Source organism: Rhopilema esculentum, chromosome 3 (genome assembly GCF_057945365.1).
Source record: "Rhopilema esculentum isolate cy_ngs chromosome 3, ASM5794536v1, whole genome shotgun sequence".
NCBI classification, from domain to species: Eukaryota; Metazoa; Cnidaria; class Scyphozoa; order Rhizostomeae; family Rhizostomatidae; genus Rhopilema; species Rhopilema esculentum.
This window is the reverse complement of record NC_142817.1, coordinates 2,883,907-3,006,473: the sequence shown is the minus strand read 5'-3', so window position 1 is coordinate 3,006,473 and position 122,567 is coordinate 2,883,907. Positions and strand designations below refer to the sequence as shown.

General features: G+C 34.3%; 6 protein-coding genes across 8 annotated transcripts; 1 reads left to right on the top strand and 5 right to left on the bottom strand.

Moving 5' to 3' along the window:
• The first annotated feature begins 1,003 nt into the window (after positions 1 to 1,003).
• Positions 1,004 to 35,450, top strand: LOC135692929 (protein FAM72A). 2 transcript variants are annotated; one of them, XM_089113201.1, is made up of 5 exons: positions 1,004 to 1,283; positions 3,309 to 3,386; positions 10,073 to 10,194; positions 11,816 to 11,915; positions 12,124 to 12,631. In XM_089113201.1, the coding sequence occupies exons 1-5, from the start codon at positions 1,123 to 1,125 to the stop codon at positions 12,200 to 12,202; spliced, it is 540 nt and encodes a 179-aa protein (XP_088969327.1). In that variant the 5' UTR covers positions 1,004 to 1,122; the 3' UTR covers positions 12,203 to 12,631. The 2 variants fall into 2 exon arrangements, with proteins under 2 accessions (XP_088969327.1, XP_065067351.2); XM_065211279.2 differs by lacking the exon at positions 12,124 to 12,631 and adding an exon at positions 35,316 to 35,450 and having other exon boundaries at positions 1,006 to 1,283.
• On the bottom strand, positions 34,613 to 68,680 carry LOC135692926 (SRSF protein kinase 3). Of its 2 annotated transcripts, none has more exons than XM_065211276.2 (17): positions 68,325 to 68,680; positions 62,308 to 62,407; positions 50,536 to 50,657; positions 47,957 to 48,065; positions 46,344 to 46,431; positions 44,435 to 44,522; positions 43,615 to 43,721; positions 42,630 to 42,789; positions 41,938 to 41,969; positions 40,866 to 41,274; positions 40,110 to 40,190; positions 39,250 to 39,335; positions 38,568 to 38,675; positions 38,048 to 38,117; positions 37,493 to 37,585; positions 37,032 to 37,065; positions 34,613 to 36,257 (listed from the first exon to the last, which is right to left on the bottom strand). In XM_065211276.2, exons 1-17 carry the CDS (start codon positions 68,350 to 68,352, stop codon positions 36,107 to 36,109), a joined length of 1,866 nt encoding a protein of 621 aa, XP_065067348.2. In that variant the 5' UTR covers positions 68,353 to 68,680; the 3' UTR covers positions 34,613 to 36,106. The 2 variants fall into 2 exon arrangements, with proteins under 2 accessions (XP_065067348.2, XP_065067347.2); XM_065211275.2 differs by having other exon boundaries at positions 40,866 to 41,277; positions 68,325 to 68,678.
• A 2,451-nt stretch (positions 68,681 to 71,131) lies between these two features.
• LOC148960497 (uncharacterized) lies at positions 71,132 to 74,862 on the bottom strand. The gene is made up of 2 exons (XM_089113205.1): positions 72,754 to 74,862; positions 71,132 to 71,907 (listed from the first exon to the last, which is right to left on the bottom strand). The coding sequence occupies exons 1-2, from the start codon at positions 72,845 to 72,847 to the stop codon at positions 71,483 to 71,485; spliced, it is 519 nt and encodes a 172-aa protein (XP_088969331.1). The 5' UTR covers positions 72,848 to 74,862; the 3' UTR covers positions 71,132 to 71,482.
• A 368-nt stretch (positions 74,863 to 75,230) lies between these two features.
• LOC135692927 (PX domain-containing protein kinase-like protein) lies at positions 75,231 to 93,469 on the bottom strand. The gene is made up of 21 exons (XM_065211277.2): positions 93,149 to 93,469; positions 91,542 to 91,592; positions 91,095 to 91,142; positions 90,627 to 90,716; positions 89,974 to 90,070; positions 89,788 to 89,865; positions 89,385 to 89,461; positions 88,582 to 88,659; positions 87,783 to 87,887; positions 86,277 to 86,375; positions 85,922 to 85,958; positions 84,877 to 84,922; positions 84,335 to 84,413; positions 83,439 to 83,556; positions 82,166 to 82,244; positions 80,329 to 80,377; positions 79,763 to 79,837; positions 78,631 to 78,717; positions 78,095 to 78,146; positions 77,010 to 77,235; positions 75,231 to 76,651 (listed from the first exon to the last, which is right to left on the bottom strand). Exons 1-20 carry the CDS (start codon positions 93,233 to 93,235, stop codon positions 77,024 to 77,026), a joined length of 1,644 nt encoding a protein of 547 aa, XP_065067349.1. The 5' UTR covers positions 93,236 to 93,469; the 3' UTR covers positions 75,231 to 76,651; positions 77,010 to 77,023.
• Positions 93,470 to 94,881: 1,412 nt separating this feature from the next.
• LOC135692925 (dynamin-1-like protein) lies at positions 94,882 to 116,282 on the bottom strand. Its single transcript, XM_065211273.2, has 23 exons — positions 115,894 to 116,282; positions 115,401 to 115,458; positions 114,783 to 114,917; positions 113,872 to 113,993; positions 112,600 to 112,671; positions 111,548 to 111,634; positions 110,439 to 110,601; positions 109,530 to 109,610; positions 108,804 to 108,871; positions 106,924 to 107,028; positions 106,409 to 106,522; positions 105,867 to 105,958; positions 104,508 to 104,628; positions 103,003 to 103,149; positions 102,184 to 102,279; positions 101,510 to 101,614; positions 101,021 to 101,080; positions 99,999 to 100,145; positions 99,680 to 99,734; positions 98,057 to 98,108; positions 97,425 to 97,506; positions 96,401 to 96,478; positions 94,882 to 96,154 (listed from the first exon to the last, which is right to left on the bottom strand). Exons 1-23 carry the CDS (start codon positions 115,993 to 115,995, stop codon positions 96,098 to 96,100), a joined length of 2,199 nt encoding a protein of 732 aa, XP_065067345.2. The 5' UTR covers positions 115,996 to 116,282; the 3' UTR covers positions 94,882 to 96,097.
• Positions 116,283 to 118,662: 2,380 nt separating this feature from the next.
• Positions 118,663 to 119,581, bottom strand: LOC148960496 (uncharacterized). Its single transcript, XM_089112370.1, has 2 exons — positions 119,347 to 119,581; positions 118,663 to 119,014 (listed from the first exon to the last, which is right to left on the bottom strand). The coding sequence occupies exons 1-2, from the start codon at positions 119,488 to 119,490 to the stop codon at positions 118,805 to 118,807; spliced, it is 354 nt and encodes a 117-aa protein (XP_088968496.1). The 5' UTR covers positions 119,491 to 119,581; the 3' UTR covers positions 118,663 to 118,804.
• Between the last annotated feature and the right edge of the window lie 2,986 nt (positions 119,582 to 122,567).

Below are 122,567 nucleotides of genomic sequence, written 5' to 3'. Positions count from 1 at the left end.
CTTCCTGTAACTGGTCTTGTAATTCTAAAGATTTCGAAACTGTTTATAGAAAATGATAGCAAAATAGTGAGAGATCAGGTAACAACAAATGAAGTCATTATTCCCGACTTCTTTACCCCGAAATTTTTCAACTCCATCTTTGGTATTTTTTTGGTACAGTTAGTTAAATTGGTAAATTTTCAACTACCTAGTGACGTGCGAGTTAATGCAATGAAATATATGTCAAAATAATGCAAAAGAAGTATCTTTGGTGGAATCAAATCAATACTAGGGAAATGAGGAAGACAGTATTTTTCATAAAAAGCAATACATCCCCTTACAAGGCCATTTTTACTTAAATTTACCTGAAAATCTGCAAACTCTATGTCCTTCCTCGGCCATCACGAAGACCTAACCGTAAAAAAGCGAAAATGTCTTGTTTCCAATGTAAATTATCTGATTTGAAATCCGCGAGGTTCTTTAAGGCCCAAACAAAAACTGACTCAGAGAGTTTTTTGAGAATAAAGGAAAATTCCAGTGCATTTTATCAAAATTTTTTGCATGAGTTCCTAAGCAATTTTCTGCACTTATCAGAGCCAGAAGCACTTCCACAAAATGTAAATAAATAGTTACTTGAATGGCTGATAAAAAAATTTTCATTCGTTTATTTTACTTTCCTTTGCCGTCTTCTTGGAAAATAGACTCGTTTCCCACTTGAGACCTTCTCACTGTCAAACTTCCAATTTATCTTCCAAAGCAACTCCAATTAGAGTTTCTATCCTTTCGCCACCTCTTTGTACATGATATGCATGTTGTAATTTAAAGATATCAAACTTTACTTTGTTTTGAAATTTACTTTGTTTTCTACCACGAAAACTATAATGCACCCCTTAAAATTGAATGAATGAAACTGGAAAGGTGAATATTAATTAGCTCCCTCCTCATCTTTTCTTGGCCTCCTACTCTCGAAACACATCGAAACAGCATTCACTTTATCTTTACTTCTCCTGTAGGTTGCTATTGACGATGCGTCACGTGATAGCTAATTCCCAGTAAGCAATGGGGACACCATTGAATTCAAACGAGAGGTTGTAAAAATTTAAACAGTCCGAAAATTTGTTATTGAATACTCCGTTCTTAGGAATGGCTCGTTTCTCAGATGAACATAGCAGTTTCTATGAAAAGACTGTTATCGAGATTCGTTGCAAGTTCTGTGACAGAAGCCTTAGCTCACGAGGAATGAAGGCCAATTTAATAGCCGATGTTTCTGTGGAGTTGTATTCGACGGATTCCCCCCAGATTGTGTGAGATTAATTTTGTTTGTTATTTTCTATTCAAAGCCTGAAACCTATTTAGCACATCATCATATTTAGCATATTTTAGCCCTTTTTGTTGTAATATCTGCTTGTTAGGCACGTACCAGACCAATACAAGCCTTTCTCGTAATACCTGGACAAATCTAAAATCAGATAAATAGAAAAGGTTGCACCCAAAAGATCAGTTGGCCTGCAAGGGAGCTGCCTGCAGGCCAAGCAGAGGACAGTAGCAGCTGCCTACAAAAGATCACTACCTCAAAAGTCTGCATGCATACCAAAGTGCCAAGTAATAAAGCAAAATCATACAGTTCTGCTGCAAACTAGCTGATATATATTTTGCATATTGTTCATACCACACCATGTGAATTGTCATTTGAAGCTTGCTTCCTTTCTAGAAAAAAATATTGTTTATCTTAAAATACATGTCTTTCAAAATTAAAACAAACTCCAACACTTGCTATAAAATTATTTTCAGAGTACACTAGACTAATGGGCTCATAACCTCTTGTCCTCATTTTTTCACAAAATATGTGCACCAATTTTACTTTCGTGGCAACCTTCTTCATTTCTTTTTAAAGAAACTAGTTAATAAAAACTAGCTGCTTTAATTGATAAAGATTCACAATTCATGAATATACCATAAAATTATCAAAAGCTTAGATATCCCATCACATATTTTTTCAGAGAAAGGCTTTATTTTAGTTAAATACGAATTACTCAATAAAATTGAATGTATAGAAAATGGAATGGAAGTATTATCTTTTGTACAGCAACATTCAATGACCTTTGCATTGGCTCACAATGTTTGATCTATGCCATATGGTCATTTGCAGTGTTCCACTTTTCTAATTTTATGCAAATATATTTTTCACATATTGTTAATACCCCACCATGCTGAATAGTTAATTAAAGCTTGGTTCCTTTTTAAAGAAAATATTGTCTAGCTTAAAATACATTGTCTTTCAAAATTAAAACAAACTCCAACACTTGCTATAAAATTATTTTCAGAGTACACTAGACTAATGGGCTCATAACCTCTTGTCCTCATTTTTTCACAAAATATGTGCACCAATTTTACTTTCGTGGCAACCTTCTTCATTTCTTTTTAAAGAAACTAGTTAATAAAAACTAGCTGCTTTAATTGATAAAGATTCACAATTCATGAATATACCATAAAATTATCAAAAGCTTAGATATCCCATCACATATTTTTTCAGAGAAAGGCTTTATTTTAGTTAAATACGAATTACTCAATAAAATTGAATGTATAGAAAATGGAATGGAAGTATTATCTTTTGTACAGCAACATTCAATGACCTTTGCATTGGCTCACAATGTTTGATCTATGCCATATGGTCATTTGCAGTGTTCCACTTTTCTAATTTTATGCAAATATATTTTTCACATATTGTTAATACCCCACCATGCTGAATAGTTAATTAAAGCTTGGTTCCTTTTTAAAGAAAATATTGTCTAGCTTAAAATACATTGTCTTTCAAGTTTAAAGCAAACTCCAACTTCTCTTTGAACTGTGATACTGTCTAGAGTTTAAACTCAAAGCTTGTTGATAGAAGTTTTAATATTTTTGGATTATTCTTTGCTGGTTGTGTTTCTTCATAAAGGACAAGTTTTGTTAGAAAAGAAATCTGCTACTGATGTATTTGTAAAAGAAAACAGTTTTGGAATGGATCTACATACAAACAAAAAAACATGTATACCATGTAAACCACAAAAAACAATTCATTTTTTCGCTTGGACTCCAGTGGTAATTTTCCTATGGGCATGTGCTACTGATTGGATAACTATTGCGGTCATGTGATTGCGTTTTTCTGATTGGCCTATTTAATCCGCAACTGGGAATAATTTTCTATCTTGCTATTTTTTATTGTTATTCTGACAATTTATAGTCTGAGGAGTGTCAGACCAAAATGCTTTAAGTTAGTATGTATGTTGTGAAATGTTTGCTTTTTCGCATAGGCATTTTCACTGATGTATCTGTGATCTCTTTCATAGAAATATTCTCCCAGTTGGATGTGTGCGGAAAGCAGAAACATGTTTTTGTATGGTATCTGATATTGCTTGTATTGGTTGGTAAGTTGAATATTAAAAATTGTTGAAGATGGTTTTATTTTGTACTGGTAATATAGGTGCTAGAATACTTATTTTTAAGAAGCATGCTATAAGAAAACTTGTACTTGTACTTGGCAATCATAAAAAAAATAGAAAAGTCAGTACTTGAAGCATAACAATTAAGAAACAAACTCAGTTTTGAAATGTCTTGAACTCAGAAAAATCATGAAAATTCAGCAATTTTCCCAACTAGATAGCATACAATTTCAGACAGTGAAAAAAAAATTTAAGTATTGCATCAAAATGATTGCAATAGTAATTATAGTTAAGAAGCTCTTAAGAAACAGTGAGTACTTGAATTTCCTAAGGATTAAGAAATTGGAGTACTCCACTTCAACCTTTGTTTGTTGTTAAATACATTAGTGTATGTAGCAAAAATGATGATAAGAAAGGACATTGTTCACTCTCACATTGCCTTAGAAATTGATTTGTTAATGTTTGTAAAAATACAAGGAGAGGTGGCCATAATCTAGCCCAGGCTTGTCCAACGCGTGGCCCGTCATGTTGTCTAGTGTTGTTTAGTGTTGTCTAGTGTTTTGTCTAGTCTTGGGACAAAGTCGATAAAGAACTGCATTGTATTTATTCAGGTTGTAAGAGAGAAATTGATTCATATTATTTACGATATTATTATTTCATATCATTTACGTACCGTACACTTGGCGACCAGGGGCGTCGCGACCGGGGGTGTGGGGGGTGTCACACCCCCCCCCCCCAATAGTATCTCAATAGGAAATTTCAGGTAAAATCCGCTTGGTGGAAGAAACGCTTTAGGTATTTTAGAGACCTTCATCTCATACAATCAATAAAGGATCAAGCAAAGGTAGTTGCTCCGTTGGTTAAATATGATATTCCTCGATATGAATGAAGGTAAACAAACTAATGATTTGAATATTTGAAGATTTCTTGTTGGCACTAAATCGAAAAATTCAGGCCCTCTTCAGTTAAAATTGTGTCTTGGGTCCATTTCCCCTAAAGTTTCTCGGTAGAAGCGTCAACTGCAATTCACAATGAGCTCCAGATTTTTTTACATTCAAAAGGCATGCTAAGATGGAGAGAGGGATCTAAATTGACAACCAGTGCTGCTTGTTATCTAGCTTTAGAAGTAACTGACATCAGGGGCGTAACTTGGCCAATAGTTTTGGGGGGGTGAAAAGGGTTTCTGCCCTGCAAAACTGAGTGGTGCCCTGCAGACCTAGTAGCAACGGTTTGTCTATAGGTTACTAGTGAAAGCTTTACCAGTGTACACTGGTCTTTACCAAGGACAAACTTCTAAGCAATAAAAACAAACTTGAAACTTCATTGCCTATGAAATTTCTATTTCTCTACGTGAGCGTAAATTGTTTTTTTATATTCACTTCATTTAATGTTTGGTTTGCAAAATTAAGCTAATAAACAGCTAATTGGGGGGGGGGGGGGACATGATGTAGACAGCGCAACGAAATTTAGCCCAGTGGGGCTAAGAGTCGAGTTTAGTGAGGTAGGAGGACCCACCATGGTTGGGTCCGACGTGAAGAAATTTTTTGAAATTATACCTTGTAAAAGGGCTAAAAAGCATCTTTCAGACAAAAATTTAGCAAAATACTATTGTGCTAAAAGAACTGATTGTTTATTGAAAATATTATTGTTTATTGGGAAAAATAGGGAGGGGGATGTCATGCTAAAACTCTAGTGTTAGACGTTGGGGAAGGAAAGAAACGGCAACCTTTCGTTTTAGATTGCACGTAGTTGTGAATGACAGAGGAAGATGTTGTTTTGATTGGGAGAATTTTCTTTCCTGAAAAGAAATGTGCAGTTTCTTGTATCAAGAAGGCCATGTTTACACATCCAAAATTAAAACATTGCAATGATACAGAAAGTGATTTACTGAATTAATGCAAATAAAAGAAAAATAATAAAAATATAAGTGAAAAAGTTAGCAATTAGATGAAACAAAATCGGTATCTTAACGATTTATTATGTTTTTTAGTTCATGCACTGTTGAAAAGTAATAGAAAAATTGAAAAAAAAATTCTTATCTTGACCAAAGTGAGGGCCTTCAGCCTCTTATTCCCCTCCAGTGACGCCGTGCTTGTCATGAAAATAATTTACAACTTAAATTAACTTGTATGGACTCAACCTTGCCCTCATAAACATATGCATCAATCATTGCATCCATTGGCTATGACTTTCGGTAAGGAATGCTTTTGCTTTGCTAATAACGGAGCTCTTCCTGACATACCTTTTCCGTTCTCTAAAATGCAATGTAAGGAAGGGAGGTTTATAACAAATATAATATTTCCATTTCAAAATTCGTGAACGGCCCTTTACGAACTTCAGAGGTGGCATTTCTGCGTGGCAACAAAGCTCTTCTTGGCGCCCTGCGAAATCTTCGATTGCCCTGCGAAATCGACTATTTTTTGGATTGGGGGGGTGTCACACCCCCCCACACCCCCCCGGTAGTTTCGCCCCTGACTGACATCATGGTATTTTTCAAGACCACGGCGAAATTGAACCAGTTGTTTTTATCTGCTGTTCAATCTGTTTTCAAAAAAATTACTATCAATAGGATTAGGAGGATTGCTTTAGTAAAATGTGCTTGAAAGAGTGCATTTTCCAGTGAACTAGAAGCATCAAAATTCGATAAATTCCTGCTCCTTCGGCGGCAACCATGGTGCCGCCTCGGGTAGTAACTATAACCTTTGCCCGTTCCGATATAGAGATTTGACAAAACTATTAGGAAAATTCCGTTATTTTCAAATGAAAATGAAAGTTGTGAGTTATATACAGAGTTAGATTGACAAAATGCATTGCAGAGGTTTGTGACAGCAACTAAAGAATTTCAGGCAAAAATTTTTTAATCAGGTAAATTTGTAGTCCACACCCCCCCCCCCCCCCAACAAGGCTTTCCTCGCGACGGCCATGTTGGCGACTTCCGGTTCAACGCAGGGAACCAAACCCTCTATTTTGTGCCCAAACCATAAACACGCCGCGCTTGTTTATAAAGTTCAAGATTGGTACAAGCCAATGGCGGCGCCAGCCACTAAGCTCTGGGGGGGACAAACCAAAAAAATTTAAGCCACGCCCTTTTCACCACCAGAAAACGCCCTTTTACCAACAGGGAACGCCGATTTTATCCAAAGGGAACGCCTAAGACTAACTTTTGTTTGAAAATTGGCGGTTTGAAAATCATAGGGTTACATCACAAAAAGTTCGGTGTCAAAATATTAGCCCTCCCCAACATTTTCTCATCGAATTCAGACGAAATACAAACTCGATGCTTCTGAGAAGTGGGGGGACCTGTCCCCCCCGTGGCGCCGCTACTGGTACAAGCCATGTTTCTAAAAAGCAGGAAAGTGAGATGTGAACTTGGGAAACGCAATTTAAAATTATCGCGGACAACCGATTTTTCCGTAGCTCAGCAAAATGACTTTGTTATGTGCTTGATTTGTTTGAAAACTTCGCAGTGCGGAAGAAATACAATATTGCTAGGCATAATAACACTAAACATTCATGTTATGATAAGCTGGAAGGCCAGTTACATGTTGATAAATTAGCACACTCATCTGGACACTTTTTTTGATAAAATTAGCGCTAAACACAAAATGACTTCATATACACTTTAACAGTACGATTTAATGTGTTCCCACGTCCGCGCAACCCCTAAGCGACTCATTTTTTGGGATGGGACGATATGAAAAGGAACGGGACCAAACAGACAATGCAGCCATAAAAGTGGCTCCTCGGTTACTGCGTTATTCTGAATGTGGCCCTTCTGGAAATAAGGTTGGACAACCCTGATCTAGCCTAGCCAGTACCAAACAAGATGAAGTTCTTGCTTAATTTGTTTTGTTACTTTTTGTATTTAGAGAGGGATGCTACTAGGTTTATGTCTTCATAGCAAAGTCTGTTCTGATCTTCATTTTAGGATAATCTCTGACTTGTAGAGCCAAGAAATTTTTCTTATTGCAGTTTTCAAATAAATTGCAAAATATGTACCTTCCCTAATTTCCTTTCATAAAAGTATTGATTCTCTGCAAAGGCTTTGGCAATAGATCTACTGACAAGAACATTTATTTTGTTTCACATGTTGAGCTTTTCTATACCGTAAACTCATGAATAGGCACCCTAGGCCCCTATTAGGTGTTTTTTGGCTATTTTTGTGGTGCTTGCTGGAGTGGGACACCCAGTTGAAGAGTTGGGATCCTTGTTAGATTTTCACTTTTTCTGAAGATCCTACACGGCCTAAAATAAGCGTGGATCTGACTCACTTTGTGGAGTTGTAAATTAAAATTGTGGACCGGTAATTATAAAAAGTGTGGATTTGTAAATAATGCATGTTCTTAAAAGTGCAGCATAAAATACCAATCGAAATGCCTAAGAGAGAAATGGGAACATTTTTTCAATTCGAAGTGAATGCCAAATCCCAGACTTATGTATTGCACTCATTTTTTATAAGAAAATTGCGATAAGAAATAAGCAATGGTCAATAAAGAAGAATAAAGAAACTTCAGAGCTCGAAGCTTCAGTACATGGGGAGGAAAATCAATTGCGCTTTATGATATTGTTGTGTGCTATTTTGAAATAAGATGGACTTTGTATACAGTAACAGTTCTGCTAAGAACACGTTTTTGTTCCTTTTGATGGTGCTTTATGCATGTTCTTAAGATAAATGATCAAAGATAAATTTGTATTTTATCTTTTGTATGTTTATGAATGAAGAGAGAAAGAAGCAAATATTTTCTGAAAGGGATGTTTTCCGGTGTTTCAAAGGGCGTGGCCGTAAAAAAATTTAGGGGCAAGACTCCTAGTCCCGTTCCAACCACTCCCTTGTGGGCTGGTGCTAGTGTGACCTGATCTAGCGTAATATTGCATAATATTGGCCAAAAAACGTCATTTTGCATAAAATCCAACATAATTTGGAATCTAGCATAGCTCTTACATAATTCTTATATTATTTAAAAGAATCATTGTTTCCATTGATCCATTTTCTATCGTTACCAAATGCAAACACTTTACACCAGCATCTATGGTTTCATTTTGGGAGTAAATTGTGACTTTCCACCTTCAGGATTTTGCTAGTTGTTTTGAATGGTTGGCAGCCACATATTTTGTGGTTGGCCAAGGGGTTTTGAGAAACTGCCAAAATGGAGAAATTTGGTCATCAAACCATGGATCTAAATTGCCTTTTTGTTTATGAAGAATGAGTACACTGGGTTGTCAAAAAGGCCAAATTGCAACTCTGGCCACTTTTGATATTCTGAGCATGCATTAGCCTCTTTCTCGAGCAGGGTTGCCTTGATTTGAAATCTAGCATAATTTTTGCAAATCTAGTACAATCTTATGATAAATTTGGCGTAATTCCAAAAGTGAGATCTGGTGCTGGTGCGTGGTGTCTGCATTACAAACAAGATGGGCGAAAAGACAATAAGAAGAAAAAAGCACAATTTGTACATCAGTGAGAGAAGAGTTTTTTTGCCATATGTAACGAGGTTCTCGTTTATAGTAACAAAACCTTTTGAAAAACAGATTTGATGGCAAAGAATTTGATGGGATGAATGCAATTAAGTACTTTTCATACGTAAAAGAGACTTCACCCAGCTTTTGTCCCAGACAAAATATTTCATTCAATCATACATTAAAATTTGAGAAATAAACGACTAAGATCACAGAGATCTGAGACTTGTTCTCAGTGGAATTCTTCCAGACGAGATAATGGCTCGGATTCTTGCAGCAAACCCTCACCCTGTCCATGTAGAGAGGCTGATTCCCACCTACAATAAGATAGAAGCAGGTGGGGAAAGCAGCATAGCTCCAGAAAAACCTAACAAAGATATGAATATTTCAATAAATATGCTTGATCTCGCAAGTTTCGAGTTCCGAGAAAAGCTGCAAAGATATAGCTTCAAAAAGCAAACAAAACCATAGTCTGGGAAGCAAGGCTGACTTAAGGGAGTTTTTGAAGGTGAAAGGAAATAAAAAACAACTTTGATAGAGATCCGAACAAACCATGTAAAAGAGTTTCCTTTCGATAACTTTTTGCTCACATATTAAGACGTCGCTATATGTAGCTAATTTTCTTATTAACCCAATCCATTTATTGTAAAGAATCAGCTTTTGCTACTTATACTTCATTCATTTAAGAATTTGCCCAATTAGGACATGCTATTTGCACTATATTGGCAGTTCCTATATTTGCCATCCCCATGATGCCAACCCCATGATGCCAACCCCGGCAAAGTACCACGCCCAATTATTGTAAAAAATGTGGATCTGTAAAAATTTCTTATTTTAGGCCCTGAGATCCTTTGCTAAAAATGATAATTAGATTTTTGAGTATTTTTGAATTACCAACTTCAAAAGATAAATGAAACTACACATTTTGGATTTCATTTGAAAATACATACACAGCTAGAGTTTTATTTCTTGTAAAAATTAAGTGTTTATCTTTAGGCCTTGTCTTATCAATGAAGCAGTGGAAAATTCAAAGATGGGTTGCTCACTTGAAGGGAGTAATCTCAAAATTTTTGACTGTTTGGGGGTGTTCTCAGTTGAGCAGGGAGTTCTTTCAAGGATTGAGATGCTCTTTCAAAGTGGGACACTCATACAAGAATTTATGGTAATTAGCTGTCTTCAAGTTACTATCTCTCACCTAAGCAACTTTTTTCTAGTGGTAATATTGTTGGTTATCATGTCACCAAGCCATGTACGAACTGTTTATCTTCATGCAACAATGGTCATTTCTGGATGTTTTTGTCAGAGGCATCTTATCAAAATGAATTGTATGATGCAGGTTTGTTTTCCGTTTTCAGAATCTCAATATTCTATCCTGATGCTTTGTTGGTTATTTGCTTCTTTCCATTGAAAGAGTTTATGTAGAAAAAAATTCCTATGCAAAAACAAAGAGCTTTCTGCCATCCCAGGATGCTTAGTCAGCAAATTTTCAAACATGTCGGTAAAAGAAGGATGGCTCAACCTCTTTGTCATCGAAAGGGACCTGGACATCCCACTGTATCAAAGTAGTTAGTGACAACCCTGACAATAATGTGCTCGTTTTTCCGATTTGCATATTTAGATCCATAATACTTGGGTATATATATATTTCTTGGCTTGAAATTCTCGATCATTGTTATAGCGACGCCACAGATGTCAATAGAACATATAACAGTTTCTTTTCTCCTGAAATATTAAATGTTCAAAGATATAGTCCCAAATTCATCAAATCAAAATGAAAATTTTTCCTTCGCTGGCCCCCAAGTTTAGAATTGGTGACGCGGGCCCAACAAATAAAATGGTACCTAATGAGCGCAATGGCGGTGCCAATCATGCCCTTTTTTACTCATTTCGGTTCTTTCGGCGTATTTTCCTTCCCCGGGCAAGTTTGAAAATTATGACCTACCTTTATCTAATTCATTTTTAAAACAACAATGTGAACCATATTTGACGTATGCTGAGGGGGGTTAGGGTATATACACCCCCTAACAATGACACTACTTGAGATTTTCCTCTTGCTCAACAAATCAAAATTCCTTTGTAAACTAGATAAACCTTAGGCTTCTTTTCTTCCAAAGTATTTTTAACCATAAATCACGACTGAAAATCTTACAGCTTGTTAATTTAGACACGTTTTGGTTAGTACAAGTATTGATTGCTAACACATTATAACACGATGACGCACACAATAACATATTTATTCATAATTTAGATGAATACCTCTTTTACAATAGTCACATACTTTAAGCAAGATATAACCACTAGTGGTAATTTTTTGTCCCCTTCTTTATTTATATTGAAAGGTCTTATTCAGAAGTTATCAAATTCTCAGTGATGTAGCATTTCCCCATTTTGAGACAAAATTCAGAATAATACCCCCTCTTATTGTGCATCCAGTGCAAAGTAAAGATTTTTCGCTAGGTCCATTTCAACAGAAAATCTGTTAAATTAAGATTTTTATTTGGGCTTTCTTTCATGAAATTGAGTAAAGTTTCTCATAGGCACATATAGGATGTGCTTTAGAATGATGTGATCAGCCACAGATGTAAATATCTAAGGGGGTACCAGACGGTCGTAGCAGCAGCCAATAGGCTATGAAGTGGGGAAATAAAACACTGTAGACCACGCCCTTTTTATTTGTAAGAAAACACCTTTACCAACAGGGAACAACAATTCCGCCAATTTAGATGTTAGTCATTCAGATGGCAACCACTAACGTTTGGTTGCACAAATGCAGTTTCAAAATCACAGTACCACCTCACAAATGATACTTTGCCAAAATACTACCCCTCCCTCAAACTTTTTTATGGACTGTTCTAATTAAGAAAAAGAATCATAGCGTTTTTTAAAGACGCAATTCAAGAACTGTCCTGATGTAAGTATTTTTTACGAGCCAGCAATTTCGTTTTTTTTTGCTGCAGATGTAGACAGAGTGAAATGGGAATATCTTTTAGACAACACTGACGGTAAAAATTGTGCGATTGGATCTATGCAAAGGAAGTTTTCAGATGACTGTTTGAGGTAAGATTTTGTTGTGAGCAGCTTTACCTGTTTAGAGATAATATAATTATTGATACACAGAGTAGACAGTAGGTATTTAAGGATGAAATCCGTTTTATTTAGTTTGTAGCAAATTGTTAATATTGTGAATTGAATCTGAATTTTCAATGATGTTGTATTTTTATGCTATGTGGGTATCAAGACTTTATTTTTCGTTTCCAAACTATAGAGCTGTCTTGTTACCTTTTCTCTGCAAAAGCATCGCGAATGGGACTGAAGAGAGACCCAGGGAGGATGAAGGAGCTTAACCCTCTGAATATTAATTTCGCTTGGTTTTTACCATATTGACCAGAAAAAAATTGACGGCTTTCCTAATCCTATAACCTTACTTATTTCTTCGTAAAACAACCTGTATCCACAGTCCTATTTTCAAGAAAATATGACTTTTAATTCAGAATTAAATTCAATTCTGCTTTATTTTGATATTAAAGCGGAGATTTTACCTAATTTGAGACTAAATGATATTTGGAAAAATTTGACGATTTTTTTAAGCCTATAGCCTTGCTTTTTATATCAAAAAATGACCCTTGTCGACCGTCCTATTTTTATAAAATATACTTCTAATTTCAGAATTGTATTCAATTCTCCTTTATTTTGATAATAAAGGGGAGATTTAACCTAATTTAAGACTAAAAAATATCTGAAAAAATTTGACGATTTTCCTAAGCCTATAGCCTTGCTTTTTACATCGAAAATTGCCCCTTTTCTGCAGTCATGTATTCAAAAAAGTTTAATTTTTATTTCAGAATTGATTTCATTTCTGCTTTATTTTGATAATAAAGGGGAGATTTAACCTAATTTAAGACTGAAAAATATTTGAAAAAAATTGATGATTTTCCCAAGCCTATAGCCTTGCTTTTTTATGTTGAAAATTGCCCCTTTTCTGCAGTCCTATATTCAAGAAGGCATAATTTTTATTTCAGAATTGAATTCCATTCTGCTTTATTTTGATAATAAAGGGGAGATTTTACCTAATTTGAGACTAAAAAATATTTGGAAAAATTTGATGATTTTCCTAAGCCTATAGCCTTGCTTTTTTATGTTGAAAATTGCCCCTTTTCTGCAGTCCTATATTCAAGAAGGCATAATTTTTATTTCAGAATTGAATTTAATTCTGCTTTATTTTGATAATAAAGGGGAGATTTTACCTAATTTGAGACTAAAAAATAGTTGGAAAAATTTGATGATTTTCCTAAGCCTATAGCCTTGCCTTTTTATATCGAAAATTGACACTTGTCGACCGTCCTTTTTTTATAAAATATAACTCTTAGTTAAGAATTAAATTCGGTTCTGCTTTATTTTGACAATAAAGGGGAGATTTAACCTAATTTAAGACTGAAAAATATTTGAAAAAATTTGATGATTTCCCTAAGCCTATAGCCTTGCCTTTTTATATCGAAAATTGCCCCTTTTCTGCAGTCATATATTCAAGAAAGTTTAATTTTTGTGTCAGAATTGAATTCATTTCTGCTTTATTTTGATAATAAAGGGGAGATTTAACCTAATTTAAGACTAAAAAATATCTTAAAAAATTTGACGATTTTCCTAAGCCTATAGCCTTGCTTTTTTATATCGAAAATTGGCCCTTTTCTGCAGTCATATATTCAAGAAAGTATGATTTTTTTTTCAGAATCGAATTTAATTCTGCTTTATTTTGATAATAAAGGGGAGATTTAACCCAATTTGAGACTAAAAAATATCTTAAAAAATTTGATGATTTTCCTAAGCCTATGGCCTTGCTTTTTTATATCGAAAATTGCCCCTTTTCTGCAGTCATATATTCAAGAAAGTATAATTTTTATTTCAGAATTGAATTTGATTCTGCTTTATTTTGATAATATATGGGAGATTTTACCTAATTTGAGACTAAAAAATATTTAGAAAAATTTGACGATTTTCCTAAGCCTATAGCCTTGCTTTTTTATATCGAAAATTGCCCCTTTTCTGCAGTCATATATTCAAGAAAGTTTAATTTTTATGTCAGAATTGAATTCATTTCTGCTTTATTTTGATAATAAAGGGGAGATTTAACCTAATTTAAGACGAAAAAATATCTGAAAAAATTTGACGATCTACCTAAGTCTATAGCCTTGCTTTTTTATATCGAAAATTGCCCCTTTTCTGCAGTCATATATTCAAGAAAGTATAATTTTTATTTCAGAATCGAATTTAATTCTGCTTTATTTTGATAATAAAGGGGAGATTTTACCTAATTTGAGACTAATAAATATTTGGAAAAATTTGTTTCATTTTCCTAAGCCTATAGCCTTGCCTTTTGATATCGAAAATTGACCCTTGTCGACCGTCCTTTTTTTATAAAACATAATTCTTATTTAAGAATTAAATTCGGTTCTGCTTTATTTTGATAATAAAGGGGAGATTTAACCTAATTTAAGACTGAAAAATATTTGAAAAAAATTGATGATTTTCCCAAGCCTATAGCCTTGCTTTTTTATGTTGAAAATTGCCCCTTTTCTGCAGTCCTATATTCAAGAAGGCATAATTTTTATTTCAGAATTGAATTCCATTCTGCTTTATTTTGATAATAAAGGGGAGATTTTACCCAATTTGAGACTAAAAAATATCTTAAAAAATTTGACGATTTTCCTAAGCCTATAGCCTTGCTTTTTTACATCGAAAATTGCCCCTTTTCTGCAGTCATATATTCAAAAAAGTTTAATTTTTATTTCAGAATTGAATTCCATTCTGCTTTATTTTGATAATAAAGGGGAGATTTTACCCAATTTGAGACTAAAAAATATTTGAAAAAATTTGATGATTTTCCTAAGCCTATAGCCTTGCTTTTTTATATCGAAAATTGCCCCTTTTCTGCAGTCATATATTCAAGAAAGTATAATTTTTATTTCAGAATTGAATTCCATTCTGCTTTATTTTGATAATAAAGGGGAGATTTTACCCAATTTGAGACTAAAAAATATTTGAAAAAATTTGATGATTTTCCTAAGCCTATAGCCTTGCTTTTTTAGGTCGAAAATTGCCCCTTTTCTGCAGTCATATATTCAAGAAAGTATAATTTTTATTTCAGAATTGAATTCCATTCTGCTTTATTTTGATAATAAAGGGGAGATTTTACCCAATTTGAGACTAAAAAATATTTGAAAAAATTTGATGATTTTCCTAAGCCTATAGCCTTGCTTTTTTTATCGAAAATTGCCCCTTTTCTGCAGTCATATATTCAAGAAAGTATAATTTTTATTTCAGAATTGAATTCCATTCTGCTTTATTTTGATAATAAAGGGGAGATTTTACCCAATTTGAGACTAAAAAATATTTGAAAAAATTTGATGATTTTCCTAAGCCTATAGCCTTGCTTTTTTATGTCGAAAATTGCCCCTTTTCTGCAGTCATATATTCAAGAAAGTATAATTTTTATTTCAGAATTGAATTCCATTCTGCTTTATTTTGATAATAAAGGGGAGATTTTACCCAATTTGAGACTAAAAAATATTTGGAAAAATTTGATGATTTTCCTAAGCCTATAGCCTTGCTTTTTTATGTTGAAAATTGCCCCTTTTCTGCAGTCCTATATTCAAGAAGGCATAATTTTTATTTCAGAATTGAATTTAATTCTGCTTTATTTTGATAATAAAGGGGAGATTTTACCTAATTTGAGACTAAAAAATAGTTGGAAAAATTTGATGATTTTCCTAAGCCTATAGCCTTGCCTTTTTATATCGAAAATTGACACTTGTCGACCGTCCTTTTTTTATAAAATATAACTCTTAGTTAAGAATTAAATTCGGTTCTGCTTTATTTTGACAATAAAGGGGAGATTTAACCTAATTTAAGACTGAAAAATATTTGAAAAAATTTGATGATTTCCCTAAGCCTATAGCCTTGCCTTTTTATATCGAAAATTGCCCCTTTTCTGCAGTCATATATTCAAGAAAGTTTAATTTTTGTGTCAGAATTGAATTCATTTCTGCTTTATTTTGATAATAAAGGGGAGATTTAACCTAATTTAAGACTAAAAAATATCTTAAAAAATTTGACGATTTTCCTAAGCCTATAGCCTTGCTTTTTTATATCGAAAATTGGCCCTTTTCTGCAGTCATATATTCAAGAAAGTATGATTTTTTTTTCAGAATCGAATTTAATTCTGCTTTATTTTGATAATAAAGGGGAGATTTAACCCAATTTGAGACTAAAAAATATCTTAAAAAATTTGATGATTTTCCTAAGCCTATGGCCTTGCTTTTTTATATCGAAAATTGCCCCTTTTCTGCAGTCATATATTCAAGAAAGTATAATTTTTATTTCAGAATTGAATTTGATTCTGCTTTATTTTGATAATATATGGGAGATTTTACCTAATTTGAGACTAAAAAATATTTAGAAAAATTTGACGATTTTCCTAAGCCTATAGCCTTGCTTTTTTATATCGAAAATTGCCCCTTTTCTGCAGTCATATATTCAAGAAAGTTTAATTTTTATGTCAGAATTGAATTCATTTCTGCTTTATTTTGATAATAAAGGGGAGATTTAACCTAATTTAAGACGAAAAAATATCTGAAAAAATTTGACGATCTACCTAAGTCTATAGCCTTGCTTTTTTATATCGAAAATTGCCCCTTTTCTGCAGTCATATATTCAAGAAAGTATAATTTTTATTTCAGAATCGAATTTAATTCTGCTTTATTTTGATAATAAAGGGGAGATTTTACCTAATTGGAGACTAAAAAATATTTGGAAAAATGTGATGATTTTCCTAAGCGTATAGCCTTGCTTTTTTATATCGAAAATTGCCCCTTTTCTGCAGTCATATATTCAAGAAAGTATAATTTTTATTTCAGAATTGAATTCCATTCTGCTTTATTTTGATAATAAAGGGGAGATTTTACCCAATTTGAGACTAAAAAATATTTGAAAAAATTTGATGATTTTCCTAAGCCTATAGCCTTGCTTTTTTAGGTCGAAAATTGCCCCTTTTCTGCAGTCATATATTCAAGAAAGTATAATTTTTATTTCAGAATTGAATTCCATTCTGCTTTATTTTGATAATAAAGGGGAGATTTTACCCAATTTGAGACTAAAAAATATTTGAAAAAATTTGATGATTTTCCTAAGCCTATAGCCTTGCTTTTTTATGTCGAAAATTGCCCCTTTTCTGCAGTCATATATTCAAGAAAGTATAATTTTTATTTCAGAATTGAATTCCATTCTGCTTTATTTTGATAATAAAGGGGAGATTTTACCCAATTTGAGACTAAAAAATATTTGAAAAAATTTGATGATTTTCCTAAGCCTATAGCCTTGCTTTTTTATATCGAAAATTGCCCCTTTTCTGCAGTCATATATTCAAGAAAGTATAATTTTTATTTCAGAATTGAATTCCATTCTGCTTTATTTTGATAATAAAGGGGAGATTTTACCCAATTTGAGACTAAAAAATATTTGAAAAAATTTGATGATTTTCCTAAGCCTATAGCCTTGCTTTTTTAGGTCGAAAATTGCCCCTTTTCTGCAGTCATATATTCAAGAAAGTATAATTTTTATTTCAGAATTGAATTCCATTCTGCTTTATTTTGATAATAAAGGGGAGATTTTACCCAATTTGAGACTAAAAAATATTTGAAAAAATTTGATGATTTTCCTAAGCCTATAGCCTTGCTTTTTTATATCGAAAATTGCCCCTTTTCTGCAGTCATATATTCAAGAAAGTATAATTTTTATTTCAGAATTGAATTCCATTCTGCTTTATTTTGATAATAAAGGGGAGATTTTACCCAATTTGAGACTAAAAAATATTTGGAAAAATTTGATGATTTTCCTAAGCCTATAGCCTTGCTTTTTTATATCGAAAATTGCCCCTTTTCTGCAGTCATATATTCAAGAAAGTATAATTTTTATTTCAGAATTGAATTCCATTCTGCTTTATTTTGATAATAAAGGGGAGATTTTACCCAATTTGAGACTAAAAAATATTTGAAAAAATTTGATGATTTTCCTAAGCCTATAGCCTTGCTTTTTTAGGTCGAAAATTGCCCCTTTTCTGCAGTCATATATTCAAGAAAGTATAATTTTTATTTCAGAATTGAATTCCATTCTGCTTTATTTTGATAATAAAGGGGAGATTTTACCCAATTTGAGACTAAAAAATATTTGAAAAAATTTGATGATTTTCCTAAGCCTATAGCCTTGCTTTTTTATATCGAAAATTGCCCCTTTTCTGCAGTCATATATTCAAGAAAGTATAATTTTTATTTCAGAATTGAATTCCATTCTGCTTTATTTTGATAATAAAGGGGAGATTTTACCCAATTTGAGACTAAAAAATATTTGAAAAAATTTGATGATTTTCCTAAGCCTATAGCCTTGCTTTTTTATGTCGAAAATTGCCCCTTTTCTGCAGTCATATATTCAAGAAAGTATAATTTTTTTTCAGAATTGAATTCCATTCTGCTTTATTTGTATAATAAAGGGGAGATTTTACCCAATTTGAGACTAAAAAATATTTGAAAAAATTTGATAATTTTCCTAAGCCTATAGCCTTGCTTTTTTATATCGAAAATTGCCCCTTTTCTGCAGTCCTATATTCAAGAAGGCATAATTTTTATTTCAGAATTGAATTCCATTCTGCTTTATTTTGATAATAAAGGGGAGATTTTACCCAATTTGAGACTGAAAAATATTTGAAAAAATTTGATGATTTTCCTAAGCCTATAGCCTTGGTTTTTTATGTCGAAAATTGACCCTTTTCTGCAGTCCTATATTCAAGAAAGCATAATTTTTATTTCAGAATTGAATTCCATTCTGCTTTATTTTGATAATAAAGGGGAGATTTTACCTAATTTGAGACTAAAAAATATTTGGAAAAATTTGAGGATTTTCCTAAGCCTATAGCCTTGCCTTTTTATATCGAAAATTGACCCTTGTCGACCGTCCTTTTTTTATAAAATATAACTCTTAGTTACGAATTAAATTCGGTTCTGCTTTATTTTGATAATAAAGGGGAGATTTTACCCAATTTGAGACTGAAAAATATTTGAAAAAATTTGATGATTTTCCTAAGCCTATAGCCTTGGTTTTTTATGTCGAAAATTGCCCCTTTTCTGCAGTCCTATATTCAAGAAAGCATAATTTTTATTTCAGAATTGAATTCCATTCTGCTTTATTTTGATAATAAAGGGGAGATTTTACCTAATTTGAGACTAAAAAATATTTGGAAAAATTTGAGGATTTTCCTAAGCCTATAGCCTTGCCTTTTTATATCGAAAATTGACCCTTGTCGACCGTCCTTTTTTTATAAAATATAACTCTTAGTTACGAATTAAATTCGGTTCTGCTTTATTTTGACAATAAAGGGGAGATTTAACCTAATTTAAGACTGAAAAATATTTGAAAAAGTTTGATGATTTCCCTAATCCTATAGCCTTGCCTTTTTATATCGAAAATTGGCCCTTGTCGACCGTCCTTTTTTTATAAAATATAATTCTTATTTAAGAATTAAATTCGTTTCTGCTTTATTTTGACAATAAAGAGGAGATTTAACCTAATTTGAGACTAAAAAATATCTGAAAAAATTTGACGATTTTCTTAAGCCTATTGCCTTGCTTTTTTATGTCGAAAATTGCCCCTTTTCTGCAGTCATATATTCAAGAAAGTATAATTTTTATTTCAGAATTGAATTCCATTCTGCTTTATTTTGATAATAAAGGGGAGATTTTACCTAATTTGAGACTAAAAAATATTTGGAAAAATTTGAGGATTTTCCTAAGCCTATAGCCTTGCCTTTTTATATCGAAAATTGACCCTTGTCGACCGTCCTTTTTTTATAAAATATAACTCTTAGTTACGAATTAAATTCGGTTCTGCTTTATTTTGACAATAAAGGGGAGATTTAACCTAATTTAAGACTGAAAAATATTTGAAAAAGTTTGATGATTTCCCTAATCCTATAGCCTTGCCTTTTTATATCGAAAATTGGCCCTTGTCGACCGTCCTTTTTTTATAAAATATAATTCTTATTTAAGAATTAAATTCGTTTCTGCTTTATTTTGACAATAAAGAGGAGATTTAACCTAATTTGAGACTAAAAAATATCTGAAAAAATTTGACGATTTTCTTAAGCCTATTGCCTTGCTTTTTTATGTCGAAAATTGCCCCTTTTCTGCAGTCATATATTCAAGAAAGTATAATTTTTATTTCAGAATTGAATTCTATTCTGCTTTATTTTGATAATAAAGGGGAGATTTTACCCAATTTGAGACTAAAAAATATTTGAAAAAATTTGACGATTTTCCTAAGCCTATTGCCTTGCTTTTTCTATCGAAAATTGACCCTTGTCAACCGTCCTTTTTTTATAAAATATAATTCTTATTTAAGAATTAAATTCGTTTCTGCTTTATTTTGATAATAAAGGGGAGATTTAACCTAATTTGAGACTTAAAAAATATTTGAAAAAATTTGATGATTTTGCTAAGCCTATAGCCTTGCTTTTTTATGTCGAAAATTGCCCCTTTTCTGCAGTCATATATTCAAGAAAGCATAATTTTTATGTCAGAATTGAATTCATTTCTGCTTTATTTTGATAATAAAGGGGAGATTTAACCTAATTCAAGACTGAAAAATATTTGAAAAAATTTGATGATTTCCCTAATCCTATAGCCTTGCCTTTTTATATCGAAAATTGGCCCTTGTCGACCGTCCTTTTTTTATAAAATATAATTCTTATTTAAGAATTAAATTCGTTTCTACTTTATTTTGACAATAAAGAGGAGATTTAACCTAATTTGAGACTAAAAAATATCTGAAACAATTTGACGATTTTCTTAAGCCTATTGCCTTGCTTTTTTATGTCGAAAATTGCCCCTTTTCTGCAGTCATATATTCAAGAAAGTATAATTTTTATTTCAGAATTGAATTCTATTCTGCTTTATTTTGATAATAAAGGGGAGATTTTACCCAATTTGAGACTAAAAAATATTTGAAAAAATTTGACGATTTTCCTAAGCCTATTGCCTTGCTTTTTCTATCGAAAATTGACCCTTGTCGACCGTCCTTTTTTTATAAAATATAATTCTTATTTAAGAATTAAATTCGTTTCTGCTTTATTTTGATAATAAAGGGGAGATTTAACCTAATTTGAGACTTAAAAAATATTTGAAAAAATTTGATGATTTTCCTAAGCCTATAGCCTTGCCTTTTGATATCGAAAATTGCCCCTTTTCTGCAGTCATATATTCAAGAAAGCATAATTTTTATGTCAGAATTAAATTCGTTTCTGCTTTATTTTGATAATAAAGGGGAGATTTAACCTAATTTGAGACTTAAAAAATATTTGAAAAAATTTGATGATTTTCCTAAGCCTATAGCCTTGCCTTTTTATGTCGAAAATTGCCCCTTTTCTGCAGTCATATATTCAAGAAAGCATAATTTTTATGTCAGAATTAAATTCGTTTCTGCTTTATTTTGATAATAAAGGGGAGATTTAACCTAATTTGAGACTTAAAAAATATTTGAAAAAATTTGATGATTTTCCTAAGCCTATGGCCTTGCTTTTTTATGTCGAAAATTGCCCCTTTTCTGCAGTCCTATATTAAAGAAAGTATAATTTTTATTTCAGAATTGAATTCTATTCTGCTTTATTTTGATAATAAAGGGGAGATTTTACCCAATTTGAGACTAAAAAATATTTGAAAAAATTTGATGATTTTCCTAAGCCTATAGCCTTGCCTTTTTATGTCGAAAATTGCCCCTTTTCTGCAGTCCTTTATTCAAGAAGGCATAATTTTTATTTCAGAATTGAATTCCATTCTGCTTTATTTTGATAATAAAGGGGAGATTTTACCTAATTTGAGACTAAAAAATATTTGGAAAAATTTGATGATTTTCCTAAGCCTATAGCCTTGCCTTTTTATGTCGAAAATTGCCCCTTTTCTGCAGTCATATATTCAAGAAAGCATAATTTTTATGTCAGAATTAAATTCGTTTCTGCTTTATTTTGATAATAAAGGGGAGATTTAACCTAATTTGAGACTTAAAAAATATTTGAAAAAATTTGATGATTTTCCTAAGCCTATGGCCTTGCTTTTTTATGTCGAAAATTGCCCCTTTTCTGCAGTCCTATATTAAAGAAAGTATAATTTTTATTTCAGAATTGAATTCTATTCTGCTTTATTTTGATAATAAAGGGGAGATTTTACCCAATTTGAGACTAAAAAATATTTGAAAAAATTTGATGATTTTCCTAAGCCTATAGCCTTGCCTTTTTATGTCGAAAATTGCCCCTTTTCTGCAGTCATATATTCAAGAAAGTATAATTTTTATTTCAGAATAGAATTCCATTCTGCTTTATTTTGATAATAAAGGGGAGATTTTATCTAATTAAAGACTAAAAAATATTTGGAAAAATGTGATGATTTTCCTAAGCCTATAGCCTTGCTTTTTTATGTCGAAAATTGCCCCTTTTCTGCAGTCCTATATTCAAGAAAGCATAATTTTTATTTCAGAATTGAATTCCATTCTGCTTTATTTTGATAATAAAGGGGAGATTTAACCTAATTTAAGACTGAAAAATATTTGAAAAAAATTGATGATTTTCCCAAGCCTATAGCCTTGCTTTTTTATGTTGAAAATTGCCCCTTTTCTGCAGTCCTATATTCAAGAAGGCATAATTTTTATTTCAGAATTGAATTCCATTCTGCTTTATTTTGATAATAAAGGGGAGATTTAACCTAATTTAAGACTGAAAAATATTTGAAAAAAATTGATGATTTTCCCAAGCCTATAGCCTTGCTTTTTTATGTTGAAAATTGCCCCTTTTCTGCAGTCCTATATTCAAGAAGGCATAATTTTTATTTCAGAATTGAATTCCATTCTGCTTTATTTTGATAATAAAGGGGAGATTTTACCTAATTTGAGACTAAAAAATATTTGGAAAAATTTGATGATTTTCCTAAGCCTTTAGCCTTGCTTTTTTATGTTGAAAATTGCCCCTTTTCTGCAGTCCTATATTCAAGAAGGCATAATTTTTATTTCAGAATTGAATTCCATTCTGCTTTATTTTGATAATAAAGGGGAGATTTTACCTAATTTGAGACTAAAAAATATTTGGAAAAATTTGATGATTTTCCTAAGCCTATAGCCTTGCCTTTTTATATCGAAAATTGACCCTTGTCGACCGTCCTTTTTTTATAAAATATAATTCTTATTTAAGAATTAAATTCGTTTCTGCTTTATTTTGACAATAAAGAGGAGATTTAACCTAATTTGAGACTGAAAAATATCTGAAAAAATTTGACGATTTTCTTAAGCCTATTGCCTTGCTTTTTTATGTCGAAAATTGCCCCTTTTCTGCAGTCATATATTCAAGAAAGTATAATTTTTATTTCAGAATTGAATTCTATTCTGCTTTATTTTGATAATAAAGGGGAGATTTTACCCAATTTGAGACTAAAAAATATTTGAAAAAATTTGATGATTTTCCTAAGCCTATAGCCTTGCTTTTTCTATCGAAAATTGACCCTTGTCGACCTTCCTTTTTTTATAAAATATAATTCTTAGTTAAGAATTAAATTCGGTTCTGCTTTATTTTGACAATAAAGGGGAGATTTAACCTAATTTAAGACTGAAAAATATTTGAAAAAATTTGATAATTTCCCCAATCCTATAGCCTTGCCTTTTTATATCGAAAATTGGCCCTTGTCGACCGTCCTTTTTTTATAAAATATAATTCTTATTTAAGAATTAAATTCGTTTCTGCTTTATTTTGACAATAAAGAGGAGATTTAACCTAATTTGAGACTGAAAAATATCTGAAAAAATTTGACGATTTTCTTAAGCCTATTGCCTTGCTTTTTTATGTCGAAAATTGCCCCTTTTCTGCAGTCATATATTCAAGAAAGTATAATTTTTATTTCAGAATTGAATTCTATTCTGCTTTATTTTGATAATAAAGGGGAGATTTTACCCAATTTGAGACTAAAAAATATTTGAAAAAATTTGATGATTTTCCTAAGCCTATAGCCTTGGTTTTTTATGTCGAAAATTGCCCCTTTTCTGCAGTCATATATTCAAGAAAATATAATTTTTATTTCAGAATTGAATTCTATTCTGCTTTATTTTGATAATAAAGGGGAGATTTTACCCAATTTGAGACTAAAAAATATTTGAAAAAATTTGATGATTTTCTAAGCCTATAGCCTTGCTTTTTTATGTTGAAAATTGCCCCTTTTCTGCAGTCATATATTCAAGAAAGTATAATTTTTATTTCAGAATAGAATTCCATTCTGCTTTATTTTGATAATAAAGGGGAGATTTTATCTAATTAAAGACTAAAAAATATTTGGAAAAATGTGATGATTTTCCTAAGCCTATAGCCTTGCTTTTTTATGTCGAAAATTGCCCCTTTTCTGCAGTCCTATATTCAAGAAAGCATAATTTCTATTTCAGAATTGAATTCATTTCTGCTTTATTTTGATAATAAAGGGGAGATTTAACCTAATTTAAGACTGAAAAATATTTGAAAAAAATTGATGATTTTCCCAAGCCTATAGCCTTGCTTTTTTATGTTGAAAATTGCCCCTTTTCTGCAGTCCTATATTCAAGAAGGCATAATTTTTATTTCAGAATTGAATTCCATTCTGCTTTATTTTGATAATAAAGGGGAGATTTTACCTAATTTGAGACTAAAAAATATTTGGAAAAATTTGATGATTTTCCTAAGCCTATAGCCTTGCTTTTTTATGTTGAAAATTGCCCCTTTTCTGCAGTCCTATATTCAAGAAGGCATAATTTTTATTTCAGAATTGAATTCCATTCTGCTTTATTTTGATAATAAAGGGGAGATTTTACCTAATTTGAGACTAAAAAATATTTGGAAAAATTTGATGATTTTCCTAAGCCTATAGCCTTGCCTTTTTCTATCGAAAATTGGCCCTTGTCGACCGTCCTTTTTTTATAAAATATAATTCTTATTTAAGAATTAAATTCGTTTCTGCTTTATTTTGACAATAAAGAGGAGATTTAACCTAATTTGAGACTGAAAAATATCTGAAAAAATTTGACGATTTTCTTAAGCCTATTGCCTTGCTTTTTTATGTCGAAAATTGCCCCTTTTCTGCAGTCATATATTCAAGAAAGTATAATTTTTATTTCAGAATTGAATTCTATTCTGCTTTATTTTGATAATAAAGGGGAGATTTTACCCAATTTGAGACTAAAAAATATTTGAAAAAATTTGATGATTTTCCTAAGCCTATAGCCTTGGTTTTTTATGTCGAAAATTGCCCCTTTTCTGCAGTCATATATTCAAGAAAATATAATTTTTATTTCAGAATTGAATTCTATTCTGCTTTATTTTGATAATAAAGGGGAGATTTTACCCAATTTGAGACTAAAAAATATTTGAAAAAATTTGATGATTTTCTAAGCCTATAGCCTTGCTTTTTTATGTTGAAAATTGCCCCTTTTCTGCAGTCATATATTCAAGAAAGTATAATTTTTATTTCAGAATTGAATTCTATTCTGCTTTATTTTGATAATAAAGGGGAGATTTTACCCAATTTGAGACTAAAAAATATTTGAAAAAATTTGATGATTTTCCTAAGCCTATAGCCTTGCTTTTTTATGTTGAAAATTGCCCCTTTTCTGCAGTCATATATTCAAGAAAGTATAATTTTTATTTCAGAATTGAATTCTATTCTGCTTTATTTTGATAATAAAGGGGAGATTTTACCCAATTTGAGACTAAAAAATATTTGAAAAAAATTGATGATTTTCCCAAGCCTATAGCCTTGCTTTTTTATGTTGAAAATTGCCCCTTTTCTGCAGTCCTATATTCAAGAAGGCATAATTTTTATTTCAGAATTGAATTCCATTCTGCTTTATTTTGATAATAAAGGGGAGATTTTACCTAATTGGAGACTAAAAAATATTTGGAAAAATGTGATGATTTTCGAAAGCCTATAGCCTTGCTTTTTTATGTCGAAAATTCCCCCTTTTCTGCAGTCCTATATTCAAGAAAGCATAATTTTTATTTCAGAATTGAATTCCATTCTGCTTTATTTTGATAATAAAGGGGAGATTTTACCTAATTTAAGACTGAAAAACATTTGAAAAAATTTGATGATTTTCCTAAGCCTATAGCCTTGCCTTTTTATATCGAAAATTGACCCTTGTCGACCGTCCTTTTTTTATAAAATATAACTCTTAGTTACGAATTAAATTCGGTTCTGCTTTATTTTGACAATAAAGGGGAGATTTAACCTAATTTAAGACTGAAAAATATTTGAAAAAATTTGATGATTTCCCTAAGCCTATAGCCTTGCCTTTTTATATCGAAAATTGGCCCTTGTCGACCGTCCTTTTTTATAAAATATAATTCTTATTTAAGAATTAAATTCGTTTCTGCTTTATTTTGACAATAAAGAGGAGATTTAACCTAATTTGAGACTAAAAAATATCTGAAAAAATTTGACGATTTTCTTAAGCCTATTGCCTTGCTTTTTTATGTCGAAAATTGCCCCTTTTCTGCAGTCATATATTCAAGAAAGTATAATTTTTATTTCAGAATTGAATTCTATTCTGCTTTATTTTGATAATAAAGGGGAGATTTTACCCAATTTGAGACTAAAAAATATTTGAAAAAATTTGATGATTTTCCTAAGCCTATAGCCTTGCTTTTTCTATCGAAAATTGACCCTTGTCGACCTTCCTTTTTTTATAAAATATAATTCTTAGTTAAGAATTAAATTCGGTTCTGCTTTATTTTGACAATAAAGGGGAGATTTAACCTAATTTAAGACTGAAAAATATTTGAAAAAATTTGATGATTTCCCCAATCCTATAGCCTTGCCTTTTTATATCGAAAATTGGCCCTTGTCGACCGTCCTTTTTTTATAAAATATAATTCTTATTTAAGAATTAAATTCGTTTCTGCTTTATTTTGACAATAAAGAGGAGATTTAACCTAATTTGAGACTGAAAAATATCTGAAAAAATTTGACGATTTTCTTAAGCCTATTGCCTTGCTTTTTTATGTCGAAAATTGCCCCTTTTCTGCAGTCATATATTCAAGAAAGTATAATTTTTATTTCAGAATTGAATTCTATTCTGCTTTATTTTGATAATAAAGGGGAGATTTTACCCAATTTGAGACTAAAAAATATTTGAAAAAATTTGATGATTTTCTAAGCCTATAGCCTTGCTTTTTTATGTTGAAAATTGCCCCTTTTCTGCAGTCATATATTCAAGAAAGTATAATTTTTATTTCAGAATTGAATTCTATTCTGCTTTATTTTGATAATAAAGGGGAGATGTTACCCAATTTGAGACTAAAAAATATTTGAAAAAATTTGATGATTTTCCTAAGCCTATAGCCTTGCTTTTTTATGTTGAAAATTGCCCCTTTTCTGCAGTCCTATATTCAAGAAGGCATAATTTTTATTTCAGAATTGAATTCCATTCTGCTTTATTTTGATAATAAAGGGGAGATTTTACCTAATTGGTGACTAAAAAATATTTGGAAAAATGTGATGATTTTCGAAAGCCTATAGCCTTGCTTTTTTATGTCGAAAATTCCCCCTTTTCTGCAGTCCTATATTCAAGAAAGCATAATTTTTATTTCAGAATTGAATTCCATTCTGCTTTATTTTGATAATAAAGGGGAGATTTTACCTAATTTAAGACTGAAAAATATTTGAAAAAATTTGATGATTTTCCTAAGCCTATAGCCTTGCCTTTTTATATCGAAAATTGACCCTTGTCGACCGTCCTTTTTTTATAAAATATAACTCTTAGTTACGAATTAAATTCGGTTCTGCTTTATTTTGACAATAAAGGGGAGATTTAACCTAATTTAAGACTGAAAAATATTTGAAAAAATTTGATGATTTCCCTAAGCCTATAGCCTTGCCTTTTTATATCGAAAATTGGCCCTTGTCGACCGTCCTTTTTTATAAAATATAATTCTTATTTAAGAATTAAATTCGTTTCTGCTTTATTTTGACAATAAAGAGGAGATTTAACCTAATTTGAGACTAAAAAATATCTGAAAAAATTTGACGATTTTCTTAAGCCTATTGCCTTGCTTTTTTATGTCGAAAATTGCCCCTTTTCTGCAGTCATTTATTCAAGAAAGTATAATTTTTATTTCAGAATTGAATTCTATTCTGCTTTATTTTGATAATAAAGGGGAGATTTTACCCAATTTGAGACTAAAAAATATTTGAAAAAATTTGATGATTTTCCTAAGCCTATAGCCTTGCTTTTTTATGTCGAAAATTGCCCCTTTTCTGCAGTCATATATTCAAGAAAGCATTATTTTTATGTCAGAATTGAATTCATTTCTCCTTTATTTTGATAATAAAGGGGAGATTTAGCCTAATTCAAGACTGAAAAATATTTGAAAAAATTTGATGATTTTCCCAAGCCTATAGCCTTGCTTTTTTATGTTGACAATTGCCCCTTTTCTGCAGTCATATATTCAAGAAAGTATAATTTTTATTTCAGAATTGAATTCCATTCTGCTTTATTTTGATAATAAAGGGGAGATTTTATCTAATTAAAGACTAAAAAATATTTTGAAAAATGTGATGATTTTCCCAAGCCTATAGCCTTGCTTTTTTATGTCGAAAATTGCCCCTTTTCTGCAGTCCTATATTCAAGAAAGTATAATTTTTATTTCAGAATTGAATTCATTTCTGCTTTATTTTGATAATAAAGGGGAGATTTTATCTAATTAAAGACTAAAAAATATTTTGAAAAATGTGATGATTTTCCCAAGCCTATAGCCTTGCTTTTTTATGTTGACAATTGCCCCTTTTCTGCAGTCATATATTCAAGAAAGTATAATTTTTATTTCAGAATTGAATTCCATTCTGCTTTATTTTGATAATAAAGGGGAGATTTTATCTAATTAAAGACTAAAAAATATTTTGAAAAATGTGATGATTTTCCCAAGCCTATAGCCTTGCTTTTTTATGTCGAAAATTGCCCCTTTTCTGCAGTCCTATATTCAAGAAAGTATAATTTTTATGTCAGAATTGAATTCATTTCTGCTTTATTTTGATAATAAAGGGGAGATTTAACCTAATTTAAGACTGAAAAATATTTGAAAAAAATTGATGATTTCCCTAAGCCTATAGCCTTGCCTTTTTATATCGAAAATTGACCCTTGTCGACCGTCCTTTTTTATAAAATATAATTCTTATTTAAGAATTAAATTCGTTTCTGCTTTATTTTGACAATAAAGAGGAGATTTAACCTAATTTGAGACTAAAAAATATCTGAAAAAATTTGACGATTTTCCTAAGCCTATTGCCTTGCTTTTTTATGTCGAAAATTGCCCCTTTTCTGCAGTCATATATTCAAGAAAGCATAATTTTTATTTCAGAATTGAATTCTATTCTGCTTTATTTTGATAATAAAGGGGAGATTTTACCCAATTTGAGACTAAAAAATATTTGAAAAAATTTGATGATTTTCCTAAGCCTATAGCCTTGCCTTTTTATGTCGAAAATTGCCCCTTTTCTGCAGTCATATATTCAAGAAAGTATAATTTTTATTTCAGAATTGAATTCTATTCTGCTTTATTTTGACAATAAAGGGGAGATTTTACCCAATTTGAGACTAAAAAATATTTGGAAAAATTTGACGATTTTCCTAAGCCTATTGCCTTGCTTTTTTATGTCGAAAATTGCCCCTTTTCTGCAGTCATATATTCAAGAAGGTATAATTTTTATTTCAGAATTGAATTCTATTCTGCTTTATTTTGATAATAAAGGGGAGATTTTACCCAATTTGAGACTAAAAAATATTTGAAAAAATTTGATGATTTTCCTAAGCCTATAGCCTTGCCTTTTTATGTCGAAAATTGCCCCTTTTCTGCAGTCATATATTCAAGAAAGCATAATTTTTATGTCAGAATTGAATTCATTTCTGCTTTATTTTGATAATAAAGGGGAGATTTTACCCAATTTGAGACTAAAAAATATTTGGAAAAATTTGACGATTTTCTTAAGCCTATAGCCTTGCCTTTTTATGTCGAAAATTGCCCCTTTTCTGCAGTCATATATTCAAGAAAGTATAATTTTTATTTCAGAATTGAATTCTATTCTGCTTTATTTTGATAATAAAGGGGAGATTTTACCCAATTTGAGACTAAAAAATATTTGGAAAAATTTGACGATTTTCCTAAGCCTATTGCCTTGCTTTTTTATGTCGAAAATTGCCCCTTTTCTGCAGTCATATATTCAAGAAAGTATAATTTTTATTTCAGAATTGAATTCTATTCTGCTTTATTTTGATAATAAAGGGGAGATTTTACCTAATTTGAGACTAAAAAATATTTGAAAAAAATTGATGATTTTCCTAAGCCTATAGCCTTGCCTTTTTATGTCGAAAATTGCCCCTTTTCTGCAGTCATATATTCAAGAAGGCATAATTTTTATTTCAGAATTGAATTCCATTCTGCTTTATTTTGATAGTAAAGTGGAGATTTTACCTAATTGGAGGCTAAAAAATATTTGGAAAAATGTGATGATTTTCCTAAGCCTATAGCCTTGCTTTTTTATGTCGAAAATTGCCCCTTTTCTGCAGTCATATATTCAAGAAAGTATAATTTTTATTTCAGAATTGAATTCTATTCTGCTTTATTTTGATAATAAAGGGGAGATTTAACCTAATTCAAGACTGAAAAATATTTGAAAAAAATTGATGATTTTCCCAAGCCTATAGCCTTGCTTTTTTATGTTGAAAATTGCCCCTTTTCTGCAGTCCTATATTCAAGAAGGCATAATTTTTATTTCAGAATTGAATTCCATTCTGCTTTATTTTGATAGTAAAGTGGAGATTTTACCTAATTGGAGGCTAAAAAATATTTGGAAAAATGTGATGATTTTCCTAAGCCTATAGCCTTGCTTTTTTATGTCGAAAATTGCCCCTTTTCTGCAGTCATATATTCAAGAAAGTATAATTTTTATTTCAGAATTGAATTCCATTCTGCTTTATTTTGATAATAAAGGGGAGATTTAACCTAATTCAAGACTGAAAAATATTTGAAAAAATTTGATGATTTTCCTAAGCCTATAGCCTTGGTTTTTTATGTTGAAAATTGCCCCTTTTCTGCAGTCCTATATTCAAGAAAGCATAATTTTTATTTCAGAATTGAATTCATTTCTGCTTTATTTTGATAATAAAGGGGATATTCAACCTAATTTAAGACTGAAAAATATTTGAAAAAAATTGATTTTTTTCCCAAGCCTATAGCCTTGGTTTTTTATGTTGAAAATTGCCTCTTTTCTGCAGTCCTATATTCAAGAAAGCATAATTTTTATTTCAGAATTGAATTCCATTCTGCTTTATTTTGATAATAAAGGGGAGATTTTACCTAATTTGAGACTAAAAAATATTTGGAAAAATTTGATGATTTTCCTAAGCCTATAGCCTTGCTTTTTTATGTTGAAAATTGCCCCTTTTCTGCAGTCCTATATTCAAGAAGGCATAATTTTTATTTCAGAATTGAATTCCATTCTGCTTTATTTTGATAATAAAGGGGAGATTTTACCTAATTTGAGACTAAAAAATATTTGGAAAAATTTGATGATTTTCCTAAGCCTATAGCCTTGCTTTTTTATGTTGAAAATTGCCCCTTTTCTGCAGTCATATATTCAAGAAGGCATAATTTTTATTTCAGAATTGAATTCCATTCTGCTTTATTTTGATAATAAAGGGGAGATTTTACCTAATTTGAGACTAAAAAATATTTGGAAAAATTTGATGATTTTCCTAAGCCTATAGCCTTGCTTTTTTATGTTGAAAATTGCCCCTTTTCTGCAGTCCTATATTCAAGAAGGCATAATTTTTATTTCAGAATTGAATTCCATTCTGCTTTATTTTGATAATAAAGGGGAGATTTTACCTAATTTGAGACTAAAAAATATTTGGAAAAATTTGATGATTTTCCTAAGCCTATAGCCTTGCTTTTTTATGTTGAAAATTGCCCCTTTTCTGCAGTCATATATTCAAGAAGGCATAATTTTTATTTCAGAATTGAATTCCATTCTGCTTTATTTTGATAATAAAGGGGAGATTTTACCTAATTTGAGACTAAAAAATATTTGGAAAAATTTGATGATTTTCCTAAGCCTATAGCCTTGCTTTTTTATGTTGAAAATTGCCCCTTTTCTGCAGTCCTATATTCAAGAAGGCATAATTTTTATTTCAGAATTGAATTCCATTCTGCTTTATTTTGATAATAAAGGGGAGATTTTACCTAATTTGAGACTAAAAAATATTTGGAAAAATTTGATGATTTTCCTAAGCCTATAGCCTTGCTTTTTTATGTTGAAAATTGCCCCTTTTCTGCAGTCATATATTCAAGAAAGTATAATTTTTATTTCAGAATTGAATTCCATTCTGCTTTATTTTGATAATAAAGGGGAGATTTTACCTAATTTGAGACTAAAAAATATTTGGAAAAATTTGATGATTTTCCTAAGCCTATAGCCTTGCTTTTTTATGTTGAAAATTGCCTCTTTTCTGCAGTCCTATATTCAAGAAGGCATAATTTTTATTTCAGAATTGAATTCATTTCTGCTTTATTTTGATAATAAAGGGGATATTCAACCTAATTTAAGACTGAAAAATATTTGAAAAAATTTGATGATTTTCCTAAGCCTATAGCCTTGGTTTTTTATGTTGAAAATTGCCCCTTTTCTGCAGTCATATATTCAAGAAGGCATAATTTTTATTTCAGAATTGAATTCCATTCTGCTTTATTTTGATAATAAAGGGGAGATTTTACCTAATTTGAGACTAAAAAATATTTGGAGAAATTTGACGATGTACCTAAGGCTATAGCCTTGCTTTTTTATATCAGAAATTGCCCCTTGTCTGCAGTCCTTTATTCAAGAAAATATACTTCTTATTTCAGAATTGAATTCAATTCTGCTTTATTTTGATAATAAAGGGGAGATTTAACCTAATTTGGGGTAAAAAATATGTAATGAAATTTGACGATTTTCCTAAGCTTGTAGCCTTATTGTTTTATATGGAGAATCGACCTTTGTTCACCGTCCTATTTTCAAGAAAATATTATTCTTAATGCAGAATTAAATGAAATTTTTTTTTATTATATAAAGGTGAATCAACCTGATTGGGGACGAAAGGATATGATAAAAAATTGACGATTTTTCTAATCCTAGAGCCTTGGCTATATAGAGGTGAATAAACCAATTTTAAGACGAAAAAGTTTTTGCAAGAATTTGATGGTTTGGTTAAGATTACCTTTACATTTTCATCGAAAATCGACCCGTCCTCACAGTCCTAATTTCAAACAAAATAGACGCCTATTGCAGAATTAGATTCAATGCTGCTTTATTTGGATTATATAGAGGAGAATAAGTTCAATTTGGGACGATTTTGCTAATCCTATAGCCGTAATTTCTTTAAAGAAGTTAAACTGTTCGTAAAGTCACTAATTTTCGAAAAATACATCTTTCATCCCAGAATTAAATTAAATTCTTCTTTAATTTTACCTATAAAATTAACCTTCTTCGAAAAATTTTTTGAAAAAATTTATAATTTTTCCAAGCCTATAGGCTTGTATTTTTCCTGATATAGGCCTTTAAATCGCCTTTAAAAACGTTGCTTCTTTACTTTTATGGCGGTTTACGACCAAAATGCTTGAGGCTTGGTAGGTCAAAGACAAACACGAGTAATGGTTTTCACCAAAATCTAACCCTATAGCCTATAGCTAGTTCGTTTTTCATCTCAACAACAGGCTTCGAAAAAGCTTCAACGTCTTGAGTTGCCTGAAGGCTTGACGGTAATTGTGGGAAACATCAGTCCGATGGAGATGTTCAGGACACTGGTGGCACACAAAATTTGTCTTTATATGTGGTGTGTTGTTTCGGAGTTGAGGCTTGAAAGTTTCATAGGAAACTCACAAATTTTTTGTTAAGTCCGGCAAAGGAGGTTTTGCTTTCAAAGGGATCTGTTTTTAACAAGGCAGGGAATGATTGGCCATAGGAAATGCAGTAATGAATTTATATGATAGTTTACTTCACTCTCTGATTTGATATAAATAGCAGAATCAAAGGTCGTTGAAAGTTTAAGAGACAAAGCGAAAATGAAGCTGAAGAGAAGACCAAGAGCCAACAATAGTCGCAGTTCATTGAGGTAAGGGAAAATGACGAATTAGTCTGTTTTCTACGCTTTGGCGAAGCATACTGGCCAAGAGCCAACTCAAAAAATCGAACTTTTACAAACACTCAAGTCCACTGCTTCTTGTAGTACGCTGGTACAAGTGAATAACAGATCTGATGCAGTTGTTGAAAATGTTTTACAATACGATATACTGTACAAGCAACAGAAGCAACCTTAAAACAGCAATCCAAAACTAAAATTCTTTTTATTTGACAGGTTTCTTTGAAAATCAAAACTTTCTCGGTCAACCAAGGTCAAAACGTTTTTATGGAATACCGAAAACAGTACAAAGAAAAATTTACGCTATGAATCGAGACTCTAGAATTTCACTCCGTGCACTGCAGACTTCGGGCAACGGATTAGCTTGCCAGATTACACCCTTTTCAAAGGTTTTTACTACACCTTGCATCGTAGTTGATTACCAACGATCACTCTTTTACCCATAATTCATACTGGACACAGATTAATAAATCAAAAGAAACAACATATCCCACGATAGGCATAACTAGAGTTCTTAGTTCATTACCTTAAATAGACCATGGCATATCTGCACGAACAGGCTCGTTGACAAAAAAGCGCCTTAATGTTGTCATGATCAATTCGGGCTACAAATACATAAATTTAAATTGAACGAGACAAAACATTCTTCACTAAACGACCAATAATAACCAAAATATGCTATACAGAGTTTACGATATACAAAGCTGCACATTTAAGTCCCTAAAAATAAACAAACAAGGTACGTTGAATGACTTACCCACTTGGGATAGATGTCTGCAGCAAGCATCTTTATGGCAGTGGGAAGAAGCCAAAAATGGTGTTTACCAGGGCCTAATATGACGCAGAACTGGGAACCGCCACTAAAAACTTCGTAGCAAAGCATACAAAAAGTAGCAAATAAATAAATATGAAAAGGTTAAAAAACTGGCTGGACTCTGAATCTACTGCACTAAGAACGAGGGTAGGAAACAGAAGACAAAAAGTGGGAATTGCTTTTCAGGTTTCCCTTCTTCCAAGAAAAACGTCTTTGCCTTTTTTGAATACACTTTATAAATACCATCCACAGGGTCATAGCTTTGACAAGAGCACTGTAAAATGCGGACCACGTGGATGTTCGTTAAAATACTAATTTAGCTATGACCTCGTTTTGAAAATTCATCGATCTTTTGAGTCCTAAATTTTCTATTTCAGATTCGGATTGAGGACCTGAATATTAGTAAGTTTTCGTGTTTGCCCGTGATAAGCAACTGAGGGTGAAAATTTTCACCAAAAACCATTTTGCCATGAAACCCTTTTATATCGCAAGAAATCTACAGTACAATATTTGAGGGGTGAGCCCTAATCGGAGCAAATCAAGTCGTACAACGAAGTTTGGAGAGGTTGTAAGTTGAATTTGTATAATAAACGAATGAGAACCGTAAAGCATTGCACACTAGAAAATGGCACAACATCGGGGATCGTTATCACAGAAAAATCTGTCTTTAGTCTTTATACATAGTTTACAAAACATGGCATAAAAAATCAGGAGAAACTTCCAGAGCCTATTACTAGCAGTGATAGGGTGCTATCGTAAACTAAGAACAGCCTCTGATATCCTTTTCCCAGAAAAGGACATGAAGTTAAACAAACTGGACTTTGAAAAAGCTTGAAGAAATGTTACAGTTGAATCAGATGAATGTTTTGAAACGCGTAAGGAAGTCCAATCCTATTTTCACTTTGAGTTTTTAACAGCATCATCGTGTAAAGACACTGATGAAAATAAAAGCAATGGCGTCAGCACTTGAGACTGTTGTATGAACATGGGCGAGCACACTGCTTGATTGGTATCTTGAGTTCTTCTACCCTCGGTCTAAGAATTCCTTGGCCACGTGTGCAGTCAACGAACGTCCGACCAGAAAACCTAGACTGGCCCCTTCGGATGAACTTCTTTTACACGTGATGGAAGTATGATTAAAACAACTGTTTTCAAGGCCAAAGCATGATTAGGTGAGCAAGAATTCGTGGTTCAAACACTGCGCAGCGGTTGCTCGTTTCTCTGGGACGTAGTCTAACATTGGCTCAATGAACGAAGAGAACTGCTCAGCATCCTTGACTGGCCATTCGTATTTATCGATGAGAACGTCGCGAAGGCACCTTCAGGAGAAAAGATCGGAATTTAGCTCAGTGGTATGAAAGGAGAAACGTTTGCATCAGTGGAGATCAATATTTTTCATGTGGTCTTATAGTCACAAATTATTGTTAAAATAAAAATATTGAATTGTAAACAATGCTGTTTCTTCCAAAATTATTAACCCTTTCCAATTTCAATTTTTACTTTCAAAAATCAATTTCTGGTCGATTTAATTACAAGTTAGCACTGAACTGGGGAAATAGCGGGTTTCCCTGCTTCGGGGTCGTTTCTCCATTCAATATAAGCATTTTTTCTTTTATGGTAATAGCATTCAGTCCTCGTTTTACTTTAAGGGTAGCTAAATGATATATTGAAAACATTATGTCATGGATAGTTAGGACTTTACAATCTCCCTTTTCAATGAAAGTAGAGTATAAAAAATCTAACTTAACGAGCAGAAACAACTGATTGATACACAAAACTCAAATGAAGCATGAATGGAAATTTTGCCCATAAGCATGGGTTTGATAGCAGTCAAAATATTGGTACTCAGTTGGCACTCTGTGACTCTCATCTTTCGAGCTTTAACATATGCTCATTGGTCTCACATAAATCATATCATAAATGAATAAATTTATAATTTGAATAAATAACAAATAAATGATATGAATAAGAATGGCTATCTTTTTTGAAAACGGCATATATCTCATGTCAGCCTCTGATCTAGAAACAATTTTCGAGGACAAAGCAGGTATAATGAATTACAGATATGCCTTTCAATGATAAAACCTACTTACCATGGGCGCAATTTCTTTATGTGTTTCAAGTCGCCTGAAAAACAAAGCCAAATTCAGCCATCAAATGTTGCCAACAGACAAAGTAATTTTATAAGCAACAATTCAAACAAACTGACAAAAAATCATGGCTAATAATTTTAGGTTTCATCAAAATACAGTGAAGATTTCCCATGCAAGTCTTGCTCTAAAGGTTTCTTAGGAAAAGATGCATTTTGGTAAATAAAAGTTCCGAAATCATCTTCTGTGATTAATCAACCAACCAATCAACCATTACAGCTAATCACTTCAACAAAAACGAATTTTTGAATTCTTACTGTTTCCATTTCACGAAGGGAAAAATAAACTTTAAAAAAACCGAGCAAGTTTTTCAGCAGCACCAATAGATATGTGAGCCTGTAAATGCTGTGAGGTTGTGAGGTTGATTTTCGCAAAAAATATAAAAAGTGGATTAAAACTAATACCTTTTCGGGTAAAATAATCGCGCGAGTATTTTCCGGATAAGGATATGTGCTTTGGCAGTCGCCCTAGCAGCTCCATTATCAGAGCAATATGATCTGAAAAAAGTTAAAAAATGATTAGATAAACTGTAAAACAGATGATAATCAATTGAACGATCAAGCAATCAGAAAATTGAGAGAGCAAACACTCAGACGATAAAATGTTGAATCAGATAATCATAAATGCAATCGTTCGACAAGCAAACAAAGAAACAATCAAGCGAGCAAATTTTAGATTAAGAATTGCGCAATCAGATTATCACAAAATAGAAGAATTAAATAGTCAGTAGATCAAGCGAAAAAATAATCATACCAACAAACAATTAGATGATCATAAAATGGAAAGGAGAGAGAGATAATTAAGCAGCGTTATGCCTTGCATTGAAGTTAAGCTGTATTTGAAAATTGAATGAAAATTTCAAATCTTTTTCAAAGGTCCCGCTGGCAGTTATGCTGGTTATACATCACTATGTGAAAAATTCTGGTCAACTAGAATTCGTATTCAAAAATTTAGCATACCTTCATCCCTTGAATAGTCTTCGCCGGAATGAGGTTCGAAAAGAAAGTCACCAGTTGCAAGTTCAAAAGCCTGGCAAAATAAGCATTTTGATAAAAAGTCTTAAACATGATACCAAATGATATATAGGTGACCTGACCACTCATTAAAAATCACCTGTTAAAAGCATTACATTGAAGAAAGACTGCAAATTCCTATTTTGATGGGGACGCTCCAATAATCACTATACGTATCTCGTTGTTTATTATAAAACAATATTCAAAGCTAAGGGATTGTTGTTCATAGTCTTAAAAAAACGCCGGGTTGGATTCAATAACATGTCATTATTTTTGAAGGAAATTTTATAGGGCACAAGGAAATTTTAGTAAGTTATAATATAGGTTTTCTTGACAACAACTAGGCGCAATTGAAGTATTTTATTTACTTTCAAATTTAGGTCTATTGTTATCAAATTCTTCTAGTAATTTGATTAGATCTGGTAATTTTCTATTGCACAAAAAAAGTTACATTTCGAAGGCCTACCATACAAGCAGTGCTCCAAATATCTGCAGGGGGTCCATACCCTGAGCCAATTAAAACCTCTATGCTTCTATACTGCCGGGTCTGAATTTCTTCAGTGAAATGGTGATGCTGAAAAGATTGACAAAGGTTACTCAAAATCATTGTCTTTAAGCAGTTACTCAAAATCACTGTCTTTGAGCAGTTACTCAAAATCACTGTCTTTCACTCAAAATTCACTCAAAAAACGTGAGTGATATCTAGCATTTGGGCTGATCTGAATATCCCCCCCTTATTATGGTATCAGATTCTGAAAACAGTCAACAAATCACATCTGATTCACGATGCATTTTCCATTAGCAAATGAATGGTGTTGTTTTAAACTATATTCTGACTGTAAAATAAGCATCACCCTTTAAAAAAATCACGTTTAACAAGTTTCCTTTCTCTACCAAGCACGGGGTATAGAATGGGCAGCTATCCTTGGCGTGTATGTGAAAAATTGGTTCGAAGACTAAGCCTTGGAGACTTTTCCTTGCACAACAAAATTTATCACACTTCCCCGACTTAACCAGGTTTTCCGCATTTTCAAAAACCAGCCGATTTCAAGTTTTTTTCAAACCCTGCCTATTGCAACATGAGTAGTAAAAATCGTCTACTCTTTTAAAATTGTCTACAGATTGAAGGAAGCATTATTCATACTTACAATCCAACAAGCATTGCCCAGATCAGCAATCTTAACTTTAATATTCTCATTTAGAGTTCCTGACACCTCACAAGCGTATTTTGGACCTAGAATGGGTTTACATCATTTGTTGTGGATAAATGCTTGGGAATATTCAAAGGCATCATTAAATAATTTCATGTTATCATAATAATCGTAAGAAACTGCAAAATAGATATGTCCAGTTTACATTGACGGCTTTCCTCTTCACTATTCGAAGGAACAACGTTCAAAGAAAATCTTGATTTGCAACAATCCAGCATATATGTCGAGATGTGCAACATTTCGAAGCATATTAATGACAAAAGGATAAGAAAGATTCTAAATGATCAAAATTCATATCCTTTAAATTCAAACTAAGAATATAAATATTTATTGTTGACACAAACTGCTCAATAAAATTTCCCTGAAGTAAAGGTCATATATACGAAACGAACTCCCAGAACAAGGAAAAATCATTGGATCGATTCTTGACAAAAGAAAACAAATTTCAGAACAAAAAAGTAGAATTTCTTGTTAATCTTTTGGTACACCCTGACAAAATTTTATTGAAATTTTAAACTCTCAAGCTCTATACGGCGTAAAATGTGGAGATGAACTGATTGCACTTCCGTGACTTTTCTTTTGGTAACAACAAGATTTTGAGGACATAAAACGAAAGTTACTATATAATTAAACAAAAATATTATATTTGACGAGAACATAAACAAAATTTTGTCTCGCTAATCTTGTGGTTACAATGGCTCGGAAAAGAACCAATTCCCTTTAAAATTTGCATCTCTAAACAAAATGTTTTTGCATGAATATAATCTGCTCAGAAAAATCAGTCAAATATCAAATACCTTTTTCTGTCGTTTCCATCTCATCATCGTCATCAAGTTTTAGAGTATCAGCAATTTGTTTCTCGACATCTCCATTAAAACCTGTTAAAAGTGCTAACCTTTAAATATGGCTATGAAAAAAGCAAAAATTTTGAGTCATACTTAAGCTTTTCGTCTGAGACCCTTCAGAGTGCATATCGTCAGAACATGGATCGAAAACTCTACGCTAGGAAATATATATACCCAGTTGTAGATTGAAATAGGCCAATTAGAAAACGCGAGCACATTACTGTTGAGGTGATCCATGACTGTTACCAATGGAGCCCTAAGGTGAAAACAAACTCCTTCTGTCTAGGCGGTTTTTTCGTGTTTATGTAAATAGATGTGCTCTACTTTTTTCAATGCCATTCATATGTTTTGTACGACCAAAAGTTGTTAACTCATTAAAAGACCAGTTTCTTTAGCATTCACCAATAAATACTTGGAGAGCTCCTTTAATAACCGAGATTTTTAACACATCAAAATATTAGGCCGATCTGTTTTGATTTTCAGCAGCATGACCAGCTAATTGCAATATCTTTCAACCATACTTTCATGTTTTAAGAAATATCATGAATATTAAAAAACTGACTTCGTGGCAGTTTTTCCAAACACGAGAACAAGCTATTTTAATTCTCATACAGACCGATGTGCCAACCTGGGAAAGAGGGGATCCCAACGGATGTTAGGTAGCAAATACATAGACAAATGAAAAATATGTTAAGTACGTCAACATACTATTGTAAACATGATCCAATATTTCGTTGTTTTGTTCATCACTAGAAGGCTTATCTTTGTCTTCACATCTATCTTTCTTGTCCTTGTTGACTTCATTCTCTTTTTCAAAACTTTTCATGGTGACATCTTCATTACAAGATAAGTTTCCGCAACCCTTTTCATTCTTATTTACTCCTTGCCTTTGATTTTGAAAATTGATATCGTAGCCTTCATCCATCGATTTACCAGAACCTTTACTTTTTGAAATTTCTTGTTCTAATTCCTCTTTTTCCTCAAGAGGCTCTTCATTTGTTTCGTCTTTCTCGGTCGTATTCGAGTTTGTGCCATTATTGTGCTTTTCAAGCTGTTTTTTAATTTTCTTTTTTAATTTCTTTTTTCTATTTCTCGACATTTTTCCATTGGCCATTTGCTGCTGAAAGAAAAAATCTTAAAAATATTAACATTATCAACTTCGAATTATCAACTTTTTTAAAAGAGAATACATAAAAATTAGGCGTCAAGTCAATAGCATCAATCATATAAAACTTAAACGCTTTGAGAAAAATAACAGGGTTAGCGAAAAATAACATTTTTTGAGGTTACAAAAAATTAGCAGTGGTTAGCCATAATCAACAAGTCCGAAGAAAAATGCAGTAAAAAAACAACAATGTCGTTTCCCCTTGGAGACCAAAGAGCACCAATAGAATGGCAAAGACCCTGAAATTTAGATAATGAGCTTCAAAAAACACGTTTTACTGAACTGAAAAGCCTGCTTTCCATTTGAACGATATCAGTCATTCTCAACAACACTTCTGCCTCGGCCTAGAGGTTTCTTGAATGCCTCTTTAAAATGCCTCAAAGCATTGACATGGTTCGATTAAATGAATATCTGACAAGAGGTATTATAATAAGACGAGAGGCAGATCCTTATGAATCCCAGCAAAGGAAACATCTAAGATCTAAATCCACTTCAATTCAAATTGTGTTAACGGATTATGATTATGATGATCAGTGCATGCCCTATTTGAATTAAGTCATTCTTTTGTAACCATTAAAACAGACTGTATCTAATCTTTTAAAAAACCATGCATACCTTTTCAGCGACATGAACTGGCGCGGTTCCACCTAAATAAAGAAAAATGGCTGTTAGAAATATGGTTTAATTTTAAAGAGTATATGCTGAATGTAAGAACGCCATTTGGAAGCTTCAAAAATAGCATTTTACATGAATATTCTAAAACGTCATGCTAAATTAAAGAAAAACAGGATTCATTTTTGTGCTTGATCTAAGATGAACACACGGCACGGCAGATAAATAATTCGACCAAAAAACCAACACTATCTAGCAAACAGGGCCTAAAATTGAGCTTGCATTTGTGTCTTATAAGGAGACCGAAGATCGCGATAGAAATTTTTTTCTAAAATCCACACAGACAAACTCTGGTTCAAGAGCATTTTGTAAGAAAAGATATCTCCTATATACGTTCTAATAGATCAATGGCAGCTCGCGCCAGTACAAAGGAATTGGCTTTTCTTAAAATTTCTATATGCCATTATGGTTTCCATATGCCAGTTCCATACTTGTGTCCATTATGGTTTCCAGCAAGAACTCGGGTAAGGGTCATTCTGATTGAAAAACTAGCAGATATTCCGAATTGAAAAATTCCATTCTTAAGACATTCACACTTCCTGCTCTATTTTTAACATCGGGGTATAAAACATGTTTTTCTGCAAGATTGTACAACAGCAACAATAAAAACAACAACAACAGCAAACACATCTTACCTAATGACCTTGAAACCTTCCCAGCGGCAGAGGCAGAGGCAGCTTCTGAAGCCAACTTCTGAATATCATCTTGGGTTATGCAAACCAGTATATTTTCAGGCTTTACGTCAGTGTGAATGATTTTGCATTTTGTGTGTAGATAGTTAAGCCCTTCCAAGGTCTGCGAATAATTGAGAATATTGAAAAGAGAGAGTTTCGAACACTAAATTCAAAGTGGAGCTTTGATAATTATAAGTGAAAAGCTGATGAACAAGATTTTATGAAGAAGTTTTAACTATGATGGTTGCTCAAGAGACTGGAACAAAATAATCGAAGTAGGCATACGTGCAATTAGCAAATCACGTTGAGTGGTTTATTGAAAGATTCCATGTTTAAGCGTCTGCGCTTTTCTAGAGGTTGGGGGTTTTCTTTCAAAACAGGGAACATAGGACTGTGGCATGCTTAGCGACACTTGATAAAACCTGGCCAACGATATAGTTGCGAGCCTATGAATCAAAATATCAAAAAATCGAAGGAGGTTCTTGATATTGTGGTGGCGCACGGTAGATAGCGACAGAAAACGTGTTACATTTTACCATATAATCATTAATTCGATACATCACGCGTTTTGGATGCACGAATCGCCTGTTTGCCATCATACGCCTTAAACACCAGGCATTTCGCTGGCCATTTAAATTCCTATTGGTCAGACTATACAATAGACCTATTATTAGGGAGCCAATCGGCTTATCTTCAATGTTGCTCAATTTCAAACACACTGCAAAGCCTAGGGTGTCTTAGGGAAGAAACTTTAAAAGAAGGAACTTAGAGAAGCTGTGAAAACTATTAATTGGCTGACATAAACAGGCTAAGGCTGCCTTAGAAACGCATCATGCTTCAACAACTGGTAAAAGCAATATCAAGAAGAAGTTGAGTTTTCAATTGCTTCTTGAAAGGTTACCATTTCTTCACAACTAATGTGAGATAAAAACCAAATATTAAATACCTGCTTTATGATTGTTTTCACAAGAGGCAAGGGAATCCCTTTGTAGTTCGATTTTATAATCATGCGAAGAAGATTATGGCCTAGCACCTCAAAAACCATACAAATATCTGGATTAGTTAAAGATTTCACAAACACAATCAGTTGAAAATATTACTTTAGAACAATTTGAAAGTAATATCTGCTTTGAAGACGAATGCAGCTCATATTACAGTGACTGTCATACAGTTGTACAAAACAATATATTTGATTAGTAATATATTTCGATCTAACAATGTTTAAAACATAACTGTTATTGAAGAACAGAAAATATCACTGCAAGATACAAGCAATCGATATCACAAATTCATTTAAGCTGTGACGAAAGTATGCACTTTTTACATGCCATACACCGCGTTCTTTTACACACGATGGGTAATTTGTATTTGTTTTGTACAGAAGTACGCACCCAGGCATCTTTAATGATAAAAAATTCATTCAGTCGAGAGTTTTACTCAACCAAAGAAATTTCCAGAATTACACATAAACCTTTTCAATATTTCCGATCCTAGTGCAAAAATCATTATAAAATAAAGAAACCCAGGGACCTTAAGGGAAATATAGACACCCCTCTTCGGCCTCTTTGTCTTAAACAGAAAACCATACTGGTCACACACCATACTGGTCACATACCATACTGGTCGCACACCATACTGGTCACACACCATACTGGTCGCATACCATACTGGTTTGCCTCCAATTGAAAGTGCTATGCAATAGCCCAAATAAGTGACGTCAATTCAACTTCTCATATCATTTCTGGACGTGCAAGAAAAAAGGATACGAGTTCCGTGAATTCCAGAAATCTTGAAATTGTCTAAAAGTTGGACCACATGCGGGTATCCTGGATCCTTTGGGTCAGCTGTATGAACCTGAAATCAAACAGATAGTCATTTTACAACATGCTAACCTACTTCTTAGTTCCATAAGAAAAGTTTCACAGCAGCAAGAGCTTACAAAAATCTCACCTGTGCGCTAAAAACGCAGAAAAGGTGGGAAATGCAAGAACTGCCTCGATAAGCAGGTTTCAAGGCGATATACAGGCATAGATTTCCATGGGATTACAGGCATAGATTTCCATGGGATTACAGGCATAGATTTCCATGGGATTACAGGCATAGATTTCCATGGGATTACAGGCATAGATTTCCATGGGATTACAGGCATAGATTTCCATGGGATTACAGGCATAGATTTCCATGGGATTACAGGCATAGATTTCCATGGGATTACAGGCATAGATTTCCATGGGATTACAGGCATAGATTTCCATGGGATTACAGGCAAAGATTTCCATGGGATTACAGGCATAGATTTCCATGGGATTACAGGTATAGATTTCCATGGGATTACAGGCATAGATTTCTAGATATATCAGATTTTATACTAATCCACAGAAATATGTTACTTAAACAAAAACTTTTCACGTTTTGTATTTTTTATACTGCAAGTTTTCACAGTCTTTAAATATGTGGACAATTTTTTGGCGGTAGAGAACTTGAGAATGGCTTTGAAAAAAGCAACCAAAAAGCAATCATTTCACATGCTACTGAAAGCTTTTTCGTCAGATAATAAAACGTCAGAATAAGGGTCAGAATGAACACGATGAAAAATATATACCCAGTTGTGGATCGAAATAGGCCAATCAGAAAAACGCAAGCACAAGACCGGTATAGTTGACCAATCAGTGCCGCGAGCCTAAAGAAAAATTACCAATGGAGTCCAAGAGAGAAAACGAACTCCTTCTGTCTACACAATGGCGGCTTTTTCGTTTGTATGTAGATCGACTCCAAAACTGCTAGATGGAAGGACGACCGGGCTCTGCCAATTATCCGAAACATGTCGTCATTACAGAGTTTTGCACAATCTGGGTTATCTAAAAGATGTTGACCGATGGCAGAATCACTTGTTTTAGCGGTGTTTCTAGACCTACAAGATCAAAGCTCTTTGAGGAGCAGTTTTGTTTCTTATGTTGGAAGGAACATGTTGTTTTATCCTATCCCCAAATATATCCAGTTGTGGATCGATACATAACCGATTTTTCTGGACAACGGCTATTCCAAAGATCTAATTTCTTTATTGAAATGCAAAGACGAATACAGGTTCTCAGCTGACCAGAAGTTTGGTCCACAAAAGTAACCAGTTTGTCTTAAAATGCCATCCATGGATTGGTCACAATTCCTTGCGATTTGAAAGTCAGGGGAAAAGTTATCGAAAATTTCATCAACTGTCGGCAGCTCAAAGAATGCAGCTTTTCTGTATGCAAGAAATTTTCCCACCCAAAAACTGTGTATTTTCATTCTTGATCTTTTCGACCCTAATTCTGACGTGTTATACTCTAACTTTGTAAAATGTTTACTTTCAAAGTCATTTCTAATTATTTGAATAGTTGGTAAACAAAAATAGAGGAAACTGGGTAGTAAACGAGAAACACGCAACTAGAAGTATTATATTACACATACGAACTATATGTACTCATTCTTTGTAAATAAAAAGTACTCTGAGGGTTGAAAGCACTAAAAAGTTCAATATTATCCAATGATTTTATCTTACTGTACTTTAAGGAACTTGCTTGAAATCTAAAAAGGAAGTTCTTTTCTGGGCTCAAATGTCACAGGGATCCTGAGACAGTATGAAACAGCATTGTGGTGTTAGCATTATGAAACAGAATTTGTTATAAATTTGCGTCATACCGTTTGCAAAAGTTTCATTTCATCAACGGCTGTTTCAGTATAATGGGAAGCACTTTTGACAATCTTCAGAGCGACGAAACTTTTCATCCTTCAAGAAAACAAGAATTACATCTGTCATTGTAAAAAAAGCAAACGGTAAATATAGCGTAATGTCTGCCATGTAGCGTGTCATCTTACTGCAGTAGGTAGAAGTGTACTGGTTCGAGCTTACCATGGACAAAATTAGCAAAGATAAAACAGAAATAAGATTACGGAGACAAAAGACTTGGATGCCTTGAAACAAATCATACTACACAATAAAGAAAAGAAAACGTTTGAAATTCCTCCTTATCAAGAAATGGCCGTTCATTGCAAATATAGAGAAACAACAAATATTGTATCAATGTTATAACTTTTAAGGGTTGGAATTGTACAGCATTTTCTCTTTTAAGCATCCATTTGTTTGAAAAGCGAACTTCAAGATGCGAGGATTGGAATATAAAAATAATCACTAAATGATAGCTATTTGAAAACCTTCATATTTAAAGCAAAAATGTTCGAATGAGAGATATTTTGTTGTTTTAACAGTTTACTGATTTCTGCTTCTACATTTGATCATTTTTATCGTAAAAAGATTGTTAAGTAGAGAATAATCTTAAAGCTTTAATTTCAAGATTCTGATTGTAAGTAACTCCTTTTTAAAGTTTAGGTTTTTCTAATATTGTACATGTTTAAAACAGCACCTTTGTTGCTGAAAAAGCAACCCTGTATAAATAATTATATTATTATTATTATTGTTATTGTTATCTGTATAATTCTGTAGTTGTTAAGACATTTCGTTTATTGAAACTCTCATACGTTCTAGAAGCATGTGAAAGTTGACAGTGTGTTCATTAATTCAAATTAGATGTTATTTCATCAAAGCGATGCATTTTCAAACAAGCTTTTATCATCCTATACATTAGGCCATGTAGCTTCTCAAATATTTAAATCAGAAGCACACGCTCTTCAGATTTTCGCAATCGGGAGCGTGTGAAAATACGACACGAATTCGTACGCGATTACGCAATATCAACGGTTGAGAGCCATAAAAGATGCGAACACCACTCTTTCCAAGCAGCAATTTTGCTGAATAAAATTAAATCGCAGTTATGCCGTGTTTTGAATCAAGCTCATTTTATGTCTGAAACCCGCATAGGTATTTGAAAAAAACCTTCAAATGCTAAAGTAGAAACACTGTTAGCTTTCACAAGTGCATATTTTCAACGGTTCATTTGTGAAATTTCCAGGATTCGTGATCAACTTTATACCCTTGGACGAAGGGCGAAGAGCGAATTTTTAGAATTGCTGCACAGTTTAATGTTGAGCATCAATGTGGCCGTAAAGAAAAGAAACTAACAAAACTATTTTTGTGATGCAAAACTATTCCATTGCAATATTTATGATGCAAAGTATATTCTTCCACGAATACATAAATAAAGACAATTTTGTTCCTATTTTGACTTTTGTCAGTTGGTTTAGGCCTAACGAACTAAAGAATTTTGTGACTGAAGATTTAGCCGATTAACAGCTGCAAGGGGGTGTGAATTCCCCTTCACCCCCTATCAGGTACCCCTGCCGTAAAGCTGACTTACTTTAGATCCCAGCTTAACCAGACGGTAGAAAAATGTCCCCAACCGAGCTTCCTTATCACGTGATATCTGTCGTTAAAGAGGTCACCTATCTTCACAACATGGTAACCACCTGAAATAAAGACCAAACAAGATTAAAAAGAGCAACGGCAAACCAAATATGAGTACGGCAAAGGTATTAAAAAGCGATGAACTAAAAGATAAAAAAATTAAAGAAAATGTTATATTATATAAAGAAATAAAGCAGACAAATTTCAATAAATTTTCTGTGGAGTTTAAAACTAGCTGAAGAAAGTGTTTTAAAGTTAAAAGACAGAAATCAGAGGCTAGTATGAATTTTCTAATCTGAAGAATATAGGATATCAAGAGATGGTTACATCTCAAATCAAAAAACCTAAATCGGAATCAGGGGTAAATCAGAATCGTTGTAAGAGGCTAAAAAGAAGTTGGAAAAGTAGTTAAGTATGTATGTACGCTGCAGAAGAGGAACTTGGAAAGGAAGAAAATAGAGTCAAAATCTAAGTTCATTTGTAAAAATCAGTCTAAGAGCACACAGAAAGATCTAGCTAGGCATAGAAGCAAGTAAAGATAAGATACTAAGACAGAAATTTTATAAATAGCACCAAAAAAGTGACTCAAGCCGCCTGTCAATCAAATAAGTGCCAACCAATGAGCGTATGAGAGAAATCACGCTCATTGATTGGTCAATTGTTGATTGAAAGATGGCTTAAGCCATTTTTGTATCTGTCAATAGCCCTTTACTACTACTGAACCAATCTACATTACGTGATAGATTGATGATTGGTAAACGCAAAATAAACAGAGAGCTAGCAGACAGAATACTGTCAATAGTCAGGGCTGTTAAGTCACTTTTTAGGTCGAATTGTGCAACTTGTGATACTAGCATGAAACTTTGCAACAAGGGGCAGGTTGATACGTTGAAAAAGATAGGATATGGACCCCAACTGAAAAATGCCCCCTTTGGCTATTTTTAGACTGGGGTACCTTGCCCCAAGCCTATAACAGCGCTATTTCGATATCTCTGCTGAAAATCAGTACAACAGCATGAAACTTTGCAACAAGGGGCAGTTTGATATGCTTGCAACAGAGCATAGAGATAACCCTGGTAACGATATTTCGTCGAAACGTGATCACCTTGTCACAATTAAAATTTCAAGATACTAATTCTTTATGGACAAATTCCAGCTTTTTGGCAGCTGAAATTTGTGTGACTGAGCATAGAGCGAAAAAGTTTTTGCGCCTGCAAGCTGTGACCAAAGAGCGACGCGCAGGATTTTTGCCGCCAATCGATCATGCGACACTTTGATTGCGATCCAGTCTTCCTAGGAGGTGCAGCGTGCAGAAGGTTGGGTTCACCGCAAACAGCTGATTTTATTTAAAATATATGTCGTGAGTAAACCTCAAAAAACGTAAGTTTTAAAGAGAAATAATCCAATATTTGAATTCATCATATCTAAAAATTGGCACGATACCGCATGTTGATTTGTTAGTGATTGATCTTCACGGCACAAAAGAAAAATGAAATTGGTTGGTATAGGCGGAAAAATTCGTACACTTTCATAGATTTACGGCAAAAAGAAATTTAAAATGGGTGCAATTAACTGATAAGTTAAGACAACAATATATTTTAGGGTATGCAGTAAATTCATGAAACCTTGCACTAGAACAGATTGACAACAAATTTACGTAGCTGATCTTGAAACAGCTCGATTTTGAAACAGCTTCGGCGCTTTTGTACAAGAAAAGAAAACTGGACAAAACGGTCAAATTGGGAAGCTATGCCTCACATTTTAATAAACGATTTTGGAAAATGTTCACGATGCCTCATCCTGAATTGTTTTATATTTGTTGAAAAAAAATGAAACCTTTTTGCTAAATATTACCTTCATTGTCGATAAATTCTCAAACTCTTTGAAATTTACCTTTATATAGTTCGTATCTCCTTCTCTGTTTAAAAAGCCTAGGCCTATGATTCTTCAGTTCCACAGTCAAACTTTAGAAAAACAAGGCAAAAATTAGTGCTTTGTAGGCCTTGAGTCAATGCCATAAATGTGCCCTAATTAGATGATTTATCTATTGGATTCCATAAAATGGAAGTAGAAGAAAGGTTAAAATTCAAGCTTGGTTTTCTCATATCTTTTTATATCATTCTTATTGGGATGGATCGATAAATTTTCCGCAGGAACGCTAATCACGTCAATATACGCGCGAAAAAAAACATTTTCGCTCCATGTTATGCGGCTGTCGAAACTGACAAACAGCAAGGGGTTATCGGTCTTGGGTAATAACGCGCGAAAAAAAACATTTTCGCTCCATGTTATGCGGCTGTCGAAACTGACAAACAGCAAGGGGTTATCGGTCTTGGGTAATAACGCGCGAAAAAAAAACATTTTCGCTCCATGTTATGCGGCTGTCGAAACTGACAAACAGCAAGGGGTTATCGGTCTTGGGTAATAACGCGGAAAAAAAACATTTTCGCTCCATGTTATGCGGCTGTCGAAACTGACAAACAGTAAGGGGTCATCGGTCTTGGGTAATGGGGATGAAGTAAGACATTATACCTTTGCAATAATCTGATGGATCTTCCTGTTCTTCTTCCGATTCTTCGTAATCATCTTCAGACAAATCTGAAGATTCATATCTGTAGTCTTCATCTCCACCATCTTCGGTCATCTGCGAGATACTGAAAAGAGAAGAAAATCCTTTAGCACCCGTGCTAATAATTAAGTAAAATACCGGTTTTATCTTAATAAGAGAACAACGGAGGGTAAAACCTGTTGCAAACTCAATGATGTAAACGGCAGGCCACAAGATGTCAAGATTTACGAGTTTATGTCCGGGCGATTTTCAGATCATCCGCACTTGCCGTGATATTTTCTTTAAGAGAGACAACAAGGTATACTGTTTTAAGTAAAACAAAGGTACCTGGTACTGTACTCCATTATCGTTTGTTAATAAAGCACTAACTCTTGGGCAAAAAGGACTCATCAATCAGACTGCGATACTGTTTCTTAAATAACTGATTGATGTAAGGATTTTCGTGTGTAGGAGTGGGAGGAAAACATGACCAAAATTCACACCCTCCAGCAAAGGCAGAGACCGCACCTTTAAAAAGTGATTAAAATCGACACAGGCTAATCCCTACTACTTTATCCAAAAGATCAGCATCACAAAGGTACACTTCAACTTTACATAAAAATCCGATATTCAAATACGATGTCATGAAAAATATATTTTTTGGATTTGTGAACCTGGACGACATAACATATGTATAATGGACCACATAGCATTGTATAACTCAGCGTAATTATTATTGATTCATAGACCCTTGATTGTGCACGACTAATACATTCTAGATGTAATAGGCTTGGTTGATTAGCCTACGATGAACCGCACCAAAGAGAGTATCGACCGTCTTCGAAAAAGCGAAACAAAACGTCCTGATAGAGAGTACATTTTAGTAAAGCCGAACTAGTTAATGGTCTGGACAAGGATACGGTGGCTCGTATGCTCGAAAAATTAAATATCGACAAATTTTGCGGTACAGAAGACCTAGAGCAGGCGGAGCTTTGTAGAGTTAATAGGGGTAGCCTCAAATGTAGATGAAACCAAATGTTGTTTTCCTCAAGCGTCCTGTCTGTCGTCACTTCTTTTCCTAATACACATGGATATTCCGGTGGCCTTTTCTTTAAAAAACAGCGAAGTAACGATGTACGCAGATGGTATCAGTATTTCACATTTTACCAAGGAATAATATCCCTTATTGTAGTGAAAACAGAGTCAATGTTTATATGCTCTAGGGCTAATAATAACAAAATGTCAGACAAATCAGTCCTGACCCTATAAATCCACATCGGTAACTCTCATATTGAAGTTGTAGGTAATGCTAAATATTTGGGAATAGAACTCGGTAGACATTTTGTCCCATACGCATATTAAGGCTATATGTTTAAAGATATCACACATTTAAGGCTACCTAAAATATGCCAAAAACTGCTTCCATAAAAATATACTCGTACAGATAAATAAAGGTAATGTCCCACATCCGGCATAATTACTCTGTTTAAGGGTTAGATGCAGAGATTCTAGCAGGATAAACCTCCTTAAGGCAAGAAAATCGTGATTCGAGGAAAGTTACCAACAGCAGTTATGATACGCCAACAGCAAATTATTTGATAAAAGAGCTCCAATGGCTGACAGTCTTTGATCAAGCAAGAGATGTCAATCATTGTTTCCAAATGAATAAGCGGCCTCGCGGAGACCATGGGAAAGGGTAAATTTTTTACATTCTAGAACTTACTTGCACCACTAACAAAAACCAGCAGTGTTAAAAAGGCTAATTCATTTTTGGGACCGTTCGTCTACGCCGGATATTTCCGGCGAAAGCTACATGGATTCCACACTGGGCTTCAAGTTTTCATTTTTGGGACAAAAAATTTGAATTAATTAGAACATGAGGTCATACTAGCCTCCTTTTTGGATACTTAAGAATGTAGATTACGCAGAGAAAAGTCTTTCAATCTTATTCAATCAAAATTGTAAATTTTCTCTGTTTTCCTTTCGATTTACTTGTAAAAGGTAAGCAAGGTTTTACCACGGCCCCCAGAGGCAGCTTTTTTGGCTGATAGAGCTACCAAGTATAATCAATTTGAAAATAAATTCAAAAGGAAAACAGCTTTAAGCATCATAACGGAGTACTTCCAAATATGCAAAGTATATTTTTACAAATTCGCTGATGTATGCCCAGATGAGCAAAGGCTCTATCTCAATCAATTCACTGTCATTTGGTTCTAAAATCTACAAGCCTGACCCAGAAAACAGTAGTCCATTACCAAAACCCATTTAACTTGCACATCTCAATCGATTTTCAGCAAATTTAATAGATATCAAACTGATTTGGCATCTTTAGTGGTTTTCCATGATGCACTTCTAAATTATGCAGTGTCTTGTAGGAATTTTTATGACGTCACATTACAGAACTATTGCGCAGGTTATCTCAACGTCTGCTAAGACGAACTTCCAGACAGAATACGAATCTCTGAAGCTTTTCCATTTTATTCTTCTCTTTCTAAGCACAGAAGAACAAACGCGACACAATGAAGCTTTTTCATAACTTCTGATTAACTTCATGATGACTTTCTCACATCATAGATAGCAATATAACTTCAAGAGCGCTGTTAATGTTGTTGATTTTACTTAAAATCAGCGAATATAACTACAGGAAAATTCGTTCTAAAGACATCAATGCAAATCAAATTATCCAGCACTTTGGATTCGGTCCGCTTGCTAGTATGTGTTGCTTCTCACGCTTATACCTGCTAGGGAAAGATAGCTTTTAATCTATATAAAAATATTCTATCGGAAAAAAATAGCTATGCAGAGGAAACGCACTTCGGACACCAAAAATATTATCTATATATTATCACAGAAGCATAAAATTATGGAAATTTGAATATTCAGTTTTCGATCGCGAAATCAAAAATTGCGCTTGTAAATAGCAACTTTATTTATATGAACAACCAAATCCTTTCAACCATAAACAGGCACTTTATTTCATGATATTAATATTTCATACAATGCTAAACAACAAACTTTATTGATACCAGAAGATAAAGGTCTACGGTAGTGACGCAAGAGGCTGGATAGATAGAGAGCGAATCTATCACTTAATAGTCTACAGAGTCTATCCAAAAAACACACACGAATCGATTGCTAAAAAGCTGCCATGCGAGTGTCGTAAATTAGATTTAAGCATTCATACAACAAGGTTTAGAAGTAAAAAGTGAACGCTTTGTGAATAATGAAGGGTGCTTATGATAGCAAAACAAGTGATTGCATAAAACAGCAAAATCAGTAAGATACTTATCATGTATAATTTCCATCATACATTACGAGTAGATCAACATAACCTGACTATGTTATAACCAACAAAGAGTGTTATTTATGTTAAAAACAAAGTCAACAAATCGCATATATACGAACCACTGCACTATGCCCATGATAAAGCGATCGAGACGATAAAACAAGTTGCAACTGTTGTTCTTTTCGCTTCCAAATGATCATTTACCTTCATGAGAAGTCTAAATTGTACAGCTGCCCTTTTCAGGGGGGATCACTCCAAGCAAAGGAGCGTTCATTCCTCTAGTAATGAAACGGTAGCAGGTCCGTATCTTTTTCATTAGCTGAACGATTCATTGAGATTTGTTGATTTACCATTAAAAATCCCAGCAAACTATTAGATTTTCAAGACAACGCCAAATGTAACGCTCATGGAAATGAAAAGACAGCGGTTGCAAAAACTCAAGTGAAATGGATTCTCTGGAATTTCCCCAGAAAAGCCATAGAAGATTTTAGGGAATGATAACATTATCTAAATACATGGGACTATGAAAGGTGCAACTAAGAACAAAAATTTCTGACCTATTTATTTCTGAAAATAAATATTCTGATGCACTATTTTTTTTAATCGTTTTGAGCCTGAACATTTTTTTAAAGTATTCATATTTTTTCAAATCTGATATGGTTTCAGGGGAAAATACGCTTTTGAATAAAAACCAGGCTATTTGAAAAACGTGATATGTCAGTTCTACGATTCCCTGTTAAGCCGAAAACCCACTCCGGAAACTGATCCGCGATCGGATCAGATTTTGTGTTGCGCACGCGCTTTGGATGCAAAAATGGTCACATGACTGATCCGTGACGGATCGAAAGGGATCGAAAAAAAAGTTGAAATCGTTTCAACCTTTTCTTGAACCGTTCCGGTACAGTGGTTTTCTTCTGATCAATATCGAATTATAACTTTTCAAACAATAGAGCACTTGCGTCATGAATTCCAATCTGATCAGAACAACACGATCTGATCCGATCCGCGGATCGTTTTCCAGAGTGGGTTTTCGGCTTTACTTCACAAAACCGGCAACTGCCGAAAAATGAGACAGAAATATGCTAGCTGAGGCCGAGTAACATGCTCACAATATTTGTAAAAATTCCAAGATTCTGATCTTGAATAATCTTATAAACAATATTCTAATATAAATCGTGTAAAAATTTTAGATTTCAAAAAATAATTAAAGAGTTTGACGAATGTTGAACGAACTTGTGTACCCTGTTTTAGATCGAATAAATTCATTAATTCTTGGTATCTTTCCATTTGATAAAATGCTCTCACAGTTTCCATAAGTTGTCTCAACTTTGCTCTATTATGTTCGATTGCTTACTTGTCATAAATTACCTAAACATTAAGTCATCTAAATATTCATATTTGACAGAAATAATAACTGATATACCCGCAATTTTTTTTATAGCAACCGTCTGTAAGAAACAGAGTCCTACGATGACCAAACTTTTAGAAACCATTGAACTTAGAAACTTTTAGACCTTTTTTTGCGGTAAATAAGGCTATTATTACGTGCTCCATTGATATACATTATCTATATGGGGGAATTCTAGAAATTTTCGTTTACAGCTTATTTAAATAGTTTCGAGGCCTGAATATGTTCTACAATGCCTGTCAAAAGTGTTGGAATCAAATCACCCCCCTCTCCCCCACGGAGCAATGTTGGTTTACCATGAACCGGGTTGGGATTTTAGAAAGTACTTTCTTTGCGTTTCTTTCATGATATTTCTCTAAACTATCAACATTGTTCTAGGGGAAAGGGGGCGGCAGTAGTGTTTATAAAAATTGGCTGTTTACTATTGATATTTAAAGAAACCTTTAAGACCAAAGTTCCTTAGAGGAAATACGGTAATGCTGTAAAGGCAAAAAAAGAAAAATATCTGAAATAATTAGGACAGTCAGCGGGCAAAAACATTATGGCCAAGTTAGGTTGCAGAGAGCAAGCAAAGTGGTCAACTTCGAGCAAAAGAGGCTAATGGGAAAGAGGCTAATGGGAAAGAGGCTAATGGGAAGCTGCGAAAAATCAATAGAACTAGTTTTTAACTGTTCACTTACAATTCCCGCGAGAGGTCTTGGTGCAGCTACACAGGACCACTTGAAGTTTGAGGAAGCTTAAAAACTTTCACGTTTGGAAAAATCCAAACTGTATTGAAAAGCTCTGAACGCTGGTGTTAGGGGTGCTATAAATCACTTACAATTCCCGCGAGAAGTCTTGGTGCAGCTACTCGGGCCATTTAAAGTTTGAGGAAGCTTAAAAACTTCGACGATTGGAAAAATCCAAACAGTCTTGAAAAACTCTGAACGTTGGTGTTAGGGGTGCTCTAAGCCCCTGCAGGACCTGCTTTGAGCAGCTAAGTATTTCGAAACATACTGAACTATTTGCTAAAAAACGGAGATATCTCGTGGTTCAAAATCTGACTTGAAGTAGCAAAATCGAGACGGTACTAGGGATTATTATGCAAAAACGGAAAGCAATAAAATTTGACTGACAATGACAGCACAAAAACAAGATAAGCAAAAAGCACCAAAAATTAAAATTATATTGTTTGTTAGTTCTGAAGAGCTAAGGATAATAATACATAATAATAAATCTTTGATAATAATACTATAATAATAATGATGGTAACTGATTGATCGATAATGCCATGTTTAGGTCAACGAACGTCCAAGCAGATACGAAAGTTGAGTCTACTCTGAGTCGTTATATTCATCAGAAATTGTCTCTGACCTCCTAATATCTTGAAAGATCTTTCTCTGACCTCCTAATGCCAACTGTGTAAGATGCTAGCCCGACTGTTAACTAATTCGCTAGCTAGAAATTTTAGACAAATAACAAACTCTGACCCTGAATAATACTTTAGAGATGAAACACTTGATCACTGAAAAAATATGTGATTATACTCTGCAACGGGTGACTGTAAGCCGGAAGTAGAGGGGGGGCAGCTGAACTGTAAACAGCTGAAAATCATAATCAACGTTATAAACTCTTGCAACTTTTTATTATGCTGATTTATTCTGATTTTGGCACTTTTCAAGTTGAAAAGTTTCAACATGACTTTACAGCACTGAGAATGGGGTGTCGGTTTTTTAAAGAAAAATAATTAGTTCTTTTGAAACAGCTTGGAAAAGGTGCTTTCCAAAAGCTTTCAGTGGGGATTGTGACTCTCGTGACGCTTTGGAATATTACTAGAAACAAAACGCTTATACCCCCCTTCCGCATTCTGTTATTATAATATAATATTAATAATAATAATATTTCTTCTTTTTACACGATTCAACCCTTGAGCTACCCTAATACAATATCAATTAAGTATCCTTTAATTGTTTTTTAAAGCGACAAATAGTCGGGAGTTCTTTAATATCAATTGGAACGTCCTCCAGGCTTTAAGAGCAGAGTAGTTAAAACTTTTTTTCACATGCTTTGTATTTATTATAGGAATATTCAGATCCCTACAGTACCTTGTTTGATTGCGAGGATCTTTGCTGAAACTTATCCCAAAGGCTTTCTGGGCTCAATTTCTGCATAATCTTATAAGTCATGACCGATCGATCGAATCGAATGAGACTTTCAACGCTCAACCAGTTACATGTCCAGTTTTCCTTTAATTTGGCGCTTTCAATTATTGACCGAGCGCGGTCCTGCAGACGTTGGAGGGTATCAAGTTTAGTTTTTGGGAGGCTGCCCCAAATAACGTTAGCACACCGTAAGGCTTAATTAAATTACCCGCAAACATTTGAAACAGTAGATTAGATAAAATCTCAGAGGATGTAATGTTGTCCACCTGCTCAAGGCAAAAATAGTTAAAAACTCTAGCGGAACAGGTCCACTTATGCTTTGCGACTAATTTTCTAAAACCGGCCTAATATTGAACGGCTGGTAAAAACAAAATACAGCCCAAACCGTCTTGTGTAAAACAACAGCTACCGCAAAGCATGCCGGTTGCTCAAGAGCCTTTAATGACGAAGATTGTTTCTTGCATGCCTAAAGAATTGCAGTCTACTACAGTGTGAACGCTATCTGACAAGATACATCAGCAGGACAAAACAGAAAAATAAACGCACCACAAAGGAGCCCTGGAGCAGAAACTGTCTTTTGAATAAAGCAACTTCAAAGCTTCAAGATGAAAAAACCCAGTGCAACAAAATTGTCACACAAAGACAGCTTCTACTTAAGATTTATGGCAATAAATTATTGATCGTGTCTTTGCGAAATTTTCCGGCTCTTTGCAAATCTTCTACGGAAGCCATTATAAGACGAACGGCCATCTGCAAAGTCACAGGTCTAAATCGGTTATTGCTCTTTTGCTTTGGCGGCAAAATGCCGCTAGATATACCGGCATTTCACCTTGATCGAGTTTTACTCAAATCTCATGTACGGGTGACAGATGTACACAATGCCATACAGCGGAAAAGCGTATACTTAGGGTGAGATGAATTAAATGCAGAAAAGAGTATGGCCTTTTTATTTGTTTGAAATTCACACTTCGAAATAAAATATATGCTTATGATAAATACAGCGAAGTGTTGACGTCCAAAAATACATATGCCTCATATGGGAAAGGCCAAAACTTCATCCAGTAGAAATAGTTAAAATGTTATCATAGAAAAAGGGGATCAAGCAAAAAATAGTGCAAACGATAGTAAAAAAAATGTGCCTGCTCTAGTTTGCAGAAATGGGTAAGGAGCATATCTCTATGGTAAGGAGACAGAGGGTATCCCCTTTTCACTAGCCTGTGTTCCAGACCCCTAACTTGAAAGTTAAGGGTCTGGAGCACAGGCTACTTTTCACCCACTGTGTGCTAGCTAGTTTGATGTAAGGGATAGCCTATTATTTTATGGCCTATCATATACAACAAAGTCGGTGAAATGTGAGGCGCTTCTAGGGAAAATAATGTCTGCATAGAAAAAACAAAATGATGATAATTTTCAACACATAGCGACTGATTTTTATGTGCTTCGAAATTGGAAGATATTTTTGAATATGAAATAATGGACAAATTGCAGGATGAAATATGATACAAAGTAGATATTCGCAAAGAAGAACCCTTAAATTTTAACCTACAGATTGTCTTTCTTCCATTATTTCCATTTACCTAAGAATCTTTTTTAGGCTGAGAAATATCTAAGATAAACCTTGATCAAGGAGCATTTTTACCTTCTGTCTGCGATTTTGAAAATTCGAGTTACAAACTCCCCAAAACTCTGAATTGTTCATTTTGAAGCAATAGTTCTCTCAGAAAAAAATGAATTTCAAAAATCTTAATTTTTGGCATTTTCATCATCCAAATGCAAGGAATAGATCTTTTAAAATAAGAACTTCTAACCCTGAAAAGAAACAGAAACCCACGCAGAAATACGCCTACAAACAATTTCTATAGGAAAGAATCTGATAGGGTATGCTGGGGTAGATAGTGGGGGTCAGAGGGGCGAAAACCCCCTGTAAAGCTAAACTGCCATTTTGTCGGAAAATTTCTGACCTTGTCGGAAAATTAACGATTCTTCATGCAAGATTTTATATGTCACGACTCTATGGTCGAAGGAGGTCAAGGACTTTACAGGGAGCCATTTGTAAGCCCATCCGTCCTTATACATGGCATTCGCTATTAGCCTCTTTGCTCTTGTCTGTGAACGTTGCAGTTGGAATAGTTTGGTGTTGGAGAGAGCACTCCAAACAATGTTGCCATAGCGAAGATAGCTTTCAAAGAGAGCTTTGTAAACTTTATAAAGTTTCCTTTGCGGAAGGATGTTGTTCAACTTTCTTAAGGAGTTCAAGCCCCCTTTCAACATTTTTTTGACAGTTTTGAACTGCTCTCTCCAATTAAGGCTTTCGTCGATGTTGATTCCCAAGTATTTTGTTTTGTCAACCCTTTTGATAACTTCATTATCGAGGACAAGGTCTGGCAAATCATTGCCTACTTTGTTTAGTTATCGCCTATGGCCTATAACCATAAATTCACTTTTGCTGGTGTTCAAACTAAGCTTGTTAATCCTTATCCAATTCGATATATTTTCCAGCTCGTTTTTCAAATTTGTGAGGAGTTCATTCAGGTTTTCTGACGCGATATTCACACTTGTATCATCAGCATACATACTTTGGATCGAAATTTTTAGACAATTCTCAAAATCATTTATGTATAGTATGAAGAGTAAGGGTCCCAAGCACGATCCGTGTGGAATACCACACTTAATGCTGCTTTTGCTCGAAGTGGATCCGTCAAAAAAACAGAATTGCTCCTTAGTGGTCAGATAAGAAGACGATGGTGTCGGTTTCTTGTATCTACGTGTTTTAATTTCAAAGGAAGGATTTTTTTTGGTCTACTTGAAAAGTTATATGGTTTTTATGGCAAGCCCCAAGCGAATTTTAGAATTCCACAGAGAGCAAGAAAGAATAAACAAGAAGAAGTAAATGCCAAAAGCTATTTCAGATAGTCGCTGGTCAGCGAGTGCGAGTGCTGTAGAAAATGTAAAGGATAACTTCAATTGTTATGTCGGGGGCCTTGATCACTGGCAATGAGCTTGATGCAAGGAGCCTCGCCGATGCTGAAGGTATCATGAAAACCATCATGAATTTTGATTGTCTGATATTGTTATACTTGTGGTTTGACATTCTCACCATAACAAAGGCAGCAACAGACAAATTTCAAGGTGCAATGCTAAATGTTGGCGTTTCATGTCAGATGATTAAGAGCTTTGTGCAGCAGTTTTTTTCTATGAGAGCTCGCGATAAACATTTTGAAGAAATTATAAAGAAGGCTGAAAACCGTAGTGCTTCTTGCAAAATTAGAGCGGAATTTAAAGAAAAAAGAGATTTAAGACGCAAAAGGTATCATGAAAAAGATACAGTAGATGATCCTGTTGTAGACGAGAAGAGAAGATTTAAGATTGAAGTTTACAACAATTTTTAGCAACACAACCGCAGGAGTTTTGAACCTTCAACATCTGACTTAGAGGATCTTTACACTTAAATGCGATTCTTTGAAAAATATCTCACCTCTCCAGAAACAGTGTCTCGAGAATATGTAGATCTTTTCCCTGTTTTAAACAGTTAGGAATTCAACGAAGTTGGAGCAATCCCAAGAGATCACCAAGATTTGCTGCAATTTCTGAAAAAATTTAACCTGAAACCGTATTTTGAAAATATAGCGAAGTTAATGCGTCTAACGCTCACTCTTCTAGTTTCATCAGCCCATGATTAAGGAGCGATTAGCTGCTTGAAACGAGTGAAAACGTACTTGAGAAGCATTATGTCTGAGGATCGACTTTCCAACCTTGCCTGTATCTCAATTAACAGAGAAACTTTTGCCCAAATTGATTTGAAACATTTGCAAATGCCTTTTTTAGGGGACGAAGATGAGAAGATTATTTGCGTTGAACGATTAATAAAACTTGCTTTGAATAAATTATAGAAGTTTATCGTCAGTTTAATTTTAATTCTAATCGCCTTACGTTATGTGCAGAATATTGAAAAATGAAATTTTTTATCAAATTTTGGTCGGAAAATCAAATTTCTTGCCCAACCCCCCCCCCCCCCCTATAAATTTTGCTATCTACGCCCCTTGCCTTTGCTCTCTTTCGTATCTTTTACCTTTTCTCCAATTTGAATGGAATACAGTTGACTCCGGGCATAGTCGCGCACAAAATATTGATTGAAAATAGGTGACCAAATTGGAGTTTAAAAGAAAGCGGAGCTTAATTGTATAGCTTTGTAGGTCTGACTGGAAGTTGGAAGTGACTACAACCACCCATGATACTTTGGGCGGAGTGAAAATAACTGGACTTGATAAGCCGGAGAGTGGCAATAACTGGACACGATAGACTAGACTGGCTGTTAGTGGACACGACAAGCCCGAGTGACTGTAACTGGACTTGATAAGCCGGAGTGACAATAACTGGACACGATAGACTAGACTGGCTGTTAGTGGACACGACAAGCCCGAGTGACTGTAACTGGACTTGATAAGCCGGAGAGTGGCAATAACTGGACACGATAGACTAGACTGGCTGTTAGTGGACACGACAAGCCCGAGTGACTGTAACTGGACTTGATAAGCCGGAGTGACAATAACTGGACACGATAGACTAGACTGAGTGTAAGTGGACACGACAAGCCCGAGTGACTGTAACCGAACTAGATAAGCCGGAGTGACAATAACTGGACACGATAGACTAGACTGGCTGTAAGTAGACATGACAAGCCGGAATGACTGTAACCGTAAATGACACATCGGAGCGACAGTCCAGACATGATACACCGGAGTGACAGTAACCGGACACGACAAACTGAAGTGGCTGTAGCCAGACTGGGAAGGGCAGTAATCGGACACGACGAACCGGTTAGAACATAACCGGAATTGAGTAACTAGTGTGACTATACCATCAAACGCAAATTTATTTTATGAATAATCTGAATTCACTTTCTATAGCTTAAAGGACTGACCTATTTCTTTGTGGCTTCCTTGTTGAATCATCTTTAACTTTTGCTTGAACTTTCGAGGCTGGAGGTTTTGTTCTGCGCTTCTTGGCTTGGATAACTTTGACTGGAAAAAATAAATCTCATTAAATTTTTGTTCAAGTGCGTACGGTACATAAAAGGTTTTCCTTGTAACATAAGTTTTTATACGCAGCTGCAGGAAATCAAGTGCTTGGGTCCAGTTTTGCACATATTTCACCCTAACATTAGCTGAAAATAATGTTCCATAAAGTTTATGAATCAAAGAGACTATGAGTATTTAATGATATCAAAGTACACAGTACTGGTTTTCTGTAAGTAGGAATGCAATAGTAATAGATTTAGCGAATTAGCTTTCTGTAAACATTATTCTCTAAAATACAATGTATATCAGGATATGCATACAAGGAAAACAACAACATCAGCAGGGTTCTGTGAGCTTTTGCAAATGGCTCGATAGTTAAAGCACACACAAGTTTATCTGTGTTATATTCTTTCTCTCTTTTAAAAGAAAACAGTGACTACAGAACAAGCAGTAGCGTAGCAAGGGGGCAAAGAGAGTGGCCACCAAATGCTCAGAAAGTTAGTGTCTGAGAAAAGTGCAAAACTGCAATAAAATTAGTACCTCAGGGAAGAGGGGGTGATATTAAAGGCAAAGTTAAAACGTTTTAAACGACTGCAAGCCAACGACTGTAAGAAAAATTCTGAAATGTATTTTAAGCTAATCTAAAAGGCGTGGTCGTAAATATTTCATTCATCTTTATAGAATGTTTTACAATTTCCCTCGTTTAAGGTTTATATAGAAAAGTCCTCCACGTCCATCAACATTTCCGATAAAATAGAAAAAAAAGGTTAAGCACTTCAATCCTTAAAAAAATGAATCTGAAATAGTTGCAGAGGGTTTTGTAGACTTTGCACCTAGAAAAATGGACTTCATTTGAAATTTTTGAATACTGTTACATGCAGATATTTGCTTAAAACTTTGAAAGATCAGTTTTTACACATACAGCTTCCTCGCCTGACACGATTCAGAATATAAACGTGACAGTTGTATTCTGGGGTCAACAACAAAAAGCTTTCAAGATGGTTACGTTTTTTTTTTATTAGCCAACCATTGCCACGTAAAAAAGCCAGAGCTTTTCCAAACGCATTTACGAAATTGGGCGTTCTCCAAAACTCTTAAAGGTGTGATCAGCAAAAAATTTCCGTGTAAAGCTAAGCTTTTCTCTTCAAGTCATTATCATTAAAGATGCAGCAAATTATTTGTTCATCTATTAGGACAATTACTGAAACTCACACGATTTGGCAAAAAGTTAAGAAAAATATTATTTTACTCTGCATGATAAAAATGTCTACTTCTTATTGAAAGAAGAAAGTATTATTAAGCGTCACGGTTATTCTGGTTAAAATTGACCGACAAAGGGATTCTAGCCAAAACTGCTCAGCAATTGCTGAAAAATCGAGCTACACGGCAATACTGAAGGACGGTCTTGATTGAAAATCTATTGCTTAATAAATTGGACTCCTCTTTGGCCCTCCAATCTTTCAGCCCTGGCTACGCCACTGCACGGAAGCAAAGGGGTGATGGGGCCTAACCCCCAATAATTTCCAGAATTACTCTTGGTTTTAGCATGTTTAGCCCCCCCTATATAATGTACATCAATTTCTGTTAATAAAGGCAGTTTAAAAATTGTAGAAGATATAAAATTTGTCTCAGACAAGTTACTGATTGTTACAATGCAAATTGAAACATTTTACTCGCTTAGCTCACTTTTTAGTTCGAAAGCAGCAGTAGCCGAAGTCTTCACACTAGAATTTACCCTATCATCGACACCACATTTTACCAGCACAACAAAAACATACAATAAATGGAAGGCAGGAAATCTCTTCATGGAATAAATACTAAATTAACAGATAAATCGGGCAGGGAGGAATCTCTGGTTAAAATGAAAACTCAAAAATGATTTAACCAGGCCTCTTCAGTTGTACACTGGGAGTCAACAATTTTTTTGTGGGGAGGGCTGAAGATGAATATTTCAAGCAATTTGCAACAATAGAAGGAAAATCTTTCAATTTTTCTGATAGATTTGGAACTCTAGGGGGCTATAGCTCACTGCCCCAGTCACTGCATCTCGGTCTAGTAGCTGAGCTTAAAGGTCCATTCTCATGCACGATAGTGTGGGTTATTGACTGAAAGGTTGTTCAGAGTTGAATTAACAAATCAAATATAGGATGATTTCTTTATTGTAATCCTGATAATGTTTTAGATTTCCTTATAAACAAGCAACAGCGAATAGGTTGTCATCCCATTGTCAATTGCTATCATGAAAACAAAAAAACTGTTTTCAACCTCGCATTCACTTTACTATGCTGTGAAAACTATTACATTTTTGAAAAGCAATTTTAAAATGGAGAAAAATGAATGGATAAAAACGGGGAGCATATTTTTCAGCTCTTTTTTCACAAAAGAAGCATCCATAAGAGATATCATAAACAAATCCTTGATTTGTTCAATAAGGACATCAAGTTAGAAGGCAAAAAAAACCTCCCTGAACTTTTTCAGTGTTTTAAAAGGTATGAAAAGGAAGGTCATGCAACCCAATAGCCTAACAGGATATCTAGCTAAAAGGTTAATCAAGGGCCTTGGAATTCTGAGAAGGACTTCCTTTGGATGGCTTTCAGTGAAAGACCAGTTTAAATCAGGGATTGGTAGCATTAATTAGTATCTTATCTTGATTATCTTCCAGATACAGGAAGATGTTCTAAAGGTTGTTTGCAAATACCTTTTTGTACTTGCTAAAGTATCTTTCAATAAGACACCTTGCAGATTATCTTGCCCTTGTCTGGTTGTAATATTGTATTGTGTGTATGCAGTAAAATAAACTAAACTAAGCAACCTGGTACTATTATTCATATCATACAGTTACCAATCAGCTGTTTCATGGTTCTTACATGAACTACAAATGGAAATTCTTGTTCAAGATTACTGGATTAGCATTTTAAATTGCTTTCCTAAATGTCATGGCAACAAAGTAAACACTGATAAGAGATGGTGCAGCACAACTTTTTGGTGAAAATGATAACCATTATAATGATAATGATAATGGGAATGTCTGCATTGATTTTTTATCCATTGTAAACTGAACATTAAAAAAAAGCAGTAAACTATTGCAATGATCATAAACAGTGCTGCATTCTCATTTTACATTTGAGGAGCAAGCACAAAATGTTCATTTGATACAAGAATTTACAACAGATGGTTACATGGGCAACGTTGATTAATTGTACACCACCTTTGAAACATTTAAACTTGCAGACAAGGTGATCTTTGCCAAGGCATCAAAGAGAGAGGAGCAAGAGACACAAAGAGCGCAAAATGATCATTGAAAATGTTGTTGTGAAACAACTTTATGAATCTCCAAAAAAAGGTTTTAGGACTGCAATTTGTGACAAGCAAGGCACACCTGTGAAAGATGGGGGGGAATAGTTTGAGACAGGTTTCAAGTTTAAAGAAAAGGATCAAAGTTTTAATTTTTCACAAGTTTCAATAAAGAAGTGCAGGCTTCTGTTCAAAATGAATTGGGATACAGTGTATTAATTTTGCAAAACCTGTGATCTTACAAAAAGGAGAACCGTGACCGTTTTGTCACAGTTCCAAACTTGCATGCAAGGTTGCTGAGAAAATATAGAGGCCCTGGGGCAAAAGCAGCGAATTAGGCAGTCCTTCGGAGAATCAAGCTTTGGGGAATTAAGCTGAATATGGTGATCTTAAAAATGCCTTTTTCAGAGAGAAAGACAAGAAGAATCTTCAAGTAGTATGATTTATAACATGTGACTTAAGTGTGAAGTTACGTAAAAAATTTAGAAAAAATAAAAGCTCTTATAAAGTTTTTGTGGGAAAATCTAAATTTCTTGTCCCTTTTATGAATTTTCTTATCTACACCACTAGATTGATATTAACCTTGATTGTCAGAAGATCTTCTTTTGCAGGTCTATTTGTCACCTCCCTCTGGCATATGCATGTGATCAATCACTTGCATTATTGGTGCCATGCATATCCCAATGCGTGTGTGTGCGATCGCACGCATCAAACAACAAAGACTGGGCCTGGTATTTATAGTATGAAATGTCTGGTGACAAAATGGGATCCTATTGTTATTGGTTGCCTATTAATAGATAGGTGTGTATGTTAACTAGTTCTATATTCCTTTTTTCTCTTAGAAGAAGCAGAAAAGTTTAAGGGGCATCAAAGAAGACAAGAGAAACATGCCAAAATCACAGAAAATTAACAGATATATACATGTAAATTTTGTGGTTTAAAACAACACTATGTTTGAGATAGTGGCACTGATTTCATTATTTGGAATTTATGCTCTTATTTAAAATGTAAGGGCAAAATAAAACAAGATTCCCCAACATAGATTTTCCATCATCATCATCATCCCCTGCTCTACCACAGATGAAATTTTTATTCTAAACATTATTATTACTAGTACCTTTTGTCATTGGCATATTTTTACTGTTCTGAAGAGAACTCTATTGCTATATGGTGAAAACTCTAACTTAATCAGGTCCTAAGCAAAGATATAAAAGCATGAAAAAGAACCATAATAAAATTTTCTAGTGAATGAACTCTTTAGGAAACATACTAATTGAACCCTATTAAATGAAGTTTATTAAATGAAGAAAATGACATTTAAGGTCTGAACATGGTGACTATTAAATGAAGTTTATTAAATGAAGAAAATGACATCTAAAGTCTGAGCATGGTGACAGCACACTAAAGAGGGCACATATACCTAAAAACTAGATATATGTATTTAAGTATCGACTGGTAAAACTGAAATTGCTGATGCACCTCATGGTTTTGGGTGGTATTTGGACAGACACAAGACTACAAAGATTGGGTATGCCCAAACATTTTTACTTCAAATCCCCTCCATGATTACAAGTTTAGATTAATTAGTGCAGTTGACATTCTATGTGAATCCCACACATAGCCTCACCACGAGGCTTGAAATGCTACTTAAAAAAAATCCTGCAGCTTTTAACCTTCTATTTTGCAACATGATTTGTTCCTGTGGAAGCAAAAATTGGCAGAAAATAATTCCCCTCACTTTCGCACTCTGGCATGGCCACACCTGAGGCGCAATGCTGTTGGCACAACCTATATCTTTTAAAAATCCTTAATGCTCTGCAACCTGGGCCCAGATAAGAGCTTAAGACCCCCATGGTAATTCTCTCATTACTAGGGTAACAAAAAAATCAATTCACACTTCTAATTCTCCACTTATAATTACAATTGAGCAAAAATGAAGGTGTTTTACAGAAGGTTTGCACTACATGAACTTTCCAAACAATACTTTGATAGTCTCTCCAATATCATATGGCAGGTGAATCCAATTGGGAATTTTGAGAAGAATCCAAACAATTATAATTTGACCATGCTTTTTCATGTAAAATAGAGTAGTGTGGATTTGTTAAGATATCATATCCAATTTCAATTTGTATGCTTTTGCCACATCAAACAATAGGCATTGCCACAAATTTGTTCTACCATTCCTTTGCATGCAAGATAGACGAGATTTCAAGTGACAAGGTTTACGGTACATAAACATATCATCTGCCTTTGATTTCATTAAAAAAAATAGTTCATTTCTTGTTTGCGCCAAACCAGGGCAGACAGGTGAGGTGACAAACCAGACACTCTCTGGCCCTAATAACTTTTTTTAAACAACTAGAAACCCGCTCTATTTCATCACATTCACTTCGCCAAATCTACGCTGCTTATATATAAATTCCTGTTATATATAAAGAACTTCGAAACAGCAGTATCTATCCAGTTAAAGAAAACATACAAATTCGGCTAACTGTGACGACGGTTATAAGAAACACGTGGGAAAAGCAACAAGAAATGTCGTGGAAAATAATTTACATGGTCGTTTTTTATGTTTAACCATAAGATAAACATCTGGAATCAATATTTGACAATCAAAAATCAATACCTTTCCTCTGTTGGCCTTTTATGTCCATCTTAATTTAAGGTTTTCATAAACATAAAAAATGTCGGACTTCTTCGCTAGCAGAGCAGTTACCCGCAAACGAGGCTGAAGACACGGGACTCACTTTCAAGTTGTGGGATTGGCGCCAAAGTGAACTTGAAAAGTTGAAGTGGGGTTCTAAAAGAAATCATCAAATCGTCAAATTGTTCAGCTTTTTTGAAAGAATGCCATCTTTTCCAACATACCCAACTGCTAAAATGAATACAACAAAACAAAACAACAATTCATCTTTTAGAGTTCCCAAACACAAACAAATAGCATTCTAAAAAACCTTATTAAATGTAAGCATTCATACCCCATTATCTCCACCAATAAACACATGTAAACATTGATATCGAATTTGGACAAAGTAGAGGTTATAGAACAAAGAGATAATATACATTGGTTGAAAGTGATAAAACAATACCATTGAAAAAGGACTATCCTGAAAAATATAAACCGAGCTACATTTAACCCAAAAAACAAACCTTGTAAACGTGGACCCCAAAAGGTAAGAAATCTCAAAACAAGAAATTTTGTTTGGAAGCATTGTCCACGTATCTCGTTTGATTGATCAGTTTGATTGATCGAATGGTCGGTTTGATTGAGATCTTTTGCAACCTAAACACTAAGCATAAAAATAAGTCTCTTAAAGTAAATGTTCATTTTCTTTCTCTCTTTCTTTCTTTTTGTTGTTGTAAATTCTGATTCACATTAGATTTCAGGCAGTTTAACCGCCATAAGCTTTGAAACAAGTCGCGTTCGTGACTTTTAAATCCTGACCAGGCATCTAACGTCAAACAGAATCTCGCTTTGTAGCCATTAGTTTTTAATCATTAGAAATGTAGTTGTATGTAGTTTAACATTGCCTGTTGTCCATGGGGTAGTCATTATCTTTCGCTCCCCTTGGTATCGTCCATATGGTGAAGTATAGTATCTAGGATAAGTATAGTAGAAAATAACTTGTTTTTTAGAATTTTATATGAATAGGAAAAAATTATCTTGTCTGCTGCTATTCGCTAACATTGTTCGCCTGATATCTAATTTGAGAGAGACTGTAGTGTTCTTTGTTTTTTTCCTTTGGTAATTCGTATGCAAGTTGTCTCAGTTTTTCATGGTTCCACGGAGTAGTCAAAGTATTTTGCACCCAGTTGCATCGTTCTTGTAGTGCCGTTAGGTATTTTGTAGGTAGCGTAACTAGTAAATTTGTATTGTTAGATTTTATTGAAATGGTGAAAAAAGTATCTCGGACATAACACATACGGAGCTAGTCCCCCTACCTCTTTGGGGCAATTTTTCCAAGAATGACAAAATTTTCATAAAAACAGAATCTTGTAATATAGTATCGTTTAATCTAGAATGCAAAAAATCGTCAAGAACGAACAGGAGGACCCATTTGAATCATTTCAATGTAGAATTCACAGGGAATCCTGTTTCGTTTTCATTTAATGATTTGTACGGGACACATTATAGAACAGGAATCACTCCATGTTTCGTTACTACTTTTCTTTTCAGTTTTAAAGAGCTTGTCTAAGGCACGGCTTAATTTTCAGAAACGCCAGAGCATGGGCTGTAGACCAGGGATGTAGTGGTGGGGGGCTCAGGGGGGCGCAGCCTTCCTTGTTAAAAATTTCGAATATAAGCATTTATATTCGAAAAACCCTGGGCAATATAAGCATTTTGCCCCCTCACTTGCAATGAAGTTTCCCCAGCCCTTCACATGGTATCAATATTCTGATCTCTGCTGCCACCGAAGACAGTCAATGTACCTGGCTGCTCAACCAATGATTGGAAAAAAATCAACACTCTCATGTTCAAATTGCAATGATGACATGGCAAGAACAACTTAGAAATTTCATAGAGCCCCCCTTGTTAAAATTTTACGACTACATTCCTGCTGTAGACCCCATTTTTTAGCTAAAAGATAATGGTGGCAAGCTACGTAAGGTCCTCCCTACTATTCTAGAACCCCCCTCCCCCCAATCTAAAATGTATTTGAGTTATGATTGAGGTAGAAAATGGTTATAACATTTGCTTTTCAGCATTTTCAGCTTTTTAACATAAATAACTTTAAATTACTTTTTTGGATTTTTTCATGTTATCTTTTCTTTGTTCAAAAATCATGTCATCTTTCTCATGAAACACCTTTTTCAAACTATACTTCCTATATATTGCTATTAGCTTCTCTTATTGTGCTGTTAATTGTTTTTAAACCTGCCTCTAGCAAAGTTAGCTAAGTATGTTTCGCCAGCTTTCGAAAAAAGTGAAAAATTTATTACACAGTGTTTGAAAGGTTTTTTCAGGATACCTTTTGTAAAAAATTTTATCAATCAACACAAATGGAAAAGAAGGTATTTATGAGAACAACGTCAATTTCATTTCTCTTTAAGCTTTTACATTAAGCCTCTCGTTCTTAATTCACGCTAAATCGAATTCGCGGAAATTTCTGCCGCATTTAGCTAATAGAATCTGCCTTGTTTCTGTCTGGCGAGGCTGAGTGAAAGTTTTTTAACATAACTTTCATTGAAAAATTGATGTAACACTTGCGTAAAGCTAAAGCTTTTTGAAAATTAACCCTATCCTCCATTGTATTGTTGCTAAATTTCTTCGTTTTGATGCTGACGTTAAAAGATTTGTCAGGAAAGGCTTTACGAAGATATTGAGAATGTAAATCAACCTTTTATGGGTGAGGGGGTAAAAATTTGGAAACAGTTGGGATAAAATGTTAAGATTGTTGTACATTTTTTCGCTGTTTAGATGCTATCAGGGGAAGGCGTTTAAACTATTTTTGGTAAGGATCGTGGTTTATATTTTCGATAAGTTTCATAAATACAAAGAAACTATCGCAACATCATCTGATGAATTGTTTCAGTTCATTGTCCGTCTATGAAGAATTTGAAGAGAAAAAAATTTATTGAAAAGTAGATTTTTAATACTGATTTCCATATACCATGACAATTTAATCTTTTTGTGTTAAGATTTGTGCTTATAAGTTACACAAGTAAAACTGTTAAACATAACAATACAGCGAAACAATACATGTGAGAGATGTCTTTGGTTTGAACTCGTTCACAAATCTGAAAATGTATTACAAGAATTAGAACTAGCTAAACTTATTTCTACTAACAATTCATATTTTTTTGGGCGCCAAAGATCTTAAACTTTGGGCAGTTCATCGACGATTGCCAAGGGGACAATGCTACACTTTTTGATGCTGTCTCGTTTCCATCAACAACACCAACAACTGTAACGAGGTAAACACCGTGAAGCCAGTCTCCTCCTTGAGGGTTCAATGCACACATTGCACTTTTATCAAGGGTGCAAACTGCTAAGTACCCATTCTGTCCAATCAGATTGCGATCATAAGAGCACTCTTTAAAACCAAATTTTGTGTCTTTCTTCTTGCACCAATTGTTGTACCAAGAAGACTTGCAAACTTTCAGGTGCAAATTTTTTATTTCTGCGCCATTATCCTTACTTTTGACTGAAAGTTTAAACTGCATTTCTTGATTGCAGTTGTGATTCACATCAATGTCTAGCAAAGGGGCTACAAAAACAAAGTTTATTCAATGTGGCAACGTCATGTATAATTTTTACCTGATAAAAGGACATTACGAAACGGTCCTACGTGTGATGTAAATTATAAGAACCAGCAAATTTAATATAGAGCTTGCTGTTCTTTAAAATATTAAGGTGTAAGTAGTGCAATTGCTAGCTAGTGTTCACCAAGGCGGTGTTCAGGACTTATTTGCCAACAAAATGAATGAGACATCCTTTTTTGCCTACAAGTTTGAAAATTCACCGAAAAAGTATTCCTTGATTGGAAAAAAACGGGGCTATTGCAATTTTGCACCTCTCAGTGTGTGATTCTATACATAAGGATAGAGTTTGGGTAAGGATCAGTGTCCGAGTGGTGCGAAACTGCATTAGCGTCACAAAGACTTCGTTTTTAGATGAAATTCTTAAATGGGGGCATCACAACATTGTTCAAAATCACGTTTAACTAAGTCTCAGCTTGTTCTCAATTTGAAAACAACTTTGGACCTATTTTAAGGCTCGTATTCTTATAAATGGTCCAAAAAATGTCTAAGACCAATCTTTAGTGGCGTAGCTCTTGTCCTATAAATCAGCTGTCTACATACAAGTATGATTTTACTATCTCTTGTAAGAACAGTGATGTAAAAACAATTCTAGTATGACATCCAACCGTGCCCTAAGATTTAATAACCACATTACCTATCACCCTCAACCTTCAGAAACTGCTAGCAAATAATTTTAAAAAATGTGACCATAAAATATTAGGCACCTTTATCCTGTCACCATTAACAATAAAGATTGGAACAATGAGTTTAGAAGACTTAACATATCTGGTCTACCTCAAAAGAAAACTTACCGTGTAAATTGCGGCTGTCTTGTAAAGTCATTCCAAAAGCCACGCGTAGGAACATCCACATGAAAAGAACCGGAGATGTCATCGTGGAGAACATCGTGTGCTTCTTTCACGTCAGCTTCTGCTTAGTGACCCGTTGTTCATACTATATCGCTTTTATAAGGCTTGCGATTACGTCATCTTTCGAACTTGAAAGCACAGGGATTCCCCAAAATTAATTTTCAAAGAAAATTAGATAAACTGCAACGTAGTGAAAACCCTCTGTTTGTAAAGCATTCCAATTACAAAAGAAATGCACAGCCTTGCTATACTATGCTCTGTATTCATGTTCATACTGGGCATCTCATGGCAATATTGCGAAAGTCGTGAATCATCACACTTAGAGTAATGGAAATTATATTCCATCAAGGAATACAGAACTATCTAAAAATACAAGAAACAAATTAGAGATACATAAAACGTTTTGAAGACTCTGTACATTCCAAAAAACAATGGTATGCCGTAATCCGAATATTATTGGTTAACTTAATACGAAACAATTTCTAAATTCATTTCTAGAACTTTCTAGACTTCAAATCTATATACATATATGAATATATGTATAAGGGGCTTTTAGCTGATGTGTTGATGACGAACTTTCGATTAGAAAACACATTGAACTGAGGATAATTCTTGAAAGAAGGAATTCACATTAACTGCTTTGATAGAAAAACACGTTTTATTATCATCTCAATTTTTACATGCTGGCTCTGCACAACAGGCAAATTGTTCGTTGCTTTTTTGTTCAACCTGGTGCTCCTTCTTTCTCGTAGAGAACTTCTTTACAAATATCAAACCTCGGTTTATTAAAATGGCAGTAATTCTTTGAATATTAGGATTTTTTCTTATATGATTTGTATTTTAGATTAAGAAAAGAAGTACGAAGATAGATTTGTTCAAGGGCATGTATATATTGCTGTATACGATAGATCGTTCAATCCACCATTATCCACTTTTCATTGATAGGAAATCATAACATGCCGGGTATATTGCAATCAATGAAGCAACAATCGAATTGTATTAATCGGTAGGTTTTTATAATTGTTGTCGAGCAAGACTAGTCCGCTTCTGCTTGTTAAAACATGTCTACCATCACCCTTGCCTTTGTCTCGACTAGAGAAAAACAATCAACTGACACTTAATCAGATAAAATCGATTTGATTCTTTTACAACATTGCATCATTTGAAAAAACATTATGTAATATTCTGCAATGCTGCCTTTAATTCATGGAAGATATAAAGAAAGTGGAAGTTGATAACAATCAACTGGCAAGTTTGAATTTCATTTTAAAAACGCGGTCACCCCATTTCACTTGAAATCATGAGACTATTCAATGATATTTCCTTGTATACGACACCAAGAGCATGTGATCAAATGTGATAAGTCGTGCATCGGTCTGTCAGTGCAGGTATCCACAGACCTGCGAGGTATTTGAAGCATTGCACTTGTCCTTTCGTTCTCAGAACCTTAATTTCACATGGCTGGGGAAGAGCTTAGACTCGAGTACTGGACAATCGTCCCCCTTATCTATCAATTTTGGAAATGTTTTCCAATTAACTCAGGGGACATGCCAATTTGTTTATATGGCGGGTGGCATCGTCATTTCTTCAGAATAACATCATTAAACTCTTTTTAATTTACCCATTTCGAGCTCGAAATAATATTATTTTATGGAAAAAATTTGAATTTCAATGCTAAAAACAATATTTTGAATACACTTCGTTCTTATCATTTACTTCCTTTTCAATCAAACTCCGGTAACTGGTACCTTTTGCATAAAACAGCTATAGAGCATGAAGGATGAACATGCTTTTTTGCTATTCAATTGAGTTTTACAATACAAAATGACTTTTTAACAAATAAAGGATTTCTCCCTTCGGGTGAAATAAGGACGTGCATTCAATTTTACATTTTAACGCCGTGTGAATGCTGGAACATTCTTTACAACAGAACAATTTTCTGTTTATCTCATGCTAAGGGATCAAAAATTTTGTAAATCCTGACAAATCGGGGTCTAATCATACACTGTATTATAACATAAAATACGCGCCATTCTTCCTCGCTTTCGATCGACGTCTGGACATAAACTTCTGCTTAGCTATAGCTTTTATCCAAGGTTTATAATCTGAGGAATGCTTGACGAAAAGTACCTCAGTGTGCCATATTTTCTTTATTCCTGACCAAGTGTTAAGACTAAACCCGACTAAACCATAGATAATATAGTTTAAATTTCATTTCAAACAATTTTATATTCAAATACAAGGAAAATTTCAATGAAGGCATATAGGGCAAAATGCATTTGAAGATAGGTTGAGACGCTTTTAAGTGCAATAATGATCGTGAGCACGGGGGACAGGTGACCATACCATAAATTCTCTACGTAACTTCTAATCATTCACAAAATTTCAAGCATGTAAAGCAGAAAGTCTTTTAAAGAGTGTCCACGATGAAAGAATAAATGGCAAAATATGTTTAGGCAAAACTAAGTATGGTTAAATATGTGAATGATTCAATAATTCAACTATTAACGCTAGGATTTAACAAATATTCTAATCTTTAATTCGTTTATCTAAGTTATTTGTATGAAGGCTAAGCTGAAACGGAATTGCAATCAAAACGCTTGATCTGAAAGTACACAGTATCCGTCGCACTACTTTCACTTGACGAAGTGGATAATGAAGTCTTCCAGAAAAAATAAATGGAATTATTCCCTCGCAGCTACTGGAACAAGGTTCTCGAAAATAACTCTACCAGCACAACGGATACAACAAATGAAAACACATAGTGTCCAAATATAAGCAGCAATAACCGGAAAGTCGTAACAACTGAAATATAATGTACGCCCCTACCCATTTACATGATACATCATCTATGCAATTATATTTCCATGAGCCTCTCCAAAACGATTTGCATTTTGATCATATTTATAGCAAGCTAGCCGTTTTTTCTGTTGATATGGTACAGCCAGTCATTTTGGAAATTAGAGCAAACTTTAGTTGAAAGTGGCTGTCCAGTTTGTCAATTTTTTCTAAGTTATTATATCTTCGGGGATAAAAACAACGATCATGAAAAATAAATTAGAGAGAGGGTTTCCCTTATTGATTTATGCAAACTAGTACATAAGAAATATGGATATTGTCCTGCCTGCCGATTGTCTAAGTTCTCTAAATGAGATTCAATATGGCAGTGTGGTTAATAAGTCCCTCTCATATTAAGTTGTATAATCAACCCCTTTTTAGCTGGCGCCTATTTTATACCATATTATGTTGATTGGACACGATGGCAGTCGAAGTCTTTAAAAACCACAGCCAGAGTAGGAAAAAATTGAGGTATTCATCTCCATGTATATTTTTCGTTCAATTGACTAAATTTCATTTTTAAGGGACATGAAGAAATACAAGGGGGGGGGGGGGCAATAGAACATCTATCATGGTAAGTATATGAAACTTCTTAGAGCCCATATGGGAACATTTGCCAATGATTTATTAGCTTTAATCATACCACAGCAAGGTCCTATTTGTATTTGATGCTTAGAACGAGAAAATGTCAGTTAACATTTACAAAAAGGATATATAGCTGGTAAAATTAAAAGAAATACCAATACAAATCATAGGATGGACCTATGGTTGTTTGCGGTACCAAACAAAATGTCACATGACACGAAACAAAATGGCTATCATCTGCTTGTCCAGCTAGCCAAAAATTCGACAAACATCCTCGTAACTTATAATCATATCTTTACGTGCAGTAGGTAAACATTTCAAACGGAGCAAGATCTTTCTGCTATCAGCAACAAAACTTCGAATACTTTCCAGTGCGAATTCACACGCGCGCTTCTAAAACTTTTTGATATTTTCAAACCTAAAGCAGGAAGCAATGCGAAAAATGAGTTGTTTGGTAGTGATTAAGAAACAATCAAAAAGAATTATCAAGGCATTAAAGTTAGGAAATGCACAAAGCAGTTACTTAAGGTAGAGCTCTTTTGAAGAAAGGACTGAAAATTATTCCAGTGTTTCAAAACCCTATCCATAGGTACAGTGATTTTCGCTCTAGGTCAAAGTAACAAAATCAATGGTCGCAAGTTTTCTGCATTTGACAATTTGAAACTAAGATGGTAACAAAATTATCCCAAAAGCAATGTGGATGATCACAATCACAATGTGGATGAATAATGAAGCCATGACCACACGGAAAATAATGTCTACTTTCTATATCTCACCGTTGCTTGGATTATCACACCTTTGGAGCACTCCTGTCATTTGTCTCCGCCTTTTTCAGTTTTCCTTTGCTAAATCCTGATATTGAGTCAAGCAATTGGCCACGTCCTTTCGATGACGTAGGTGCAGTTGGTTGTGACGGTGCAGGAGCGACTGGTGGTTGAGGAGGTGGCGCGGGGGCAGACTGCGGGGGAGGAGGTGGAGGCGAAGAGACAGAATTTCGTTTCGCTGAAAATGAAAATACTACCGTTTAAAAAACAAATATTTGACAAATTTTGTCAACGAAAACAGTTTCTAGGACTTCCAGTTTTAAAGACCTGGTTAGATTTTAACTCCTAAAACTGCTTCAGTATTGACAAATGTATAATAGAAGCACACTGTAAACTGTGATTCCTAAAATAAATTTTTAGAGGACACCTGTAACGTTGATAATTTTACATTGTTACATTTCTAGCAATTGAAACAAAGTTATCTTAATGACTCAGTTTCAAACTATTCAATTTTTTTGGCACAATACTGAAAAAACGTTTGAAACCATACTATCTTCAAAATACAAGTTTTGAACAAAGCGCTAAAACATCTTAAAGCCGCGAGTTATTTCAGCAAAAGGAACTCAAGTTGAATCCTGTTGAGGCTGACCTGCAAGAAAATGGTCCAACCTAACGAATGTTCAATTTCTCCAGTGCAAGACTTAAGCAAAGCTATTTGACTTCAAATTGGGGGGCAAGGATCCAGTGGGAGTTGAAAATCAGCCGGAATTAGTGAAAGTTCGAGTCACACGGGATACGGGATTCAACTTTAACTCATAAAAACCGGAACCGGAGGAGGGGCTAGGGGGCTGTCGTCCCCACTTTTCACAGATGCATGAAATTAAGGTTGTAGCATTGAAGCGGAAAATCATGTGGAAAATCACCATAATAGTTAACAAATTTGCGAACAGCCCCCCCCCCCTCCATTACAAAATTTGCTCGGGCGTCCTTGGTATATAAATTTTACACCTTATTACAAACAGATTTGTTTCGGTGCCAGAGTGTAATATCAGCCACTAATGTGACGTAAGATTTTGAGCAGATTTTTTAATACACACATGAATTTTGTGCAGAACTAGGCTTCGCTGTTTCATCAAATGATTGTTGTTTCTAAGAGAGAAGTAGAAAAGTACAAATGTAGATAGCCTTACGACATTATTTATAACCAGTCGCAAGGGTAAATTAAATTATACCAACTAAAAGCATGGTTCAAACAAAATTTTTATAACCAGTCACACAAGGGTGGGACAAGTTTTTTCTGAAAGAAACAAGTTGTCCCTGAGCAGTAAGTTTGTTTGAGTGTTGAGGAGTGAACTTTCACATCAAGAAAAAAATTTGAAGATTCATAAAGATTTGTTGCACGTTCAGGCATAGGTTTCTTAGGAAAATTAAAAATTCAATAATACCTAAAGTAAATGCGAACAGCAGTGACGTTTTGTCACAATATTGACAGATTATCAACTGCTTTATGCTACAAATGTCTTTGAGAAATATGGCCACAACATTTCGCATGAAGATAAACGTCCTCTCAAGCAATAATAAACATACACTACTAAGCTTCCATTAATCAGCTTTTGCCTAATTATTCTGTTACCTTTTTAACTGACTTTTTTCGCTTCTTTTTTTCTTCTTCAGACATTATTTCTGACTTTGCCTTTGATAGCCTTAAGAACTGCCTCAGCTTCACATATAAAAAACAAACGCTATTAGAGAAAAACCAATACGTAAGAAATGTAACAGAATAATCAATAAAGATGAATGGTGAATTATTGAAGATGGGTTCTGATGATTAAAGATGATTGATTATGATGACTTATGATGACGATGTTATTACTATTGTTGTTATTATGATCGATGTTGATTGACGACGATGCTTATGATATATGATGATTGATGATGATTGATTATGACACTTGTGATGATGATGATATTATTACTATTGTTATTATTTTGATCGATGATATGATGATGATGATGATTGAAGACGATTGATGATCGATGATTTGATAATGATAATTGATGATTGATTGATAATGATTGATTGATAATGATTGATTGATAATGATTGATTGATAATGATTGATTGATAATGATTATTATTAACGATGATATATCATCTAATTGCCCTTGGGGTAAAGTAAAAATCGACCGAAAAAACTACGATAGGTACCAAAACTTTCTCGTAATTTCATATTAACATTTTTCAAACTGGCTGAAATATTCTAATTTCAATATTAATTTTTGTTTTAGGATATTTTACTAAGAAATGGCAAGATTTCTTGCATAGACAGTAAAGCATACACTCTGAAGTATTGCAGTACAAGCAATACTGAAATCAAAAGCCGATGCTGCGTATTCATACTAGCACGAACATATGTTCTGTTAAAAACTTTCCGCAATGTACACAGATTACGAAACCAGGAAAACCACACAAAATTCGGTCGATGAAACTTCCTTGATACGCGATGCATTCAAAACTGCGTCTAGGTTCTAATGTATAAAAAGAAGTCTGTTCTATACAAAAGAAAATAAACATTCTAAAAAACAAGCTGACGTAGTATTTGGTGGGTCATGAAAGCATTAACATGACTCTACGCTATAGGGAGGGGAATCACCTCTGACGGTGCGTTTTCTGTGGTTATGAGTTGCGGTAATGACCATGTTTCAATAGGCCTAAAATTGAAATCAATGAAGCCAGAATTTGTCAGAAAGAAATAATGAAATACCTTTCTCTGGTCATCTTTAATTCTGCTTTCGATAGCGTCCCTTGCATCTGCTAAGGATTCTTTCAATTTGCTGACCTATCAAGAAGAAAGTAAACTTGGTTGCCAAGTTTTGGAAAATAATACCTGTGAGATTTCATGAGCGCAGCTAGCGAACAATGGAACTGTGGTCCAGAGTTAGGGGCAGAAGAATTCCGAATTTTAGTAGATCTGGAGTGCTCAAATGGCTTAAAACTAGACCATTCAGAATGCCTAAACATTTGTTTGTTTCACATTTAAAACATTCCAGAAAAACACAGAGGCTTTTAAACGTAAGAATACACAAACCGTGAGACGTGGCAACTTTGAGACATCGCTTGCTGATCGAAATCAAGCTTTCTAAAGCAAATTGCAGCAAGATTTTGCAATAACTTCCACACTGAATGATAAACTAAAAATTGTTGAGTAATGAACTGGAATGCCTCTAAATATTTTATGAACAGACGTAGACAAAATGAGCATACCAACATACATCACAGACAGGATTTTAAAGAAAAATTAGTACATGCAAAGTAAAATGAATATCATACCTTGAGTGAAGGTTTCTCCTGCAGGACCACAGGAACATCAGAGAAAAGCCTAAGAATTACATTAAAAAACAGAATGAAACTTTTAGTCAAGAACGATAAAAATCAACGAACAAGGAGGGGTGCCAAGTGAATAGTGTTTGCTCTTTTTTAAGAATGATTCTACAAGAGAAAAAATCGAACGTGCAACAGTTGTAATTTTCAGAAAACAATAGCAATCTAAACTGTCTAAAAAGCTGTGTACAACAAGTACGAGCACCAGGACCGTCGAAACCGGGGGCTCCCGGGGGCTAGAGCCCCTCAATAATTGACAAACTGTAGTATATATTCTTAATAACAGTGAACTGAATGAGGAGGAATACAATGGGCAGCCCTTCCCAAATATGAATTTTGTTCCGACAGCACTACGAGCACACAGGTAACTGACTGTCCATAGTCTGACGAAGTGATATTTTTGCCTACATCACACAAAAGGCATATACAAGAATTATATTAGCAACTCCCTTGAATCGAGGTTCAATTTTTTAAAGCAAAATGGTCGAGACATTGCACAGTCACCATTGTGCACTAGCAGAGGGTTCAAAAAGTGTTCTTTTTTCCTCCACACAATGTTCTCAAGCTTCTTTGGAATGTCATTCGGAAACAAATAAACAAGGCGGAGTTTGGGCATGGCACCTTTGGTTTCTATTTGCCGTGCGTCAGCTTTCAAAAATTATTTAAAAAAGTTAGCATAATTGAGAATTATAAACAAAATTAATTAAACAAAATTCTTCACGGATGGAATTTACAACTTACAGCGATTATATAAACTAATGAACGTTTTCAATAAAAAATACATTAATATATATAAATATCAAAGAAGTAACACATTTATGAATTATTCCATCATTTCTGAAAGGTTTGTTATCTTTGTTGAGGGATTGTCTTGACAGGCTTGCAAGGATTTGAATAAATGGGTATTTGTATTTTGCTACCTAGCCTTCTAACCCTGTAATGCCCTAGGAGTGAAAATCTCACCAAAAAAATCTCCATCAATATTATTTGTTGAATAAGAATGAGATAAATTTATTTGAGAAAAAAACTTCATAATTTAGTGATGCATCCCCTTTTTGGGTTGGTATCATATATGCTATCATGGGCATTTGGGGGAAAAATCTCAGCGCATGTGTCGTTGTCAGAACGTCAGGGACCAAATCTGCTACAAGGGGCATGGTAGTTTTAGGACAATGAGAAGCTATGCTTATCGAGCAGTCTCCTGGTCCTTCCTTTCGAATACATTAACTGCTCTCTTGGCTCACGAACCAAATAAACATGCTATTAATATTGAAAGACTTCGAAATATGAAACCAGGTTAGTACCATTTAGAAAATGTAGCATGAAGTCGACTAGCTTGGGTATTAATCTATAGTTAATTGGCGAAATCTAACATCGCATACAGATCTTGAAGGTTTAACATTCTTTATTAAAGATCAAGCAAAAATGACCATGTTGTGATAGGATTTTACAGAAGAAATGCGTTAAAAAAGCTGCTTTTTTCGAACATGCATGATGTCATAAGAACCGTCTGACAGATATATTTTAAGTGTTTTATTCTTTTATTGATTGAACTTTGATTGGCCAACATAGAGTCAGTATATAAACAAAAGGAATGGAGATTGGCATAGCAAAGAGCCACACACAGAACTTAAGTAACTTGTGCTTGAAATGTAGAAATGTTCATATACACAATGACAGGGCTGAAGATCATTACCTTATAAACCAAACCAAGTGCACACAATTAGAGAATTAAGTAGTAAATGTGAATATCAATAGTGATTTGCATATAAATTACTATACTCACGGATTTGAAATAAGTTCTGCGATCGTAGGCAGCCCTGATTTAACTGCTGATGAGCTCAAGATAGAATGAAGAACGGGTTCTGAAAAAAAGAAAATACAAAACTTTCTTCATACTGTGCAAGAAGGTTTACTTTTCTCTAGAAATAATAAATAATAGGAAAGATCTTCTATCAAGGGTTTCGACTGAATGAATAATGATTCTGGAATAGCAAAGTAAAAATACGTTTGAGAAAATGCGTATTGAGTGGTTAACTATCTTTAAACTCTACAGCAGAGTGGAATGCGGTATTGACAAGGATATTGGGTGACGCCCATTACCTTTGAGAGTGCAATAATATGCAATATCTAAATGTCGATTCATTGGCAATCTTTAGGGAAGGACAAAAAGCTTTACGCTACTGCACATTACAATATAAGTTACAGATTGTCTCGTAATATTATACTATAATGTAACCATAATTGTAGCTTATATTATACTTTTCTGAGAATTTATTCAGACACCTAAAGATTCTCTGTATTTTCATTTGTCCAAAATTTCGACTTTCGCGCAAGGCAATTGTCGTCTTAGTCGAAGACAATTCGTGGCCAAACTAATTTAACTCAACATCATTAATTCGAAAAAGCCTATACAAGATGAGACATACGAAAAAACACAGGAATTAAAATGATTTGGTTAAAGAGCTCTTAAATTTAAAACCATTTAACTTAAACTTAGTGCATTAATGCAAAAATATCTAACGAAATTGCAATCTGTAGGCTTTTTTTAAAATCTGAGAGCAGAATTCGACAAAGGGGCGTATTCAAAATTCGATTGCAAATAATGGGCTGATTTGAGAAATGGCTAATTCAGGGTTGCTGTCCTTTAAGGTTAGGGGAGGGGCTTCGCTCTAGTCAACTTCAAGAATCCATGATTCATGAGCCAAGATTCTCTGCTGTGTATATGTAATCATAAAAAACTATTATTCGCCGACTCTAAAAGACTGATAAATTGCTCATTCACGGAAAATCTTTAGCATAATAAAGGGTTGCTGACACAAAATCCATCGAGCCAAACAAGTGCTCGCTTATTTAAGGGAAGTGGCTCATAAAATCTTTGAAATTCAAGGAGGGGAGCTGAGAACCCGATCCCCCTCCCCCACGGCACCCCTGGGCCTATTCGCAAGGAGGGTATATTCGAGAAGGGGCTTCGAGAAGAGGCTAGTATTATGAAGAAAAGCAAAATTCTCTGTTTAATTTTAAAAATTTTCCAAAAAGAATCACAATAGCTTACTTACGTATCTGGGGTGGGCAGGACGGGGGAAACTGGTCTAATGTAGCTGTGTTGAGTGGTTCTGCAAATGTTATTTCATACAGAAGGTGTCCAAAACAGTAAACATTTAAAGCTTCCATGTCCTACAGAGAGGATTAAATGACACAGTGATGATATTTAAAAAACGTGGTCTCTGAACAGAGACAATAAAAACTCCTAATGATAACTTAATAGAGAAACGCCCAACAGCGGATCTCAATAAAGGTTTTATTCGACTTGAAAGCATTCTTTGACAATCCAGAAAATAGAAAACTTCCTCGGGAGAGGGGGGGGGGGGGGGGGTGCTGGTTTTGGACGGGGACGTGGCATTTTTGTTCAAAATTTGGCCCCATAGTTCCGCACTTTTCAGAAAAAAGGTATGCTTAAATAATGCCACGTCCCCGAACCTCAAAACCTATTAAGGTACGTAAAGAATCCCCCCCCCCGAGAAAACTACTCAAAAACCAATTTTTTCTACTCTCAAGATCTCTACTCTCAATGCAAATTGATGCTACTATGTGACGTTAAAATTTCCAAAAAATGTTGCAACTTATTCCGATGAGATGAAATCAAAGGGACTGTTGAATACTTTATCCCAATACGATCGCGTTTTTGAGTAGCAATGCAAAAAAGGAATTTCAACAGTCATTACCAACAGAGAGTAAGTATACCCTTAGTGAGCAATCTTTTTGCAATGTTTCGACAAATGAGTAATGGTGACAGCGTTGGCCATCTGAATTCAAGTCAGAGGAATTTTTTGAATATGATATCTCCAAAAACTCTCGCACATTGAGAAGCAAAACAAAAATAGAATTTTCAAAAGTCATTACTGACAAAAAGTACAAACAAATACTTATATATAATTGAGCATTCGCATCTCACCTGAATTTTTCTCATACTTAAGATATATGAACGATAGATGGAGGGCACACCAAGCAGACCGTTTTCTATATCCAACAGTCTATGAGGAAAAGAAAAGTTATTGACATGAGAAATTACATTTTTCATCTCTGTCTTGACGTTAAGCCTTTAAATGTAGAAACAAATGGCATTGGCGAATACCAACTCAGGATCAATATATCATAAGGCAGTATTTCATGTTCTTTTCATATGTTAGGTTAAAAAAATACTATTCTTTACCGGTTTAAAACCAAACAAGCTTCCTGAAACCGCTATGAAACCATTTTCAAACAATTGATTTAACACGTGCAAATCCAATTGTAATAACAAGACTTGAAGAACGTTAATCCATTTCAATCACTTAGAACGACTATATTCAATTAAATTGTGTATTTCAGATTCCGAGATAGAGAAATTGTTTCACTTTCTGTACCCCATGTATAATGTAACGTGGTCTAAGTACAGGCCTCGTTAGTGTTTGGGTATAATTCAAAGATATCGTTTAAAACTTTCCATAAATTTACCTGCAAGACTGCCCATCAACTAAAACATTGCCGACATGCAGGTGTCCTACAAGAAAATGTTTGTTATCAGCTATAGACTTGGCAAATACTTAGTTAAAGAGCTCTACTATAGTTCATGAAAAGATTTTCAATGACATTGAAAGATAAGCCAAAGAAGGAAAATCTTAAGGTTTTATAAAATGAGCCTTTACCATCAAAAGTACAGAAGTCGTGTGCTTAAACTTTGTTAAGCCCATACTTTAGACACACCTGTCCATTTACAGAAAAATGGCACCATAGGGAAGAAACTAGCCACCCAGGCTCATTACCATGCTGCTTCTTTATACTATAAGGTACAGGCAAAGTTTTGACCCTGACTTAGGATAGAAGCATAAACAAGCAACTGATCAATTAGCAGAAGGCCTTGTGATAATTCCGGGAGGGAGATTTGGTTAAATTCAGAGATCAAGTTGAAAATGCATACAGTTGCAGTTTACCAGTCTTAAATTCCTTTCAAAGAGGATTTTATATAAGGAGATGGCTTGGAGCACGGTTTCTATGCCTGTAGAGCCAGGGATTTGACTAGACACTTGATCATTAGAATGCATCGTCATAATTGGAGGGCGAAAGACCACCAAGACAGTGTCTCAGAGATACCATCAATGCATGGATCAGAGCAGCCTTCTAGAAGCGAATGGCTCATGTTTTTGTTACGGAAAACGACAGAAAAGCTCGCCTCGCCTCGCAAGAATCCAGGATTGAAAGACTGAGTATCATGATATTTAAAAAGTTCTCTAGAGACAATTGATTCAATATTCGTCCATTAAATTTTTTTCCAATCTAACCGCTCTGTTTTTGATAGAGAACTACTGACTCTTGATAAAAATAATGATCAATAAAACAAATTTTCATAAGTTTCAGAGCTGCTTAAACAAAACTTCAATTTCAACTGACTTTATACATTTGAAGAAATCTCGAAGTAAATTTGAACAATGAAATTTTTTGAGAAACTTTTAAACAGAAAGCAAAACAAAAATGAGTTAATAAAAGATTGAGCGTTGATTACCATATGGCCATCCTTTGTCCTGAAGGAACTTCAGTGCCTAAAAGAGAGCACATAACGTTCCTGAAATTCTACAAATCTACAATCGCTTATATTAAGAAAAATGAAAGAAATCTAAAACAGGCAGTATCAATAAATTTTAACAAGGGTAGGATTTCTGATGATATAATATTATGACAAAACCACAAAAGCTACGAAGAATTAAAAACCCTGTATATATGGAAGGGTTGCCTTGGATTCCAACGGAAAACCAATTCTTATATAAAACAAATGTAAGCAGAAGAGACTCATATTAATACTTTGCTCAAAGGTAAAGATGAAAAGCGTGATACGGAAGATAGCCAAGTGTTTAACACACCTCGAGAATTTGCCTTCCACACCTTTTAACATCAGCGAACTCTAGAGGACATCGGACTTTCCCTCCGTATTTCTTTACATTGGAAGTCAACGGTTTTGCCTGAAATCATTAAAGATGCAATCATTATTGTTCTTTAACAGAAGCAATTATTTCATAATTTGCGTTAGTTTGAGCAAAGAAGCTAAACATTTATATTATAAAAAAACACGCTGTGAAACAGCCTGATAATCGCATTAATCGTGCAACTCGGTAGCAACTTAAAAACATCGTTTTCTTTACTCCCAAAGCGTGTACACTTCTGCTTTGGTATAAAGCATCGATCACATTATTACAGACTGTGAAAAAGTAATTTCCATTATTATAAAAACATACAATTTGCAACTTATTTTTAAAGGATGAAACAAAAGTTAAAAAGGATCGCGTATTGGTGAAGCGTTTGAATGTAACTCTAACAAAACATCAATAACTTGAAATAAAGATTAACGCTTATCCCTAAACTTCTACTTATGAGTAAACATAATAAATGCTTCTGCAAATGACTAACAAGGTCTCGATTACCAAAGCTTGAAAGGGGGCCTATTCAGTCCTCGTCCAGGTGCTTGGTCTACGTCTATGTACAATACTTAACATAACATAACATGCTTAGTTCAGTCAGAAGAGGGAGCAAGGACCCTAGGCCTCAAACTGAGAAAACTTCGACAAAATTAATATGATTTTACCCTTTGCCTCGTTTGATTTTCGAAACTGAAAATTTAAATTTCAAAACAAATTTAGAGATATGTCATTTTTGGCATCTTTTTTTCCTATTTCATCGCTTCAGTTCAATATAAAAGTTTTAATAATATATAACATCGAAGGGCCTATGGCATCTTGTCAGGAATTCAAAAAAGCAATAGAGGGCCAGATTCATCTTTGGGCTGAAACTTTTGGAATCGCCTGGAAAACCGGGTGAGATATTAGCGATGCTTCAATTAGCCCCAGTGACTTGGGCTTTATAACACTACGCTTTTTTTGCCATGCTGGATTCTAGTCTCTTATATGAAAAAAGCCCAATATTTGAAGATGGGTGGAAGGAAAAGAACTTTCTTCATTGGGCAACAACTTGAATATAGAATCTCGAGTGAATAGTAAAAACTTTATAGTCTTGATTAGAAACCGATATTCAATCTACAATCCTTGCCAAAATTGTTGGAGCACTTGCGCAAAGCTGAAGCTTTTTTTTGAAGAATCCCCACCCCCCTACCCCCCATTACAATGTCGTTCAATTAGGTTTTTTTGATCCTGAAGGTAAAAATTTCTTCACTGAAAGCTCTATGAAAGTACTGAGAAAATAAATCAACATTGTACGGGGGGGGGGGGGGGGAGGCGGTCGAAATTTTTGAAGCGGCAGTGATATTCTGGTAAGGTAGTTTTAGACATGCTTTGTTTATTTGCATGCTGCAATGGGTAGGCGTTCCAGTTATTTTTGACAAGGATTGTAGGCTTACTGAAATATATAACAAAAACCTTGTATAGATGATCCTTCAGCGACCCAGCTGGATGAAAATTTCTAACTATTGTGGCGCCTTTGTTTGTGCATGATGCGTATTCGACAGGATATATAAAGGGATGCTGAAAAAATAACAAAGTATAAGCACAGCTGTGAAAAGCAGGGGTAATTATGATGCTAATAAGCTTGTCATTACCCCCAAGTCTCCAGTTTACAATATCTAAGCTGCATTTCAAGGGCAATTACCAAGAGCTAACCTGATTGGAAGTTGTCTCTTCTTTGCAAGGCTCTCTATGTTCAGAAAGATAACTGATATTCAAGAGAATTGCCCATGCATCGAACTTCCGTTTTCTGTTACATAAACTATGCAATCAATCAAATAGTTAATTCTGATTGGTAAAACAGCGTGTTTCTAGGATCTTTTGCTACTAAATATATTTAAACATAGAATTGTTCTGTCATACATCCGGAAGCATGTAAAGCTTTTTTTTATTTACTTGGTATCAAAGAGGCTACAAGTTTAACATCAGTTAGTAACTATCATTTTCATGGAAGATCCAAAGAGACCGATAAATTTCTTGATTTTCCATAGGTAGCTAATCGATCTACAGGGCCGTCGGAAACGCGGAAGGGGGAGGGGCCTGGAGCCCTCCAGTAACTGTCAAACTATACTATACTTCCTTTTCAACAGTGTACTGACTTAAAGACAATAAAATAGTTAGCCCCCTCCCATGAATTTTGTTTCGACAGCACTGCTCTAAAACACTGCGGGAAACTTTAATAAACAGATAAGTCCCAATTACCCAGCTCACGTACCTGTAATGTTGTTAATTGTCGAAGAAGAGCAGGGATAGAGGTTTCAAAATCTAACACCATATCTGGACCATACTCTACCTAAACACAGAAAATTACAAGCATTAGCTGTCTTGAAAATTACTTTCTTCAAACACTCTATCATGACACTAACAATTCTTAGTATATAAAAACGCACAAGCCATTAGCACTGCACAACCTCAAAGTGGCATCGAAAAGTTCATTAATATAAAACGATTTCTACTCTGAGGGGTTTCGGTCAGCAAACAAAATTTGCATTTCCTCTCGTGTATCTACTTCTTAGAAACATTTTAAAAAAGTATATGAAAATGCAGACTTGATACTTAAACAGTAATATATCTAGTGTCTGGAATTATTCAACTGTTTTTGCAGTGTATAATTGATTTTTTTTAAATTTGAAGCACCTTGACCAGTACGTAAAAAAACTTAATTTTTACATGGCCATACTCACGCACAGAAACAGCATCAAGCTTTTTACTAGTCTTTATGTTAAAATGACTCTAACGTAACAACATATACCATAGTGACATAATAATATTCAACACAAGTAACTCTAGATTTTATCACTGGATATAAATTTACTTGAGTACTTTTATGACCATTACAATTCATTTAATATCTTCAATCACTTAATGAATTCAAAAAACAAATTTAATCTATAATTTTTTAGAAGACACAAAGAATCAATTTAAGTTGTTTAGAATGACACATAGCTAATCAAGGGTTTTCATGTAACAAGCAACTGAACTAAGACAGTTTTATGAAATAAATGCTTCACTACATACCCATGATAAAATCCTTTTGATGTTTTTTGAAGAATCTTTAGATTTCATTACAAAATACTGCTTCCTTATCCTCCATCCTTAAAAAAAGAAAATGAAATCAGTGGTGTACATTAGGGGTGTGCTTTGCTGGGGAATGAGCAGGATGGTTTCAACATTTACCATTTCTTGGTGGCAAGCCCCTTTTCTAACTTACTGTGCCATTATTAGGATTATTGTTCGGATCTGTCCCTAACCTGAATGTCTTAGGTCACATAAAAAATCTACCATCCTTCAAACTATAAATACATGCTACATGCATTGGAACCAGGGCAAATGATCTAGTGGGTTTGATAGGCAATAAGCAGAGAAGAAAACTTCAAACACAAAAAGACATTTGACACATAAGCTACAGAAAGCAACCCACCAAGATCATGCAGTGGCTCAGCAAGTTCCCAGTTTGGCTCTGACCTGAAAAACATGGCAGCTTGCTGTTGACTGACCTCTAGAATTAAAAAAGTCATTTTAATCTTGTAAGCCTTGGAAGAGGGCATAAACAATGTGTTAATTGAAGAAAAGAGAAAATTCAATCATTGTATACAAATTTACTTACTTTCGATTTCATCTGAATAATTTCTTGGGTCTAGGAACTTCTTCACTGAGATATGATTTGCTAACACTCTATTAGACATAATTGCATCCATATATTGCTGATGGAAAAGATAAATTTCAAAGTTATGCTTTAAGGTTAAGACCTTAACAATCTGGATTCATTTTGAAGCTTCACAGAAGTTATAAAGGATTCATTAAATATGGATAGTTGTATAGTTATCAAATGGGTAGAAATTAACAAATTTAGCTTTTACTAAAGTGGTTTTGGCTTCTGATGATCTTTTACATCTTCACTTCAGTTTGGACCATACATTTATCAATTTTGGCATTCAAAATAATAAAGATAAACTCTTTTTGGAAAACTGAACAAAATATTTTGACAGATAGTTCAGTGGAACAACATAGATTTCTACACAGTGTATAATGGTTCAAGAGGTAATGAGTGCAACAAAATGATGATTTTCAAGCTCTTCTGGTCTATTAAAATATTATCACAAAGGCAACTGATCAAAACACAGGCAGCGGAAGAGCTAGAGGAGGACTGGAGGAGAATTATCCTCCTTACTTTTTCAAAAATGTGGTTTGTGTGATGGTAAGGAGAGGAAAAGTATGCTTGTCTTAATAATATTTTTGAATTGTATCCTGTATCTTTACCTGCAAACCTGCCCTCCTTTCTTGAATAAATGCACTGTCCATATTGCCAAAAACTTTTTTTGGTGGAAGTGGTAAATCAAAACCAGATGCCTTCATAATTAAAAAATCATCTGTTACATTAAAAAATTTGCCATTGAGGTTGAAAAGCAGTTACGTATCATAAGTTCTGACTTTTTAAGGGGTTTATAGGAATTACTGACAACTAAAATGAATATTACAATAATATCTTAAAGTATTTTGCTTCATTAACTTAGAATTCTAAGATTCTATTTTGGTTTAATCTATCAGAAAGATATTAATAAAAAGAAATAAATTAAACCACACTGGCAAACTCATGGTAAAAGGCCATTTTAAACTTTTACACAGCAGATTCAGAGCTTAAATCAATAAGGCTGGGTGAAAAATACAATAAAATTAACATTACTTTGAAGCAAATGTAGTTCTGGCAAGTAACATATGATTGCCTACCTGTAATATTGAATGCAAAGTAACAAAGTCATTATATCTGTGTTGAACCTGCAACAGAATAATGAAATTTTTAGAAGGCAATTAATTTAAAGTACCTACAAAAAAGAAGCACCAAAAATTTCCTAAGTGACTTACCAATACCTTGTAATTTCTATGAAACAGTAATGTTTGAGTTCACCAGGTAAAAAAGAGTTGTGGGAAAATTTTTTAGCAAGGAATTTGTTAAATCAAATCGCATTTTTAAAATTCCAGTGCTTGATTCTAAACAATTAGACATCTCTTTAGCTAAATTGACTTAAACTGCAAAAATAAATAACCAACTGTAGGACATTCTAAATTAACAATGATGTAAAACAGGGAATTTCAAACTGATAAGCAACTTATTGAACCATATAGCGTCCTATGTTTAAACAATACTTTAACAAACAACTACTGAAGTAGGCATACCTCCCATCTGTTTTCTGGATTTGGTCCTCTTCCGACCTTCATAACAAATTCCTGCAATGAGCAAAGTTTTCATAAAAAATACAAGACATGATAAGAAATTATCAATCTAACTTGTGCTTTTATGCAAATAGGAGGTGATTGGCATAAATAAAAGCTTTGCTTTAGATTGACTTGTAACAAAAACCAACCACTGCTACCTCAAAAAAACATTACATACAAGTAAGTAAATGCATTGCAGGCAATCAAGGCAAACAGCTAAACAAAATATATTTGACTGTTTTTATGCTTCTCTAGGACTCTGCCTCCATGAGTGCCTAATCAAGCTTGATGAATCTTATAAAAAAAGGCTTCCCTAGGACTCTGCCTCCATGAGTGCCTAATCAAGCTTGATGAATCTTATAAGAAATTAAGATGTAAAGAACCAGCCCTCTGAATTAATGCCTCTAATACTATACTGGAAGAATTGTTCTCACAAAATTGCTAAGATTGCAGTGCCATCAGAAAAAGTCCATATGACTCTAGTTGAGGAGGAGGGGTTGAAGGAAGTGCAGGGCATTTTAATACTTTTCGGTAGCAATAATTTGGCGCTGACTGTATTTCTCCAGTCTCTGCCTCTGATGACCCTAATGTATCTAAATTAAATTTCATAGGTCAGATTGTTTTGCTTAGCATCTGGTGAACTTGTTATAGTGTTGCCTGCAACACCTGCTTGTAGCTGACGGATTGATGCTGTTTGCAGCATAAGTTAATATGTTTTCCTGCCTGGTACTGCTGTGCACAAACAATTTTTGGTCCAACTTATTGTGTGTCATTTGGCAACGTTTGTTGTGACACACGAAAAAAGGGAATAGATTCCAAACACAAACAAAATTTCTGTGTAATAATTCAATACTGTTATCACAGAGTGCAGATTCTTTATACTTTAAATTGCTAACTGCCTGAATACCAAAACTGAACTTTATGTAACTGTTCATTCATTGTTTGAATCAAAGATATTCCAGAAATCCCCCTAAAAAGTTACCTTAAAATTTGAAAACCCTACTTTTGCACAATTAGAACCATCTGTTACTGACAGTTATTGTATCACTTTTCCAAGAGAAATATCTTTCTATTCATTATGTTGAATCCTTCCTATATAAGGGACCTCCAGGTCAACTTCACCTGTTAATGCTACCCCTTTTCCAGATTTCCACTATACTGGGGGCGTTTTTACCAAGTGTTTTCCAACATCTTAATCGTTTATCTGTTTTAATATCTTTAGGTAACTTGTAAATTATTTTAGCGGTGCATTGATACAAACATACATACATTCAAACACTTAACCATTAAACATCTGGTGAAAATCTCGTTGATCATGTGAATCTACTAATCATCAGAGTGGGGTAGGACGTCCGTGTTGTATTGTGAGTGACGAATGAATGGGGGCAATTTTAATAATGTTTTTTAATAATCCTTTACGTCCATCTAAATATTAAGTCACATATCTAGGGATGCTGTGCAAGTGAAGATTAAATAGAACTTACAAATGATTTTGCATTTTAGGGGCCATGGAGGGAAGGTCATCAAGGTAGGCCCTTTACACTTGAAGGAAATTACATCATACAAACCGTGTGTCCATCTTTTACAAAGAAACCCTCGATGAAGCATGCTTGGGGTGTTGTGTCATCCAAAGTTCTTTTATAAGCAGTTGCCATGTCTAAATGTTTCAGTGTTTTATGTTTGTGACATCTATGACCATGTCAGCACGATGTATGCATTTCACATGCTGTGTTATTGAGCAAATCAAGTCACATGATGCATCCTTCTTGGGAAACAAGGCCTAAAACCCAGACTTCCGTGATGACATCATAAGCAACTTCCCGTCCTCGCTCAGAACCAATACATCAATACAGCATGGGCCTGTAACAATTTTGGCACAAGAATGTTGGTCAGATTTATTGCTTCATCTCAATCAGTGCTCGTGTGTATCGTCGATAAGATTTTATGATTTTTACGCAATATCGTCGAGGACTAACTCGATGAGGGGGGGGGGGGGGCTTGTCGCTTTCTCGCATTTTCAAGTCCAATTTTCACTCAATAAACCTTTCTTAAATATCAAACCATAAAACCAACATTAATCAAAGCACAAAAATTCTTATATGTTAAATGCCATCGGTGGTCTATTCTTCAAGCATCAAACAAAAGGGGTTTTCGAGCCTCGATTAAGCCACAAAGAGGGCTTATTAAAGCACAAGAAATGGCTTGTGGGGGCCAAAGGCTTATTCGAGAGTAGGGTCTTCTTGGTAATTTTTTCTTCCAGGTTGGGGCTCGTTCGTGGAGCCATTTCCAGGATTAATGGTGCAAGGCTCAATTGACTTTTTAACTTCAGAGGTTCAATACAAAGTTAATTCAGGCATGGTAAATTAATAAAAATTGCAGAAACAATATTTATTTATCAACATCACTCGTATTTGTGTAAAAACCTTTTTATTAAACTTGCAGTAGGGTTTATAGCGCAATATTTCCGCTCAGCATATATCTACGATTCCCTTATACCGAATAAACTATAGTCTTTTCAGCGAGCAAAATATGATTAATTCTTGAATCGACTCTACCAAATTACACATCCTTCGATCATATCAAGTAGAGTTTCTCATTATATATGAAATGGAAATTATTACTTCTATAATTGTTTTCTAATAAAATAAAATTTGCTGTAACAGAAAATTGGTAAATCAGTATGGATGTCTGCCACTATTATCTTTGAGGCCACAACATACATCATACCACAGAATAGTACATCAGCGAAAAGGTGAGGGGCTACAGCCCACCCCCTCCCTTTGGTGTGCCTGTTTATAATAGCTCAGCCTCTGCTTGTTCTTTAGTTGTTCTTAACTGTCAACAGCAGAGGGTCGTGCTTTTAATAAACTGTTCTTTAAAAAAGAGTTTAAAAAGACTCTAAAAACACAGGTGTCTCTCGGTAAAACCCCGAAGGCAGGGTTTTCCCCGCGAGCTATTGACCGATCTGTTTACATGCATCATACCCACTTTCATTTTTACAGTAAGTTGCGTGACTGACTCGAGACCAAATGTCAGATGGCCTTCACATGCAATTGCGTATGGGCTCCTTGTTCCAGTTTTCTCCCTGTTATATAAACTACTCAGTTTCAGGCACTTACTGTCTCACTAAATGATGGGCCAATGAATGGAACCACTTCACAAGAACTTCCCAACTTACTCTTGTAGTCGAACTAAACCCAGAAAGAAGACTCTAAAACCTTTTCAATACATTTGCTACACAACTAGACAAGTGAGATTATAGAAAACTGGCAAAGGGATACTAAAAGAGAAACAGTTCAAACAAGTTTTGACAAAATAAAATCTTCCATTGTAAACACACTGGAGTGAATACTCATAATACATTCAACTCCACAGACAGTAAAACGCATACGTTGTATCGATGGTAGGCGAAAAAGCCTTAAGGGCGGTTGAAAAGGCACAAACATCTAGTAATTTCGGCAGGGTAAGAGCGATTTCTTGAAAACAAATACAAGTACTACTGGCCTTGTTGTTTGGATATGGTCTGAAAGAAACGGTCTTAAAAGTCGTATGAAAATATTATGCAGCCTTCCACAGGGAGGACGATGCCACAGGGAGCATGGAAATACATATCTATCAGGCGTATCTTTCAGGTCATTGACAGAAATATGAGGGAATTTGTCCTTACAGACCAACCCTCTTTTACAAAGCACATATATTTGTCCTTAAGGGAACTGGGAAGGAATACACTGACTGCTGACGACAAACTGATTATATACATCGCTGTGTTAAAAAAGAAACACCGAAAATTAACAAACTTATGGAGGGATATGCAATGCATTACGAAAAAAATCAGTACCAAAACTAAAAACAGAATCTCGTCAACACATGTGATTGCAACTTCATGATTAAAGACAACATACTATTACAGATACATGGATGAATTCCTTGAAAAAACAATCGACGTACCAATGGCTCTTGAAATTAGGCCATACACCTTTCTGACAATTCAACAAATCAAGCCTAAAATTCCATTGAATCTTGAGTAAACAGGTTTAAAATTTAAGGCCATATTCAAAGTATCAAGGCTCTTGCAGGACCATAGATGGGTCGCAATTTCGGGTTCGATTTCGGATAGGACTTTAAGAATACTTAGACCTAAGAATATTCTTAATTTAAGGTCTGTATATGAACTGCGTGATAGAGCTGTGTGATTTCATATTTGATAAATAGGGTACTCAATAAACCAAAAAATATGCTTAATTTAAAGATACACACATTTTTATGTGATTCAGTTAAATCAGAGCGGAGAAAAGGTATTTTTCAAATGCAAAAAAGTGGAATGATCCAGGTAACATATGTTTTAAGCTATCTGTTTTAGCCTTTCTATCAATCACAAGTGCCTGCTTTCTTTTTTTTGCTCGCATTTCTTTCGCAAATAAATAATATTGTATTCAATGGAATTACAAAATACAATACTTCAATTTTCACAACATCAAAATGTATTGTATTCATGAGTTATAACGTGAAACGATTCATCACCAAATCTGTGCATCTCTGATTTCCCCAATGATATGAGCAGCCCTTTGAAGTGCCTAAAAAGAGCTTTCGTGTTACGGTAAATCCCAAAAATGAATGCATGTCAAAAACAAAAACGAAGAAATTGGCTTTAATGAAAGAAGCCATTACATACAGCAATTTACGTCATAAAGAGGCCACTGGCTACAAACGCTATACTGCAGAAGTCCCTAACAGCAAGAGCTTGTGAAACTGCATATTGTTGCAGTAACAATTTCTTTCTCTGGAGCATTTAGATTAGGTATTTCAATTAAAAGGCATACCTTGAGCATGTTTGAAGCTTCAGCTCTCTTCATGTTGATGTGATCCGATTCACTAAGTAGATCTTCTAACAAATCATGCTGGAAATCGCGAAAATGGAAAATGAGTTAGAATGCCTAGTAGCATGAGGGTACAGTTCCTAGTCCATAGCGGCAACAAATACTCACTTAGAAGTCCTTCCAATATTCATCGTTATCCAGATTCTTATTAATTTTGATGTGCCTGAACAATTTTTCTAAAAATCGCCTGTACCTCATAGAATAGACCATCTCGGAGATCGCGACGCCATGACATAAGTTGGGCGATAACCGCAATAAATACAATGGCGGGCTATATCATCGAGATTTGTACATCCCTCTGTAGCTCAAATTAAGTCCATTGTTAATCAACGAAATTCAGATTTTCATTCTAATAGTATTTATTTCTATTCTGAAGAGGTTTCACGACCAAAAATGAAAAAGTTTGTAAAAAACCAGTTTTTTACTGGTTTGCCCCATCTGAGGGACTGGATTTAGCTATGGAACAACAAAATTCTATTAAGGCGTCGTGAACTCTTAGATGGTCTATCAAGACAGCTTTGAGAAAAAACACTAGCATGGCAAATGGAAAATAAGGTTATAAAAGGCATATATACATTTCTTTAGTTAATAAGCCAGAAAGATTATCAGAACAATAAACCGGTGATCGACAAAGGCAAAAAATGCCAGGGCAGCCGAGAAGAGGGCAAGGGGGCAAATTGCCCCAGGGATTCGAGGTGTATACGGGCTCATAAAGTTATGATTTCCGTTTTGAAACAAAATTGATTAGAGGTTACATAATTCTGCCCGTAAATAGTAAAACATTTAAGCGAATGAACAAATTTAATCTAATTTAAAGGGCATGGTCAAACAAAATTTTCTGCAGGAGGTCTCATTTTCCGCTTTTGCCCCAGGGCCTTCAAATTCCCTCGGCGGCCATGGTAATGGTGAGCATAAATACAGTAATAAGAAATTGTCAGAAAAAAGTAAGTTTCGGTTTTAAAAGTACCTTGTACAAACTTGCAACTAATTCACTCTGTATTCTCTCTTTAACATAGTTGACTAAAAAGCACATGATTGCCTTGGGAACACTGAAAAATAATAATACTAGTTTATCGGGAGCTAGACTGGTATTAACATGATTTTAATTCTGACAAATATTTTGATGCAATGAAAAAATATTGATTTCATCTAGTTGCGTTGGCTGTTTCGAGGTAGTGTTGCACAATCTACAAATTTTTTTAGAAATAGCAGAATTCAAGCAAAACCAGAAAGCATTTTAAAAGAAGGCTTAAAGAACCATGAAGCTGAGAATTATAATGGAGCCTAGCTGAGAAAAAAGAATTAATACATAATACCAATAATTAAATCATTAATTTGGTGGGAAGTCGGTGCGAAGTTGGATAATGACAGTGGCAAATTTGTAATTAAAGGCAATGTGTCGCGCCGTTCATTCGCTTACCGAAACAAAGAATAATGTTTCTATTTTCAATACAACAAACAATAGCCAATGAACAGCGCAACAAACTGCCTTTAAGCCTGGTTCAAATGATTTTCAATTGGCGAACCCCTGGCTTTGCATCATTCGCAAAAAAGATAGATAGGGAATCGAAATCTATAAAACATTATATGGTAACTGACCTGTCTTGGATGTTTTTGCGAATGATATTAAAATAAGACTTGATTAATCTTTCTGTAAAGAAAAAATAAATATGTTATAGTCTTTCATACACCAACTATCCTACTGTTGATTACTTATAAATCTATTAATCAGACTTGACAGGAGGGCCTTATAAATGTAAGCCATACGATAAGCCACTGTTAAAAACTCTTCAGTTTTGATTTGTCAAGTGCATGAATGTCGTTTGAATCTAATGAAGAAATACAAGAAATTCTCAAGGTCGGCTCAAAGCTTGGTTACCAAACGAACAGTGTTGCAAAGGAGAATTAAAGCCTGGTTTATTTACATAACCAGGACACTAGGAACTGAGTCAAGAAAATTGCATAACTTAATAGTGAACAGAAGTTAACCTAAGAAGATTCTATTTTCGCTGCAGGTGGAATCTAAGAATGCAGATATGCATGGTTGGTGGTAAAGGAGGTGGCAGCCACAATTAAGTACCATAAGAAGGACTATCTCATGTGCTAATCTCAAAGGTGAAAATGCTTTGAGTGAAGACTTCAAGCTGATTTCACATGATTTTTCCATAGTATCTAAAATTTGATAAAAATCTAATGGCGACTATGCCTATATTGTCCTGATGAGCAAATAAAAGATAACATATTCGATGTCAGCCACGAATAGGGTCCTAATTAAAAGCAAGGAAATGAAGCTATTGTTTAAAGATATAAAAGCAATTTGGGTTTTGATATGAACATCTAAAATGTTATGAATACAATTTTTCTCACAAGCCTATAGTACTGCACAATTTAAAAATGGCGCGGAAAAGCGGTAACATAGCATACTAAAGGGCTTTTGGTACGACACTCAAGGGACAAAATGACCAGTGACAACATAGTGACACACATAGTGATACAAACATCACATAGTGACAAGTGAATCAAGGTAAGCAGATATTTATGTCCAGATGCGGATCCAAAGCAACGCGAGAAGAAGAATTAAGCGTTTTATTGGTTATTCCCTTATATTTAATACCCTTACGACTGTCGAACGAAAAGTATTTCAGCATGCAATCGATTCAATAAGAAAAACGATATTCCCAAGAATTTGTTTTATAGGGACATACATAGTAATGTGGGGAAAGAGGACAAATCATACAGACGAAATGAAAATTGTTAAAGGAAATTGAAAAGGAAAAGTACTGTTTACCGGTCATTCATAAAGCGCTCGATGCCGTATAGGCAGAACTGTACACGCTATATGGTGTATAGAGCAGGACGGTTCTAAGCTGCAATTTCGAGTTTCACGCTTGATGCAATCACCAGGCAACTGTCCTGTTCTATACATCAGGCAACTTAGAATCGTCCTGTTCTATACCTAAAGAGAAGCAAACTAGTCTCCTTGTCGCATTCTGCTGACTACATCTATGTACTCTGATGCTCAAGAACAAATCTATATTAAACTGAATTTTTTGACAATGGGATGGGAAAGGATTGGCAATATTGAGGTTTATGGAGCATTATCTGACCAGAATCTGACTCCTTCCTCACCCCTTACAAAAACACCCCCAAAACCCTTGAAATCCTGACACTCTCATTTTTCAAGCTGAATCCACAAAATTCAAAATCCAAAATAATACATACGGATTAGCTCAGAGTCCATCTGTTCCCTAGACGAAAGTTCGCGTTGTTTTTGACTCTGTAGTAAGAAAAAATTAAATAATGAAAAAGCATTGATAGGAACTTCACAAACAGAATTATAAAATGGAAAAAATTACAAAATTTGATTCTAACACGTGCGGAGAAAGGATCAATCGAGATAATGGATCTAAACACAAAGTCTTAAACAATCCTCTTTTTTCAGATAGATCAAACGATTGCCATTGGTGCGATGAAATTATTTTAAACAAAAGCATTTGATGGTTTCCAAAAGAACTAAAAAAATTCAGAAAATGGAACTCACTTCTTTGAAGGACATATCCATAGTCTCTACCGGCAAAGGGCTATCACTATTTCGACCTCCTTGCTTTCCAGACACCCAAGACATAAGTCCCTTTGATGGCATTTGTGACTGAGGTACCTGGGGCTCTGCTACTACTTTTTCAGGTATCTATGATACAAAAAAATGATTTTGAGCACTGACGTATATTTTCCCTAATGTTAAAAATATATTCATAGGCTATCAGAGCTTAGACAGAGATTGCTTAAAGTCTCTTGCGCGACCGACATCCTTATTGGCAGCTATCTTGAGAAATTAATGGTGTTTTGTATTTTCATGCAGTGCGACATGCAGTGCGACATGCAGTGCGACAAGCAGTTCGACATGCAGTACGGTTTTGATAATATTATCGCAAATCATGTTGGTTGCGCGAGAGCCTTTAAAGGAATCGATCCAGGTGGGTTGTTTACATTGGTTGTTTGATTTAGGCCTACTTTGATTGCACCGCACGCAAGTTGATATTATGGATGGTCTTTCTGGCTTGAGTGAGGTCAAAAACGAAACAGCTCAAAAAATTCGCGCAGATAATACCACTATAAACATCGAGATGGCTGCAGAAGTTTGTGCTGTCCAGAGCATAGACGCTATCAAACCGAAGGATGACATAAAACTATTTAGCCATTGCATAGATAAAGCGTGCATGCCTGTCGATGTGGAAAAGACTAAAGAAATATAGTCGCTACTCTTAAAAAATGTCAAGAGAAGTATTGACAATACTTATTACGTGAAGTGCATTGATATTTGGAGATAGTGGTAAACACTAAAAAGTAGGACCTGGCCCAGTTAATTATGTAGACTCAGCCAATCCATTATTTTTTCAGCAAACCTATGAAGGGAGGGGTGGTAACTCAGCAATTTTCAACGCATGAAGTTTTATCCATCTTGCATACTAACAACCTATATATTACAAATACCTGTCTACCATACACTGTATATTACAACATATCATATATATTCATAAGTATTTGACAAAACAATCCCAATACCTCAAAGTTTCCAGGCAAAGGATTTGTTTCAGCCATTCCGTTAGGCTTTCGTCGACGTGACTGAGAATAAAAAAATAATGAGATTAGAACTAAAATTAGAGATGAGATTAGAAAAAATTGATGTTTCAAATTTAGCTTAACGTACCTGTATAAAAAACGATTTAAATATAGACAACATCGTGACAGAAATTCTGATAATATTCAAAAATACAAGTCTAATAAACCAAATCTTTCATTATAAGACGTTGAAGCGAATTGACCATTGATACTGAACAAGATGGCAGATTGTTCTGAAATAGCCTTGGACATATAAAACCTGAAATTGGAAATATAACGAAACGTATTCTTTACTGACTTTGAAAGTAATGATTCCATTTCATTTTCAAAAAACCCAATCTTTAAAAAATGTTCAACTATTTTTTCTTTCACTAAAAAGGTATAAAAAAAATCCAACTTAATATCAAGCAACATTAATGAAAACAGACTTACTAGATCATTGGAAGCGAGCATAGCAGAAACAACCGATGCTCCATCGGTAAAATCCGGGTGATTTGTGTTGATGTAAGACAGCTCTATTGATACTAAATTTTCAACCTAAAATATTGAAGCGATAATCTTCTGTAACAGAGGCATGCATTAATGAATGATTCAATTAGCAAGTCAACAAATTGTTATTCTATTAAATTTAACTGGTATACGTAATGACAGAAAGAGGAATATTAGCATAAACACGATGAAAATTTATTATGGTTCGTATCAAGGCCATCATTACTATTACCATGTTCTACAAACCTTAAAAACAGTATCAAACGTTACATACCAGCCTAGCAGAAGAGCATTATTATAAACTATTATTGCTAGGAGGCGGGGGGGGGGGGGGATTCATTAACTATTACCAGAACTTAACAAATATTGGGAAACAACGCTAACTAGCAGCTGAAAATAGTATGTAGAATTGCCCTTTCAGCTCTGAAGAAGGCAATTGAGACAAAGTATTGTACATCCCCTTCATCATCTAAATGGTCTCTCCCTCATACCCCCAAAATCTGACTGGAAAAACTTACTTGATCCGTCATAAGGCCAACATATTCAGACAAATACCAAAAGAGCATTACATGAATGGAATAATTGCAAGGCTACTGAATTTGGTTCTGGACACTCACCATTGAATTGGTTGGCGGTAGACGTCTCTGCAGGAGAAAACTAACAACATCAATTACTCTGTCGTTGAGCTTTGGAAAACGGCGTATCTCCAGCACCTAAAAACGAGAAACTCTGAATATTAAGGGAATTCTGTAAGGTGTACATTCATGGTGAGGTACCCAACACCACTGCAAAGGTTTGATTGGCAACCACCACTAATGCAGTCCACTAATATTGAGAATATTCTATTGCATTTGTTATTTTCAGAGCTCGACATTTCTACGTACTTTGTCTCAAATGATTTTGATTCTAAAACCCTTTTGATTAAACAGAAAAATATCTCTTTGAAGTAAAACAGCAAGATTTGCATTGACAGTGTCCTAAATAAAATCGAGAAAACTTAGTCGAGTAATAAAAAAATAAAGTAAAACCCTAGCGACTGAAAAGGTTTGGTTACTTTTGTTATACAATAATTTTCAAATATGTACTATTACGTCTTGTGCTACGAAGATAAAAACAAAGGTTTGAGTTGATATTGTAACTAATTGAAAAGCATAAAGACTGCACTGTAACAAGTTAACTTCGAAATTTTTGTCTGCCAGCTTCTATAGTCGTTTGAGGCCTTGGGATGCTAGAGCAAAACCTAGTCTTATGACGCTTCTGATTTGTGCGTATTACTACTTGCTACTCTATTAAAAGGTATACGCTCAAAGTGCTTGGCCACCATACGCCTATCCGGAGCTATATGGAAAACGAAATCTTATGCGGATAAAAATTCTTTTTCATATTAGGTCTCGTTACAAACTTTAATTGCTTACAACAACAGATTATTTTCTTACCTGCAGCAACGAATGTTGAATAATTCGCTGCATTTCTTCGTGTACAAGTTCCACGCATCTCAAACTGGGTTCCTCTAGCCTCTGAATCTGTCTTTTAACCAACAGCTCGAATGATATCTCCGGAACAAACAATGCAGGCCTCGGACCCTAAATACGAAGAAACGATTTGAACCCAAGAGCACAATTCATAATTGTTTTCAAATGTATCGATCGAGGACATGGAAAGTCGTCGCTGAAATTTTTTTCTGAAGTTCCATTTCCTTTTTTGATAAATAGTGAGCAAAGGTGAGAAAAACGTAAATCATTCTAAATATAAAGGAATGGAGCTGTCATCAGATAAAAGAATCAGAAAAAGGAGGGCTTATATGAATTGGAAAGGTCGTTTCAAAGTACTTCTGGCATTAGACGCAAGATGAAATTTAAAAATAACGAACGGGTTAGGCCATGCCGTATAAACTTCCATCTCAATCTCGTTTGTCTATATCACAACGGCACTACTCAATAATAATTAAAATACTACCCATTTAACCACTTGTTTTGAAATGTTTTGTCAATAAAGCAAAGAAAGCATTCAGCAAAGGATTTTGGTAAAACGGGCATTATCAGAAACTTTCCCGAAACTACAGCAAAACTAGAGCGACTTTTGATCAAAAGGAAAAGGATAGAATGTAGCATACTGATAGGAATATAATTATAGGTAACCAATTAAAAGCGGTATATGAAAAAGCAAGATACTTGATAAACGCAAAAGGATTGAGTAACGAAAACTCCCATCACAGGGAAGCGGATTAGTAAAATAAAGACACATTTACATATAATAAACTTTTGTTTATCATTTCAATAATGTACACTTGGCCAATCCCACCGAGAATGAAATAAGTTTAATTTATAGGCCAACTCTTCTAATGAACCATACCAATCTTTTCGCATAAATTACAATATAGTTTACATAGGAAAATGCTGTCTCTGCCATGTTGCTGGATTTCATGGGGGAATTTGTCGGCAGCCCATCAACCCCTCCCCCCAAACGAATCAGGTTTAATAGAGCTTTATGGCTGTCCTTGAAAAAAACCCATCTTTCCTATCATCATTGGACGGTTACATTATTTGCTTCGTTCAGAGAGTGGGCGATCAAACGGACGACGAATGTGAAGAATTCATCAAAAAATAACTTTAGCAACTGTATCAAGACTAGAGCTGGTGTTCCATGTTTTCAAGGAAGGTTTTTAAAGCTTTAGCTTCCTTGCCAGAAAGCGGATTGACATTTTTCCGGCGTATAGAGGGGTATGATCTTTTGGCGTGCGATACAAACTGAAAGATGCATCTAGTATTCAAAATCTAGTTTTGGTGGAACAAAAGCCATAAAACATTATTGGTGATGACAAGCATGTTTCTTCTATTACAGCAATAGCATGCTGGTATGAACCCTGCCACGATGCAAGATTACCAGAATGATAGGCCCTGGCAAGGAAGCTTGAGAGAAGCAAGATTAACAGAATACTTACTGTTGCATTTCTTATGGCAGTTAGAATATCTTTGGTTGACAGACCACCAAGAGCATCCATTTTCCCTAACGTTGCACCGAATATTTCATGAAAGATGTAGCAAATACGTGCACCTCCACAGCTGAAAAAAAGCAGCGACAACATAAATGTTAGAAGAAACAACGTTCACCAAACAACAAGGTATTCAAATTTTGCTATGTATCTGTAGTTTGATCGCAAGGGCTGATGCATTGAATTGCTGTCCCATTTGGGGAATTTGAAAGTCGGAAGAGCTGGTGCTGGTAGAATAGCTCTTAGCCACACTACAAATTAACCAGAATAACGATAATACAGTTAGCAAATAAATTTAGTACCAGAATGAAAATATAATAGTTTTATCGTTAAAACACGACGTTTCGAGCATGTACTCGTTATCAAGTACAACTATTATATTTTCATTCTGGTACTAAATTTATTTGCTAACTGTATTATCGTTATTCTGGATGAAGTACCACGCGCAACGTACATATCTAATTACAAATTAACCACCAAACAATCTCAGAATATAATATATCGGCTTAGCCCCTAGCTCTAAACCTGTTTCTTCTCGGATTCTTGAGTAATCCACTAGGAGGAGCAATTAGAATTGTTAATTTACAATATGACCCATATGCACACATTATTAGCATCCTACCCGTTGACATCAATTGTTACGATAGATCAATGTCCATTGCTGTAATTATTGTTGCAGTTTTTACCTACCCATGCAACAGTCTCCAAAAAAATTTAAGAGAGCAAGAATGATAATACAGTAATTATTTGCTGGAATTAAAGTCAATACCATTGGGGTAAAATACTACCCATTATTCATTTTTCGAATTCCATATTCCTTTAACGTTTTTTAGTTCTATCATCGCTTTCAATTTTACTTGATAACGGGCTATGCTCGAAACGTCGTTTTTTATTTTAAAAAGGTTTTCCTGGTAAAATTTACTTACATTGATCGTTATTATAGCATAATATTGTACCGCACGCAGTCTAGTATATTTATGGAACCACTGGGGTACCCTGCAATGATATGTAGGGTATCCAAGTGGTAATGCCTATAAGAGACAAGCCCTCCGACTCTATAACATACTCATACAAGCCCAATCTTTGTTATGTATAATCGAAACGACCCCCTAAGAAATTTATTTTTGCTTCGCTCAGTTAAAAAGATCTGCAGAAAAAAGGCGTGGTAAAAATATGGGGAGGAGAACAGATCATCGGCTCCTACAACCACGAGGCAGGGAATTTAGAAAACAGATTTATATAAACAATCTTGATGATTAGTTCTTTGAAACATGTCAGTCAAGAAGCACTTATGTTTAGTGAACTTACATTTCTGTTGTGGTAATATTCCTGACAGTCCCTTCAATTGTTTCACAGTAGGTCGATGCGAATTTAGTAATTATTTGAAGAATCATAGATCCCTAGAAATGTATTAAACAAAAAGTTTAGATCAGGGATGTAAAATTCCGGTAAAAAGGTGGTCCCCCGGTGGGAGAGCAGCAGCTTTTCAGCGGTCTGCAACATATGACCTGTGGTCTCCCAAAACAGAGTTATTGGGACAAGGGTAGACATTTCCATTAAAGATTTGATCGCCCGGCGGCTAGTCTGTGTAACGATAAACGGTCGCTCTGGGTACGCGGGAGACCAAATCGTCCACCCCTTTAGATGCTGAAATACGATTTACTAAGTCACGATCATTCAGAAAATCAATACAGTCTTAGCAGGAAATTTAGCAATAAGTACAAATTAATAAAAGAAGGAATGATAACATAACAATATAATACACAGAATCAGCAAAATGAGTCTAAGATTGAGAATTCTTCCTATAATCTGAAATTAAGTTTTTTGAGTACACGATGAAAATTACCTACCTTGTCTGTAACTGGCTCGCCATAAGAATTGAGCATATTTTGAAACTGGGATACCATGACGTTCACGCGAGATTTTAATTCTGGTAGACACTTTCTGATGTGATGCATAAGCAGCTAAAAAAAGACGCAGTTGAAAGAAATTGTGTCTGTTCGTGTTAATGTATACTCTAACATCAAGCAATACCATTATCCACTAACTTAAAAAGTAGCGCCAATTATTAGTTTACTTTGGTCACTCTGATACGGTTCAGTCAATATCCAACATAATTATTTAAAATAAGAAAAAATTGTTCATATCAAAAATTGAATCATCAGACGTTGGCGTAGTCAAGGATACAATACTAAAAAAAACATTTTGGATTCTTATATTTCCTTTCGAAATATTCATTTTTCGTTGGATTGCATCATTTTTGTCGATTTGCGTTGGTACTCCTTAATGTTAGAGGTTCGAAATAATTTACATTGACTTTCAACCTAACATGATATGTTTAATAAAAGAAAAAATTTTCATTTACCCTATTCAACGTTCTTGTGAGGTATTTAGAACCATTACGGCTTGCAAGGATGGGATAGTGTCTTTGGAAGAAAGCTTGTTCATCCATCAAAGCATCCTTTATGCTCTAAAACCAACATAAAAAAATATAATAGAATAAAATTCATTAACGCTGGATATTAATGATAATAGAACTACTGCTTTGATAAACTCAATGAATTTCGAATTTTACTTCAATAATATTTGACAATAGACATAAACAAAAAATATTGCGAGCATTAATGTAACATGAGAATGGCATATTGAATAAAACTTTCAGACAGCCTTTTTCAAATACAAATTTTGTATTCTTACACATATAACAGAAAGGTGGTCCTACATTTATCACTGTTGCCAGGTGCATAGTGCTGGATCTTCTTTCTTTTAACCATCAAATAACCGTTATAAATAATCACATATTAAAATGCAACATGCTGTTTTTTGAATTGAGATATGCCAGAAAAAAACTACATCTATATTTCATGCGAAATATGTCAAAAAAGTGCTGGAACATCAGAAAAATTTATAAAATCGTCAGTACTCGAAGTAGAGATATCTAAAAGCAAAGCGATTCAGCATTTGTCAACATTTCCTCGAGACTCAAGAGTGTCCCACGCGTAAAGAGACGACAATTTTAAAATCATTGATCAAAGAGAGGTCGTCTTTTCATCTAGATGGTTTGAAATCTTTCTAAACAAAGATCCCAACTTGCTTAGAGAAAAAGAGAGGTTTTCTATAAGTAAGAGGCTAGCTGTCGTTGACTGGTCAAAAATAGGAAACAAAATAAACGCTTCTTTCTTTCCTCGTGTTACTTTTGATCCGAACGTGGATACAATTTTCTGCTCATATTTTGGTCATTATCCGGCATAAACACTCTGAGAAATGTCGCAATAAAAGTGCTTACAAATGACTTGTCTCTGTTTTATCGTACTTTTCATAAATCAGGAAAAACTTTAAATCTTCTAACACAACAATTATAATTGACAATACGATTAGAATCAGACAATATGATTGCCCCAGCTTTAAAGAATAAACATGGAATGCAGCCTTTAAACAGGGCTACTCCTTTTCGCCAAGCACCCCTAGAGGTGGACGACTTTTGAAGATGGATCTCCACAATCCTCTATCTGTTACAGATAGGCAAGTTCAAAATTCAAAGAACATGTTCAGGAATGACTTCTTTCTAAATAACAATAGCTCTCAAAACGAAATAATAGGGAGGAAAAATCCAGTCAAAAACCTGACAATTTCTAAAAACAACTTAGAAAAAGTTGAGCCTACTAGGTCAAAAGCATTAATCTTTACCGATTTGTTATGTGGTTCTTTATGTTGATTTAAATAGACAGAAACGTACTCTAGTGTCTCTAAAACAAGGGGTGTTCATTCCGGCCAGTTTTCAATAGAAGAGGGTTGCTAATAGAAGGGGGCTGTTCAGGTTGGTCAATTTTCAATAAAATGTCAGCAAATTTCAATAGCAAAGGGGAGCTAATAGAAGGAGTGGATGTTGGTAGATATTTCAATTAAAAGGCAATGAAATTAGTAGGATGGCGGGACTGGTTACTTGATCATGGATAGATGGTCAGAGATAAAGATAGACAAACATAACAAGGGGAATTATGACAATTTAAAAATAACTACATAGCATAAGAAGGGGAATTATTGATAAGTGAAAACTACGTGTTCTGGTCATGACAGATTTGTAAAATTTAATAGAAGGGGGGGGTGGTAATAAGCGACGGGGGGAGGACAAATTCTTCTGAAATTAATACACGGGGGGCCGTCTATTAGAGACACTAGAGTACACGCTCAGCGCGATCATCAGGCAACGTCTACTCTATATTAATGTTTGGTTTCAGTTCTTACCTTATTATTTGTTATGTCTAATTGGCTTCTATTGACAACACCAATTATACCAAGTTTAACAGGAATGACTGCGGAGAAATGTCACTTACGTTAGAAAAAATGAAACAATTCTCCAGTCGAATTGAACTGATTTTCAACGAAAGTCGACACAAGGTAGAAAGAACATGAATATTTTTATGTGACAACGACGATTATTACCGAGCTGTTTTCATATAGACAACAGGCGACCATTGCTAAACAAAAAAAGGTTGAAGCCGATGTAGAAAACATCGAATTAATACTGATGGGTAGAATTAAGAAAAGAAATTCTGCAAGAAAACGCTGAAGTCTAAAAATTTCAAAACACATATTCACTTCTTTGAATTCTTTTCTCTTCAGAATACATATTATATGTGAATTGCAGACACTTCAATGGCAATACTCTTTTCGTTGCTTAAAAATAGCTCATAAAACTCAAGTGGTGATTCCTCAAGAACAAAATTTCTACTAAACGGAATTGGCAGAAATCTCTACCTTGGTATTATTTTTAATGTGCTTTTGAAACATTCAGATAAGGGAGAATCCCCAGAAGATATTATCATAAACTGTGTCTTCCAGACAAATCCTACACTGATTAAAAAATAATTCTCTCTTAGCTAAGTGTCGCAAAATTCATTCAATCATAACTAGGTTAATACGACGCTTTGCATAAATCTTTATAAAGGTAATCTGCACGGCCAGACCTACCTTTGCCGTAAAGAATATCCACTGCATCTGTTCCATGGTCCATGAGATCGAGCTTTGTAACCACGGCTAATGTTCTATTGCCTGCAAATATCATAAAACAATATTAGATAAAAATTGGTAAATAAAAATTAGTGCCAAAACTCTTCCAAATCTAGTTAGTGACTTTGTTGTAGACTAAGATTCGGTAATGTCCTAATCCAAACGTCCATGGTAATTAAGAAGCCGAGAAGGCTTTATTGTGCCACTGGAGGAACGAGGCTTAGAAAAGAGGCTAATTAGAGAGAGGGTATTTTTAGAAAAAGGGCTTTTTTGAGAGAGGTAGGCTTATTTTGTTAAAAAGACAATAGAGAGAGGGCTTTTTAGAGAAGGGACTAATTAGAGAGGAGGACGTTTTAGAGAAGGGGCTAATTAGAGAGAAGCTGTTTTCGTTTTAAAGACAAAGTCCTTAGTTTCAAAATTTGGTTCAATAGGGGGGGGGGGGGGTTTCCTACTTGAGAGGGGGTTAAACAGAGAGAAGGTATCTAAGAAGGAATTTTCAAAGTAGACGTCACAACTGAAAGCTGATTCTGGTTTTCTTTCATTAATCAACTGATCGAGATAATTGGAGACTTTAGGCGTTTGTTAATTTTAGGTATTGATTGATAAAAATAAGTTGATAGAAACTACAAAATCAATCTGCATTTTACACATTTCATTTCTCATTTAGAACTGTAGCTAACGACCTCACCCAGAATATTGCTCAAAAAGCCGCTGATAGCAAATTTTAACGCCTTTTTTTGACTCAATATTCAATTTTCTCGTCATACATTTCTCATACATTTTGACCGTTTTCAGAAGGGAACATCACATAGTGACATTTATAATCTTTTTACTGTCCTTAGAAAAACAGAAATTAAAAGGAAACCATACCTTCAGGGTCAAAATCTCTTGCGATCTTTATGGCTTCTGACGTCACTAAATCTGTATTTGCAGACGTAACAGCCAGAATAATAGAGTTAGGGTTTCTAATGTACTTTGCAATCAAATCCCTGATTTGAACTTCGATGTCTGGCGGTTGATCGCCAACTGGAATCTAGAAAACAAAACACACAGAGTTAAGAAAACTAAAAGTTTTTGTCTAATCAACACACGCTTAGTTGGGTAAAACAGGACAACTCTATGATGCAGCTCCAGGCTTCACGCACATTACGATCATCACACAAATGTGATTAACCTTCAGTATTACAAATACATAGTATTACCAATTATAATTGGACTGCTGATCCCAATAGAGTTTTGTCAATATAGCAGATCATTTAGCAGGGATTTCTGAAAATATCATCACCTAACATTTATGAAACAACGGACGTAGCTTAAGGAGGTAGCGACTGAGTGTCTACGACCGAATATCAATTGAAACATGCTTATTAGAATGGTGGATAGAGGCGGTTGGTTTTGCATGGACCAAGATGTGCTTACGAATCTCTGCAAGGGGTAATGTGTTAAAGAAAAGATGCATTGTGTTAAGTAAAAGAAACATTGTGTTTAAGAAAAGATGCATGGTAAATTTCGTTTGTTCATCTCATGGAGCTAACTGTTACATGTTGGACAACGTTAAAATGTTCATTCTACTACTCTATGGCGGTGATGGCTCAAGTGTAACTCCAATCAACAACATTCTTTGGCAACAATCAGCTGCATTATTTTTACAAACAAATTCAATTAAGCTGCACCCCTTTTCTCCATCTTTATTATATTTTGGATGTTGTTGTTCCTCTCTCTAAGTGAATGTTTGGTCATGTCAGGGACTCTAATCCCCAGATGGATCTATAGTTCGCAACTGCAGCAACTGAGCTCTCCCCACACACCTCTTGTAAATCGTGAAGTAAACTGTCTTATACCATGTTTGTAATCGTATCACTAACGTAATTTGTGACATAAATATTTTGTAACTTTTGCATTAGACTTACTTCCTTCTTGCTAAATATCTTTGTATTTTTTTAAATTTTTAATGATATAAAAACGACTTCGGGTAATACCTTGGTCATTCCTGGTAGGTCCACAAGTGTAAGATTGACCACATATGGTGAATAAATCTTTAAATGAATTGCCTGAGATGAAATACCCTAAAAAACAAAAGAGGCATCATAAATTGAATCCCTGCTAAGATTCTTCTTAACCTGATCAAATCTACGGACTAAGATGATGATCAACTTGTATCATAAATCTTCAGAGTTCCAGCCACAAGATATAAAATGGAGAATTATTTCATTAACTAAGAAGCCAGATTAGATAAATGTTTGCTGCCATAGTATCAGGGCTGCCAAATTGGCCCTTTTCAAGATCCCCAAATTTTCCATTTTTGGCCTTTTTTGGCGTCAGATTGCCTGGAAAATTTGTTTTTGCCATGCTTCTTAAATTTTGCATTTTTGGCCTTTTTAGCAGAAGTTTTGGGGTCATTCCTTTGCTTTATATCAACTTTAACTTCCTCAGTAACAAGAAGAATTTAAAATCGAAATTTAGCAATTCTACACAGCATGTGCCTGAATGTGAAATATTACCACCTAACAAAATTTCCCGAAGTAGAAAGTTTTTAGTTTCTTATTTGAGCTGGGAAAATGGTTTAAAAGATTCATGTCTGGAAATATATACCAGGCTTGCTCTGAGTATTTCTGTGAAATTATTGTTCTAGCCTTTTTAGGCACATTTTGGCCTGAGTTGCTCATCTGTTTGGCCCTCTTTTGTAAATCCTATCTGACAAGTTTGAATGCAAAAATAATTTAGGAATATATTTTTCCTTGCTGCCTTTCAACTTAAAAAATACAGATTTCTGACACCAAAAATTTACCATCCACCCATCAAGATTAAGGCAGAAAAGCTACAAGCTCCTTTGAAATTACCACATTTTACCTTAAACACTTTACATAATTGTCAACATACACATTGTTGCCTTCTCCTAGAACAAGACACTCCTAAAATGCAACTCAAACATTCACACTTATGTGACTGCCAGGTAAATATTGTTGTGAACATCTGCAACAAAAAATACCCCCTTCATTTGTCTAATATCAGAACATGCATGAATAATTACCTTATTGCTGCCTGTGAGTCTTTCTGTCTCACTCAAAATTTCATTTCGAATTTCTGAAAAATCAGTGAATTTCTGAAACAGATGGAGAATTTATTGTTAAAATAAACAGGTGTGTCAAGTTACAGCAAAGTGATAATTCAAATAAACATGTAATGCCAAATTTCAAAAATTATTTCTCTTATGTAGCTTAATTGAGATGCCAAGTATTCTTAAGATCAATTCATCAATGGAGGTTTAAAGAGATGTTGTCATCCTAGGACCTCAATAATGATTGTTATATATTGTGTTTTAACTTCAATAGCACAATGTTGAACGATTGCGTTATGATAAGGACAATAGCAGTATTCGTGGATAAGTGCACATCTTTAGAAAGTGTGCACACTGTTGATTTGATTTAAAATATTTACAGTCATGAGTTGTTTTTCAAAAATGTGTGTAGCATTAACGTTGATTAAGTTTCGAAGAGCCTTAATTAGGTTATCTGTAGAAGATGCTCTATAATACTACTAATAAGAAAAAAGTAGACAACAAGATACAACACAATAAATCTTTAGATTTAATATGGTAAGAGCTAAAATGTATGGCTCCATCCTCAATTGTCCAACTCTAACAACTTCAAGGCCCAATCCTTTATAAAGGTCTCTATCATCACTGTACAGGCGTGAAAAATAGCCTCATGATTGAGACATTGTGGGTTCTCTAACATTTGACTGATACACATTTAACAAGCTTAAAGCCAACTCAGCTGTCTATGCTTTTGACATTGATAACAGCATTCCCAGAGTATTTGTTCAAAATATAAATCTTGGGCTACCAGCAAAGGTCAAAATTTGCTATGACTTACAAGAACCCTAACCTGAAATGACAAAAGAATTTTTCAACCTGCATTAAAAAGAAATGTTGCATGCTTTTAACAGATGGCGCTTAAGTTTCTTGTTTATTTTGTTGTTAGTACGGTCCTTGTTTTGTTGTTCAGTCTTTTGTCAGTACAAGAGTGTCCACTCTTCTGAGTGATAATTCTTATATATCCAAGATTGATATTCGAGATTGAGTTTGATTGAGTTAAAATGAAGTAAATTCTATGTTGTTATCCCTTCATCATCATGGCAAGTAATATTTTGACAGCTGTCTTGCTTACTGGCACATGTTCAAGAACAACTGGAACGTTCTCTATCAAGGCATTACTGGAAGATGCCTTATCAAAATATCTTTTAAGTATCTTTAATTAACAATAACAGGCATAAACCATAAGTAATAAATCAACATGAATACTTTTTCTTTTAGATGAAGAAATCTTCCCCATTCTTCTGCTGCATCTTCAGTACCTCTAAGACTACCTTTGACCTTATTCTCTTTACCCTCATCTTCCTCATTCTCTTTTTCCTCACTGCTTTCTGAAAAAATCACCAATAAATAATTTTAAAAAATAACATCTTAACTTATTTTTAAGACTATCTATCTTTAAGTTAATAACATTTAGCAAGGCGCTTATAATTTGCTATTTTAAACCTGGGCTTAAACTTACAGCCTACAGGGTATAAATGGATATTTTAAAGCTGGGCTTAAACTTACAGCGTATAGGGTATAAGTGGCTATTTTAAACCTGGGCTTAAACTTACAGCCTACAGGGCTTATAAACGGCTATTTCAAACCTGGGTTTAAACCTGCAACCTACATCACTGTAGTGAGGGACTCAAAGTATGTCCAACTATCATAATGGAGTGCTTGACAGCAGCGCTGAATTCTGGGAATTGAAATGGACTGATAAATTAGAAGCCTAAGTTGTTTAATTAATTAACTAAACATAACTTATTCTTGCCTTTTTTTGAAGAAAAAAATGGAAGAAACATAACCTTAAGAAAGCCAGTGTAAATATTTTGAAATGCAGAAAGGATGGTGGTTTGTTGAGATGGTGGCCGTGACCAATATATTCCTTTCTATCTAAATTATTGCATCTTCAGGTAATCCTGTCCAAAATGGAAGCTCTGCCATTCTTACTCCAAGGTGCTAGCCATCCATCAATTTTATTTGCAGTTTCTTTTATGTGTTGATAAAAAAACAGAGCTAGGGTGAACTGGGTCCAAGTGGCAATTACTAACAGCAGTATATGGGGGCATTAAAAACTAAAACAATTGCATCAGACACCTTATGCAAAAAGTACTTTCTGATAATGAAAACCATACCATTTGAATCTGTTGATGCATCGAAATAGGCTTCTCTGTCTTGGGGATCTTCTGTTGTCTCTGCATGGCCATTCATTCGTTTTGGGACATGAATCAGTTGTAGTACCAATGGTCTCCTTGTAACAATGCCTGCACCTATATAAAAATTATAATTTCTAAAAGTGGCTCCCTTTGGATTAACTCTTGCTTAGCCTCATCTACCTCTAAAATCTTTTCCAATTTGAAAATGAACATTAAATTGTTTCATGTGATTTGAGAAAATCTATTTACTTTGAAGACAGCATAGAATCCATGTAGCTTAGTCTGGAGATATCTTGAAATATTTTCCATTGTATTTTTATTGTTTCTATTGCTGTAATTCTGGCATGAGCCTTATATGGTGGATTCCATCCTGGACTTAAGGGGAACCAAAAAAGTTGCATTAAGAAATTTCAATTAAAAATACCAAATATAATTCTTTGGCTCTGACATGAAATTAATTTGTGATTGGATTACGCATTAAACTTCGTTGTTCTATACACTAAAGGCATATTATTGGATTCATATCTGAGTCTCTATGATCTAGAAGGAAATTTTTTTTGAGCTTTCAATCTTTTTTTAAAAGTTTGAGCAACCTACCTCTTGGCAAGAAATCTCTTCCAACAATATTTTCAAGAACAGAACTTTTACCACTGCTCTGCAAATTCATAGAATGTTTATAGTTAAAACAAAGAGAGACCAAGTTAATTGGTGTTACAATGGAATTTTCATCAACTGACAAACAGGTAAGCAGTCATATATTTCCAGGTGATGTTCAAAAGAAATGCAAGAACGAGAATGGTGCTGTTAATCAGTTTTTTTTGGAGTACTAAAAAATAGTGTTCTAGTCTCCTTTCTTGTGTGTCATTATGAAATATATAATTCAATTTTCAAAAAGGCACACAGAAAATTAGATATTGGTCACCTCTTGTATGTCAAAGAAATCTAGTAACAATTCTGTATCCAAGAATGCAAAAAAGAACAAAACAAGAGAAAACAACAAATCTTAGAGACAAAATAAGGCTAATTCCAATAACATTTATGTATATCGGAAAAGCTAAATCCTACACAGCTCTAAGTCGGTGCATCTTACCTGGGTTCCAACAACAACAATTTGTGGGAGTTGCATGGATTCTGATCCTACCGTATTAAATACATCTTGCAGTTTATTGATAACAGGGATCATCTGCTCCATCTTGCTGAAGTCTATAGTAAAACCTTTATGAATGGATGTGAAACAAAGTTCTGTAATATTATGGCCTACTCCTCTTCTGTATAGTTAATAAACGGGTTTTTTGGGTAATTCAGAACCGTTTACTTCCAGATAATCTAAACATCATTTATTTTACACATACAATAAACAATATTGATGGTTATTTCACCACTATTCTCTGCAAATTCTTCGTTTCCAGGCGTTGTTACAATCTTGCAATCAACTGAAATTGAAATGTCCGTTCGTTCGATCCCGTCAAAGTGAGGCACGATATACACCTAAACGAGACATAGGGGTGTGGTCAAGAGAGATTTCTTTCGGTAAGAAAATCGTCGTTCAGTGGTTGCGTGGGCCCCGGCCACCATTACATAAAGTAGTAAACATTTTGTATCCAAAGAGAAGTCTTGTACAGTTAATTCCCCCACCTCCTTCTTATTACTAAGCGACCCCCCCCTCCTGCACTTGTTCATCTTCTATGGACTAGAATTTACTGCATTTTAACGCATATGGAAAGTGGTGACTAATAAAAATGGGTTGCAAAAGCTTTACTTGCAAAAATGTTACCTATAATAGGCTATTACCAAGTTGTAAAAAATCAAGAAACATCACATGATGTTATCTTAATGCAAGGAATTCTTCAACTAAAAGGTGGAATGCTGTGCAATGCTGTGTGGTTTGTGTATTCTAGTCATACACTGCAGCATCGTCACATTTTAAAACCCTTTTTTTAAATGGTTGTACGCATCCTTCTTCGCCAACTGGGATGCACAAAATCCCTGTTAGAGACAAAGTTTGATCAAGATTTGAAATGCAATTGCATTATAAATCGGTTATTTTCTGTGCAAAATTAGCAATACCTGAAGCTGGTGTCAGGTGTGGGATTTTGGTATTTTACGCTAAGAGCGGTTGGACGCTTTTGCCAAAGTTTGGCGAATGTTATAGAAAATTTAGAAAACAGAGATATCCACATACCGTTTGATCATACATATAGCACTAGACATAATCTTTTTGTGATAAGAAGGTGTTAGCAAAAATAATGATATATGTATTGTCTGATGAAGAACTCTCTATGAAACAGATCATCAGTTTTTTTTGGTGCAAAACAATTTCAGTGTTGCTTGTACTGTATAACAATCAGAACATCTCACCAAAGAAGTTTTCATAATTATTCTTTATAAGTCCTCTGGAAAGAACATTTTATTGTATTGAACTTGGATTGTTTTTACTCAGTTAAATTTTTAGAGGCATCAACTTAACCTTCAGTAACCGACCATGATACGTCGCGCTCTCGTAGCTCTTCCCGACTTTTGTTTATGGTTGTAGGAAAGCCTTTCATTAAAAAGAAAAGCCTAATATTTTCAAATATTTAACATACAGAATTAACCAAACAGGCCTCTGGTGCCTCCAAACTTCAAGAAAGCACGGATAAGTGGAAAAATAGCAAACTATAGGCAGGGGCTTACCTTGACGATTTGAAGTGGAGGTGTAAACGGGTGAATTTACCGATCAAAATTCAACTCTTGCTAATCAATGTATAACTTATTTTACAGTTATATATTGTGACTTTTAACTGCTTTATCAATATGATCTTGTAAATTACGAGCAAATGAGACCCTTCCACGTACTATCAAGATACGAATCTACCGACAATTCATAACATTTACCGACCATCCGTAAAATTTACCGACAAACTTTCCAAAACCCCGGTAGGTACGCCCCTGACTATAGGTTTTTGCCCGACACTCTACAGAATATAAAAGTCAGATGATTACAAATGTACGTAAGCAGAATTTAATTTCCAAAATTGGTTTGAAAGAAACATGAAAAGAAGAATAGCGCGTTGATTAACCAATCGGAAATTCAACAGAACTCGTCTGAAAGTTGAAAAAAAATTATTGATTTCTGCGTCTTGTCGGGGTGATTGACTACTTAGAAGAACAGAGCAACGTGAATATGATAAATCAAAAGCTGCTCGTCTGTCATTGTGCTGGAAATTGATGATCTCAAATTTGATCTAAAGATTTATTCTTCATTTCGCAAATGTATTCGGGCATTACATTCCTTGATTTTTTGTTCGGCACACAAATATTTCACTTGTTGAAGCTTTTAATGTGAATCTATTGATGCATAACTACTTTTCAAGACAAGAAATCCTCTTATTAAATTTCCGCGTGCGTCTGTTTTTGCAGTTACATTCAAAGCTACTGGCGAGTAGAAGTATTTGTGAGGGTTTTTCCATTTTAAAAGTATCAGACTTCGCATATTTTTCAGTATTGGTCAGCTCAAATTTTTGTTCAGAAACTTTAATCACTATACTAATCTTAATGGGGATGTCTAGTATTAGGATTCTTCTGAAGTTTTCTCATGGCGCATTTCTTGGAAAATGTGGAAGACATTTTTAAGATGCTCGGTCCTCCGTAGCTCTTTACCTGTACCTGTATCCTAAACCCGGATACACTAAACTTTGGACTAGGGTGATATCTTTTTAACTGTCACTGAATATCACTGAAAAAAGCAACATTCTTCTTATGCAAAAGGGACTTTCTAAAACAAAATAGTAAACTGCCCAGAAAACCTTCCAATTTTTGCAATCCATTCATTTCAAGGGTGATTGAAGCCTATACCGTAAAAAGTAAACAAAAAAGACAATTTTACTGCGTCACATAACTTCATTTTACAAGCAGAAATTTATCGATGTAGTACTAAAATATTTCATCATTGCCATAGATCTGTTTATATGCAAAGTTAATAAATAACATCTATGGTATGTCTTAAAATATCTTTTAAGCAGTTATTGTTCTTGGTTTTTTTGAATCAATTCCGCCAGCTCCTTGTAGATATCTCGGTTATCCGTGTTAAATTCTGGACCCTGTTGGTTATCACGAAAATGCAACTTTCTGTAGAGATTCGGTAGAATCTTTCGCAGATCTTCAACTTCTCTCTCGCTTTGTTGCTTTGCTTCAAGACTGTTTAGTTCACTTCTGACTTCTTCACTTGCATCCTACAGAAATAAAAAGCTCGAATAAAACATTTTCCGAATTCTACAAAACTTCACATTTAAGAACATGATTTTTATTAAGCTACTGTCTTTATTCTATAATACATTCTAATTGGTATGATTTCCAAGAAAATTTCTTTGATCGGCTCCCTAGTATCATTTCGAGGTTCAAATAACGAGTGAAAAATGTGGTATATCATTCTTCGTAGATTAATATATCTGTAGTTTCTCATTATCAAATGTCATTTTATAACCATCAGGCATCTCTAAGACATGCTTCCCTCCAGATGTAGAAAACCGCTAGGTGCAAAGGAATTAAGTATTAAGGAATTTACCCTTTTCTTTCCTAGACATGTTTGCCAGCCACTGAAAGAGTTGCACCCTTCATCATCATCGGCGATTATTGCTTTTGATGTCGTACTTGAAATCAAAACAGCAATGAAGAAGGAGCAGCATACCAAAGATATCTTAAATTCCATTGTACCAAAGTGCAGTTGATACTTTTAGAGTTAGTTCTGTCCTGCAATGTTGCTTGTATTCGTAGAAATGAGGACGTTCACAGGCAGACCTGCACTTATATTCTTTGCCGGCCATCATTGGCAACCAGATGTCTCTAATTTTTGAAAATTCACGAGAAAGTAAACAAATTGAGAACAAAAAGGACTATGAATGGTGGGATCGGATGAAAACCAAAACACTGATTGGCTTTAACAGCTGACTCGCAGCCTTACAACATTGATGTGAATCTTGCAAGATTACTTCATTAGGGATGACAATGATAATCAGACATCTGGTCAAAATTATGTGCAAGTCAATGTTTTTATTTTCTGATAAAGAATATTAGATTTGCTCCCTTACGCAAAGATCAATGGATTTCCTTTAAAAAGGATGTCTGGACTTGAAAGTGACAGAGTCACGAGCCTTTGCAGCTTTAGTTTGATAGAAAATCATCATTTCAATTAAGACGAATCATGATTTAAATTCTTACAAATACAGAAAACATTACAGCACTGCAACGTTGTTGCAGCAAAGGCTGCCTACAAGGAACTATTTCTATTCTAGGTTAGGAATGGTTTTTGAATGTGATTTTGCTTTGACAGCTACGTTTATACGCACGACATGTATTGACAAAACAAGTATTAGTCACTTAGACTGACTTTGTTCAGAAGAGGCAGTTAGTACATTGGAAATTAACTGTAAGAAAATATATTCGAAATGAAAGAGCTTCACAGTTGCCCTACAATAGCAAGTTACGGAGGTCACTCGCCTATTTCGTGACTCCCAGCACAGTGAAGGTATTGTGTAAGTGCTGTTTGGTATTCATGTTAGGGTCAAACAACACCTCAAGATACTACTGGCAGTGGCGTAACCACTGACAAAGTGTACCAAATCCTTATTCGCTCAAATATTTGAATCATGTCTGTAGTTTGGACTTTTGCCAGTACCAAAACGCACAGCTTCTCTTTCCTTTCTTTAAAATGATAGTATGTTCTGTTGTTTCCTCAGCATTTCACAATGTTTGCAGTCAAAGACCAAGATGGAACTTTTTGTTCGGGGGGGGGGTCTCCATGTTTCACAAATTGTCTTATAATCGGCCGAAAGCTCCTAAATTGCCATGTTAAAAAACTAGTATCTATTGTCCACATAGCTCTAAACCTAGTTAACCTCTATACAACTAAATGGAGAAGTATTTCTTAGTTTTATCGAACGCTTCTTGCAGACCAACAGAAACAGCATCAGTCAAATCTTTGTATCAACTTCTCAGCCATTTACCCGATACATTGATCCGTACCGTGGCTAATCTTAAAGGTTATAGGTTAGATGTTTAAGTGACTGACCGAATGCCGAGAAAAATTCATTTGTTTTGTGATTTGATAGTTTTAGGGCCAGCTACTCGTGAATTTGCTGGTTACATATTACGCAACTTTAGTAAGTGGAAATAGTACCAGTTAAACGGGAAAATAGGATATTCAGACATAACCAGACTTTAAGCAATTTATTTGAATCGTAGGAATGCTTTATTGTAAATCATGATTGCTGTTTAATTTCTAAATGGAAGATTTAGAGCGTAAAATGTAAGCTGATTCTGCAACTCTTCTAAAAATGCTCAGATATTCACGTTAAAGATACAATGAAAATGATGCAATGTAATTGGGTACACTGCAGTGTCATTTTGACATAGTTACTGGCATTATAAATTGAAGAACCTTTAGACTTTGTTTAAATGCAAAATTAATACGAAAAGTCTTCTTTTCAACTTGTTTCTTATCTTATCTTCAGAGAAAAGATTGAAATTCTGTTTCTTTAAAAAAAATTTGTTCAATAAACAAATTTTTTTAGGTATAACTTATATAAGTTGCCTTTTTAATACCTGGTAAGCCATACATAAATGGGATACGCCTTTTTAGCAAGGTCTTCTTCCTCTACAGAAATAAAGCAAAAAATGCCATGTACCCAGAGTCCTTTTCTATATTTGCCCCCTAATCTTACTTAACCTGTTTAGGTTTGCTGACGTGGTTTCTTATTTAATGTAATTAGCTATGTATGAAATACTTATGAGATTTAAAACAAAAATGCAAAAAACATTTGATATGAATCATGTGCTTCTGTACGCATAAAGCAGGAATTTAAACTTTAATTGAAAACAAATCGATCAATTGATTATGGTTGTTATGAAAGACATGCATTTTATACGATATTAGACGTGCTGCTATACAGGTGCATGCAACATATGATATTCAATTACCTTCAGCCCTTTCATGGACAAAACCGGTACGTTTTGATATGAGAGGATACAATGATTTTCGGTATAGTAAATACAAAGTATTTTTACGTTTCTGATCAAATCTAATAAAAATTATTTGAATATGCCGCTATCCTTTGATGCTAAGCTCCTTGAAGTTAAGGGGTTTTCTATTTGCTATGTTACATCCTGCAAACACACAGCATGCAAATAAACAAAGCAAGTCTAAATCTGCCTTACCAAAAAGCACTGCCGCTTCAAAAATTTCGACCCCCTCCTCCGTACAATGTACCTTCATCATCAAAACTGTCAAATTGAACAACATTGTAAAGGGGGTAGTGGAGGGAGGGGGTCTTTTGAGAAAAGCTTTAGCTTTGCGCAAGTGTTCCAAAAAGTTTGGCAAGGATTGTAGTTATCGCCTCATCGACACCCATGTACTGAGGAAACCAACGGCCTGCCACTAAGAGACTAAGACCCTGTTCCTATTTTCACGTGAAACTGTTAATATATATGCCTGTTTTGAATGTTAACAGGTATGGTGGGCATTCAAGTGATATCAGAATATGATGCTTTTTTGAATAGGTAAAAATCAGCCTGGTTTTAACAGTATTACGAGAAATGATTAACTGAAAACTGAGGCTGCTGAAACTGGATTTAAGGAAACATGTAAAATGTTTTGGTGTAAATCTTATCAGAAAGTATGCCCTTTTCAGAGCATTAATGATGCAATAAATTGCTTTTAACTATAAACTATTTTTTCGTATCCACTTCTTTCAATCAATGTGAAAAGAAAATTTTGAATGATCTCATATT

Excerpts from the sequence above, each read along its gene's own strand:
- LOC135692929 (XM_089113201.1), top strand. The coding sequence starts at position 1,123 with ATGGCTCGTTTCTCAGATGAACATAGCAGTTTCTATGAAAAGACTGTT. Across the intron at positions 3,387-10,072 it reads GATATTGCTTGTATTGGTTG|TGGTAATATTGTTGGTTATC; the intron begins GTAAGTTGAATA and ends ACTTTTTTCTAG. Across the intron at positions 10,195-11,815 it reads AAATGAATTGTATGATGCAG|ATGTAGACAGAGTGAAATGG; the intron begins GTTTGTTTTCCG and ends TTTTTGCTGCAG.
- LOC135692926 (XM_065211275.2), bottom strand. The coding sequence starts at position 68,352 with ATGGACATAAAAGGCCAACAGAGGAAAG. Across the intron at positions 48,066-50,535 it reads TCCATCAGATTATTGCAAAG|GTGGTTACCATGTTGTGAAG; the intron begins GTATAATGTCTT and ends TCTTTATTTCAG. Across the intron at positions 41,278-41,937 it reads CAGTTCATGTCGCTGAAAAG|CAGCAAATGGCCAATGGAAA; the intron begins GTATGCATGGTT and ends TTTTTCTTTCAG.
- LOC148960497 (XM_089113205.1), bottom strand. The coding sequence starts at position 72,847 with ATGTTCTCCACGATGACATCTCCGGTTCTTTTCATGTGGATGTTCCTA. Across the intron at positions 71,908-72,753 it reads AGACAGCCGCAATTTACACG|CCCCTTTGCTAGACATTGAT; the intron begins GTAAGTTTTCTT and ends TTGTTTTTGTAG.
- LOC135692927 (XM_065211277.2), bottom strand. The coding sequence starts at position 93,235 with ATGGCAACTGCTTATAAAAGAACTTTGGATGACACAACACCCCAAGCA. Across the intron at positions 90,071-90,626 it reads AAAGGAGGGCAGGTTTGCAG|CAATATATGGATGCAATTAT; the intron begins GTAAAGATACAG and ends CTTTTCCATCAG. Across the intron at positions 84,923-85,921 it reads GGACAAAGGATGGCCATATG|GACACCTGCATGTCGGCAAT; the intron begins GTAATCAACGCT and ends ATTTTCTTGTAG.
- LOC135692925 (XM_065211273.2), bottom strand. The coding sequence starts at position 115,995 with ATGGAGCAGATGATCCCTGTTATCAATAAACTGCAAGATGTATTTAAT. Across the intron at positions 105,959-106,408 it reads GCGAGCCAGTTACAGACAAG|GGATCTATGATTCTTCAAAT; the intron begins GTAGGTAATTTT and ends ATACATTTCTAG. Across the intron at positions 101,081-101,509 it reads TGCTCGCTTCCAATGATCTA|TCACGTCGACGAAAGCCTAA; the intron begins GTAAGTCTGTTT and ends TTTTATTCTCAG.
- LOC148960496 (XM_089112370.1), bottom strand. The coding sequence starts at position 119,490 with ATGGAATTTAAGATATCTTTGGTATGCTGCTCCTTCTTCATTGCTGTT. Across the intron at positions 119,015-119,346 it reads CATGTCTAGGAAAGAAAAGG|GATGCAAGTGAAGAAGTCAG; the intron begins GTAAATTCCTTA and ends TTATTTCTGTAG.